General features: G+C 41.2%; 2 protein-coding genes, 1 long non-coding RNA gene and 1 other non-coding gene across 19 annotated transcripts; 3 read left to right on the forward strand and 1 right to left on the reverse strand.

Annotated features, from left to right (window-relative positions):
* Window positions 1–5,838: 5,838 nt before the first annotated feature.
* Window positions 5,839–6,019, forward strand: LOC119710695. The gene has a single exon (XR_005259610.1). It is a non-coding gene; the product is annotated as a U2 spliceosomal RNA (small nuclear RNA).
* Window positions 6,020–37,883: 31,864 nt separating this feature from the next.
* Window positions 37,884–57,255, reverse strand: THAP12 (THAP domain containing 12). 2 transcript variants are annotated; one of them, XM_038141011.1, is made up of 6 exons: window positions 56,633–56,671; window positions 55,782–55,850; window positions 45,390–45,510; window positions 43,777–43,884; window positions 42,774–42,810; window positions 37,884–42,513 (listed from the first exon to the last, which is right to left on the reverse strand). In XM_038141011.1, the coding sequence occupies exons 2-6, from the start codon at window positions 55,835–55,837 to the stop codon at window positions 40,568–40,570; spliced, it is 2,268 nt and encodes a 755-aa protein (XP_037996939.1). In that variant the 5' UTR covers window positions 55,838–55,850; window positions 56,633–56,671; the 3' UTR covers window positions 37,884–40,567. The 2 variants fall into 2 exon arrangements, with proteins under 2 accessions (XP_037996939.1, XP_037996931.1); XM_038141003.1 differs by lacking the exons at window positions 55,782–55,850; window positions 56,633–56,671 and adding an exon at window positions 57,027–57,255 and having other exon boundaries at window positions 37,887–42,513.
* LOC119702639 lies at window positions 56,730–59,939 on the forward strand. Of its 3 annotated transcripts, none has more exons than XR_005257410.1 (3): window positions 56,730–56,858; window positions 56,948–57,061; window positions 58,750–59,939. It is a non-coding gene; the product is annotated as an uncharacterized LOC119702639 (long non-coding RNA). The 3 variants fall into 3 exon arrangements; XR_005257409.1 differs by having other exon boundaries at window positions 56,758–56,858; window positions 56,944–57,061; XR_005257408.1 differs by lacking the exon at window positions 56,730–56,858 and having other exon boundaries at window positions 56,925–57,061.
* A 9,933-nt stretch (window positions 59,940–69,872) lies between these two features.
* Window positions 69,873–111,461, forward strand: EMSY (EMSY transcriptional repressor, BRCA2 interacting). Of its 13 annotated transcripts, none has more exons than XM_038134562.1 (21): window positions 69,873–70,085; window positions 71,080–71,188; window positions 74,595–74,694; window positions 75,336–75,410; window positions 77,582–77,757; window positions 78,993–79,145; window positions 83,335–83,465; window positions 88,063–88,327; window positions 90,383–90,652; window positions 92,802–92,951; window positions 94,692–94,865; window positions 97,218–97,354; window positions 98,848–99,021; window positions 99,925–100,123; window positions 101,424–101,588; window positions 101,852–102,010; window positions 103,709–103,768; window positions 104,884–105,035; window positions 106,444–107,007; window positions 107,991–108,359; window positions 109,940–111,461. In XM_038134562.1, exons 2-21 carry the CDS (start codon window positions 71,119–71,121, stop codon window positions 110,132–110,134), a joined length of 3,738 nt encoding a protein of 1,245 aa, XP_037990490.1. In that variant the 5' UTR covers window positions 69,873–70,085; window positions 71,080–71,118; the 3' UTR covers window positions 110,135–111,461. The 13 variants fall into 13 exon arrangements, with proteins under 13 accessions (XP_037990490.1, XP_037990520.1, XP_037990455.1 ...); XM_038134527.1 differs by having other exon boundaries at window positions 69,874–70,085; window positions 83,335–83,594; XM_038134535.1 differs by having other exon boundaries at window positions 69,875–70,085; window positions 83,335–83,594; window positions 101,855–102,010.
* Window positions 111,462–122,209: the final 10,748 nt, after the last annotated feature.

Raw genomic sequence — 122,209 nt, forward strand, 5'->3', positions numbered from 1 at the left:
TCTGAGTGTGACTCTGCTGTAGGACCAGGTGTGCACTACTAGCCCATCACATCCCAGTGTCAGTCATCCCACGTGCAAACCCTAAATGTTATCCCCAAGAGCAGCCACTGAAGCCAGATTCAAGACACGCTTTAAGACAACAATGAAAGAGGTTTCAGATAGCTTACCGAATTGGACATACTCCAAAGTTGCATCCTCTTATGAGGTGCTCTGGCTGACCCCCTGTCTTGGTTTGAAAAGACAGGTATCTGCTAAGAAAGGCAGGAGCCTCCCCTGAAATGGAAAATGTAAACTCCCTCCCTCTGAACTGTTATAAATTTGAAATTAAGGGAGGCTCTCAAGCCAAAAAAAAAAAATGTGAGCAGAGTTCTTTATTAGGGAAGAAAATAAAAGGATAAAATAAATAATGCAGTAAACTAAAACAACACTGACAGAGTCAGAATACAATCTGACACCCCATTGGTCAGGGTGTTGGTCACAGTCCAATTGGAATGGTGGCTGCAGTCCTCCTGGAGTGGCAGGTGTGGTTCTGCTGGAGCAGGGATCTGTAGAAGGGTGTAGTCTTCTTCTGAAGATCCAGTGGAAGAGGCAGCTGTTCCTCTGGGAAATCGAGTGGAGAAAGCTGTGCTGGTGTTCCAGAAACTCAAGATTATATCTGGGCAGGAATGCTTGGCTCCTCCCTGTGGGTGGAGCATCTCACAATGGGATGCTATAGTTCTTATCAGTCATGCAGTGACATTCATCAGATGTCGAGATGTCATCCTGGTCATCCCCCCCTCCCCCCCGGAAGGAGGAGTGGTTGTGGAAGAGATAAGGAAATCTGCCCAGTTAACAGAAGACTACTTCCATACAGATGGCAAATAGAATACAATTTGCTTGGCAATCTAGGACACCCCCTTCACCTGAACTCCCAGTTACCTTTCTTCACACACATCTTTGTTTATAATTTCCCTAATTTCTGTCTGAACCCAGTACTTTTGCCAATAGGGGTGATCCCCCTTCTTTGAAATCTCAAAGAGGACAAGTCTCGCTTTATATGGGTGATGTTGAGAGGCACCAAAAAGATCATTTGGGTATTCTGAAATATTCCAGAGCCTCACAGCCTAAATCAATCAAAGATTTACAGTGGTTGTACCAAAGAGGGCACTTGGTTGGATTTGGATGACACTGAGTTGTACTGAATGCAGCCAGGGAGGGAAGATGGACTCATTATGTGCTTACACTGATATTTGTTCCCAGCCTGAGGAGCTCCCTGAGTTCTGTGCTACACTCACCTGCCCCTACTCATGCCAGATTGAGCTGTTTTGTATCAAGATCCCCAAATCTAAGGTCTTCTCTATGTCACCAGGTTAAACTGTGTATTTCACTACCGCAGGGCATGGGGATACTTGAAGCAGGGCTTTACCTCGGTCTGGTCAGAGGAAATAAACCAGCTCCAAGGTGTTTTAATGTGTGTCAATCCATATTCACATATTCCTGTGCAAACACAGGAAGGAGCTGCAGCCCACACCTAAGCACAGTCCAATGAGCACACAAACTCTAGTATGTAAACTGGTCATATATGTAAGACATATTATTTCCCATAGATAAATTAATTTTGACCTTCTGCGAACTGCTGAATGCTTTCTTGTTTTTTGAGAAAGAGTTAGGACTTCATTTGATCCAGATGAAGAGTATTAAACAAGGGCATAGGTGGTGGATATTTTCCTCAAAAGACTTTCTAGGCAGATGTCTCAAGCCTGTCCTCTGCACAAGAATCAGCAAAATTCTTCTTTAAGAAGAATTTTAAACTCTTAAAACTTATAGTTGTACGTGTGTTTGTGTTCTGGAGCCTCTAAGCACCAACAGGAGGGAAGAGAATGATGCCAAAAGATGTGAAAGATGAAAGAAATAATCCATGGATGACAGTGTTAGAAATGTTGAACTCCTTCCTGGCAAGTGTTTATAAATTATTGTCTTGACATGAGGCTTGTGGACCTGGGAGGATGCAGATGGGCAATTCAGTGCCCAGTCCAGCCATCAGGTCCAGCCAGGTGCTTTGAAGTGGGTACAACACTTCACCCTCCACTCAAGAGCTGTGTGCACTGAGCTCTGCTCTCAGCTGGGCATATCCAGAGCCCTCCTCCACATTTTAATCCACCCTACCCCAGAGCAGGGCCCGTTTTGACCTCCTTACTATGCCATGCAAACTGAGCTAAAGTGAGAGGGGCTGCCAGGAATGGATCAGAGCCTTGAGCAATCCCATGTCCTGTCTCAGACTCTGACAAAGAACAAATGTGTTGGGTAAACTGCAAAAAACCCAGAATAAGCAAGTGTGGATCAATAACAGGAATCTCTTTATAACTTCCAACAAATATTGACTTAAACTCCCAGAGCAGACATGGACAAATATTGCCTCATCAGACCTTTTGGGGGGATTAAAATGTCTTTTCAATGGAAAAAGAAAACCTACTCTTCTTTATTTGTTTCTATTCAACTGTTCTGAGTTTTTCACTTCTGAAAGGAAAGCTCAAGTATTTTAATTTTTGGTCTCTCTGTTCAGAAATCCTTTCACCTCCCTCAGAAAAAAAAAACATGACACATTAAAAAGAAAAAAGTAAAAAAGGTAATTGGAGTTTTACATCAGATTTGTACTGGAGACTGAAGATTCACCTCCCTTCAGAATCTCTGTTTTTCTTTGTATCATAAAAGCTAATTATTTTATTTTCTGATGCTCTTGTTATTTCCATAAACATGTACTGCCATTGTGAGAGCATGTCAGGGTCATGGCATATTATTATACTGCGCTGACTTTTTTCCTGAGGCTGTTCATCTCCTGAATAGTCAGTCTTGACATTTAAACAGGGACGTATTTGTGACAAGAAACAGAGAGAATGTATCCGCAACTGAAGCTGGCTGAACAAATAGAGCAAGGCAAAAAATTCTTGAAGGATAACAAAGAAAAGGCTGAAATAGAGAGGGGAGTTAAGTGGGTTTAACCAATAACTTTTACATCTGTGTCAACCACATATATCACCACAATGTTCAGCTGCAGAAGAGTTAACAATACAAACCTGTGGCTGGCAAAGCCATCCTCCTATGGCTATTTTGTTCTCCTATCCCTCAGCTACTGCTAGGAAATGAGTTTAGCCTCTTCTTTAACTTCCCTGCACCCACCCTTGCCTGTGACTGCCAGGCAACTGTCATCTTCTGCCCCATCCCTTGCTCCACAATATACTACTTCTCTCCTTCAAATAAATTACCATCTGCAGGATGTTGTGATGTGTGTGTCAGTCCTATAGCTCAAATTAAATATTATCAACCTGTACATCTGTATCCAAAAATGGCCACAGAATCACAGTGTTGTTTGGTGGGAAATGAATCTCCAATACACTTTCTGGTAGGTCAGAAAATCAGTCACCAGCACCCTTCCCTTACCCCTGTAGAGACACTGGAATGACACTAAAACACTGGGAGAGCTGGGGCTGCTCAGCCTGAAGAAGAGAAAGCTCCAGGCAGACCTTAGAGCCCCTGTCAGTGCCTAGAGGGGCTCCATGACAGCTGAAGAGAGACTATGGACAAAGGTATGGAGTGACAGAACAAGGGGGAATGGCTTCCCACTGCCAGGGGGCAAGATTGGGTGGGATATTGGGAAGAAATTCCTGGCTGTGAGGGTGGTGAGGCACTGACACAGGTTGCTCAGAGAAGCTTTGGCTGTTCCATGCCTGGAAGTGTTCAAGGCCAGGCTGGATGGGGCTTGGAGCAACCTAGGATAGTGAAGGGTGTCCCTGCCCATGGCAGCATCGTTAGAACAAGGTGCTCTTGAAGATCTCTTTGTACCGAATGATCTCATTTGCAGATTCTATGGAAACAGCATTGCTCCCTTTCCCTGCAGCACATCCCTGGTGGTTGTCCCCAGGAGCAGTCAGGGGATTACTGATGGGCTACTGGATAGATGGAGGTACTGGTGAACGATGATCCTGGGTGAAGAAAGGCTACAACGCTATTGGTGCTCCCTGCACAGGAGAAGCCACATGTCTTCTTTTCAACCATGCACTTCTCCTGGAGAGGATGGACAGGGTGATGGAGCAGAGACCATACATATGACGCCCAGACATGAGTAGTCAGATAACCTTGCAGGCACATCTCTGTGGTGCCACAGAGGGTCTCCACATCTGCTACCCCATTTGAGGCAGAAAGCTGGACAGAACTCTTCACACCCAGCTCTGCTGTAAGGGCAGCTCCTGATAGGCTAGGTTTGTAGTGGGCATAACTTTCCTTACACACTAATCTGCTACTGATTAGCAGGTAAGATTTCCATCACACCAGGTCTTCTGCAGGTTTGGAACAGGAGCAACAAAATTATCTGGTGGTTATACCCTGGAAGGAAATGCTCAGATTTGAATGAAGTGTGTTGATTAACTCAAAGGAAAAAAGGAGTTAATTGCAAAGAGGGTGGTAAAATAGTTATCAGACCTTGGGGGGGGGGGGGAATTAAAAACATCTTTTCAACAGAAAAAGAAAATCTACTCTTTTTTATTTGCTTCTATTCATCTGTTCTTTCTCTTCTAATTTCCTATGGGGAAAAAAAAAAGAGAGTTTATCACTAGTGGGAAATGGAAAGCATGATAGCTTCATGGAGAAGGAAAGAGGTGTTGTTCCTCAGGCTCTTTTATTTCTTAGTGAAAAAAAACATTGTGAAGAAGAGAAAGCAGAAACTCATCATATGCCTTCTGACCTCCCAGACTTGAGTCATACTCTGGGTTTCCCCCATGGAATAAGCCTCCCATCCAATCCCAAACTGGCACAGAACAAAACAACCAAAACACAGAAACTCTAATGCATTTAAATTGTGTTTTAGATTACCTCTGAGTATTGCTATCTTGATTGTGTATCTTCTGACATTTTCCAGACTAGTTACTTATTTAAATTATTGTAGTTATATGGAGGGTTTTTCCAACACTATTTGAAGACCCTCTCACAAGAGTCCCAGGTAGCTGCCAAGGGTCTGGGGAAGAAATGACACCCACCTGCTGCCTCTCTGTGTCTTTATTTATGGTAAACTTTGAGGAGCTGGGCTGAAACCAAGCACCAGGCTGATACCTGACACCATCACTGTGGAGACTCTGGCTGATTTACACTGGAGAACAAAGCAAAAAATGCAACTGTATGAGGAGAAGGAGTTGGCACGGCAGAAGATGGGTGTATGCAATCAGCCAGTACATGAATGAAGGCAATCCACTTCAGAACAATAATTTAGCTCCTCCTGTACCTTTTTTATTTTCCATGTTAACAGAAAAATCTCCAGTAGCTGCTACCTGCTGTTAGAAACTTCACATTTCTCAAGGTCATTGACATGCAGAATGTGAAAGATCTGCCTCTAAGTTTGGATCTCGATTACCCTACTACAAACCTTGAGTGATGACATGTGCCTTGCAGCTGATAATGCAGTACTTTATCAGAACTTAGTACAGTTCGATGGTGTCTTCAAATGTTGTTGGCACCAGGGACTTGCTTCGGTTTGTGTTGCTGGTTGTTGGAGGTGGGGGGTTGGTTTCAGGCAGCTGATGTTGCTGTCATGGAAGCATCTTAGTCCGGGACAGGAAAGGCCAAAACATTGCTGGGGTTACATCCAGAATTCCCCATGAATTGGTCCCATTCCAGCAAGGAATGGAGCTTGATGTTTTATGAAAAGTCACAAAGTTGAGCAGAAGGAGAACTGAAGTGGCTTTACTGTAGCTTTTTCCTTTCACAAGCTCCAGGCTAAGTAATAACATGACAATGATAAGTATTGTCACCAGCTGGGTAATCTATATGCATCTATTCCTTTGAAGGAACCATGCAAAAAGAAAGGACAGATTTGCTGCTGGTGTTGGCCAAGTGTAGTATTTGCTCTTAAAAGTTTAATATCTGATATGGCCTTGATGAGGGATTTTATATTAAACAGACTTTGGGGCATGGGAGTTGCACCTGGAGCTTGCTCTCTCTGCTTCATGCATTGCCCCATTATTGCAGTGACTCTGGGAATGGTGCACTGATAGGTTTGAGTTGCACCAAAAGAGAGGTGGGTCAGAAGGTCAGAGAAGGTGGCTCTTTCTCTTTACTCTGCCCTCATGAGACCCTACCTGGAGCTCTGCATCCAGCTCTGGGGTCTCCAACATAAGAATGACATGGACATGTTAGAGCAGATCCAGAGTAGGGACTCAGAGATGCTCCAAGAGCTGGAGCACACCGTCTCTGGAGATAGGCTGGGAGAGCTGGGGGTGTTCAGCCTGGAGAAGAGAAGGCTTCAGGGAGAGCTTAGAACTTCCAGTGACCAAAGGGGGCTTATAATAGAGGGAGAGCAGATTTTTTTATATGAGCATATAATCATAGGAAAAGGGGAAATGGTTTTAAACTTAAAAAGAGTAAATTTGGATTAAATGTTAGGAAGAAATTCTTCCCTGTGAGGTTGGCGAGGCCCTGGGACAGGTTGCCCAGGGAAGCTGTGGCTGCCCCTTTCCTGTAAGTGTTGAAGGCCAGGCTGGACAGGACTTGGAGCAGCCTGGTTCTAGTGGAAGACATCCCTGCCTATGGCAGGGGGGTTGGAATCACATGGTCTCTAAAGTCCCTTCCAACCCACAGCATTCTTTGACCCCAAGTAATGCACATGCATGGCAAATAGAGAAAATACTTTTAGCTGCTCACTGACAAGCTGGTGCTGGATTCTTTGCTCTTGGGCAGCAGCTAAGGCCAACCAGGCAACAGGAAGAAAGCTGGCAGGAACTGCAGACCACATTTACAAAAGGCCTTCTGAGGTTCCACAAGGAGTTGTCTTGGTCACAACTGACTCTACCGGGTCCTGCATTATCCATCAGCACTGCAGGAGGTCTGGGTTCTTGGTGTGTTGGCATGAAAAGTCAGGCTGCATTCAGGATGAGATGGCCCAAAGCACGGCACTGCAGTATTGTCAGGATCATGAGGCGTAGTGATTGGATCTCCAGATTTATTAATGTGCTGTGAAATGCCTGGTGGCAGTGCTGAATGTTGATCCTCAGCAGAGGCAATTTGATATTCAGGAGGTGAAAACACAGATTTCAGCCTGGCTGAGATTTGCCATGCACAGTCCCAAATTTGTCCTTCATAATATAAAAGCAAATAGCAAGGAGAAAAAAACCCAGACCACTTGCCCAGCACTCCTGCAGCCCCCTCTGCAGTCACCTTCGCTCATCTCAGAGGGAGGTCATTCAAGCCTGTCTTTCATTATAAAAAGTATTAATCTCCATCCTTGTGAAGAACAAAGGGACCTTCAGTGGGCTTTGCATCGAGCAAGAAAAACCAAGAAAAAAAAAAAGAATAATATTTCATTTTATACATCGTCAGTCATAGGCTACTAGTTTTTGGTAGAAGAGCTGACAGTAGCTGTGCCAGACCCAGAAGGGACTTGCTGTAGACAGAGCTTGTTAGAAATGACCAGGGAGCTGCGAAAACTCACCTCCTTTGAAATCAGTATGAAACAGTTTGATTTTTTGCACCACTTAATATGGGCTCAGCAGGAGCTGGAGATGGGTGCCAAAATGAAGCCAAGCAAAAACCACTCAGACGAGCCTTCCCAATGCCTCTGCTGCTTGCTAGTGCATTTGGTTACAGAAGCATGAATTCCTTGTTCTTCTGCCAAACATATTGCTATGGGATGAGTAATTGTGCCAGTTATCACTGGAGTTAGGCAGATACTAACACAATGCAGTATTGCACACAGTTCTCCCAGTCCTTCCCACTCTGGTATCTCTGTAGTGATCTTCTTAATAATATTGCTCAAAGCACTTTAATTTTAGACATTGTCCAGGATTAAAAAAAAATAAAATTCCCAAAATAATATTTTCGGAGCTGGGGAGGTGATCTTTCTTAAGTTGAGCTCTTTTGCTCTGACGTAGAGAAACATATTTTTGCAGATTTAAAAACTGGTGTTTGAAGGAAATTGATTGAAGTGCTCAAGGTTTCCCATGAAGAGAAACTGGTTGAATAACAATAGGTTCATTTTCTGGAACTTGAAAAATTAGTAGAATAAGTAGGAGGGTTTTTTTTTTTTCCTGTGATATAAAGCCATGTATAATAATAAGCAGCATGACTAAAGAATAATTTTGTCAGCATGTCTCTTGATCTTTTTTAATATTTATCATTTCCATCTTACATTACATCTCAGGAAGAAAAAATATGCCAGGTCCTAATTTCTACTCTTAAATCTGTTCTGCTTAAATCCAGTTAGGTTTATTCATAACAACTCAGTACCTCACATTTCTTTTCTCAATGCAGAAACCTAAATCCCTTTCTGCTTGCCTTTCTAAAAAGAGCTCAAATTATTTTCTGAGGAAAATCAATCCAGAAATACACATTTGTAATGGAGGAGATTGTATATCTTCCTTTTCATTAGAGCAAATATGAACAAAAAATTATAAATAAAATATTGATATTGCAAATGGCTTCATGGCTTCAATGACCAAAGAACTGGGGAAAGAAGGAGGAGAAGTGAAGATTTCAGTCACAGCTTTGTGGGAACATCACCCACTGCTTTTCCCCTGTGCAAGGAAATTCATTAGACTATGTCCTTGTACTAATTGTCTGTAATAGGACTTTTCTCTCATCTATCTCATGAAAATGTTATTGAGAGGAATAGCAGATTTGTCTTTACAAACAAGCTGTGAGTCTGCTGGTAGATAAAACTAGTACTGGGAGATAAAATTACCAATGGGAAGGGTTCCACTGACTGATGAATGGAAAAAGATATTTGCTTTTTAAAATAAACTTTAGGTTTGCTGATAAATGAAATTAGACATTGAAAGATGAAAGAAACAATGGGAAAGAAAACCCCTAAATTCCATAAGAATTAAAAATTAAAAGGGAGGGTTATACATTAGAGGGAAATCTTCAGGATCAGGCGTACCAGGAAGTCTGTACCTCTCAAGTACCTCAGCCAATGGGGAAAGAGAGAGGGAAATGTGCCAGGAAATGAGGATAAAAAGGAGGCTGCATCCTCCAAAAATTTGAGAGACCCCAGGGGAATGCCCCATGGCCTCTCCCTTTATTCGAGTAAAGTAAAAGGACTCCTCTGTCTCCTTTTTGGACATAAACCTCTGATGTTTGTGGATTAATTTTCCTAACATTATTATTGCCATTTCAAAGGCCAACAGCATTTTGGCAAAAAAAACCTTGGTAACAGGGGAAGACTCAAGACCACTTGCTGTTATATAATAGTGATGTGAATTTGAATGCAACAGGATGCCACAGAGATGGAACTGTCCATATATATATATTGCCTTCCATATACGTAAAGGACATAATTTCCTCCTAAGAAATAGATTCAGGTAATATACTAGAATTTGCCACACTTAACTATGTACCTTTTTTGTAGCTAATACCACATCTGAAAGAAAGGTGACTGTGTGCCACCACTGGGAAAAGCTCTAAGAAGAACAACCAGACAAAACAGGCTGCAGCAAATGGGTCCCCATGCATCCAGAGTGACATGCAGAGAAATGTAACAGGTTTTAAGGCAAAAAAAAAAAAAAAAAAAAAAAAAAGAAAAGAAAGAAAACCAAAGAACAAACACGTTTGGGTTATATGGTTATACAAAGAATGAATTGTCCCCAGAGATTTGTGTTCATTTTTTGGCAAGATGCTCTCTTTGATCATCCCAGAGAGCAATGTCTCAATGGAATGTCCATCTGTTCCTTGATGATTCAGGACTTCAAGCTGCTCCCAGTGGTAAACCATTCCTTGCTCTGTCTGTAGTCCAAGTTAAATCTTAAACATTGTCATTTTTGGATACAGCATATTTCCGGCTAAGACTTGGTTCCACTACAATTTATAGTCTTATTTCTACACCAGATTGAAGGTTCTTTGGATTGCAATTGAAAATATGCTGTTTATCTTGCCTATTTGGAAGTCCAGTGGTCATCTGAGGATGAGGATTGCTTCAAAATCTGCCCCAGAGACTAGGAATGCTGCCCAGCAACCTGCTACAGAGGCCGTAGCAGTACTGCCCAGCAGTACCACCTTTCCCACTGAGAGAAAGGTGGACAGCACAGCCATAGAACCAACAGATATTACAACCATCCAGGTTTCAGCTACACCACAAGGGCAGCCACAGCCAGCAGCAGTCGCCCCTGGGCAGAGGAGGAAGTATAAAACCAATCAGGTACAGGGGCCCTCACAACCAGCAGAGGAGCTGGAGCCCAAGATCATCACTGAGTCCCTGTCATTTGACAATCTCTGCAGTCTGTGAAAAGATGTTACACGACGGGTGGGCAAGGCTACCCTCCCCTCACTGACTCGAGTTTGGGACCTCATGGGTGCAGGCGTACAACTTGATGGTACCGAAGCAAGGTTTTTGGGGTCCTTGCCCTGGAGGTGGGCATCAAGCAGGCATTTGTGAGAGAGCCAGGACCCTTTCTCTCCAGGAGTAGCTTCTAACAAATGTAAGAGAGAGGTTTAGACAGACACACATTTGAACTTACATGGAAAAGTCTAAATTTTAATTTGATTTATGCCTGTAACAACATTTATGTTTATACTAATAAATGAAACACATATATGGTAATCCCATAAAGGGCAGTTATCCAACTGCCTGAAACAGTTGAGCTGAAAACAGCCCAGCTAACCCCAGATAAAATCCTGTGCACAGAGACTGACAGCAGCATCTTCTGTTATTTGTCTTCATCCAAAACACTAACAAAAGTGTCCAAGGAATGGAAAAGGAGGTCTCTTGTACAAGACCTTTCAGAGTGCATTGAATAGAGCAACAAATATCCTTTGGGGCTGGATTTCCCTCCAAGTGCCCCCAAGATGTGTGTGTCCACCAGTGCTTACGCATCTGTCACCTCAGATTAGCAAAACTTCCATATTATTCTTTAAAGGCAGCATTGGCTTATTTTCTGTCTAATTCATCATTTTACCCTAGGACACAGTCTTCTACTGATGCAGTCCTGTATGCAGATGAAATACTGAAATACAGCCCTGAATGCTAACACATCCCACTGCTAGTCCAAGTGGTGTATCCCCAGCAAGGGACTCACTAGTGCTCCTGTTCCTCCAGGGCATCATCACTGAGGTAAATTCAGGTGTAAGAAAAACTGCAAGAGGGCATATACAAGAAACCTGGAGAGAGGAGGACTCTAATCACATCTCCATGGGGTTTCCCTTCTTTCCTCTAAAGAAAAATAGATTTCACAAAAAATCCTGTCATTTTCCCAAAAGGCAGTTTCAGAAACTGAAATCTATTTTTTGATGCTTTTTTCCATTTAATCAATGGCTCAGAGCTGGTAGTCACGAAATCTGGTTTTAATTCCCAATCTCAGTACAGGCTCCCAATATAGCTGGGAACACATATCTGCAAAATGGCATGGCGATACCAGGTCTGTTGATGTCTATTGAGCTGAAGTGAGCTGGATGCTGCATAAATGTCTTTCTGTGTGGTTCTTCTGGGTGAAGTGCCCAAATATTTCTCATTTCCACATGACCCTTATTTTTCAAAATTTTTCAAAATGTGGCAAATCAGGCTCCCACAGTGGGGTTGCCAAGATATTCACACCGCTTAAAATGCAAAAAGACACCTCATGGGACTATCAAAAGTACCAAGACACCTAAATCCCACTAGTTTAAGAGATTGGAGCGTACTCTATTTGGAAGATTTTATAAATCCCAGCAATGTCACTCTGAATTTCTAAGCTTGCATTGCTTTTTCCAGGACAGTGCCTGGTTTCTGCTACATTTTCTTATGGTTTGGGCTTACTTGGCATTACTGGAAGATTACCCTGGTAGTTAGACTTTCCTTTCTAGCCTAAGGAGGAGATTGTTTTACACAATGCCTTTCATCTCCTCTAATATGTGCCATATTATCCTCTTGATTTCTTCCATCTGGACAAATCTTTAGTTGACCTCACCTGAAATCTAAAACCTTTCAAAATAAGCTCTTCCACTTTTGTTCTCTGATCTAGTAATGGTGGATGTGACTGGAAGGTCAGAAGTCTGAGATTAGTCCTGACCTCACTCTTGGGCTTCACACTGGCAGTAGGTTAGAGGCTTTGAACTTGGCATCCTGAGAAGTTGTTATTGCTACCTAACAAAAATCAGCTCACCCTTGTGTCTGGGGAGGGTGTGGGGCAAAAGATACGGGAGATCGATTCCTTCAAAGAGTGAAGCTTTTCCACACAGCATGACACGGAGACAGGAAGGGTTTAAAGCAAGGTAAAATCCTGACAGATGCAAACTCCTAAAATACAGCCCAGAGATGCTCTTAATTGAATTCTGTCTGGGTTAGATGAGGTGGACAATTAATTCCATTTTAGCTTTTATTTAAATGGGGTGAGCTGCCAACCTCTCGCGAAAACTGAGTAGAGACCAGATTTCTCCACTGATTGGCTCTCGTATTTTACAAAGCCAAGAATAAACAAAGTCAGGCTAACAGGAATATTTAGTAATAACCCTAAGAGACAAGATCTTCAGGGTCGTCTGATTGCTATCAGAGGCAACTGCTTTGACAAAGGATGTCTTCAGCCTCCATCTGAAGAGAAAAATTTTCCTTTAATGTTAACTTTTATCATTCTCTGTTTTTAGTCTGGAGGAAGGAAGCTACTGCAAACTTCTGTCTGTCAGAATGTGAGAATGTGTGTGCTCAAGTCTGTCCACTCCCACTCTAACAGCATCTGACTCTGTTGGCCAAGCTCAACCATTCTTGCAAGAGATTAGAGGCCAAAAAGGTTTTTGTCTGGCATCCTCCTGAGAGCAAAGGCTTTCTAGTCAGTCAAGCAGAGAGGCAGACCCATAACCACATTTGAAGCCAGACAAACACAACCTGAAAATAGAGTCTGCTTTTTTAAAAGCACAGCTATAAAATGAGAAAGCTTTCAATCAGATTTTGTGTCTTCTTAGGCAGCAGAGTTAGTCAGCCTCAAAACACAAATCCAGAGGAAACCTGGCTCCTTTGGATCCAGAACTACCTATTTCTTCGATTTTAAAGCCATAGTGGGCCATAAGATCATCTAGTCTGAGCTCCACATAATATGGACTATGAAATTGCATACTCCAATAAGGAACACAATAACTTGTGCTTGGCTGAAACCTGTGTTCCAGCAGGCATCTGCTCACAATTTGAAAGTATCTGAGGAGGAACACTCTACTACTTTCATTGGTATTTTGTTTCAACACTTAATCATTCCCACTGTTAAAGCTCTTTTTGAAATGAAATGTGTCTGCTTTTGGGCTCCAGCTTTGGACCTCTGATAGACTACAAGGCTCTGTTGCCTCTGGCTCTTTTCTCCTGAGGACAAACTTCCACCCTTTCTGAGCCTCCTCTTGCCCTTTCCTTGGTAAGTGAAGCAGGTGAAGATCTACCACAAGATTTGATTTTTTCCAAGCTTTTGAAACTTTTTGTGACTTTTCACTTTTTTGAAGGGCCTTTCAGAATATGTTGACATAATAATAGCTTGGACAACTTACAAAGTAGACTTTTATTGATGCAGTCAATGCACATGAGGGAAAAATGTGAGGGGTGAAGAGACAAGAATGGGAACAACCCAGGAGTTTAATTCCTCTGTCTGGTGGGGACATCTGACAGTGTTAAAGAGTCCATGTGTTTCAATAAGCACATCTCCTCTCCTAAAATTATTAATTCAGAAACTAGTTTTCAAAGGGAGACAGAAGAAGAAGCTCATTCAGGGCTCACAAGAGGTTTCCAATAATGATAGAGAAGGGTTGAGGGCGCAGATATGATAATGTGATATTTTCATGGCTTGCTGAGCATGTCCCAGCAATGGTGGCTCATACAGTTTCACTTCTGGAGTTCTTCTGGCACAGCCTGGCTAGATCTCCTGCTCTAAAGGATGTCCAAATTCATCTGCAGTAGAAAAGAGTGCACAGAGGCTATGCACAATCAATCTGATGGAGTTCATAGAAGGTGGAAAGCAGAAGTGGAGTATTTGTGGAGATCAAGTTCAGTTCTTCAGGCCCTCACTTCCTGGCCCAGTGGTAACACAGACTGTAAATCACTCCTTGCATAGTTTTCATTTTTAAGTTCTGCTTTAAAACAGAAAACCTACATCTGGTGGAAGAATAAGCCAAATATAACAATGGCTCTTGGGGTGTGGTGGTAAAGCAGCAAAATGTCTCATTGTGGATGAGGAACCACATATTGGAGCCTTCCTCTAGATTCAGGACACTGACCACCCACAACAGCTTCCTCCATCACAGGTCAGCAGGAGATGGATCATGGGATACACAGATCAGTATTGGTGCCTTTTGTCCAGGGCCCAGCTCTGGCTTTCAGTATCTGACCCCATCTACAGCCCAGCCCTGATGATGGGAATATAGCAGCTAATGTCAGAGAGACTGTTCCCAGGAGCTTCTTCATCACAGTCACCACCGGAAAGCAAGCTGAGCCCTAAAAGGGAAAACTTCATTTAACAGTGGTTTTGTCTCCTTGGTTTGGGAGGTTTTTTGGAGCCTGGGAGGGGAGAAAACAAAACCTGTTGCAGGTTAGCAACAAACAAATGCATGTGTTGTGATTCTTGGGTGTCTTGTTCAGGGCCAGGAGGTGGACTCAATGATCCTTGTGGGTTCCTTCCAACTGAGGATAGTCTATAATTGTATGATTTTATCTCTATCTCCCCAAATATTCTGTTGAGTGAGCAACATATTTGCATGGGTGAAGAAACAGGGACCAATCCAGCACATTGTGACAGCCTGACGTTATTGTCTCACTAGGATATACCAGAGAAGTGTCCTTGGGCTGTCCTGCAGATCCTTTTTTTTTTTTCACTCCTCCACTTTCTGTTTGTGGGTCTGCTGAGATGAGATTGCCACACATCTCCTGATTTAAAGCATGGGAGATCCAAAATTAAAAGAAATTTGGATTTTGTGGGACTTTGGCCAACAAACTCTTCCAAGTGCTGTGGCACTGATCTATGTGAAGTGTGTAAAACAGCACTAACAAGGAGAGGAAGAGGGTTTAACCTTTGTTAATCCATAAATCACCATCAAGTGAGTGGAAATTGAGTAGCAATTCTATGGCTATAAAATCCACACACTACACTAGGCTGACAAAACAGCAACACTGGAAATAGAAGATTTTCAGAGCTCAAAAGAAACTCAATGGCTTTCTAAAGGTATTAAAGTGTCTGCAAGACGACCTTGGCAACTTTAGCGAGCTTCCTTTCACACCTCAGGGAAAGAAAGAGGCAAGTTTTCCCCATTGTGTGTCTCCATTTCTGTCAGCTCAGAGGAAGGCAGAAGCTTCTGCCCAGCTCCTCTTATGAAGTAAAAGTGACAGTCCGTGAGAACATATATTTGCTGCCATCTTGCACATGTCCAGGCCACCATTATCAGTGCAAATAAATTTCTCTCCTGATCTCTTAGTCACAGACTCACACTGTCATCTTGGGCATCCCTAGCTCTGCTGCATTTATTGTTGTTGTTGGAGGTTAGGGTTTTTCCTTTTGTTTTTCTTTTCCCTTAGGAAATTTACCCCCATTTTTTTGCTAAGGAACAATAACTACCGGGTACTCAAGGGAGAGAAAAGGAGTTGCCAAACTCATGGGAGGAGAGCATCAGGCTGCTCGTCTCATACCCTAGGGTTTCTCTCGGAGGGGCAGAGATACCACAAGAATTGGGCTGGGGAACAAAGGCTCTGGGGCAGCTGCTAGTTCTCTCTTGCCCTCGGCTTTGCAGGAGGATGGTCGAGCTGCTTGGAGGAGGGAATTCCCTGCCTCCGCCAGAGCGCAGCCCGGTCCTGCTTCCTCGGCCCTACATGGGCCTTTGCTGATGAACGCAGCTTCTGAACTGGGACCTTATTAATACCTCACTAAAAAGCAGGACTTCCACCATCTGCTGGGGCGCCTCAGGGGAAACCCCGGGATCCCAAGCGTTTTCCCCTGCCAGGGAGCCTTTCCCCTGCCCTACTCCGGAGGAGCTGGGCCGCCGCCTGCCGAGGTTCTGACACATCTCATCTACCACTCCGCGTCCTTGCTCATCCCTGCCTTCCCAGCTTGCTGCTCCGGGGTTCCTACTAGAGCTCCTTTTGCTATCTAGAGGGGGGCCCCAAGGTCTACTCCCCCGTGAGTTCGTACCGGAGGCATTTTCCGCACCCCGGTTTGGGGCCGCGGCCGCCATTTCCGCGGGGGGGGGGGCCGAAGCCCGCGCCACAGCGCCCCCTGCAGCTGCGGGGAATCTTCGCACCCGCCCCGCCCGGCCGGGAACGGCGGGAACGGGACGGGACGGGACAGGGTGGGGACGGGACAGGGTGGGGACGGGACGGGACGGGACGGGACGGGACAGGGTGGGGACGGGACAGGGTGGGGACGGGACGGGACGGGACAGGGAGGGAACGGGACAGGGTGGGAACGGGACGGGACAGGGTGGGAACGGGATGGGACGGACGGGACGGGATGGGACAGGGTGGGACGGACAGGGCGGGACGGGATGGGACGGGACGCCTTAAACATTGTTTGACTGGATGACAAGAAGGACTTCATGAATCCTCAGAGGCTTGTGAGGGCCGTGCTGGAGCGGAAAAGGCAAGGAAGGAAGGGCTGCCAGTGAGATAGGGAGGGCTAACAGTATAAAAACCTACCGCATCCCATACTGGGGAACAGGTTTCACGGCTTTCTCTGTCTATGGAAGGTCGCTGTTTAGTTGACTAGTGCTATACTTTATTAGGGTTATTCCCTGAGATTCCCTGGACATGGTAATGCAATGGTTTATAAATCTTTCACTTCTGAGTCACTGTGTATGGAGCTCACAAAAGACACAAAGGCCTTCAGCTATTCCTAGATGTATGTGCTGTAGAAACATCCAAAAGAAGCAGACAGTGTTACTGGAACACAAAAGTATTTAACCATTTATGATTTATGCCAAAATATAATGGCATAAACTGCGACCATCCCATTTTAAGCAGCTGCACTTAGCAAACCAGCTCCTTGACAGCAGATGACTTTAAACCATGGCTCTCTCCCATGCAAGCTGTTTTGTGAGCCTGCCCACTGTGACACCAAAGTCCACCTCAGTTTCAAGCTGTGGTGTGAACATTGTGTCAACCACCAGCTCCAGCCCAGCTCATGCTCATGTACTTCTAGCAAGACATGCTGGCACTTTACCACAGGTTTCATGCTATGCTTTTATTAGTCCGGGTACGTGCACACATTCTGTTTTGGTTGTTTTGTTGGGTTTTTTTTTAACTGCATGTCATACATGGTTTTGAACATGAAAGGGAGGGATTTCTTAGCTTTACAGGTTTGGATTTCATCCCCTGGTTTTAGGGTTGTAACTCTTAATAAAAACAAAGTCCAATCTGTCAAATTAAAGCAAAGACTTACCAAAGGAAAATATGCTTACAAAGTAAATATAGATTAATTTAATTAGTTCCTATTATCACTTCTATTGGAGCCTGCAGCTATAATCTGGTGCTGAAGTAATTAATTGTGTGTGAGGTAGCTACTGTGCCAAAACTTACTTGTAGGAAGTGAAACTCCCAGGCTTCTTGCCCTGGCTGTTACCCTGTTACCTGAAACATCTTGGCTTTGTTATTTTGTAGAAGGGAATTAATTGAGTTCCAAGCTCTGCAATCAAATGCTCAGAAAAATACCTCTTTTTGTGTTTTTGTGACAGGGTGGTTACAACTACAGGCGTTTTCCCACCCGCATGGGGTCAAGAAGGGAAGTCAGCAGATAGGTTTAGCACTGCTGGGATTGCAGGCACTGATTTTTGTGGTTTTTTCTGCCTTAATATAGTCTCGGCTTTAATTGCTGTGGTCTTTTCCCCTCCCTGCTCTGGCTGTGCAATAAAGGAGCTTTGTCTGGTTGTTTGTGGAGGGGATGGAGAGCAGTGGTGGGTGGAGGATGCAGTGTTGGTACAGGTCTCAGCAGCAGCAGCATTTAGAGAGCCACCACTCATGGTCTTTCACTTAATTTTGCCAGAACCGTCACTCCTGGAAGCTGGGAATTAGCTCAGGCAGCCCATCTGGATTAAAATAACCACAGAAGTGCTACATGGCAGTCACAGGGGCCAGGATGTACTTAAGGTGCAGGAGCTAAAATCAGCTCCAAGCACATGTTCTGCCCCCTCCCCTGCACCTCATGTTTATAAGGTCTCATGTGCAGCTTGTGGCCATGTGGCTTTTGGGTACTGCTTCAAGACACACACAAAAATTTTAGAGCAATGAGATGACACCAAAAAATACAAGGACTTTGGGATGATCACTGCCCATGCAAATTCCTGATCAAGATTAGAAACAGACTTTGATAGGTACAAGCCTTTACACGCCAGGACACCAGCTCTGTTTCCTGGAGTTTGCAGTAAAATCAGCCAAGATAAAAGAAGTGCTGTATTTCAGCAAGGGCCAACATCTTCTGTATGAGTCTGCAGTTTTTTGCTCCACTCCCAGCCCTGCCAAGGCCTCCTCTGTGCATCCTTGAGACTCTCCACAATTTCCTTGTACCTACATATTTGGCTAATGCAATCTCACATCACTAGTGGGACAGAGAATTAAAGTAATTATTGTTCACAAGCCACGCTAATTCTCCTGAATGCTCAGGACCAAGGCAGTCATGTGGGATCACAGAATAAACTGAGTTGCATGGGAGTGACAAGGATCATCAAGTCCAGCTCCCAGCCCTGCATAGCACCATTCCAAAGAGTCACATCATGTGCCCAAGAGTATTGTCCAAATGCAAATCCATGATCCCATGATCAGTGCCCTGTTGTATTTTAGGGAGAAAGTCCCAGGTCACACAGGAGTCAGCAGGAACCAAGCTTACTCAGGATGGTGTAGATGCACCCCAATGCAAAGGCACCCCAGAAACATGGGTTTGGTCCCCATCCAAACTGCCCAGACCTTCCAAACTGATGGTGGGTATTTTCCAAGGGCAGCACCTCCTCCCAAAGCCCTGATGGACAACAAAGGAGGAAACCACACGGACAGTTCCAGGTAGCATCACTGTGAGCCACTGAGGCTAGGAATGATTGCAACTCATGGGCCAGCCCAGGCTGGAAAACCTCATAAATCATGTGGAAGTGCAGAGTTAGGAGTTTCCTCAGACAAAGACCACCTATTGCAGTCTGCTGTCATTGCTGGTGGGAGGCCATGCAACTCCCTGACAGGCCTGGGAGGGGGAGGTCCTGGATGGGGTGATGCAGTTTCTGAGGAGTGCAGATAGATTAACACCCCTCCTTAGGTGCAGGGCTGGAGCACAGCTCAGATGAACATCATTCCCTGCCAGTGCTGCCCCAGAGTTAGCAACCTCAGCATGCAAAGTCTTAGCCCTGAAAATTGTCTGAATGTGCCAAATTTTACTCCTGTGAAGACTGGCATTTCTGAGCAAAGCAAAAAGCAACTTAAACTGGAAGGAAAGGCAGGGTGTGAGACCGGCATCAGTGGGAGCTCTGTCTGCAGAGTCATTACTTAGTGGTGCAAATGCTCCAGGGCTGGGACTGTGCAGTACAGCAATCCTTGTAATCACTCCATGCCTGAGCTGAGTGACTCAGAGTCAAAATAATTAAATATGTTAATAATTATCAGGGCCTCCTTTGATTAAAACAAACAAAGCTTAGGATGTGTAAGCAAGGAGGAATGTGTAGGTTTGCAGGGCTCATCTCACAACCAGGAGCTGATAGCAAAAGCAGATGTGGCGCCTGAGTGAGGCATCAAGGATGCTGGGGGCAGGTTGAGTGCACCCCAGCCAATGACACCCAGTGTCAAGGGTGGTCAGGTTCCTGCTGTAGCAGTTGCCCCCATCCTTGATCCCAACGCACTGTCTCAAAGCCAGAAATGAAACGGGAGTGGAGGCATGATATCTCTGCATCTCAGCACACCCAAGTGGGAGACCTGCTAGGTTTTGGCTAACTGGTCCTGGAACCAGCGTCATATGAATTGCTGAGGGAAGGTGGGAAGCAATTTTGGAAGGGGAAGAAAACATTAAATACAATTAACTGCACCTTGAAGCATGTTCTTTCAGGAACTCTGGGCACCTGATCAGTGGAGGAAGGCACCTCTGAAGGGAGATTTAGGTCTCACACAGATTTAGCTGGACTTCTGAGGTGCCCAGAGGAATGCTAGGTTCACGGCTTAGATGGTGTCTTGTGATTGTCAAGTGAAAGGACTCTCCTGGGCTAACCCTTGCCAAAAAACTGGTGCTGCTTGAGATGAGATATGGTGACCACCGTACTGAGCTTGGAAGGCAACTGCAAAGCACTTCAGCAGAGACGGACATGCCCAGACAAATGGCCCCTGTGGTCCTTGCTCCACATGGGGCACTTGGAGCCAAAGGCAGCATCTGCACCCACTAGTTGTTATGGACAGCAGTGGTCTGTGTCACATCCTGGAGATCTGCACCTTCGGCCAAGAGAGGAGATGGTGTTGGTGTGGTGCTTTCAGAGAAGAGTATGGAGCTCCTCTCCTGTGCTGGAATGTGGCCAGCACAGGCAGGATGCAGGGCACTCATAGCAGAGTCTGGAGGTGCTTTTCAAGGCTGTTTTGATCTCTCAAGTGTACAGGGTGATAAGAATCAGCATCCGACAATACTGGAAGGGCCTTTATAGACAAAGCAAAACATGCCTGTGAGGCAGGAGGGTGAGTTCAAGTCATATCACACCTGAGATCTCTGATGCTCTTGGGAAAGAGCACCACAACTTCCTGGTAGGGTGTGTTTTGCACACATAGTGCTTGCATGGCACCACAGAGCACCTGTGCATGTAACACCATGGCCATGCTGACTACCAGCAGTAGGAGAGGATCCATCTGCCTCAGCTTCACCACAGGAAGGCGAACTCTAGGTTGAGTGGAGTTGCAGCCATTGCATGAGCAAGTATGGCATCCCAGGGTAGAAATGCTCTTTGTATCCCAAAGCATTTTTAATCCCTGGATAGAGCTCATGTGAAACACAGGATTCAAGCTGTCCTCTCTACATGTGCAGTGTCCCTCCCTGTTCATGAGCAAATGCAGATTTTCCACTGGAATGCACCCCCTCTGTGGCAGTCTGTGAGAGCACTGCAAAGCATTGCAGTCACTGGGGAGAAGAAGCAAGAAAAAAACAGCTCCACTTCAAACCAAGGAGGAACCTGAGGATATTCAATGCATTACCCCTCCCTGGAAGTCAGCCAGGGCCCTGGACCTATCACACCTTTGAAAGCCCAAAAGAGACCCAAAGAGAGAGAGCAAAGAACACTACTCACAAACAGCAGTCAGCTCTCCAACCTTTTCTTCCCACTAGTGGAGATGGGGCATGCAGAGGGAGGGTAGCCACCACCACCATCTTCTGCCACATGGTCTGTATCTGTTAGTTTGCATCCTGCTGCCTCACTAATAAAACAAGCAATATCCTTGAAGTGCTTTCCTGGGGGGGGACGGCATAAAATGCTTTTGGAGTTAGTTTATTTTTTTAAGCCCTATTTAAGAAAAGAAGAGGAAAGGGATCCCTGCAAGGGGCGTACTTGCTAACATGAGAGCACAACATGCTTGACTGCATTTTCTTCTCCCACAGTACCTCACTGACCCCCTGGAAGGCAAAACATAAGAGGGGTTAGGTGATGCAGCTAAACCATGTATAAAGCAGCAGCTCCTTAACATGTGGTTGTAGTTATGCCGCTGGGGAGTGGACACATTTTTTGGGAAGATACGTAGCCAGCGTATAGCTAGCTGTGATCTGACATCCAGGGTAACTGCGCCACCTCATGGCTCCCGCAGTCAGAGTCCAAAGGTGGGTGTTCATAGTGAGACTCATGTTCACTCAGAAGCATCTTCACAGCCGCCTCTGAGGAAAGCTGTAGCAGCTTTATTCGCTGTAGTGAATAAACACTCATTTCAGTGGGTTTTTCTCCTAAATTTGCTTTGAACCAAGACACCAACCTGGCCTTGAACATTTTCAGGGATGGGACAGCCACAGCTTCTCTGGGAAACCTATGCCAGAACCTCACCACCTTTGCAGTCAGAAATTTCTTCACAATATCCCACCTAATCTTCACAAAATCCTACCTAATGGCTCCCTCTGGTAGTGGGAAGCCATTCCTTCTTGTCCTGTCCTTCCAGGTCCTTGTCCAAAGTCCCTCTCCAGCTCTCCTGGAGCTCCTTTAGGCTGTGGCAGGGGCTCTATGGTCTCCCTGGAGCCTTCTCTTCTCCAGACTGAACACCCCCAGCTCTTCCAGCCTGTCTCCAGCCCTTGGAGCATCTTCATAGCTTCCTCTGCACTTGCTCCTGCAGCTCCCCATCTGTCTGATGTTGGGGGCCCCTCTTTTTCTCCTGGTACTTACCAGGCTCAATGAGCACTGCTATTCAGTGGGAGCTGAATGCTGGGCTCTGATGTCACGTTAGAGCTGCCTGGGGGTGACGGCTGCTCTTACAGAAGCTAAATTCAGCTTTGGGAAAGAGATTTTACCTGTTTTGTTTGGAAATGCGTTCCCAGGAATCACCAGGTAAGTTCTTCAGATCAAGTCGATTTATCAAAAGAGTGGGTTACTTGCAGTTTGGAAATCTCATCTCTGGTTTGACCCAAATACAATACAGAAAATGTGAACAGAATACTTAAAAAGCATAAATGTAGCTGTCCCTGTGTACAAACCCTTCACAAGGCAAAGGAGGAACTGGTTGGTGAAACAAATGAAATACCACCAAAGGAACCTATTTCAGGATATTTGAGAAGCCATTTGTAAACTGTACTCAAAATCTTTTCTGCATCCATGCCTTTATCATCCACCATGGATACGATCTCCCACTTTGAATTCCGTGGATGCTCCTGGAATGATCAACTAGGGACAGTTGTAAAGCAGAGAGGAGTGACTGACTGCTCACCTGCTGCCAAACTCTTTGACTTCATGTTTTGAGCAAAGTCATGATATGCAAGGTGTCCTTGGAAAGTTGGGAACATCAGCCCCAAGTAAAAGTGATCCAATAAATACTGTTCCACTATTTCTTCACTCCTCCTTTGACAGCTTTAGGATTAAGTTTCTAAATACACTTAATATGCATGAAGTAAGAGAACTGAACAAACACATAAAAACTGTAACCTCTGCAGCTCATCTTAGCAGAACATCTTCTAAGGCAGGCATTTAAGCACCACAGTTGTCCAGCAGAAATAGACATTGCTAAGGTCTGCCCCCTGGTCTGATGGCCAGATGAGATGCAAGGTTCTATACCTTTATTATTAATCTCTGTTTCTTTACAGAACAGGTTGGTCATGTCCATTCTCATTGCCCGGAAGGCTGTTTGGCCTGTGCAACTACAGGACTGTTTGGGACTGTCCAAAGCTGTTTCAGAGACCTTGCATAAAATTTAACTGTACAGTCAGCTGTAACCTGTGCTGGTTATTAGTATGGATGTAGCCAGGGAGTTTTATTTACTTGAAAGAACAATGGTGCCACAGCCTCATCAGTGAACACTAGTCAGATCTTACTACAGGAATGAGGGTCAAGGGGTCAGATTGAGCTCAAGATGTTGCCTAGAAGCAAAGAGAGACAAAGAGAGAAATGAAAACCTAATTGGTATTATTATTTATGAGGAGGAGAATGTAGATGTTTTTAGAAAAATCCTCAGTTTTGTGTCTTTTTCCTTTCATGTTGTGCTTATAGCCTTCTGTGTGAATATACCAGGCATTCAAATATCCTGCACAATGCCTATCAGTATCTGTCTGGAATCAGCTACAGAATGGATGAGCTGACAGGGACTAGAAGAAGTGTGTCACATTCCCATTTTGAGTTCCAGCTCTTTGCTCTAATTTAATGAAGCAATGAACCAATTCAGTGTCTTCATGCCTATGGCTATAACATCCTGTCTCTATCTATGATCAAAGGAGTCCAGGCACCACAGGCTTTGGAGCATGTTGTAGGAACCACTAAATGAAAGTCAATGAGCTGGACAATGAATTAAATCAAATTAGATAATTAAGCTAGACTCAACCAGACTTCAAATAAAGGAAAAATCCCCATGTAACTCCTCTTCAGTGCTAAGAGCATTATCGGATTTCTAGGAAAAAACACAGATAAAGCCATTTAATTCTCTGGATAAAATCAGAGGTTTAAGGGTTTTGTATGGTGTTTGACTATTTGATTCCTGGAAATAGTCTCAATGCTGCAGCACAATTTGCACATAAAACCTTACTAGTTTTTTTACTTGATGTGCCATGGGAGCTCATGCAGCGCAGTATCATCTCTGTCCCCTGGGACTTGTCAAGCATCTCAATGTCACAAACACTTTGGATCACTATTGCTATTTTCTCCTTAAAGACGGTGAAACTGAGGAATGGAAATGTTCAGTGCATTACCTTACCTGCACAGTGGGAAAGTATTCCTTTGCAATTCAGAACAGTACTCAGTCCTATGCCAAGTTTTGCCACTGACCCAAGTCATAATAAAGAAGGCAAAGAATAAATGTGAAAGGTAGAAAAGGGATTTGCACTCAAACACGCATCAGTTTTAGGCACAGCTTTTCCCTTAGTGGGAGCACGCAAAGTGAGGAGATATCCACACATCCTCCCATTCTCAGGTTTGTTATTTGGGATGCCATATCAGGCTTGGGGACGAGCCCAAGCTCTGGATGCCACCTTCTAGTCCAGCAGCTACTGGTATTACCCTTAGGCTGAGTGTGCTGTCATATTTGTTCAGAAGATATGCCAACCATTTTTGTCAGTCCTAGAATTTATATCATAGAGTTGTTTGTCAAAGACCCACCTATCCTGTACAGCACTTCCTTTCTGATAATTGCTACTGAGATACAGAGCTATTTAATGGAAAGGGGAGAAAACTCTCACCATTGTCTTGAGGAAAGTCTGTTAAAACATGAACTCTGATATTTTCTTCCAAGGTCCTCCCCTGCAATAGGCTTCTGAGCATCCCTGGAATTTCCTTGCATTTGGACACTGTCCTGAACTGTCAGGGGAAACATACTGAGATTGGGAAGGGGCCATTTGGTGTTGAAAGATTCTCAGTTTTGTCAAGAATTAATGGAAACACAGAGTGGTGAGCTGTTCTTAGTCTTCAGCACCCGTGCATATGAGATCCAAGGAGAACAAATTCCCTGTAAATGAGCAAAGAGACCACCAGGGAGATAGACTATAGAAGATAATCAAAAATTAAAGTAGAAAAGAAGTGCTCCAAAATAGGATCAGTGATGGATGACAGCAAGAGTCTTATTCCCACTGTGACACTTGAAAAAAGGAGGCAGATGAGAAGGTTCTCACTGACTCTTTGTGTTAAGAAGTATTATTAAGCAAAAACACTCCCTAAGGAATTAAAAGTTACAAGCAGGTTTTTCACAGCTTGATTTCTGCCTTGGTCTCTGCAGGGAAAGCAGCTCATCCCCTACTCTGTGAGGTCAGCAGGACATCTAGTGGCAGAATAACATTGAAATACACAGGAGAAAATACTGAACTCTGAAGATTTGCTTAATTTTCTGGACAGCTCGATTATCACCTTCTTTCTACCACACACAAAAAGGATTGGTTGAGAGCTCAATGATGTATTTTTAATTGATCAGTTGAAAAAAATATATTGAAATTATGCTTCCCTGCCTCTTCCAAACTCCAGCCTTATGGAGGTAAAACACCACTATAACTACTGTGCTTCCTACCTGTCCTCAGCCTACCAAGACACTGTTCACCCTGACTGTCCTTCTTTTTGAGGACTTCAACATATCACTACTGTGTCTGGTTCTGGTTATGTTTTTTGCCACATGTGAAGGGTTCTATATGCCATTGCTGCTGGGCTGATTGATGTGATCCTGTTATACAGCTCATAAGAAATTTTTTTCCATCTGTTTTTTCTAAAAATTTTGTATTTTGGCTTTGATGACACTGGATTTTGTTTAAAGACTCACATTACCTATTATGTTGAACATCTTTTTGCATCTGTTCCATTTAGTCCAAGTTTGTTCTTCGCTGGACACAAACCAGTCACTATTCAGCTCTGGCAGCTGCTAAAAAAAAACCAAACCAAACCAACAACAACAATAACAAAACAAAACAAAACAAAACAAAAAAAAAACACAAAACAAACCAAAACCCCTCAATCTTTGCAATGGCAAAATTAAATTTCTTAGTGGAGCAGGAAATACTGCCATTTTACCTGTGGTGAATGACAGAATCATAGAAAGGTTTGGAAGGGACCTTAAAGATCATCTTTTTCTACCCCCCCCTGCCGTGAGTAGGGATACCTTTCACTAGACTAGTTTGCTCCAAGCCCTGTCCAACCTGGCCAGGCACACTTCTAGGGATGGGGCAGCCACAGCTTCTCTGGGCAACCTGTGCCAGGGCCTCAACATCCTCACAGCCAAGCATTTCTTCCTAATCTCAATCTACCCTCCTTCAGTTTAAAGTAATTTCCTTTTGTCCTATCAGGTTTATAATTTAACTTACTTTCATTAAAATCTGTAGTGCTTACTCTGCATTTATTCTACAGTCACAGACAATGGTTAATCCATTGAATGCTGCAAATGAAAGATGAAAGATGTGAACACTGTCTAGGACTAGGTAGTCTAACTCTAGGTAGGAATTCTGACTTTTATGACTTTGCAGGGTTCACAAAAGACCTTTGGCCAATAATGGGAGATTGTTGCTGCAAGAGCAGGACAGTAGCTCAAACAAGAGGTGGCTGTGGCCCAAATTATAATGAGTATTTAGCAATATTCAGTACTGCTATGGCTAAAGTAAGCAAATCTCTACTTATCACCTTGCCTGTGGTACCCAGCTACAGCCATGGTCCTCCCCCAGTTCATGTGCAACTGAAAACCAGTAAACTGCTGGCTCAGTTTGGAAAAATTACATTTAAGCTTTGAAGTCAATTAGGCATCACAAAGTAAAACACTGAAACACCTAATCACCTGCTGGTTGTGCCTAAGAGACAGCTAGGGATCTTCATATTATTTGGAATCAGATATTTAATGTGATGCCATGTCAGTTGTGGAACATTCAAAAGTTTAGAGGAATCAATAGAAAAATAAATATATGGGGGGATTTAAATTACCCTTTCAACTTAGGTAGTGACTTTTTAGTAGTGATTTTTTGTGGTAGTCATGTTTTCTGCAGGGGTAATTCCAACATTTTAAGCAGCAAAGAGAAAGACCACTTTTACTACTAGTGTCCACATCAAATCCATTAAGCAAACCAATGAAGACCACTTTTAAATTGTCTGCAGCCTTTCAGCTGTGCACGTAGATGCTCTGCTGAATACTTTGGTCCTCTCACTATCATTCCTCTTCCTCGCATTTTGACTTGTCACATCCAGTAGAGAAAGTCTCCTCCACCTCCAACCACAACTGCAGACAAGGAGACGCAGAAAGTCTGCCAAACATCAGCTGTGCTAGCAAAAGAGAACCACCTCTCACAGGGAAAATTTGGTATCACCCACAAGAATCTGGGGAGGATGTTCACCTTAGAAGGGGCTGCTGTTGTTCCCTCTCCTGATCTCCTGTGCAAGACAGACTGCAAAATCCTGCAGAGAGCAGTGAACAGCACCCACTCTCCCTGGGCCTGCAGGGACCTCAAGGCAGGACACTGCCGAAATGAGCCACAGTCACCTTCCATCCACTAATGCCTCTGCACCCAGCTGGAGTACCGTGCCATAGAAAAATATCTACTTTAACTCTTAAGCCTTCACATGATAAAGAATCCATCCTGCTTTCTAATGACCTGCTCTAGTGCTAATTAATTACCCTGTTGACAACAATCATCTTCCACCCTGAACACTCCTGCCTTCCCTGTCAAATCCTTGTCTCCAATCCTGTTAACTCCTGCAGTCATTCTGTTGGAGACTGAAATGTTATGATTTATAGCTTAAACATTTTTATGAAAGATTTTTGCCTATTATAGCAAAACTGTATAAGAAAAGCTGCATGGAAGACCACCACACACTGAGTGCGCCTTCTGGCTGAGGCCCTGGACTGCAAGTTGATGGAGATAAGATAAAATTACTCAGGTCTGGGCTGGGGGAGAAGAATACATTCACAGGAGGATCAAGTCTAGCATTTTGGGGTGGAGACAACAGCTGCAGCCGTGGCTATCTGCTGCCCAGCTCACACAGACCCTCGCACCAAAGTGGGAGGAAGAGAGGTTTTGGGTGTGTGGTGAAAAAGCCTCTTGTCTGAGGCAGTGAACACCCGTCCTCCACTGTGCAGACCAGCTCAGCTCTGGGGGCCCACCACTCCGGGAAAGCAGCATCTACAGGACAGCAGAGGGGGTGTCATGGCCCATCAAAGCTCCTTCCCCCACAAAGGGGTTCCCAGACCCTGCACCAGAGCACTGCATGTAATGCAAAATGATGCAACAGATCCAGACTCTTGCAAGGGACAGTTTCAAACCCTGCCCCCTCAGGAGAGGCACCTGGGCATCCCCACCTGTCCAAACATCTATTAATCCATGGGATTTTATACTCTTCAGTGTGGGGGACCCTCACCACCAAGAAGACCAGATGGAGGGAAGTGACAATGCTGGAAATGATACAAGGTTTAAAAAAATTATGTAACTTTATTCAGTTTTATTCCCCTTTGCCCTGGGGAAAGGGAATTGAAGTTTCTTTCAGGGGACTATTCTACTAGGTGAAGTCTAATGAGCTTAACATCTCAACAGACTGGGAGTAGTACAGAAGATACACAAAAGATAACAACCATTGCTGACCACTAATGAACATCAATTCCAAACATCACCCCTGGCATGGTTGGAGACACCTAGTCTGGGAAAAAAAAGATAGGAATGAGAACCTAATTGGCATCAGAGGTGAAGAAATCCATATCCAATAGGAAACCAAATACTAAGAGCTGCACAACTTGGAACCAATGAACAATGAACCAATGAATTTCTACAGGTTTTGACTGTGCAAAATATGTGAAAAATCTAGTAAAATCCACGTGTGATGAAATTATTGTCTCTGCACTACCCGAGCACTGTGTGGATGAAATTATTTCTGTTGCACATCCTGGACAGAATAAAGTAATGCCTTGATTCTCTAACACTAAAACTGTCATTGGAGAGTTTTTTGGTTTTCCCACAGTTTCACTGACAATGAGACATCACTGGGACATTTGGATTAACGCAAAGAAGGTGGCTGTTATTTAAATGCAGGTGGCTCTCTGCAGATAACTCCATAGGGCCATCCAGAAGGCTGCCAAGCAGCAATTTAGTGTTGTCTCTGCTTGCACAGAAGGACCTCAGTGACCTGGAAAGCACAGAAGAAGGAAATGTTTTCTCCCTTACATACATTCAGCATCCTTCCTCAGCAGCTGCACTTGATAAATGTCGTCAGCAGCCTGAGGGTCCTTTAGGGCTGCCAGTGTCAGGAATGAGTCTAAAGCCACCATGCAGGGACAAAACCCCTGCACCAGAATCACACTGGTCACACTGCAATGAGTCCTTACATGACTGGGCTGCAAGACTGAATTCTTCAGAATAAAATCTATTTCAGCCGCTTATTGGGAATCAGCAAGTCTAGTGATCTAGTTTTCAGTGTGCTATTTAGTCCTAGCATATGCAACATATTAAAAGCTAAAATAATCCTAATATGCCTGACTTTTCAGTAGGAAACAAAAGTAAAATTACACTGCTTGCCTGCTAGAATATACTAAATTGCCAGACAGAAGTGGTGACAACAGTTTTGCATGCTCTTACATATATTATTCTCCAACTTTATATTTTCAGCCCAGTTTCTAAAAGGAAAACAATTTTTCAAACCCTGTAAATGTCTTGGGCTATTTGTGTGAACTTACCAAGCTTCCACTAGAATCTTTGAACCAGCTGGCCAATTTCATACGAATATGGGGAGGAAAGATGGGTCCTGAAGAGCCACAAGAGACAGAGACTCTGAAGTTCTCCTTGCTAGAGCACACAGCTGAATATGGGCTTACCCTCTATCAGACAGAGAAACAACACAGGTGAGCTCCCCTTGGAAACACAAGTGAAGGTGAAATGAAGCTGCTTTGGCTCTGCTAATCCCAAAGCAACACAATTATTCTGTCACACCAGCAGTCCCCACATTGGTTCCCACTTCCTACTCCAATCCTGTGCGATCACAGTGACAAAGGGGCACTTTGCAAAAAAAAAAGAAGAGAATCACTAGTAATTTTTCATCCATAATGGGATTCAGACACAGCTTATTCCTAAAAGTAAATAAACTCAGGAAATAGCCAGAGGTGGCTTTATGATACTGAATCGTATCCCCATTTATCTGTTAAGCCCAGAAATAAGTTTTGCACCTTTAAGATTGGTTCTGAGAGCAAAGGCAGGGAGACAAGAAGTGTGGAGTTTGTTCTCAGAAACTGCACTCACTCCTCCACATTCCTGCTCTTGGACTGTGTTGTCTGCAGCACGGACCGGGAGATAGAGCTTTCCTTTGCTTTTAGTTAGTTTTAGCTAACTGAGGCAGAGAAGTTCCCCGGACTGTGTTTTTTTCTTTTTCTTGGAACTGTTTAAACCTGCTCTGGACTGAAGGCCCAGCAGAGCACCAGCAGCTCACACCTGTGGCCCACTGGGCCAGGCCTGGGCTGCAGCATTTCCAGCACTGGAGGGACTGATAAGAGACTGAGTGAGCTGAGCTACAGCCCATGGATGGGGCTTTCTGAGTTTATAATTTCTTCAGATTGGCAAAAGGTTTTATTGCTTAATATTGTTCATTTTTTTGTGTTGGTGAATGCCTTGCCTGTTAAATAAACAGGTTTTTTTCAACTTTTCTCCAAGGAAATATTTTCCTGAACCAGCTGGGGGAGGGGCCACTTAAATTTGCTTTCTAGAGGAACCCCTTTGGAGGTTTTCTCCCAAACTTGCCCTAAACCAGAACGGTTGTTCCAAGCCCTGTCCAACCTGGCCTGGCCTTGAACACTTCCACGGATAGGACAGTCACAGCTTCTCTGGGAAACCTGTGCGAGAGCCTCACCACTGTCACAGCTAAGAATTTCTTCCCTACATCCCATCTAACCTTGCCCTCTAGCAGTGGAAAGCCATTGCCCCTTGTCCTGTCCCTCCAGGTCCTTGTCCAAAATCCCTCTCCAGCTCTCTTTCAGCCCTTTTAGGCACTGACAGAGACTCTAAGATCTCCCTGGAGCCTTCTCTTCTCCAGGCTGACACCCTCAGCTTTCCCAGCCTGTCTCCAGAGCAGAGGGGCTCCAGCTCTCAGAGCACCTCTGTGGCCTCCTCTGGACTCTCTCCAGCAGCTCCATGTCCTTCTGATGTTGGACCCCAGAGCTGGATGCAGCCCTGCAGGTGGGCTGTTACCATAACAGAACAGAGGGGAAGAACCCCTTCCCTGACCTTCCTGCCCACGCTGTAGGATCAGCCCAGGACACAACTGGCCGTCTGGGCTGCCAGTGCACACGGCCAGGTCAGGTCAAGCTTGGAAGCAGGATCAGTACACACTCCTGGAGAAGAGGAGATGGCTCCAGGATTCCTGGTTGGCTAGGGACACAGTTGGACTCACTTTGTTCTATATGTAAAATACCATGTAAATACTAATCATAGATATTCATATAACCCCCACTTCTGGTATATTTTTTATGTAGTTGATTTATTTGCTTTCATAAAATCTCTGTGATATAAGGCCCAGTTTTCTGGTCATATGAAAAATTAGCAGTGAAACAGGACTCTATCAAAGTCTCCCAAACCCCTGGCTAGTGCTATAAAACAATATCTAATCCAGTAAACGTACAGATCTGACATGACGAGAGACAGCAGAAACAAGACAAATAATACTTAAATAAAAGGGGTAGCAAGGGTGCGTTATTTTGGGGTAAATGAATATTCAGTTCATGGTATTCATAAAAACTAAGGAGACAACCCCTCCTAACATGAGTATCAATTCATATTCATGTTTTGTCAGCAGTGGACAAGGAAGGATCACTGGCAGAGTGAGAATATTCGAAATTCATTCCATGTGGCTTTGGTTATTTAAGCAACTTCTTTTCCCTGACAGCACTGTCTCCTCTCACAGTGACAGCAGTGTTTGAATGGTTCTACTTCACTTCTTTTTCTTCACACCAACATACCCAAAGATGGTTCTGCAGAAAAGAAGGTGGAAACAGGTTGGTGACAGGAGTGCAAGTGTAAGGAAGGTGCGTAGGGGAGTAACATCCATTCAAATTACTAAATATTCAGAGCTGACTCAGCAATCTACCTCCCATGTTAATCTAATTGCAAAAAAAATTTCATTTATTTATTTATTTATTTTCAGCAAATCAGTATTTCATAAAATATTGTGATACCTGAGCTGAGCAGAGCTCCAGTACGATATTCATTTACAGACAATTTCATATTATCATATTACATGTAAGAGTTGTGCTAGATCAGGTTAAAATGTCTTGCATTCATTGCTTGTCCTAGAGCTGCTGCACAGTAGATGTTTCAATGTGCTAAAGACATAAAAAGCTATGAGTATGCAGTTCTGGAAATTTTTTAGGGCTATTTGGATATATCATTGGCTTTACTACTTCTTCTGGGCTGAGAAAAAATTTGGAAAGACAACTATAAAATGGTATTTTTTATTCAAGAATAATCCTGAATAATTAAAAAAAATATTATTAAAACAAAAAGTCATAATCTGTTATGAAAAGGAATTTATACATTTTTAACCCTCTCAGCATTAAATTAAAGACAGATTAAGGCAAACTTTTGTGGTTACATATTATCAAACTAAAATATTTAATCTTTAAAGCAGAGTTACATTCCACCTGAATGAACCATTCAGGAAAACAATGCAATTTACACATAATTTTCCTAATTTAGAGAAAAATTCCGCTGAGAAACTTGGATGAATGCTTTCTACTTGTCTGTACCACTCTGGTTCAACTCATTTTTATAAGGACAAATTAAATCTTTCATTTTGTTTGGCTTTTGATCTTATTTCATTGCTCATCTGATTTAGAGAGAAGACAGAGTGGAGCAGTGAGTAAATCTTTTGTTTAGGGTTGGGTTTCTTTTGGCTTACTTTTATAGATAAGTAACAAGTGTTAAAGAGGCAGGGTGAGGGGGAAAAAACCATTATTGGTATGTGAACAACTTGGGAAATTTTTTAATTTTCCTGTGGGAAATTTAAATGTACGTTTCACTACAGAGCAGTCACCTTAGACCTGACATTCCTACATTTCCTTCCGGTATGAAAAAAATTATAAAGAACAAAAACCCCTATAGTAGGAAAAATATGGCAGTGACAATTTCTCACTCAGTATGCAGCGTAGGCATATAAACTTTGGTTTCCACACAGGTGAGATTTGAGGTAAATGCAAAAATTATTTTGTATGTGCAAAATTCCTGGAGTTATTGAGATAGGTGTGCTTCAGAACAGACTTCACAGATGCTGCAATTAAATCTTCAAAAGTTGTTCCAGGAAGTTATACCGCATTTGGAGCCCCTCTGCTCTGGAGACAGGCTGGGAGAGCTGGGGCTGTTCAGCCTGGCGAAGAGAAGGCTCCAGGGAGATCTCAGAGCCCTTGCCAGAGCCTGAATGGGCTCCAGGAGAGCTGGAGAGGGACTCTGGATGAGGGCCTGAAGTGACACAACAAGGGGGAGCAGCTTCACAGTGCCAGAGGGAGGGGTGACATGACAAGGGGGAGTGGCTTCACACTGCCAGAGGGAGGTATTAGATGGTCTATAGGGAAGAAATTCTTGGCTGTGAGGGTGTTGAGGCCCTGGCACAGGTTTCCCAGAGAAGCTGTAGCTATCCTATCCCTGAAAGTGTTGAAGGCCAGTTTGGATGAGGCTTGGAGCAACCAGGTGTAGTGGAAGGTGTCCCTCCACGGCAGGGCATGGAATGGGATTATCTTTAAGGTCCCTTTCAACCCAAACTAGTCTGGGATTCAGTAATTCAACTGCAGGTTACTGGTTTCCAGTCTCCTTGGACCATGAGCTGAGCACAGGTTGAAGTGCCTACGAAGACCAGAGACCTGTATGACACCAAAGCAGGCCATGCTCAGCAAGATTTACCATTCATACGGATTAGTAGGTAGTGGCACATAATGATACAAATCAACATTTTAAAAGCTAAGAGCCAGAGCAGAGAAGATAAAGAGGCATGCCAGTGTAAAGCCCAATACATCTTTTCACCAGTTTGAGATGTATAAGGTCACCTTATCCCCAAAGCATAGCTCCCTGCACATGCAAGGCTGCAGGAGGAAAGCACAAATCTTTACTCAATATTTGAAGAATACTGGCATTTGAAGAAAAGTGAAGAGAAACTTGCCACTTATCTACATTTGGGTTCCAAAAAAGCATTATTTTAGGACGAGGGGGAAAACAGAACGCTAGGTGAGAAAAATTATGGGTTTATTTCAACAGTAAACCTAACCCAACATACCTTGCAAATGTATACTGGTCAGAATAAAAAAAGTCTCATAAAGATCAGAAGCAATGACTGATCAACATGTGAACTGAAATTGAGAAGCAAAGGTTACTTTGTACACAAACAAAATGGAGGACTGTTGGCCTGAATTTGGGAAGGGGAAATGAAAAGGTATAAAGTAGGAAAAAATACAAAATATGTAATATCTAATAGCTGAAATGTAGTACAGTCTGATTTTTCTATTCTCTAATCCACCATTTAATGAGTGGATTATCAAAAAGGCAAACTTTGAAATTGTTTGGAAAGATTTAAGTTTCCCAGTATCTACAGAAAGCTACCTGGGGTATGAAATTAAATACCAAGGTAGCTAAACAAGGATAGCCCCAGTGCTCTATTCAGATGCTGAATTTTGTTCCTGAATGGATATTTGCAAAGTCTGGGCTTTTTCCTGCCTTTGACTGTACATTGCAGTCAAGCTCCTTTTTTCCAGCTTGCACTTTTCAAGCTCCTTTCAAGCTCCAGAGAGGGGTAGTGATAAACAATTTCTAAAACCCACAGCCTTTCAATATGTCTCCAAAATGGGAAATGTAAAACACAGGCAGCTAAGAACACTGACATTCAAACCACATGACCTCAGAGGGCAGCAAGCTGGGCACAAAACTATGGGGCACGCAGGCACAGAAAAATAGCACCTAGATCTGGAAAAAGACCTGTCCTTCTTGCAGCTCTCTGCATATCAGTCAGTTGTGGAAGAAAAGAAGACCAGTGAGACTTGAAGGACCACACCAGCAAGGTGTTCAGGAGCTTATGCATACCTCGAAGAAGCAAATAGGAGAGAAAATGACTGTGTCTGCATTTTCAGCACTTTTTTTCCTTGAAGTTTCCCAAGAGGAATGTTGTACTCTCAGATGGGAAACTGCATCCACGTTCTACTGTATTGTCCTGCCTGAAGGGCACAAAGAATCAGGACTGATACCACTGCAGTTGGAGATGGAGAAGACCAGGACTCCATTTTTGTTCTGTACATAATTTACACCAGCTTCCAGCATCACACTACCAATGAACTGGTGCCCTTGACCTCCCTCACATATCTCCCCATCCTTCTCCCACCTCCCTAATGACCCAAATCCATTTTGACTAGTTGCCAAGTATCTTTCCTTCACCAAGATAGCAAGTGCTTACTGTACAGAAGTGTCTGTGTACAGTAGGAACTTCCAGGAAATACTTAACTAGGAAAACAGCTATGAAGACTGAAGTGGTGTTCCAGGAGTAAGACAGACCAAAAAAAAAAACCAAGGTACCAGTGAGCTCTTTTCCTCAATCTCTGTGTCCTGGTGACAACAGATTCTGAAGACTCCTGGCTGCCAGAATCTACTTGCTAAGAAATCACCCTGAGGTTTGGTGGTGATGCAAAAGGTATTCTCTTGCTGATCTGTAGGTTCTTCCAGGAGCAACGAAAGACACTCCTTTGCCAAGATCCTCAGACATTTGCTGGCTGGAGGTGACAAGCTGAATTTTCACTCTAACAGTGGTGTGTGGTCCCAGCAGTCTACAGCTCCAACTGTAGACTGCCACAGATGATGAGAGACTCCGCGGTCCCCTCTCAGTGAAAAAGATGCCATGAGACACCTGAAACTATTGGCAGACATGCTGAGCTGCCTCCAGCACTGGCTTTCACAGGGATTTTAATTTTAAAATGTAAATCGGTGTTTCTTAGCACCTTTTAATAAAGCTGAAGCTGCCACAGGTCCCTCTCTTGGGCGCTCTAAGGGAAGCCTGGGCTCCAGCTGGGACTCCATGTGCCAGGCTCAGAGCATGGTATCCTAGCAAGAAGGCACCCAAGTAGGCACCTATACAAAATAACTATTTTTGGAAAACATCTTTTTTATTATAGTGTTGCTCTTTGGAGCCTGTGGCCAGGCCATGAGGGTTTGAGAAAGGTCTGCAGAGTGCTTGGGTGGCCTTGGGGCCATCATCTACTCAGCACCTCAAGTCCTACAACTCGAAAACAAATTTCTTCCTAGGATATTTATGTCAGCTAACATGCATGGGGAGGCAAGGGGCATTGGGAGCAACACGAGTATCCTTTACTCTTAAGATCATATGAGCAGTCACAAGGCAAGTTTACTCACTGATATATTTAACTTTGGGACACTACAAAACAGAGGAATAGGGGATTACAGGGACATCTGCTCTGTCACTGCTGCTTCTCAATTTCCCTGAACAAACTGCGCTACACTCACATTGACTGCAAGGACACTTCCAGGGATAACTTGCCAGCTTAAACAGAAGACCCACAGGCATGGTTTTTAGAAAAAAGCAAGTTTGCTGCAGGAAAATAAATAATTAGAAACACTGCACAATATGGCAAAAATCAAATGAACAATTACTGTGTCACAGAACATGCACGTTGAATTCTATTTGATTAACAGTTATTTTTCAAAGTAAAGAAAGCTTATAAAGAGCATGCACGTTTTGAAACTGCTGCAGATGCGTTTAAAACTTCGAACTCCTTTTTTTTTTCTTTTTTGTTTTTTTGCTGATGTCTCACTAATTACTTTTAAGCAAAATGTTGGGGAGATTCCTATTCCTTGTTGGAACTGTTTTCCTTAGGGAAAGTAGAGAGCACTATAGGTCTGGAAATGATGGAATGTTATGCTTCTTTGGGATAACACCTATTTTTATTCTAGGTCAGTGGCTGTTTCTTGAAACATAAAAAAAGAGATTTATTTTCCTCCGCTTAAGAGTAATTTGGATGTTTCTGGCCACTCTGAGATTTTGCACTGTTGCACAGAAAGTGATTGTGGAAGACAGAATAGTTGTACCTAGAATCCTTAAGTGGTTCTGTTCCCCACTTCTTTACACCACAACCTTGGCACCTGAACAAGCAGATATAGGATTTCTGAAGACAATGACAGAAATAACACTACAGGAGACAAAATGATACATGCTCTTTTTCCAGGTATCAATACTGGTTTCTAGCAGAAATTCTATGCATGGGAAAAGGAAATACATTTTGTGTATTAAAACACGCATTGCTTTCGCAGAGCACGATAGGCTGAGCAGCTATGGAAATCTACTTTCACTAAAAATTGTATCTGAGCAGCAATACTTACACTAATTTTAACAGACCAATTACTTCATTACATACAATGTGCCAAAATGCCAGGTCAAACTAAGGTAAATACCTCACACACACCTTGGAAATATACACTGCCCTAAATTGACAGACTGTTTAAAAACTGTAATTCCCTGTCTCCAAAATCTGTTCAACAAAACAGAATCCAAGTTTATCTTCAGTGATTGTTTCATTTTCGGACACATTTTTATCAGTCTCAGACCTGCTGTAGCAAAATTGTGTAACTGGATTACACTACAGATTCATTCTTTCCATGCACCCCTAGAAATCAGATGGGAAACACTGTAGTTTCAGTAAATTGTTTTCCTCCACAGAAACCTCTCCTGTTGAAGAGGCATCTATCATTGCAACCTGCTATGCCTTTGCTCCTCCATATCATAGACCAATCATAGAATTCCAGAATGACTTGGGTAGGAAGGGACCTTACAGACCATCTCAATCCACCTTCTGCCATGGGCAGGGACACATTCCATTAGACCAGATTGCTCTAAGCCGTGTCCAACCTAGCCTTGGACACTTCCAGGGATGGGGTAGCCACAGCTTTTCTGGGCAACCTGTGTCAGTGTTTTACCACCCGCAGAGAAAAGAATTTTCCCCAACAGCTCATCTTAATCTCCCTTCTTTTAGTTTTCAGCATAGGTATTAAAAAATCAAGATTCCTCACCAACAGGACAAGTCAAATTGTAATAAATCAGGAGCTCCCGATTTATTACAGACAAGCTAAATATCTCTGTGAAAGGCACTTCAAAACCAAAAGACTGAGCCAGCTAACTGGCAAAGCTTACCACAAGCATGTGTCTTCAGCTGAGCTCCAGTAGACACTAACTTAAACAGAGTTTTAGTGCATTTCCCTTTTCCAATTTGTCTCAGTACACTAGTTAGAAAGGCCTCATTTACACAGTCAGAAAGCAGTCTTCAGCTCTTTTGGCCAATTCTATGTTACTGGACATCTATTTTCCCTCTCTGATTGCACCTGTAAGCCTGGGCTCATCCAACCTGACTTTACTGACACAGGGCTCATGACCTCTGATGTCATGACCACCATGTTGCTGTGTTTAGCAGGGGAACACACAGAACTCCAAGATGGGAAATATTTTTTATTTATTTTATTAAAATTATAATTGAGATCATCTTTAAAAAGAGCCAACTTTCCATATGATTTTTAATTTTAAAATGGTTTTTTTATAGCATTAACCAGGATTTGGGAGCTATTTTCATATATTGAGAGGAACAGAGAAAGATATGAACTAAAACTAATTTTAAACTTATAACTATTGAGACAAGAATTGCAATAGCATAAAAGTATATCAGAAAGCATATACAAATACTACTGAAAAGATAATGTTTTGAAAAGGTGGGGCTTTTTCCAAATTTGATCTTATTGTTTTGACTACATTGGAGCCCTACGAACTCATATTCTTTAGAATCATTCAATTTGCTGTTGCTGGGGACCTTTCTCACTGCATCTGCGAAGTACATAATAGTATTGTAATTTCCCACCTACCCCCAACATAAGAAGGACATAAACTTGGAAATGGGACTGGAGCACCTCCCATATGGAGAGAGGACAAGAAAGCAGTGGCTGTTCAGCCTGGAGAAGAGAAAGTTGTGTGGAGACCTCACAGCGCCTTCCACTATCTGAATAGGCTACAGGGAAGCTAGAGAGGGACTCAGCATCAGGAACTTAGTGACAGGACGAGGGGGAATGGTTTTAGCTAAAAGAGAGGAAATTTATGTTAGATAGCAGAGGAAATCCTTGGCTCTGAGGGCAGCGAGACCCTGGCACAGGTCGCCCAGAGAAGCTGTGGCTGCCCAATTCCTGGAAGCGTTCAAGGCCAGGCTGGATGGGGCTTAGAGCAAACTGGTCTAGTGGAAGGTGTCCCTGCCCATGGCAGTGGGTGGAAATGGATGAGCTTTAAGATTCCTTTCAACCCAAGCCATTTGATTTTTAATGTTTGATTTGATAAATAAGTTATAAACCTGTCATGCATCAGGATAGCTGCAAAACTTTACTTTTGAACCATTTCAAATTTAATCTCTTTCTGCCTGATTGTCAGAACTTCTATCAGTAAAAGCACTGTAGTTAGTGCTATCTCAAAATACTTTAAAAAACCTTGCAGAACATGCACATCAGTTGTACTATTGCACAGTTTCCTCTGTCTTCAGAAAATGCCACTCACTAGAATTGCAAAAACAATGAAGAAAAAAATTGCTAAAATAAAAAGGCACCTTTACAGAACACATTTCCAGAGGCACAGCTTTACTAGGAAATCCAATGCTACGTAAAAAGCAATTCACATTTTATTTTAAATTTCCATAAACTGTACAAAAATGTTTCATTCTCACCAAAAATAACAGCAATTTTTCCAATCTTACTTCTAGACAAACAACAAACTCTTATTTTAATCTTTCCAGAGTGAGTTTACAAATAAACATACTATAAGATGGATGGTGTTTGCATCAGAGTTGGGGCAGAGCAGATTTAAATGTTTGTGGAATAAATTTTAAGTTTTTAGTGTCTTTTAAGAACTTAAATACTCCTGCCATACCTGTTAAGCCTAAAGAAAAAAGTTTTGTGTCTGACACAAAGGAATGTAAACAGTCATCAAGAGATTAGAGGTTGACTCTTCCAACAAAACCGTGAACGTACCCCTATATCACTGACATTCACTTTACACTGAGACCTGTCCATAGCATGGGGATCGTGCAATAGCTGAATCCACTCTCCAAAATGCCACTTAAATATACATCAAAGACTTTCTTAAAAGTTTGGGTTTTAAAAAAAACATTAAGTAATGAACTGAAATAGATTATACTCTTTTCAGTAGTTTGAATTTCTTTCTTATCCTAATTAATCAGTGAATATGTAACAGCCCCATCAGATCTACAATCGTAATGTACTTTTTCCACGATGCAATAAAGTAAACGAGCACCTAGTTAAGCCAATCAGATGTAGAAAGCACCTCTGCCAAGAGCATGGGCTTGTGTCAGGCTTGATTTTGTTTGCCAAACACATTTAGCATGGACTAACAACACATAATTTAGGTCTTTGACCACAGCTTGTTCAGCCCAAGGCTAAAAATGAAAACACAATTGCAGTGATTTTTTAAGATTTCACCAGTTTTTCTCCCCAGCTTTGAAACTTAATTAAGAACAAGCTGTTTCAACAGATTGGTTAGAGCTTAAAAGTTAGGCATTATCTGTTACTTCAGAATTGTTTGCAGGAATACAGTCTTGAAATTCCACTTTATCTGGATAGAGTTTAATGTAAGTGTCCACCATCAAATCTAAGTCATGTTTTATGTCAAGGTTTATGTTCAGCAAAGCAAGGTTGCTTGACCTTTGCCCTGTCAAGGTGTTTTTCAGGTATGCCTTTAAGCGCTTTCGTCCTAGTCCGTATTTTTCATTCTCCACCTTCATCACTGGAAGTAAGCACAAGACTTTAAGCAATGCATAAACATTAGGGAAAAACTTTATGTCTGGCAAGTGAAGTGCTTCATAAATAGTAGCTGGAAGTTCAATATCTTTTCCTCTGTGCTTCCACTTGATTCTCCAACAGTGAAGCTCAGCAGAAAGTGTATCTGGATTGGGCAAGTCATTTTTGAACATGTCAGCATGATGCTCCTCAGACGTATTGAATTTGAGCTGTCCCATGACTGAGGGCACTAATGATAAACATTTAAGAGCTTTTAAATGTTGTTCTGAGAAAATATCTTTTAATTCTTGAATAATATGCTCTACTGTTGGGACACTTAGGATTTCTTTGTAGTAATTTTCTGATGTCATATCAGGGTCGAAGTTCCCCTGTTGTGCCCTGAGAAATTTTCCTGGGAGTTTAATTTGTACATCCAGTTTTGTAGCCAAATTTGTGGCTTCCTCAAACCAAAATTCATGGTAAACTTCAATATTCTCCATCACTTCATTCAGAGAGTGCAATACTGCTGTTAAGCTGCCAGCTGCGAAGAACACATCTGATGTTTGTCCCTGGAGATTTCTTCCAAATGCTCTTGTAAAAGACAGAACATTTTTCATAATTACAATAGTGACAATGAAATCAAAATCTGTTAGTGCACTTGAAAGTACAAATGCTCGACCAACAATGAAGTTGTTCCACCTGACAGAAAAGTCACTGCTCACAGCATCCAAGCACAGTACCAGTGCTTGCAGGAGGTCCACTAATACCTCAAAAGTATCATGCCTGCCTGTCCACTGAGAACGGCAGATCTTCTTCAACTCATTACCCTTTTCGTCGTTGTCCTGAAAAAGAGCAGAAATTGTATTGTCCAGTTCTACTAGTAATTGTGGAGACTGATTAAAAAGACAGCAAACTTCTTCAATTGTTCCTAATGCAATGGAAACACCCACAACAGGAACAGATTTTGCCAGCCAAACATTTAAGGCACATGAGGAACACAGCGTATACACAGCTTGTGGATACTTTTCCAAGAGTCTTGTAGCCACAACTTTCATTTTAGAAGCAAATCCACTGGAGACAATGTAGGCTTGACCCCGGCAGTACTCCATGTTTAGACCCCACTTTTCAGTAATAGTTGCGTGGAATTTAACAGCTAAAATTTCAGGATCAGCCTCATATGGTAAAAACCCTATGAATTCTTCTCTTAGATTGTGAGAATCATCAACAAATCTCACTAACACTGGCAAATGTTCCTCACCTGCTATGTCTACTACTTCATCGGTGACAATAGAAAAGAAGTGCGAGTCTCTTACTTCCCTCAGTGTCTCCTCTCTAACACAGTTTTCACAGATCTCAAGCATTTGCTTCTGCTGAGTTTTCGAACAATACTCAAGGTTGACTGCAGTCATCTCAAATCGTTTCCTCAGAACTTCATCGCCACCATTTATTCTGTATTCCAGTAGAGCCTGAAAGTTATCTGAAGTAAAAATACCTTCTGGAAGTTCGTCAACATTATGGCCATCCAATGGAATATTTTGTTTACCCATTAAGATCAAAATTTCAAATAATGATTTAAGGTAATCTTTGTTTTCTCTTTCTTCCAGTGTTAAGGGGACAGCCTTTTCCTCTTGTTCTTCCCCTCCTTCCTCTGAGGCAGTATTTTGCTCATTGTTTTCATTTGATTCTTGAGTTGCCTGTTTCCGTTCAAAAGCATCATCAACTACAAAATGAAAATACTGTAAGTGTCAAAAATAAAATATAACATTTACTTGCCCATTACCTTTAAGATACCAGAGTCCAGAGAAGAATGTTTCCAGTTTAAAAGTGAATGAGTATTTTGGAAACAATTTAGACTGGCTGGCTGAATCAAGAAGGAACTCAATTATCCTCCTGCTATAATAAATGAATAGTTATGAGTCCTGCATTACCTCATCAGCCTTAGCAAATAAAGTTATTACCTCAATTATTTTGATCACTTACTCTTTTGCTGCTTCAATGTTCTTATTTCATCTTCACTCTTAAAAGAACAAACAAAAAGAACTTATATTGATGACAATGTCTAACATGTCACCTTAAAATATTACCATATCAAGATCAGATAAAAATACTGTAGATGAGACCAGTTAACATTTGCCAAAAAGTGCTAGAAATTCTAACACCAGGAGGTTTCTTGAGGTGGTTTATTACAGCCATGACATATATATGACATGTATCTACTAACTGTATGAGAACATTTGTATTAGGAGGTTCTTCAATATGTATCATTATTAGTAAATAGATTCCATTAAATATTCTATTGCAATTTGGTAATATGCTGCCAATAGTCAGAACTATCTTTAACTCCATTTTCAGTCAATAGATGCAACCAAACTCACAAAGAAGTATTTAGAAATTGTCTGCAATTTTTCAAGTATAAACAGAGATAAGGAGTGGAATTCCTCTTAATTGTCAGTTGTCAGTATACTTATAACTATGGAGACATTTTCTCCCCTAAATGACACACAAGACACAATCCCACAAAAAATTTCTCAATCTTGGTTTTATCCATGGATCATTTTTTCACAACAATAAGCTAAAACAAGCATGTCTGAATTGATTCAGATTTCAGAAGTTAAATGGGTGAACCAAAGATCACAATCAACATGCAGCAAGAATTTTGGGATATCAAGCTTCAGTTGTGTTCAGCTGGCAGTGTAGTAACAAGGAAAAGAAAACTATACATTTGATTTAGATGAAAGAATCAGCTCTGGACCAACACATTTAATTTTCCGGATTATTTCTTCAGAACTTCCTTAGATAAAATTTTTATCATGCATTTGACTAATAATCAACAAAAAAGATACAGGAATAGGTAGCACAGAAAATACAAACACTCAAGAGGCTAAATATTTTTTTTTCACATTTCTGTGTAAAAGTTTCACATTAGCTTACTTGTCATCTTTTCTTTTAATAATAAACCAATAATTTTACATTAAAAACTTACCAGCTCTTTTATCCTTTTCCTATGTCTGCTGTGGGGATTGTTCAGGTGACTTGTAAGATCAAATATAGTTGGCACAGCGTTATCCCGTAAAACCGTTCTGTAGGGGCTCTGCCAGAAAACAAACATCTCAACTAGGGAATTCTTTGAGAAATTTCAGATACTGTTCCTTTTTTTTTCTCTCCTTCTTTTCTTGTTTATGTTATTATTCTAAAGTACTTTGACTTTTTGATGTTACCACAGAGAAAGCTAAACTATGCAACTTACATTTCAGGAATATCAAGAGAACACTGAAAACAGGAAGACAGATACTACAGAAAACTCCAATCCAAACTACAAATACTTTTTTTTTTGTCCCCATTATCTTTATATCAAAGACCCTGGATGCAATAATTTTAATTTACTTCAGTATTATGATTTTTTTTAAAAATAAACATTCTGGTTAAAAAAGACATTTATGCATCAGAAAGGAAACATTTTGTTACTATTGTGTTTTGGGTTTAATCACTTATTTCACAATTCTAGAAACATTTCATTGTGAAAATGTTCATTTGCTTCTTTTTGTAGAACTATGAAGTCCACCAAGCACTACTGTGAAAGATGATATTGAGGGAAAATTTATCTGTGAATAAAAAGAAAATAAGAAAAGACTTCTAGATGATCATGTAAGTGCTCCCAGTTAAAAAATATTTAAAGTAAAATGTTATATTTGGATATTCTGTAAACCTGTGTTGCCTATACTGGCTAATTTATACTAAGTACAAAATTGTAACGGATGTCATCTTGTCATTAGATTGAAATACATTTCAAACAAACCCAGTTCATAGTGTTTCCTTTCAGAGTCATAATTACTTCCAATTTTCATCTGTTTCAGGGATGATGGCTAATTAGACACCTCATCACGTGTAATACCACTAGGATTTCAGAGTTTGACCTGCATATTTTAATTATCCTTCATAACTAAAAGATCCATTTTGCTTATGTACCAGAGTGAAATTCAGCCTAGAAATTAAAACTTGATACAAAGTCCCAAGTCCACCCTTTCCTACTCTTATGCAAACTGTTAAAATCATATTGTTGACAAAAAGAACTGAAAGTTATTACTTCATTAACAGAAAACAGTGCCTTGACTTTAGTTGGATGAAAATGCAACAGGAAATTATAGCTTGACAGAATGTAAAGAGTGTTTAAATCTTGTGGCCACAACAGAGTGCAATTTAACCAAATCACACTATGTACACACTTCAGGAACAGGACATTAATAAGTTTAAAAATTAGAGACATGCAAAATTACACCCAATAAACTTATATAATATTGTAATCTCTAGTGAAACAAGGAAAGCAGTGCAGTGAGGGACAGTGTTCAACAAACACATTAAACTTCCAGGAGCATCACTTTTTCTCTCTCCTCTGACTGTTCATCTTCATTAGCATTTTCAATGGCTGAGAGCCTGTGTGGAGCCCCAGACAATGGCAGTGATCCCAATTAAGACTAAGAAATTAATTTTCCTAGGGACGAGTTACCCAGGAGCTGAAAGATTAAAAGGCAGCATTCTGGTGAAAAATGTCAGTCACATTTTGCAAGATGCAGTAAACAAATGCTTGTTTTTACTTACACTTCTGCATATCATAGAAGTCTCAAAATGTTTAGCGCACAATCTGTAGTGCTTGTTGAGTTGATCTGGAGTTTTATCTTCTAAATCTGCCCTTCGACAGTTCTCTACCCATCTCTGACATCTGCATGTAAGGAGAAGAATTAGATAATCTTAGGATAAAACAAAATCCCTTACAATTTCAAACCATATTCAAAACTGGAGCACAAGTGAGTGCAACTGACCTTGATACAAGGCTCAGGAAAGTTCTTTACAACTTCCTTTGGAACATCCCATCAAATTTTTGTAAAAAGTACTTTTTCTGCTTTTGCTCACCACTCAACATCACCCCATCGAATTCAGGAGTCTTTTCCCTTAATTTATATATTCTTGCCTTTGTCATGCACAGACACGCACACAGAGCAGACTGTAGCACAGTTGCTCATGAAACATAACTATTTAATTCTAAAGAATTTGCTCTTAGAAAGAAAAATTAAAAACCAAAGATGTGTGCTTGTAGCCTAAAGTCATAACACTTTCTAGGCAGTTTTTAAGATAGCTGTCTTTTCCATCTCCCTTCAAAATATAGTATGCTTCCTATTTATTGTGGTCACTGGGGGAGTCTAGAGTAGATTTATGAAAGTGAAATAATAACAATAGAAAAGCAACCATTCCACATACAATGCTTCCATGCCTGAAGAAAGTTCTCCTTAGATATGTATTTTTACATGTATTTACTTTTGCTTTGGATTAGATCTCCAAGATATACCACAAAGATGAAGAAATATTTCCTTTACTGACAGGACTCCATTTAGGTATGCAAGAGACTTTCTCTTCTGGTGAGTAAACCACTTGCAGTAATTGATGCAAATGCAGTAGCCAGCTTCAACTTCCCCTAATGGGGTATACTCTGTCACTCTGATACTTGTTTTGTTGCTAGAAGTTAGAAGAAAGCAATTTTACTATTACTTTTGACCGCAAACATGAAATTATTGTTTATAGCTGTAAGGAGGGAGAAAAGCAACTAGTGATTACTCAACAAATAAGAACAAAGGCTGCCTTGTCAGATGTTTTGGTGGGCAGCCCAGATGAGGAAATCACAGGTCTGAGTGGATTCACCTCTGCTTTAGCTCAGTACAGGGCAATTGTGCAGATGAAAGAGGGGAATCTTTGATTCTGATCTCTGCTGGCTGAAACATTTGCAAATCTCAATTTTTTTGCTCATGCAAAATATGAAAATAATAGTGACACCAAATGCCATAAATCAAAATAATTTCTACTATTGCTCTTGGAGACCTATACAGAGTATGCTTAGTAATGACTTAAGGAAAGAAAACAATGTTTTAAAAAATCTGATTTTTTGGCACAACAGATCTTGCACTCTTGTCTTGGCAGTGCAATCACCCCAAAAAGAGAACAGGGGAGCTTTCTTCACTTAATCAAATGATATAAACACTCTTTTAAAGTGGGAGACCTGTAGCATGTAAATTGACTCTGGCTCTCAGACTTTCTCAGTGGGTGTCGACTACTAAACAACTCATTAAACATGATCACAAAGGCTGAGAAGCCTCCTCTGTAGTTAGTGGGGAGGGTTTCAGTCCAGAGAAGGAGCCTGACCCCATGGTCTTACCTGCTTCTCTCATTGATTCAGGGAAGCTGACAAACACTGAGAGAGAGCAAAGCCAAAGCTCCTTACATTATGTTAACTCCCCTGAATCACCTCCTGGCAACCACAGGGAGACTAACTGGTGGCAGGAATGGTCCATTCAGAACTGGCACACAGTTGTCAAGGGCAGGCAAACATCAGCCCTGAATTCTTTGCCCTCCCATGTTAATGCCAACCAAAGAACCTAAGTAGGTACTTAGTAAGTAGTACTTAGTAATAGTCAAGGATCAGTTCAATGAGTGACAGCAAGAGATACCACCAGCTCTTCAGAGGGGGCTTACTCAAAAATGAGTCCCACACAGATTTCATTAACCACTCAATACTCCTTTCCTGATGCCTTAAGTTTTAGCTTTCATAATATCTGATTTTGTACTGCATTAGTACATAACTCTGAACTTCATAAAAAGTGTTAGCAAGTTCTCCTCACAGTTTAGTTAGACAAAACAATCCTTTTCCAGCTGGAGAACCAAGGACACCATTGCAGCTTCAGGCCTGAAAAGTATAAACAGCAAACTGAGGAGAGCAATCTGGGTGGATGGGACTTCATAACCTGCAGCTGTAATTGGACAATTAACCCTAATATGCAAAAGGACCAAAACTTACAAAAGTGTGAAAACATGTGAACTGTTGTTCAACATGGGTGTAGCCTCAGCCAGGCTCTTGTGCTGCCAAAGGTGTATTCTTTTTAATAAAAACCTACTTTACTCTTTTAACACTGTCTAGCCTCTGTTCTAGGTAGCCTCTCAAGGCATCATTCCCTTACAAAGTTCTTCAACAGTTGCACGAAAACTCGCTGTGGCTGCTGCCTTTTTTGCTGAAGTAAACACTGCCTGTGATGCCAAATGATTTATGCCTGTTTTCTTTAATATATTCTCTGTAGTCTTACACATATATTTATAACTTTGTAGCCTATAGTTCTATTTGTGGCTAGTTTTCCCAGTAGTTTACCATACCTTTTCCCTAGGCAGAAAAAAACCCACGTTCCAAGGCCCCCATCCTATCTTGGCTCCGTCTGGGAACCAAGACCAAAAACCAGCTCTTCAAGACACATTTTCACAAACATTTAGTTCCCATCTAAGGAAGAGGGAAGGGGGGGGGAGGTGCGGGCAGGATTCAAAGGAGGTTGGACTGAGGGAAATGGCATCACCTCTTATGTCCCTAATTGGTGATTTTTTTCAATTATGCTGATTTGCTAAACTTTTAAAACTCTTCACCCATGAGGGGTGGGCATTTCATGGACATTTTTCCATATCTGCCCCTGGAGGCCTCCAATGAAGACCAGCCTTTGTGTTACCTCCTATACTAATATTATCTAAGGGGTATGTTATTTTATTTCTAGGTTCTTTAAGACATCACCTGGGCACATGATCCAAAAGAAGCCCTTGGTGTTCAGAGCCCTGGTTGGAGGATCCTAACTACACAATCCTAGAGGTTTGGGTTGGAAAGGACCTTACAGCCCATCTTGTTCCAGGCCCTGCCATGGGCAGGGACACCTTCCACTAGACCTGGCTGCTCCAAGCCCCATCAAGCCTGGCCTTGAACATTCCCAGGGATAGGACAGCCACAGCTTCTCTGGGCAACCTGTGCCAGGGCTTCATCACCCTCACAGGGAGGAATTTCTTCCCAATACCTAATCTAAATTTCCCCTCTTTCGTATCATGGATCAGACATGAGCACCAAGCTTCTCAAACCACTGGAGCAGCATATCAGCAACCAGAGTTCTAGAAATTTAGGAAGCTCTAATGGCAAAGGCTGAAATGTTGACATTCTCCCAGGACTAAAAGGACTAACAGGACTAAAAGGAGATGACAGGTTATATGACTGAACTCAAACCTGAAAACTCCATCTGAGTCTGAATTCAGCCCTTCACTCTCACTGTGAATTTGGTTCCAAATAGAACACTCTCTGAGGAATGGAATAACAAAGAAAAAGGAAGTCAGACCCATGAGATCACCCACTACAGCTCTGCATGGTATTATCCAAGAAGCAACTAGAAACAACTTAGAATAAAATTATGTATTAACTTTTATCAAATCTTTCAGTATTCATCTAACACATACCATATACTGTTACACAAGTCCTTCCCTTGCAATATATTTGGCACAAATTAAAAGCTATCTCAATGCAATATATTACACCACTGCTGTTGAGGAGTACACCCAATGCAAGCAGCTTTAGTCTTTGCAGGCCGTGAAGTGGTACTGACCTTGTGCCTAACAAAGTCCTGTGCAAATGGCTGGCTGGGGGTGGCTGGTCCTGCCTTGGATCACCACAGCCCCCCACAGAGGTACAGGCTTAGGGCAGAGTGGCCGGAAAGCTGACTGTTAGAAAGGCCCGGGGGGTGCTGGTCAACAGTGGCTGAATATGAGCCCAGGTGCGCCCAGGTGAGCAAGAAGTCAAAGGGTACCTGGCCTGTACCAGCCATGGTGCGGCCACAGGCCCAGCACAGTGACTGTCCCTCTCTGTGGGGCACTGGTGAGGCGCTTCCAATCCTGGGGTCAGTTTTGGGATCCCTGCAACCTTGATGTAGGTGCTGGAGTGTGTCCAGAGAAGGGAGTGGAGCTGGGGAAGGGTCTGGAGTACCAGGAGCAGCTGATGGAGCTGCAGTGGCTCAGCCTGGAGAAAAGGAGGCTCAGGGGGGACCTTTTCACTCTCCACAACTCTGATAGGAGGGTGCAGCCCGGTGAGCAACAGGCTCTGCTGCCAGAGAATAAGGGGAAGAGGACAAGAAAGGGACAAGAAGGGACAAGAGGAAACAGCCTCAAGTTGTGTCAGAGAAGGTGACACAGGTGATTTAGGTTGGCTGAATTTCCTCACTGAAAGGTGGTGAGGTACTGGAACAGGCTGCTCACAAAAGTGGTGGAATCACCATACCTGGTAGTCGTTGAAAGGCATGTGGATGTGGCACCAGAGGACATGGTTCAGAGGTGAACATGGTGGTGCTGGCTTAATAGTAGGACTTGATGATTGTAGAGGGTTTTTCTAACCTCAAAGACTCTGTGATTCTATTCTATTTTTGTGACTTTATTTTGTGAATATCGGGGGATAATTCAAAGGTTTAGCTAAAACTGGTTCAGAAAGCAAGACTGATAGCAAAGTTTATTTTAAAAAAATCCCCAAAACCAAAATACAACAACCTAAACTCTTACAGTAATGATTCATGCCACTACCTGAACATTTTGGAGATTATGTAGGAAATTATTAAAAATTATTATCCACAGCATATTAATATATGGTGATTCTCTCAAAAAAATTAACCAAAGAGTTCATTTACTATATTTTTTTAGTTGTAAAAGTATTTTCTTCTCTTGCAAGTAAATAGGCAACTGGTTCGCAGACAAAACATATTTCTGGAGAGCATAGAAAACATCAGCTGAAGCAATTGCTCACTCTGATGTGATTATGTGCATATGGATTCCCTTCAAAAAGGGGGAAGTGGAAAGATCTGCTAGTAGAGGAATACTCATCTTCAAAATGTGTGCTATTTGTGTCCTGTTTTGCAGAAAAGTTATCCTTTTTGTGAATTCAGACTTAGTTGTAGCTATTTGGATGGATTGTCAGGGTGTCAAGTTGATGTACCCTGCCAAAAGCAGGTTCTCCAGCAGGTGCACATCAGGTGAAACACTCTTTTTTGTACAAATATGGTATTTTCTGTGGACTACTACTTGCTTATAATAGTGGTAATTTTATGTATGGTTTTAAAGTATATTTATTAATGCATATTTTGCTCATGTATATTTATATAGGTAAGAAGATGGTAAATTACTTTCTCTGGAATAAAGAAAACTGCTGTTGTCTTAAGAAGATATGCTGTTATTCATAAATGGCAAGCATCACCAGTTCAGCAGCACAGTCACAGAAGCAGGCAATCTTTCTAATTTTTGAAACAATGTTATTTATATTAATTTAGAGGACACAGTTTCATTTTCATCCAAGACAAAGATATGAAAAGCGTCCAGTCTGAGCAGGAAACTGCAGTTTTGTTGCCTAAGACTTTATATTGCCACTTCAGCAAAAAGAAAAGGCAAAAACTTCAGTTTATTAAAAAAAATAGATATAAGAAAATGCTTCAAAGTTTTGTTATGGTCTTCAGGAGTAGAGAGTTAGGTCCATTAAATATGCAGAGAATTTTGACACCTACTGCAGTGCAATAATAAGGTATAAAACCACCATGTGAATTGATAGCTGTAGAATATGTAGATGATTTGTTAGTTGCCAGCAAGGCTTATGAAGATTGAAAGACGCTACTTGTCTATGCACTGCATTAGCAAGAAAAGGCCACTGCATCATTTTTTAAGCTTCAGTTGTGTTGTCAGGATGTAAAATATTTAGGATTTATATTAACAAAAGGACAAAGATTAGCAGACCCAGGAAAGGTCCAGGCTATGGTAAACAGGCAGTGGGTACTCAACCAATAACATACAAAAACCCCATTGCAAGGATTTCTTCAAGATAGAAAGTTACGGCAGACTGGATCTACCAGGGCTAAAGTAGTTCAGTAAACCACTGGCAGAGGGTACTGTTAAGGAAACGTCCCTGTTGGGCCACCCAGGAGCCTCTCTGGCAGTCATACTTGCACCACCTGAGCTGGGACTGAGGGCCCTTGGCAGCTCTGACAGTCAGACCAGATTTCCTTAGCAGCTTGACCCCAGGTTTCCCATGGCACAATCTCAGTCATATGAATCCATAAAATAATTGCAATCATGGTGCAGTAACAAAATCACAGCTCGAGATGGTGCGTCCAAGGAGGGAACCCAACTGGCTGTGCCACAGGTCCCTGTGCCCTTCTGCTGTGCAAAGGGTCGGCAGTTGCTTCTTGCCTCCAGCTCTTGCCACCAGAGCTCCATCTGCAGCTGGCACTGCAGCTGTCCCTGAGCTGCCAGCACTGAATGGATTCCTTAACACTACCAAGACAGAGCATGGGGAGCCTGTGCAGTGGGGTCCGGAAACAGAAAAAGCTTTTTCCGAGCTATAAAAGGAGCTTTAGCTTTGGCTCTGGCATTGGGATTGCCAGATTACTCCAAGGCCTTTTGAACTATTTCTGCATGAGAAGACTTCCTGCATGAGAAGCTTATGGAGCTTGTGAAGTCCTTATGCAAAACCTACAGCCACAAGACTGCCCTGAGTCTTGCTACTCAACTCAACTGGATGCTGTAGCAGCAGGGAATAATTCCTATGTTAAAAGCAATAGCAGCAACAGCAATTACCATGAAAAGGAGCAAGCTTAGGTTCAAGTCACCCAACATCCATGTATACACGAAATGGACATGATTCTTAAGCATGCTTCACAAGCATCATTCCCACAGAGAGCATGTAGTTGTGAATAAATTATTTTAAATACACATATTAGTTTGAGATTTATTTTTTTAATCCAGAACTTTATTTCCCATTCCCTTCAAGAGTGAGCTGTATCGTGATGTGCTCAGGTAGTGTTCCACTTCAGCCACCTACAGGGAGATATGCATGATCAGTCTCTAGAGAACTTGGATCTAATCCCATTCTCCAATGGATCCTCATACATGAATGGCAAATGACACCCAGGCTACACAGGATTGAGAAACTAAGAGCTGCTTAAAGCAGAACCTCTACAACCCTTGGTGAATGCCCAAGAGGCTGAAATAACTTGCATTAGGAAGAGCAGCCTGGTGGAGATGTAATTAATGAGTGATTATACTAATTCTAAATAAGCTTTTGGAGAGCATCATACATCTATGCTACTGAAGGAACCATAGTTCTTTACTTCAGCAGAAAAGAATGCATCTAATGGAACTGAAATACAAGTGTTGCTGGAAGCTACCAAGCTTACAAGAGAAATCACTTTAGTAAACTGTCCAGCTCATATCAAAGGCTCCTGTGACACAAAGAAATAATAAAACTGCTCAAACTTGTAGTCAGGTAGATTTAAAAATGGCTGGAATTTAGGAGTAGTACTATGGGAGATAGCAAAATATTGGAAATAACTCTCACCAACCTCTAGAGTGGTCATCAACAGGAACAGTGTTTAGCAGAGAATTATATCCAGGGCCAGCCTCTTAGAAAATAAATGGTTGGAGACAACTTCACACAAAATATTAAATAAAACAAAATACAGCTGCATGACATACAATCTGGAAATGAGGGATTAACTAAGGTATTTTCAGTAAAATCCAAATTGGGAGTTAAATAGGAAGGACCATATACTGCCATATACTATTTGCTGTAAGTTTTAGCTAAGTAAACTGGATACACCATTCTCACATCAAACGAGTAGTGGATGATCATACAGTTGATTGTGATTTTTTTATTGGTAATCATTAAGTATTTGTGCACAGGAATCTATAATGTTGTACTCTACCCCATGGTAATCCTGTTAGCTTTGTTATATTTGTACTTGGAATAATGCTGTACATAAGGGCAGCACTTACAGAATGGGTGCAGAGACTGTAAGGATATAAAAGCCCAGGGATTTCTTGGTTCAGGGTCAATCCCCAGAGGCATCAGCTCAAGCTGTTATCACGTTATAATTAAAGTGCTGAAAGGAACCAGACATCTGGGACTCTGCTACAGAAAACACAGAACCCAGGGTCGAGGCTGAAAGGGAAACTTGTCTGCCACCATGAGTGTGGCATGTCCAGGAAGTCAAATGGCACTCTGTTTCACTGGAGCCGCTGCCCTGGAGGGGCCTTGCTCATAGCAATTCAAGTCTCCAAAGGGGACTCCCAGTGTGGCTCCTGAATGGTCAGGCAGGAAAGTTTCCTTCATACCTCTCAGGCATTGCTCATTAGCTTTTAAGAAGGTTTTCTTCAGAAACAAACTATATTTTCAGAGATCTGCTGACATCTCAGGAAAGTTGAAATGGCATTTTACTGAGCTGCAACTAGAGTATACATTACCTCACTACTGGTCAACTGCAGCAGAACAGCATCTCTTTGCTTAAGAAGTGTTTTGTTCTTAACACTCATGACTCAGCTGTAACTTGAGCCACCATGATGAACAGAGCCACAATCACAGATGAGAGTTAAACAAACATATCTTACTGTGAGGATCACTGCCTAGACTGCATAAAACTGTAAACCTTTTGGAGGTAACAGGCTATGTACACTAGTTTGATATGAAAAGACAATATACCACCCATCAAATACTGGTGGTTCTTCTCCAAAGGCTAATCTCTGAACCCTTTATGTACTCAAGAAGCCAAAATGAAAGAAGGAAGTCTTAACAGGTTAGCTGTCACTGACTTCCTAACACCTGAAAGATCAGACTTGGAATGCCTAACTGGAACTGCTTAGCACAGAACTGGGAAAACATTAAAGGCAATCACCCAGCTATTATGGAAACACTGAAAACAGTAAGGTAGTAGAAACAATATACCCAGACTATGCATTTACCATCAATGATTTTTTTAAATTAAAATTTATTTGAAGATGTATTCTAACAACTTTATTTTCAGCTTTCCCACTGTAAGCCGCCAAGTGCAAGTAACATTTTGGGACAATGCACTTTGCTCACCATCCCAGTCTGACCTACAAAAGTGAGAGCAAGCAGTACAAGGAACATATTTTCATTTCCATCTGCAGACTGCTTTAGACCAACTCAGAGAATAAAGCATCCTCGAGTCTGTAAAACCAAAAGGATGCATGGATTTATCAGTCTCTAAACGCTCTTGATAAAACACAATATATGATCAACTTTTGACAGAAAGTTGTAAAATATTAAGGGGGGAACTTCTAGAGAACTTAGAACATCATCTTTGTCACTGACTGTTTTTAAGAGTACAAAGATGCTATAAACAGTTCATGTATAGTTTCTCCTTCCTCCTGCCCATCTTGTGAGACCCCAGCTGAAATACTGTGTACAGTATGCTCCAATATAAAAATGGACATTGGAACTGTTGGATCAAGTCCACAAAGTTGGCAAGAGGACTGGAGCACCTCCCATATGGAGACAGGATGAGAAAGTCGGGGCTGTTCAGCCTGGAGAAGAGAAAGTTGCGCAGAGACCTCACAGCGCCTTCCAGTGTCTGAAGGAGCCTTACGGAGAAGTAGGAGAGTAACTCTGCATCAGGAACTGTAGTGACAGGACATGGAGAAATGGCTTCAAACTGTAAGAGGGGAAATTTAGGATACATATATGAAGGAAGTTTTTTACAGTGAGGGTTCAGAGGCCCTGGCATAGGTTGCCAAGAGAAACTGAGGCTGCCCCATTCCTGGGACTGTTCCAGGGATGAGCTGGGAGAAAGGTGGTCTAATGGAAGGTGTACCTGCCCATGGCTTGGAATGAGATGAGCTTTAAGGCTCCTTCCAACCCAAACCATCCTAGAGTTTACAAAATAGAGTTTTAAAAAAATTAGTATTTAAAATGTAATCATTTTGTCACACACCTTTAAGTACCTCTCCACACTGCTACCATGGAAAACATTCATTCAAAATGTCCTTCCATTAAAAACTATAAACTGAAGAGGGTATTTTCTTCATAGAGTAAACTGCCATCTACTAAGGAATTCTGCACAGCTTGATGTGACTCATATTTTACAGCATGGAACTCTTACAAATTAAGACTGAAGTTCAGACAGTGTCAATTTTCTTCAATTCCACACAAACTGCAGACATTCCTTTGTGTGAGATCTTAAGGGTCTCATAGGACAGACGGTAGAAAGAGACAACAATAAGAGAGAATCATGAAAATGAAAGAATAAGAGTAGGTAAGCAAGTACTTTGATTTCAGTTCTTATTAAAGCAAAAGCATGTGGAATATGGATTGTATTACAATACCTTGCATGTACTAGACATCCAGAGGTCTGGATAACCTTTACAGCAAGGCCTTGCATTCATCCAGGAGACCTTCATAACATATCCAAAATCACAACTTTAGAGAGCAGCTACTACCTACATAAGCTTTTTGTATCTTCATTTGAAACTGCTTGGAGGGTCTGTTTTCTTAGAAAATACTACATATGCATAATTCCCATGGAGTTTTGATTTTTCCAAAAATCAGGTCAAGCAGCTTCAAGGAAGGAAGGAAGTAAATATCATGTATAAATCATGAAAAGCCCAGCCTTAACTATCGACTGTTAGAAAAGAGGTAACTGGTATTGCTCTATGCCTATGCCCCCTCCAATATTGTGAGCATCATGACAAATGAAGTGATTTTAAGTGTGCCATCTCGATTTAAGGGTGAACCTTTACATGGGCGTTTCTATGTCTAAGTACATGATGTATTTTTCATAGTATTTTCCACTGTCTCTCACTCACAGGCTTTTTGCTCCACCAGTACACTACCCCTGCCTTTCACCCATTGGGAATTTCTCCCATCACCTCTGCTGCTGGTCATGACCATCCCAGCAATCCTGTGACAGTTCCTCCCCGGCGCAGGATTGTCCCATTTGCCATGCACACACCTCATCGTCCAGCATCCCATCGTCTAATACACAGAGCAGGACTGATGGACTGCTTCACCGCTTGAGCCAGTGCTGAGCCTGCGCGGGCCCCCCACAGTGCAGGACTCCCTACCTGAGCCCACGGCTCCGACACCCCTCCAGCTGCGCCACATCTCTCACAGCCATACATCCCATCGCACCACCTCACACACAGCCCCACCCTGCCCACAGACAGACAGCCCCCACCTCCGTCTCGGCCAGGTACCCTCTTCCCGCCGCCCCCCGGAGCGGCGCCGCTCCAGTCCCCACCGCTCCCCCGAGGGGCGGCAGCCGCAGCCGTCCCGGCGCAGGCGCAGCCGCCCGCCCGCCTCCCGCCGCCACAGCCCGGAGGGTCCCGCGGCCCCGCCCCGCCGGAGCGAGCGCGGCCTCCGCAGGCACCATCGGGAGGTCCAGGCGCCCGCCGGCCCCGCGGGTAAGGAGGCGCGGTTAGGGAGGCGCGGGGGAAGCAGAGCGGCCCGGGGGAAGGGAGCCAGCTCTCCGGCACGATGTCTCCTCAGGCAGGCAGCGCTGTGGGCCGGCGGGGCCCGAGAGGGGAGCCGGGCGCCCCTCCCCCAGCCCGCCCCTCCCGAGGTCGTCTCACCTGGCCGGATCGCGGGGGAAACGGAAGAAGGCCAGGTCGGACTGGGTGCTCTTGCGGGTGCAGTTGGGCGCCGCGCAGAAGTTCGGCATGGTTCCCCCGGCCGGCGCCGCTGCCCCTTTAAATCCGCGGGCCGGCGGGAGGGAGGCGGGGGGGGAGGGTGCGTGTGTGGGGTGGAGGAGGAGGAGGTGGCGGCGGCCGGAGGGGAGGCAGGGCGGGAAGCGGCTCCACAGTGCTGTGAGCGGCCGGGAGGATTCAGCGCCGCGCTCCGCCGGGCCGGGGCCACCTCCTTCCCACACTGCACCGCGCGCGCCCGCGGCGGGCACAGCTCTGCGCGTGCGCGCGAGGAGCGGGCACGGCGGTGGCGCGCATGCGCGGGGTCTCGTGGGTGCGTGTGTGAATTGTACCGCGCGCGTGTTCACCGTGCGCGTGTCCGTCACACCGCGCGTGTGTTAACCGCGTGCGTTATCCGCGCGTGTCCGTCACACCGCGCGTGTGTTAACCGCGTGCGTTATCCGCGCGTGTCCGTCACACCGCGCGTGTGTTAACCGCGTGCGTTATCCGCGCGTGTCCGTCACACCGCGCGTGTGTTAACCGCGTGCGTTATCCGCGCGTGTCCGTCACACCGCGCGTGTGTTAACCGCGTGCGTTATCCGCGCGTGTCCGTCACACCGCGCGTGTGTTAACCGCGTGTGTTAACCGCGCGTGTCCGTCACACCGTGCGCGTGTCCATCACACCGTGCATATGTTAACTGCGCGTGTGATAACCGTGCGTGTCTGTCACATTGCGTATGTGTGTGTTAACCACGCGTGTTCATCACACTGTGCGTGTGTTAACCGCGTGTGTCCGTCACACCGCGTGTGTATTACAGCGTGTGCGTATTTGTTACACTGTGCATGCTACCCCGTGTGTGTGGCTGTGTTACGCCGTCTACACATCACACCGTGTGCGTGTTTCACCGCGTGTGTTATGCCATGTGTGTGTTAGTTACACCGTGTGCATACTTGTTACACCGTGCGTGTGTTACCCCTTGTGTGTCTGTGTGTTACGGCGTGTGCATATTTGTTACACCATGCATGTAACACCACGCGTGTGTGACAGCACGTGTGCATGCTGTGCTGTACATGTGATGCCGTGTGCTCATGTGTGGCGCCAGGTGTGCATGCACATGTTACAGCGTGTGTGTGTTACACCGTGGCCACTCCAAAACCCAGAGTAGGAGGGGGATCGTAACATTTTTTGTACAGACAAGCACTTTTCTCTCCTCCACAGCTCTTTCTTCTCCAGTCCAACCTATTCATGTAAGCCTGATCTCCCTGCTTTCTCCTGCCACATTATCCCTTTTTCTTCATTCATGTATTTGCAGCCCTACACAGTTTTCTCATCTAACCCCCACTCTCCAAGCACAGTACCTCCCATTACTCCACAACTAGTTTCCCCCCCTCTCTTTGCTCACAGCTCCTGGTCACCAGCCACAGGTCTCCAGCCAACCAGCCAGCCAGCCAACCTTATTGTTACAGTTTTGATCATTTGTGGCTAAGTTTCTCTTAGTTTCCCTCCCTGAGGAAGCTCACAGAGGGGTGAATGGAGCAGGGCAGGGCTGGTGTGCCTTCGCCTGGGGCTACTTCCCAGCTGTATATATGCTACACTGTGTCTGCTTTAAAACCAGGCATAGGGTGGACATGGGGGTAGTAATCTTGCCTTTTTTCCTTTTGTTTGGTTTAGGAGGATGTTGTTACACTGCAGCCCGATGGATGATCCCACGCAGAATCACTGAATCAATTAGATTGGAAAAGAGTTCTGCAATCATTGAGTCCAGCCTATGACGGATCATAACCTTGTCAGCTAGACCAGAGCACATCCAGGATTTCCTTAAACATCTCCAGAGATGGTGACTCTGTCACCTCCCTTGGCAGACCCTTCCAATATCTAATCACCCTTTCTGTGAAAAAAATTCCTCCTGATGTACAACTTAAACCTTTCCCTGGCACAGATTAAGACCCTGTCTGCTCATCCTGTCGCTGGTTGCCTGGGGCTAATCCCCACCTGGCTAAACCTCCTTTCTGGTAGTTGAAGAAGTAATGGTAAAAGCCACAAGCTTTTCAAGTAATGAAATAATTAGATAGAGGTTGTACTGGTCAGAAGACATTATTAGGTAAAAATAAAATAAAGCTTAGAAAAAAAAACAGGATACAGAAAACTGGATGGTAGGAAGTAGGTAAGGGCTCCCTCACCAAATATGTCCTGTTTAAAAGTAGGTAGAGCACCTGTGAAATTACAAATGTTGATGGCAAGTGATGATTGATTCAGGTGTAATACTGCTGTAGTTTTAAGAATTCAGCTGTGATACATCCTTAATGTATCTTCACATAAAAAGTCCTACTTTCCTGGAGATGTGCTGGGCTCTAGGAACAATAATCCAAAGACACAAAATGATCAAAAGTATAAGTTTTCAAAAGAGTGCATAAAGGAAAAATAACAAAAAACACCCTACTTATTTATTCCTTTTGAGCTTCAAATATTTTAAGCTTTCTTTGTTTAGTATGAGCAGGATTAAAGCTGTCTTTTACATGAGGAAGTCTTGTCATCAAGTGCTCCTGACCAATCATAATAACATCTGTTTATTTGGCATTAATTGTTTCCCTGAATTCAACTTTGGGTATGTAGCTGAAGTAGTTTTGAGTAGTCATTTAAGCTAAGGCTAAAGATAACTGCTGCACCCCATTGGTTTGACTTTACTTGGCAGTCACCAACATTCATGGACAGTGAACTGTATAAATGAGTTAATGAGATAAGTAATCTTTTTAAAATAAACCCAGGTTAGATTTAGTCCAGATAACTGCCATCTGATCTGTGCTGCAGGTCGCATAAATGTTCATGCTGATACAAGGAAACAAAAAAAAAAAAAAAAAAAAGAGCAGGATCTTTTCCAATTGTAGTAATAGCACAATTGCATAATGTTAGAGTGAATTTTAAAACACTGAAAATCTGTTTCAGTAGGAAAAAATTACTTCTTCTCACATTAATAAGAAAATTGTGTGTTCTACACAATATTGAAGGACCTTTTCTCTTCAAATTGCTTCACAAAACAGAAGTACTGGCATGCTAAGCTCCTTTTTGGGGCTCTGAGCAAGCCAGACCAGAATGTCAGTATTCAAATTAAATTAGCCATTGCACATACTTCTGAACTTCTGATCAAAGTCTCTGTTGATATTGGTTGTATCATTTGAAGCACTATACAAGTATGTTATGGCTGTTACCTTCTAGATATATGTATATTTGCATAGGAGCTATCCTAATGAAATTAAATGAAGGCAAGGACTTGTTTATAAAGTGGACTTACTGAGGTCTGCTGGATGGTGGTTTTTATGTGGAGACTTATTCTTAAATACTTGCTATGTAATGGAAAGAAAATAGACTTAATAGTTTTCAAAACCCAGTAGTAATACTAGAAGCACTTTCTTTAAAAATAAAAATTAGTTTACATTACTACTTACTTGGAAATTTCAAAAATTACCTTCTGTTGTAGAGTGCAGAAATCCCTGAAACTGTTCTTCCTGCACAGTAGCCTCTGAAGTGTACATATATATTTTAAAGAATCCTCTTGATTATTCAAGTTTTATTCACAATATGTTTCCAAGTGTGTCTATAGAACATTTAACAGGGATTATATGCTGTATTAGTGTTGAACATATAATTGTATTCTGATAAAATATTCTTAAAGGAATTTTGTGTGTTAGTGTTGCTTTTCTCTGTGTCTTCAAAGGTTAGTTGTATCTTTAATACAGGATTTTCTTTCACATTATAGTGAGTATAAAATAACTTTTTCTGTTTGCTTCTGGAAATGGACTGTATGTCTCTTTACCAAGGTGAAAGTTGATATTGCCTTAATTTTCTGAGAGTACTGTTAGTGTGACAGCGTACTCCTGCAGGTTTCCTGCTATGAAAAGTTTATTTGCAAGAGGATATTTAAAGTCTGAAATGCTTCCATGATTCTTTTTACTGCTGCATTTCTCTTCCAAGCCTTACAGCCCTGTTGTTGGGATAACCCGAGTGTAAGACCTAAATGGACATCAGGTTAATCCCACAGAGGTAGTTTTGTAGATTTGTATCTAGAAGTATCTATTCACAATAATTCTATGAACCCCAAGATACTTCTGTCCACAGGGTTCCCAGAATCACAGAGCCACGAGGTTGGAAGAGACCTTCAAGATCAAGTCCAACCCAGCCCTAACACCTCAACTAAACCATGGCATCAAGTGCCACATCCAGACTTTTTTAAACACATACAAGGATGGTGACTCCACCACCTCCCTGGGCAGACCATTCCAGTACTTTGATATATCACTCTTTCTGTAAAAAACTTTTTCCTAATACCCGACCTGTATTTCCCTTGGTGCAGCTTAAGACTGTGTCCTCTTGTTCTGTCCACTGCTGCTTGGAGAAAGAGACCAGCCCCCACCTGGCTACAGCCACCTTTCATGTAGTTGTAGAGAGTGGTAAGGTCACCCCTGAGTCTCCTTTTCTCCAGGCTAAACAACCCCAGCTCCCTTAGTCGTTCCTCACAGGGCTTGTGTCCCAAGCCCCTCACCAGCCTTGTTGCCTCCTCTGGTTGCACTCAAGCGTCTCAATGTCCTTTCCAAACTGAGGGGCCCAGAACTGGACACAGCACTCAAGGTGTGGCCTCACCAGTGCTGAGTACAGGGGCAGAATGACCTCCCTGTTCCTGCTGGCCACACTATCCCTGATACAGGCCAGGAGCCAGGTGGCCTTCTTGGCCACCAGGGCACACTGCTGGCTCATGTTCAGTCAGCTGTCAATCAGTACCCCCAGGTCCCTTTCTGCCTGGGCACTGTCCAGCCACACCATCCCCAGCCTATAATGTTGCAGGGGGTTATTGTGGCCAAAATGCAGGACTCTGCACTTGGACTTGGTAAATTTCATCTCATTGGACTCTGCCCGGATCCCACCGATCCGGGTCCCTTTGCAGAGCCCTCCTACCTTCCAGCAGATCAGCACATGCTCCCTTAATGTCATCTCCAAATTTACTAATGAAAGGCTCAACACCCTCATCCATGTCATCAATAAAGATATTGAACAGAACAGGCCCAGCACAGACCCCTGACGGACACCACTGGTGACCAGCCCCCAGCTGGATGCAGCACCGCTCACCACCACTCTCTGGGCCCGGCCATCCAGCCAGTTCCTAACCCAGCACAGAGTGCTCCTGTCCAACCTGTGGTCTGCCAGCTTTTCCAGGAGTGTGCTGTGGGAGACAGTGTCAAAGGCCTTGCTGAAGTCCAAATAGACAACACCCACAGCCTTTCCTGCATCCACCAGGTGGGTCACCTGGTCATAAAGAGAGATCAGGTTGGTCAAACACGACCTACCCCTCCTAAACCCATGCTGGCTGGGTCTGATACCCGGGCTGTCCTGTACGTGCTGCATGATGACACTCAGTACAAACTGTTCCATAACCTTACCAGGCACTGAGGTCAGGCTAACTGGCCTAGAATTACCAGGATCCTCCTTCCCACCATTTTTGTGAATGGACAACATCACATTGGCCAGCTTTCAGTCATCCGGAACCTCACCAGTGAGCCAGGACTGTGGGTAAATGAGGGAGAGCGGCTTTGCAAGCTCATCTGCCAGTTCCCTCATCACTCTGGGATGGATCCCATCTAGAGTTATGAACATCCAAGGAGCTCCTTTATCCAATGCCTCCTCCTGGATAACGGGGATCATTCTGCTCCCTGACACCATCTACCAGCCCAGGAGGACAGATGTCCTGAGGACAAGCCGTCTTCCCACTAAAAACTGAGGCAAAGAAGGTGTTAAGCACTTCTGCCTTCTCTTCATCTGCGGTTACCAAGTTCCCTCCTGCATGCAGTAGAGAACAGAGGTTGGTCTTACCCTTCCTTTTGCCATTAATATATTTGTAAAAACATTTTTTATTATTCTTTACAAAAGTTGCCAAATTAAGTTTGAACTGAGCTTTGGCCTCTCTGATTTTTTCCTACATGCCCTAGCAACCCCCTTAAATACTTCCTGAGAGACCTGACCCTCCTTCCAAACATGATACATGATACATTCTATTTATTCCTAAGTACCTGCTGTTCTGAAGAACTTTGGGAGGCAAAAGTAGGGAATAACCAAGTCCTGCAAGTGATGTGTGTCAGACCTTTGGGGACAGGTGAATTCAGGAAGCATGTTGGTCACAATACTAGTGACCAACATGCAACTTAACTCCCACCCTAACTTACAGTAATGCAGCATCCCAGCTCATCCCTTGAGGTTAGCTTTTTGCAAATTAAAGTTAACAATCTCTGTGATGATATTAAAAGGTTGTCAGACCAAATTTCCATTGCATTTTTCCTATTTCACTGGGATGTTTTTTCTTTTTATGGTTCTGATTCAAAGAATAGTGATTTTCATAGGTGTTCTATCAGATCTTCAATATGAGGAAACCCCGAGAGCCAGTCTTTGCAGCACTGGACTTTGATGTGAAGATCTGCCCAAAAAACATGGTTTAGTGCACAGGCTGTCTGTATTTTTATCTGTTCTACTTCTAACTCTTTTTACTCAGCTATGTATTCTGGCCTACAGCTACTTCCCTGCTGCAGAGGGAAGCAGCCATCTAGATTCCAAGCAGCTGCTCTTAGTCCGGGCTTCCTCCTGAGATGCTGCAGCTTCTGAAGTTCCAGCCAGCACCCCATGCTGTGCTACAGGTATATGGTTACACCACCATGAAGGAGTTCGGAGTGAGAGTCTGACTCCTCTTTTCCCTATTTGCTTGCCCCTGCACAGGGTTGTCTTTTTTTGTCTGTGCAAGCCTTTCTAAACCCCAGTGGTAATATCAACCTCTTAAAATACATGGACTTTGCCCAAAGTTTCACTGAAAACTGCACAGTGATAATAATGCTAGTTTCTGGTTTGCAAATGCAGCACCAGCTTGCTTTTCTGTTGCTGTTGTCACCCTACAACAATACTGTAAGTTTAAACTTTCATTTGTAAGGTGTTCCAGGATCAATGTAATTTCTGATACTTATATTAGGATTATATAATCTTTAATATTCACTTCCTTCCTCAGTATTTATAGCATACTCAGCCTTGTACAAGTAATTGGTCAAAATCATGAGCAAGTAATTTGTTGGTGAGTTGATTTGAACTTTAAAGCAATAGATGGTCTGTTGATGGGTTAAAAAAGCAACTTGAAAGAGAAAATGCAAGTTTCCCTAAAATACAGTGCAAATTGGCTCCCAGTGTGATTGAATTCTGCTAATTTCTGATCTGGAATATATGTTCTTTGAATGGCAGAAGCTTGTTAGAGATACCCAGCGTTTGTATAACACATATGTGGCCGTAGACAAGGACTCAAGTGGTTCAGTGGAGCAATAACTTCAATATTTTTGTTTAAAACGGGACCAGACTCCCGGTACTAAAGTGATTCCAGCATTTATTATAAGAAAAAGAAAGGCCTAAAGCAAGGGAGCCCAGGAGCCGAGCAGGAGCGCTCCCGTCGAGGATGCTGCAGCGCCGACGCTGGGTCCTCTTGAGCAGCGATGTCCCTGATGTTCCAGGTGGAGGGGCACAAATTCAGCGGCTCAGAAACCCCTTTTTATCCTGTTTTTTGTCCCTCTGGATTGGTTTCTTTTTGGATCCTTCATTTGCATGAAGGTTTAAGGCTCTTGATTGGCCCATTACAGTTCTGTCCAGGCTGGCTCGTGTTGCTTGGGGGTGATGCGCTTTACTGAGGTGTAATACGGTACATTTGGTACCGTATTTCTTATAAGGACCCTTTTAACTGCTTTTACCATAACCAAACTAACAGTACATGCTTAACAATTATCAACTATTTTACTGCAGTTTCTAACCTATTTTTAACAATTTGCTTCATTCCTTAGTTTCCTGTTCTGAGCAAGCAAGTTTATATGTTCTTTGCCAATACAGCAAGCCACAAAGAGGATGGAGGATTTCATCTGCCTCCCAAGATTGCTGAGGGTACCAGGTTTAAGTCCTTCTTTGATATGTCACAAAATGTCACAAGTGATTTTTTTTCATTAGTGGAGGTTACGTTGTTGAGTTTTTGCCTCAGGTAGCAAACTGTTTAAATAGATGTTTAACTCCATACACAGTGGCATTTTGATATATTTTTTTAATACTTGCTGAATTAAGATGCTCTCAGTTCAGAAGCTGTTAGGATTTGTAAAACAAAAACATTTGATGAATAGAGTATATATTACTTACAATAGAGGGGGAAATATCTATTGATTGGCAAAACAAAGCTATCTTTAGTAAAAGTAGTTGAAATATCTTTATGAATTTAAATACAAATAGTCCTGGCTGACAATCTGTCTGACGAGGCTGTGTATAAAAAGCTCCTCTGTAAGCTGCCAGCACCTAGACATTGTTGAGCCTGCTGCTTTTCTTTTAGCAGGGAGGGAAAATGTGATGGAAAAGTGTTTGAGGAGGAAGAGAGATTAGCAGTGGTCCGAGGAAAGAAAAATGACAATGTCAGGAAAATGTATCAAGTCACTGAATAACCTATCAGAAGAGTGGAAACTTCATTGATTAAGCCACTGGGAAACAAAAAAAGGCCAAGAAATAATTTAACTTATATTAGAATGTAGTCTGTTTATCTCTTAAGCAAGACATGGAAGATACTTTAAACGATCCTTACATTCTCTAAAATTTGAAATTATCTACTGTGTTACATTCATCTTAGTATCAAAAGCGTAGTGGATTTTTTCTACTTCTTTCTCAATTGCTGGCAGACTGAAACAAATACATTTTTCCCTTGATTTTCCAATTATAGTTTTAAAATTACTAGCATAATTCTCTTGGAAGCTGGAAAGTCACTGTTTACCTCATAAAAGCAGCAGCTGTAGTAGCTGTGCCTGGTTCCCATATAGTACCAAGCTGAAGCACCTCTCTTCTACCCATGAAAAGCTGTTCTGAAGGAAAGAGATTATTGCAGAGCCTGTATCAATCAGGTTGTAGTGATGCAGGGGAGATGCAGTTAATAACCCAGTGAGCACCACAGTGAGGTTACTCCACTCATTTCCTATGAGCTCCTAAAGAGCTGAGAAACACAGCTTTGTCCTGGTGACCTGACCTGCATACAAATCACCTCTCTGGGAAAATCACAGCTCTTCCTTGGGCCATCTCACAGCTGAGGCTTCCAAGCTTACTTCCTTCTCTCTTCCATTGTCTTTGAGGACAAAAATAAGTGTGGCGAGACAGAATATTGTGTTAGCACCCAAAAAGTGTGATTAATTAGACCAGTTATTTATGAGATTCATATTACTTAAGCCAGTGGGGAATCTGAAATTGTTGGGTTGTAGAGAATATAACAAAAACTAGTAGAGATTGATGGTAATTTCTTTCTCTTTTTGAAAGGAGGAGCAGATTTTGTTTAAATGTATATTATTGAGCAAATTCTTTAAAAGAATACTTAGCAGCATGCTTTTATAAAATTGATAATGGAATCCCAGAGTGGTTTTGGTTGGAAGGGGCCTAAAAGATGTCCTGGTTACAGCCCCCTACCATGGGCAGGGACACCTTCCAGTGGACCAGGTTGCTACAAGCCCTGTCCAATTTGGCCTTGAACACTGCTAGGGATGGGGCAACCACAGCTTCTCTGGGCAGCCTCTGCCAGCGCCTCACCATCCTACATGCAATGCCGAGCTGTTATATATCATTGTCTGTTGTTAGTTTTTTAAGTGAATTATAGAAATGGGAAATGAAGGCACAAGAGAGATCACAACAACTTGAAGAGTGTTGCTCATCAGGTCACCATCAGATTTGATCATTTGACTTCTTAGCTCCCTTTGACCAACAAATTAATTTCACCTTGTGCCTTTTTTACACTGTTGAGCTTTGCTTCCTTAGGAAAGATTACAAAATGCTGCTGTCAACAATTCTGTATCTTGTTTTATTTTCTGGACACTCAGAAAGTGCCCTGTAATTTTGGGCCTCCCTAAATGATGACTCAGAGAGCAAGGATGTAGGTAATGAGAAATGAAAAAAAATTATTAGTATCTGTGAGGCATCAAAGGCTAGAAAAATTGCTGGCATTTTCACACTGCATTTTCTTCCTTTACCTACAATGACCTCATTTATTTTATAGGAGTTTACTCACCAAATATGGGATATTTAGCCATGTTTCTGTATTAATGAAGTAAGCCTAAACCATATTGTCTTTTTTTCTTCTCATTTTTTTAGTCTATAACTGGAACAATTGATATTTTGTTCATCAGACATAAAGAAATGCTGTCAAGTCTCAGTCTCTTGGATTAGACTAGGAGATGTGAGCTGCCTGCATGCAGTCATTCTGAATTCAGACAACCCTAGCTCAGTTTTAAAGAAAGATCTGTGCTGTTCTTGGTCTGGTTATGTGATGTGGGATTTGAATACAGAAGACACTGCTGACCAGACTTTGCTGGGTTTGGGGGTAATTCTGGTGCATCTGCTTGGACAATCTTGGTTATTGATCCAAGCTGATTAACTGCTGCAGAGCTCTGGTCTTTTTATGCTTTTCAGGACTCATTATTTATGTGCTTTGGGCATTTTTTTACTTTGTCCATGCTATCTCAAGCCCTCCCATTTTTCTGGGTAATGGAGAATTGATTGTAGGCTAGTCTGAAGTAAATGGTAACATCATGGTTTTAACTACAAGGAAAATTTGGATTTCAGACTTTCTGAACCTCTCATACATCTACTCTGGGTCTTCATCCCTAATAAAAATAAATATTCTTGGAAGTCATTTTAGGACATCTGTAGAAATGCAGCAATCACAACTTCAGACATTTCATGTATGACTCATTTTTTACATTGCTTTTCTGCTATGTGTACCAAAGGAAATGAAGCAAATACCATTTTCTTGAATACATACATACGAACATATGCAAGTGCCAGTGTGTGTCTGTCCACCTTACCCACAGCAACTTTTGATTCTCTTGGCTACTTTCATCCATGTTGGAAAAAAAATTAAAGATCGAAAACAAATACAAAATAAATCTAATTTCGTTTAAGCGAGTCTGAAAAAGGTATTTCTGCTCCTTATGAGCTGCATCATTAGCAGTGATTCCGCTCTGAGAACAGAGCACTTTCATAAACACACAAACTCAAACACACAAACTCAAACATAGCATCCAGCTAAAATCTAGATCTTAGTAGATAAGTTTTCTTTAAGAAGGCAGGTTTGGACATTTCTGCTCATGGAATAATTTATTCTACAAATATCAGGGCTGGCTGTTAAACATCTTGGGTGTAATAAAACTCACACTCTGATAGAGCATCATAATTACAAATTCTGAATAAATCTCAAAAAGGTTATATTCTGGTACGTGGTGAGGCTGTCCTTGCCTTTTCCTGTTGACCAGAGTAGTCTGACTAAAAGACTCATCTTGAGCCACCTGGTCTAGCAGAAAGTAGGAGTTTGGAACTGGATAAGCTTTAAGATCCTCTCCAGCCCAAACTATACTGGGATTCTGTGTTTTCTGCATTTCTGGAAATCACAGAATTTGTGATTTCCTTTCCAGTGAAGTCTCTGACATGGAAAGGAAAACTCCAGCTTCTGGCACAAACCTGCATCTTCCTACCTACAAATCTTAGGACATTTACTAGGCAATATCATGCAAAGATTATGCTACTTGCCTTCAGCGCATTCTTGTTTAGGAAGGCATTAAAAGGAGAAAAAAAAAATCTAGCTGTCTTGTACTGTTCAGCATAATTGTTTTCAAGTACTTGAGATTTATACCACTGTGAAGAATAATAGGAAACGGCAAGTGAGAAAACATTCACCAGTGAGAAAAGGGAAGAAACATATCTATCTATAGGGAGATGGAAAAAAATAGCCCTTGCGGATCTGCTGGAAATAGGTGTTACGATTGAGTGCACACCATCCATCCTCCTCGGCAAAGGTGCTGCTGTTTCTGGCATTCTGAAAGCAGAATGTAGCACACGATCTTCAGGGAGAGAGCACAACGAGGAGCCTCTTCACCAAACTGCCTGGCCCCAAGAGCCCGCGTCCAGAACACGTCCAAGACGGGAAACGTGCTGAACAAGTGCCTGCAGCAAAAGCGGAGCCCTGTGCGACAGTGAGCCAGGAGCAAGCCTCATCCTGAAGGGGGCTGGGTGTGATTTTTCCGCTATTTCCTTGCAGGCAGTCTTATGGATCGGGTTCTTTTATACTTTTATCGCTGCAACATGCAGCCGCAACTGGATGCGTTACTTTTCAGCTGCTCCCGAGACATTTTATTTTCTCTTTCTAATTTTATTCGAGGATTTTCAAACAGATAAAATGTACTGCTTTTCATGGAAATCTTCAGGAAAACAAATTATAATCGCTGTAATATCCAAAACAGTGGCCAGGCCCGGGGCTGGCACTCGCGGTGTTGGGGTGCAGGTGGCTGCTGTGCTCGGGGGACCAGGAGCGGCTGTGAGGGGCTGTACGTGCGGAATTTATTCCCTTATTGTTCTCAACGGGCGGTTCGCTGCAGCCCCGCGCGCCACCTGCGTCCGTTTCAAGTTAGAAAACTGCAAATAGCCAAATGGGGTGATGTTCTCCCCTATCATGTTTCGTTCCAGGAGTGGTGGCCAGCTGTTATTTCCTAGAATTCCGGGGTACGCGGCTGCCTTCGAACCGCGCTAGCGCTCCCCAGCCCGGGCAGAGAACGCGCAACGTATGTTGTCCTCTCCGGCTGCCCGTACCCGCCCACCGAGCCGCGGGGGACGGTGGGGCCGCTTCCTGCGCGTGAACACCGAGAGAACTATCGCTCCCAGCATGCTCCTCGTCACTGCCCATGCGCAGTGTTCATTCGAGCGTCCATCTTGGCACCCGTTTCTTCCGGCTCCTCACGGCAGAGGGGCGGCAGAGACTACAATTCCTAGCGTACCTCGCGGCGCCCGCGCGTGCGTAGCGCGCTCGTCCGCCATCTTGGCCCGAGTAAACGCCGTCGCCTCCGCCACCAAACAAACCCGAGCCCGGCACTGGCGAACGGTGGGGGGAGGGGTGCGGCTGCCGCGGAGCCTTCGATGTACTGGGCACGGCCGGGCAGGTGGGTCCTGCTCCCCGCCCTACCCGGGGCGGTCCGCTTCAGGGAGAGGGGCAGCTCCGTTTCCGGGACGGCGGAGACCCGCCGCCCCCTTACGGGCCCTGGGCAGCGCCCCGGCCCCCGCCCGCCGGCGCTGCGGCTCCGGCCGATGCGGGGAAGGCAGCGCCAGCCGCCGCCCGCTCCCTCTCTCTCTTCCCCGATCCCGGCGGGGACCCAGCGCCGCTGGCGCCGGCCAGTCCCCCGCGCCCAGGGCCCGGGAAGGGCGGGCGGGGATGCCCGGGTGGCGGCTGCCTTCGGGCGTCCTTGTAGGAGACCCTTCCCCCTTCCAACCCCGCTGGAAGCTGCGACGGCGTCAGGGCTTTTGTTCCCGGTGCCCACCCCTCCCCACCCCCACTGTCGTGCCGTTCCTTGCTCGGCCCAAGCCCCGCTTGCCCAACTCGCCTCCGGCTGCTCTTTTTCCTTTATTATCCTCGTCGTATCGTGCAGATGCGCTCTCTCTCCCCGCCACCCTCGGAATCTCTCTGCGTTGGGATCGAGGTGTTCCCGTGTCTGGTTAATTTTTTGGGGGAGGGGGCTGGTGTTGGTATGTGGAGAGCAAATTTTCACACACGATGTTTTTGCCATTCTGTCATATAATACAGGCTGGTGCAAAACGCATTCACCGGGGGGAAGGGGAGCGTGCGGTTCGCTAGAAGAATTCTTTTAATAGGTACTCTGCCTAAAGAGAACATCATTTCAGAGAGCGTTTCAGCCTGAAAAAAATAGGCTTCAGAAGGAGCTAGGACACTGTAAAAAGGCTTGGGTGATGCATTTGAGCTAGAGAGTATAGGAAGTCCATGCTCTTGTGAAACTGCCGAATTCCTTCATGCCACTACAAAGATGGGGCAGAGATGGGAGCGGATGTGTCGGTGGAGTTGAGAGCAGGCTGAGGAGTTTACATAAATCGGCTGGGGAAATCAATAAATTATGGACTTGAGCGCTTACATTACTTTTCCAGCGAGGCTGAGCTCTGTGGGAGCACAGACACAAGGGAAGGATGCCTGTGGTGTGGCCTACTCTTCTGGACCTCAGTAGGGATGAGTGCAAGAGGATCCTTCGCAAACTGGGTACAGTAAGATACAATTTGTGGGTCTGTATTTTGCCCTTTTAAGATTTGCCTTCATGCTGCTTGCATGAGATATTTTAATATGTCTACAGGCAACTTGCAAGTAATTCCCTGCATTTTCCATGTGTCATTGGTTTGACAGCCCTGGCTTAAAGTTATGTTTGGCCAACACTCTCAGCCCTAGCAAAATGAGTAGAGAAGAATTGTTTTGATTTGGTCGAATCTCTCTTGGATGTCCTAGTTGCTATGTTGCAGGGCTGGGTTTTTCTGTCACTATTAACATGCAGCAAAATTTTCTCTGAAAAGAGAACCTTTAGGGTTGTTTTTTTTGGTTTTTTTTTCTGTTTTGTTGTGGTTTTTGACTGTTTTTTTCCCCCCAGTTCTGTATTCTAGACAGCTTTTTGTACCCCAAAAAACCATAGTGGAATCCTATTTTAACTGTCCCTGTAGGGATGAATCAAGTATTGAAGTTATTATTATAAAGACATAAAACAGGATTTTAAAAAATGGTGTTTGTGATTTGCAGTTACACAGGTTGTCAGGGAAGTGGGAAAATGATGTCCTCACTCAACTGCCATAACCACAGGAATATTTTTCATTGTTTCAAATGTAGCTCAGTATTTGAGGCCCCTGCCCAGGAGATAGACACTGGAAGATATTTTTGTGCTCTGTCCTTGTAGATCTAAGTGTATGAGGAGAGATGCTTCTGTGTTTTGAGAAGTAATAAAAACGTTTGCTCTTTCCTCACTTACCTGCTTTTGGCTACTGCAAGGGAGAGAATCCTTTGTTAGACCTTTGATCTGATCTGGCATAGTTGGTTTTGAGTTCTTATGGCTGAATTTGTGTAATTAAAGGTTTGGGGGGTTTGCCAGTTAAATGATGCTAGATAGGAAAAGAAAAAAGCCTTATGTTTTTCAGAGTTTCTTCTGAGGACCATAATTTAGGAGATGATGTCAAGAAGGAAGTTGAGGCTCCCTCTAACTTGCTGTGACTGACAAGTGACAGCTTTTCTTGTTCTTATTTTGTTTGACTGCTAAGAGATGGTGTGCTGTATTTCTTAACTGTGCCAAGGTTCTCATACATGGTGGAGCCATCCACTTTATTTTTTGAGAGTTGAGAATTTATTTTCCCTCCCTTTGCCCTTTGTATTTCATTTGTTGCGAATATGGGATTTGCATGCTGTTGGAACAGTGATGCAGATGTTGCACGCAACGTTGCAACAAGCTGTACTGTCTGTTAAGGTGACAACCCTAAGTCTTAAGTAGGGCTCAAAAAGTACGGAAACTAGGAGAAAGTGCAGAGTGCCAAAAGCTTTTGACCAGATATGTGCTACTAAGTTTCATTAACATAGCTGTGCTGGCTGGAAGCCTGGAAAAAAAACTTTCACCTGAGCTAACAGCAGCTAACAGCGGTATGCTGGCAGAACCTTGCTGGTGCAGCTGAGCCAAACAGAACTGCAGCTACACCTCCTTCAATGACATAACCTATGCTGACAGGAAGGAAAAAAAATTCAAAAATAATAATTTTTGTTTTGCTGGCATGAGCTGTGTCCCCACAAGGGGGCCCTGCCAGCAGGGTTGAGGCTGAGGCACTGCCTCTGTGAGCTGAGAGGAGGAACACCACGAAACTGGGGGTGAAGGAGCACAGGTAGTGGCAGCAATAGCTGTGTGACAGTCACATGCAGCAACAGCCATCTACTTTAGAGGGTCCTGCTTTTCCAGCTCACAGCCCAACATCTAATTTGGCTAATGGTACAGCAGTAGTGAGAGTACTCTGCAAGGAGTGAAGCAGGGATGTAGGTGAAGCTGAAATGCATCTTGAGTTATGCAGGACCTGGTGTTGATTGTGGTTTATTACTGAACAACGTGATGATTGTAGAACCTAACACTAGCAATAATGATATTTACTTGCCAAACCCATTTTAGCTATTTCATGTGTTTTGTGTTGCTGTATAAACACAAAGGGGAAAAAGTTACAGCTGTTCTGTAATCCTTACTAGCTTCCAAAAGACCAGAATGTGCATTTTTTACAGCTATAGTTTAGAGGCTCTTTATTTATAATGCAAAAGGAAAAAAGTGTGCCCTTGGTAAATAATTATATGGTTGCATCTGAGAATTACTTTAAGTTGTTAATAGCAGAAAATAATTAGTATCATGAATACTGTAGCATAATTGTCTAAATAGATGTTGATATTAGTAATAACCATTGCATTACTTAGTGAACGTTTTATAACTGAAGCTGTGAATGGTTCTGTAGGTCACTCAGCATCCCTGTGCAGGCTGCATAGTTAATCAAAATTACTCTGCTTTTTGTTTTATCTGCTTAATTGGGACAGGAGAGCAGAACTTCTTTTCAGCACAATTCCTTGATTTCATTTGTAAATTAGCTCTTTGGAATCCATTAAATGGAGACTTTTCAGAAAAGCATCAGTCTTTTCTTTTGCAGCAAACGTCAGCAATGTTAGGTTTTGGCCTGCACTTTTTATTCTTGGTTTTGGGTAACTGGAATCTGTTGTGGAGTTGTTTGGGTTGGCTGCTGAAATGGAAGTGCCAAATGAAAGGCACCTATGTAAGGATCAAGAGAATTTTTGTGTCGGGTTTCCCTAAACAGTGTGAAGCTGAGGATAGCAAGTCATTCTTTGCCAAAATAGCAGGCTTCATTATTTGCATTAGATGTATCTTCTCCCTGTGTAGTAGAACAAAATTCAAAAATATCACTAGCCTTTTACGTTTCGATTTTTTCCAAGTGCTGATGGCAGTCACCTGGAATTACACACTTCTGCTAAATCAGAGTTGTATTTTTGTGGTAGTTCTATGTTTAAGAATAGCTGGACTGTTTATTTTGTGTTGAGCAGGTTTAATTCATTGTGTTGGATTTCTTTCAGATACAAACAGTTGTACCATATCAAGTAAATAGGTATAAAAGATTATGATGATCATATTAAGCAAACTAGAGCTGATGTTCTCCATGCTGATTAGGGAAAGGCATTCCAAGAAAACCAGTTGCTCTTTTGATAGTGTATTTCTTTTCCAAGCCAAGCTTTTCCATAGAACTCGTAATAATGATACGTGTGAAGACAATTCTGAGCTACTCTCCAAAGAGTTTCTTCAAGCTTTTTGCCTGAATTGTCAGGTCAGAGAGAGCTTGACACATTCATTTGGGTTTGGAAACTAGATAATCCACTGTGATAAGACAATTGTTTCATAGAAATGTTTTATGCTGAGGAGTAATTGACTGAGAGAGTTCCAAATCATCAGTCTCTTTTGAAATAGCACTAAATAATTGAAAAATGTGTTACTCTTAACGATTTTGAAAATTATTAGAATGCTGTCAGTAATTTGGAAAACAGCATTTTTTCCCTTTGCTGTGAGCATTAAATAGAAATATTCTTTGCTCTAATTCTTCAGAACTGGAGGCCTATGCAGGTGTCATCAGTGCCTTACGTGCACAGGGAGACCTTACAAAAGAGAAGAAGGATCTTCTTGGAGAACTCTCTAAAGTGCTTAGGTAACCCTGATCTTTTCAAACTAAGAATTATGACCTGTTTTCTTTTAAGGTGTTACATGTTTTATCTTTCACTGGGATCACAACGTAAATCTATTTGGAGAAGTAATTCTCTGTGTTGCCGAGGCTTCATTCCTATTCTCCTTGGAGTTTTTAATAAGGAGAAAAACCATCCTTCAGTGGTAGAAGCCTTACTGGCTTGTTGGTACTTTTTGGGATACTGAGTGTTAAAAGGGTTACAGCCAGGTTGTGAATATGCACTGGCTTGGGGTTTTGTCAAGGTAGAACTCCAAGGTCTTTGAACCCAAGATACCTCAAGAAAGAATGCTGCGTATCCTGTGTGAACTTTTCTACCATATCCTTTAAATGTATTGATCTCATTAGGAGGTTGGATTCTAGCTGTTTTTCAAGGATACCCTATGAACAGTAATGTTCTTTTCATTCTTCAGTAATATTTTTGAGCAATAATACGATTCATTCACTCTGTGACGTCAAGGGTTAAGTGACAGTCTCTTAAATGTAAAGTCCTGTTCCCTTTCTTCTCTTAGATAAATAATTCATAAGTTTAATTTTAGCTGGAATTTTTAGATGAATGTTCATGTCTTCCTCTGATTAAAAGATATTGCTTTATTGTTTTTTAATAGTATTTCAACAGAGCGACATCGTGCTGAAGTTCGGAGAGCAGTAAATGATGAACGACTAACAACAATTGCACACAAGTAAGTTCCAAGTAATTTTGTCACTGATTTGCAAAAATACCTTTTGGGAAATCCAGTAGGCCTTAACTGAATGGTAGAATTTTGAGGATTGATGGGGGTTTCAAGAACCAGTAGTTAAAACACTGTATGGATGAAGGCATTACTGTATTAGATATAAAGGGACCTAGAAACAGTTATTTAGTACCATTACATTTTGGATTCAAGGCTCTCCCATTCACTGTACAAGTGCAATGTAAGAAACAGGTTTTTTTTGTCACAGAGACCATTCTGTAAGATAGACCAGAATAAACAAAAAATGATGAAAATAGAGATGCTCCTAAGTAGGATGAACATGTTTACTTTTGTTTGTTTCTTTGTTTCGCTTTTAATTTTATTTTAATCAGTTTGGAAAGGCTGTATTAAGAGGAAAGAGAAAACTACATAGGAAAGATGAAGAGAGGGAAAGAGATGGCAGATTAGTGGAAAACAGTGTATCAGCATAGAAAGGAAAAAATGGTCAGAGTAGAAAAAGCTGCAGTAAGCTGATGACATCAGTGTCCACCACTCTCGGCGATGCAGCTGCTGTGCTGGCATCAGCTCAGCTGGTTCCTTCTTGCATGTGCTTTCACAAGCTCCACATGATTTTGAGAGGTGGAGAGCAGTAGACCAAGTGGTTATGTGTTTTTGGTAGTTACTTAATAGTCTTGTTGTTAAGGACTGTCTTTAAACAGAGCTGCATTGTAAGTGTCTGTATTTTTTTCTTATTCTGTGTTACAGCTGTTGACTTTTTTATGTTTGACTGTTGTAGCTTTGGTGTTGGGAAGAGGAAAGAAAGGAAATAATATGAATAGCAGGACACTTGGAGTTAGCAATTGTTTGATCCAAGTCTAGTCAAAATCAGCATACTGGTTTAGTGCTGTAGAAAGACTAAGTTTTAATTTTCAAGTTTAAAGATTTAGAAGTATGCTGTTCACCAAACAAAACCCACCAACGTCCTTACACCCCTTTAAATAAGGGGGCGGGGGGGGGGGGGGGGGACGGATAATGAAAAGCATGTAGTTGTCAAATCAGGATTCTTTTCCTGAACCATGTTTTCCTTTTAAGTAGTACTTCTAGTCTTAGCATTTTGCAGAACATGAATAGTTTGTCCTGAGGTGTTGCACTTCAATGAAATATTATAATCCAGTCAAGGTGCAGTTTTGAAGTGCTGATTTTCTTTATTTTTCCTATGGTGATTCCTTATGAGTGATGGTTGGTAATATAGTATTTGACTTACATAATTCTCTTAACTCCTTAGGAAAGCCTACTTTGCTAGCTTTTGTACCCTTTATTTTTTGTTTTTAAAATGTATCTTTACCTTCACTTATGTAGCTCTCTTTATACAATATGCATATGTATGAGGAATGCTGAAGCATATCAAGATTTAATAACAGAGCAGATACTCTGCGTTTTACAAACTCCTTTGTAGTAGTAGTTTGCAACTTGCTTGAAATATTCCATGTGAGAAGTTATTTTTTAGAATATATTAATACATTAAATGGGTTGATTTGCTTAAAAACATTACAGCATTGAAAAATAATTTGCCGTTTTGGTTTTGCTGATTTGACAAATGACTCATGTAAAACAGTCAAAAATATTTCTCCATCTAGATAAGAACAGTGTTTTTATAAAACATTCTAGTGTGGGTGTAAGTACTAAGGTTAAGAGCAAACTAGAGCAGAAGACTGCTTTCTGTTTATTTAAAAGCATCTTTCTAATCTCTTTTCTTCTTAGAAGCTGAGAGTTTTTCCCTGTAACATAATCTATTTCAATAGTCTTTTATGATATCTATTCGGTTTCTTGGTATTTTCATAATCCAGAAGTGGAGAGTACAGCAACTATACCTGAATAGTAGCTAACCTAATGTGGGAGGTTTGAGTATGGCATTCGCACACCTCTGGCCCTTGAGCAGCTCTGTAAAACAAAACAACAAAAGAAGAGTCAACTCTTCAATTTTAAAATGGGAGGGTTTTTATATCAGGTGACCAAAATGCAGGGGCTTTCATGAAATAAAGTAAATTGAGTATTAGTGCTCTAGTATGTCTTAAACTGCCTTTTAGACTTGCACTATTGGAAAAAAAAATGTACTCAAATAGGATACTGAGTATTTGGAAACTCATCAAAATACTTACAGAACATGCATTTCTGTTTAGTATGTCTGGACCAAACAGCTCTTCTGAGTGGTCCATAGAAGGTCGTCGACTGGTGCCACTGATGCCACGACTTGTTCCACAAACAGCTTTCACTGTGACCGCCAATGCTGTTGCCAATGCAGCCATTCAGCACAATGCGTCTCTTCCAGTTCCTGCAGAAACTGGAAACAAAGAAGGTGAGAGAAAGATGGAAATCTGCTGCAATCTATGGGAATGTAAAAACAATGCCACAATAGAAACTGGCGTCTTAGATTTTAAGTGTTAAGTATTAAAGATATTTTTTGAGGCCAAGTTGGATGGGACTTGGAACAACCCAGTCTAGTGGAAGGTGTCCCTGCTGATGGCAGGGGGTTGGAACTGGGTGAGCTTTAAAGTTCCTTCCAATGCAAACCATTCTATGAACCTATAAAAAAAATCCAATCTTTCTTACCAAACATTATTCACAGAAATGTAAAATACCCCTTCTTTAAAGATACCTTTGTGGTATCTGCAGCATTAATCTGACTGTTTGTGTTATTGACACTCTAGCAACTGAAATATAAAAAGAACCCAGTTTGTCAGGAAATGACATTCACTGATTAACTTCTTCAGCTCTGTAAACTTTAAAAGCTTGGACTAATGGCTAGATTTTGTAAAGTTCTATAAGTGATGAAAGCTGAATAATGTTTTGTTTTAAGAATGCAAGTAGGTTGTGGTGAAAATCAAGAAAATACTGCTTTGGGTTTTTTCCTTCAGATTAAATGTACTATGGGAACAAGTAAAAAGGTTGCTTTCTGCTTTCCCTATGCTTTTTAAATAAAGGTAGTACACGTTCCAACTAGCTTGGCTCAGCAGGCATGAATTAGGCTTCATACAACTGGAGAATGTGTAACACTTCTTGAAACAAGCTGTTTTATCCTGGCTTTGTGAGAAGTACTGTATCATTGTGTCATTACTTAAAAGCAGTGGTTTAAAAAAGCTGATTAGCACAATCAGTTCTTCACTACTGAACGAATATTTTGGTTTTTTCAACAGAATGTACTGTTGAGGCAATAACACTTTTCTATCAGTTACTAGTGTAGATCACTTACCATAAAGCAAAAAGATCAACATATTGAATTAATGCTAAAATTAAAAATAACAAATTATAAAGTAAAACAAAGATCAATAAAAAAATTTCACATTGGCAGCACAGATTTTTGGGGATGGGAGGACAGGAGTTTAGATTTTTATGTTGTCTTTGAAGATCATTAATCTCATGGGCATGCTTAGCTCATACTGGGGAGTATTTCACAGTAATAGGAATGCAGAGGCAAAACCACAGATAGTAAACCCAGCAAGTCTTTGGCTTCCATTTCAGTTGTAAAAATAGTGATAGAATAATGGGATTCTGCACTTCAGTTATATGGAAGGTGTCTTTTCTCCTCTTCAGTGGTGGTTTGCTATTCCTACACAAGTACCACTTCAACCCCAACATCTACCCCTGTTCCAAGTGGCAGTGTAGCAACAGTGAAGTCCCCCAGACCTGCCAGTCCAGCCTCCAATGTAGTCGTCTTGCCAAGTGGAAGTACTGTTTACGTCAAAAGTAAGTGATACTAGCAACTGATTAACAAAAGGGAAAGAAAGGGAGAACATGGCAGAAGCATAGACCAAATTAAACACTCCCACATTGGGGATGTCATTTAAGGCCTTTGTGCCTTTGTTTAGTCTAGAGAATGAATTTATTGCTTCCCTTTTTCAGATAAATAGTGTTCAGGATAAATTCACTCACTGCAAAATGCTGAAAGGAGCACTAAAGCTACAAGGGCAACAAGTGAAAAATATTTTGAAAATTAAATATAGACATTTCTGTATATTATTAAATTTCTGATCCATCTTGTTGAGAACTCATGCATAGTAGTCACTTAGTTGAATTAGAAAAGGTCCCTCTTTTCCACTTTTAACAGTTAACATAGAATTTTTTTATTTTTGAATACAGTTTGACAGAGGTTTATGCTTGCATACTATGTCTAGTCATTTTGTGATTTACCTGGAATCAGGCTTAGTGAAGCTTGGTAGCTGCAAAAGCTTCATAGGAATTCCTACCAGAGACTTATCTTCATGTAATTAAATCTGGAAATTCAGGACATAGAATCTAGAAACAGTCTTTTTTCTTCAGAGGTTGTATGTGTCCCCATCGTTGTTTGGCTAGTAAGTCAGCTAGTTCTAAAAGCAGATTATGTTCTCATGTGTATGCCTTCATCATGGCTAGTTTCATTTTACTATTATAATGTTTTCTTCAGTTCTTATTTGATTCTATCAAAACAACAAGTAAAGATTAATAGTAGATAAATGCTATTTAGAAGTAGATAAATGCTATTTTTATGCTTGCTCTGTATACCTTTAATATTTTAAAAAATATTTAATTATTAAAAATTATTAGCTTTATGCTATATGTATACATCTGTGTGACCTTCTAGCTAATCAGAAATGCCACTTAGTACATAAATATAATGTTACTTGGAAAAAAACCATTGTTAATGGCTCTGTCAACCCATGAAACCCATTACATGGAGGTTTTTCATTTTTCTGATCTATGCACTAGTCACTTGGGTTTAGTTTGAAGATTCAGGGGAAAACATCTTAACATCTTAAAATTTTTATGTAGACTTGAATTGAATTTCTACATGATAATGAGTATCAAATAAGTCTAGACACATGATACAGGGATGATAATTTTCATTGTCTGTCCCTAGATTTCCTTTTTTTCCCTACTTCATGTGCTTCATTTTGTTGTTATTGTTTTTATTGATTTATTTTTTAAGAAATTATGTGTCTTTCAGAGTATGTTACATCAGTCACATTGATTTTAACAAACCTGCTTAGGAGCAGATTTGGGAGATCTGAGTTACAGTCAGGACTTTGCCACTGGTCTCTGGTGTAACCTCTTCCAAGTCACAGTCTGATTGAGCCATTAACCTTTCCATGACTCTGCTTCCTTACTTATCAAGTGTGAGTTACAGTCAAAGCTATATTGCCTTTTAACTAAATGTCTGTGGAAAACTTTATACAGCAATTTCTAACATGAAATGATAAGAATAATATTCTTACAAAACCCCAGCAGTGACAACAGGAAGTCAAATGAGCTGTACTTAACATAAAATAACGCTTTGCTAGTTTAATGTTACTTTCTTATGTCTTGATGGATTGGTTGATGGGGTTTTTTGTGTAAAAAACGAAGTTTTTTACACAAACGAAGTTTTCTCTGTTTCTCAGTGTCCTATCAAAATAACAACTGTGTCCTAACATGCTAGTTCTATGTGGATTTTGAATTTTGCATTTAAACGAATTCTGAGATTTTTAAATGACTGCACACATTCAATATAACTAGTGCACTCATAGTTACAAGTTTCTATAGTGCACTAACAGTAATACTTAGATGCCTGTCTATAGTAAACCTTAAAGTTTTGTAATCAAACCTGCGCTTTATAGAGCCAGGTCACCACTAGGCCTGTTCAGGGGCATAGAGTAAATTATTGCTTAGAATATTTTGATTGATTGAGAATAGGATAGAATATATTGATTTGAAATCTGGTTTTATAGATCCACACTTCACTTGTACTGCTACAGCTAGCTAAAGCTACGTTTCTGAAGTTTGCTTCTCTTCCTTAGTTCAGTTTCCTGTCTCTGTAGATACAGTTGTCAGCCTTTGGACACATACTTTTAAATGAGCTGTGACTCCTGCTGAGAGAGAATACCATTTTCCCCCAGTTGCCTGTTGTTGTGCTGGGCATTTTCTTGTCCATGTTAGTTCTTGCATCTTCACTTTTTGAATGCCAGAATATTAATTTTAATTAGAAATTGGCCATAATTAGATCTTGGCCCTAATTAGAGATTGACTACTAACCAAGTTAGCTTTGATTACCAGCAAGACTGCTTTTTGCTGTGATGGTGTTCTTTGTCTTTAAGCTCCAGGCACATGGAACAAGATTTTCAATCATCTTTGCATAGGCAGGATTGTATCTCTTCAGCTTCTCTCTGATTGTTTTTCTTTTTAAATGGTTTGACAAAGGTTAGCATGGTAAACATAAATAACAGGATTGCAGATTTGTCAAGGTTATAAGAGATCTTCAAGATCATCTAGTCCAACCATCAATCCAGCACCATCATAATCACTCACCCCTAAACTACATCCCCAAGTTTCTCATTCAGATACCTCCTCAACACTTCAAGATTGCCATCTCCCCAGGCAACTTATTCCAATGCCTGACTACTCTTCCAGTGAGGTTTTTTTTTTTTTCTAATACCTAATCTGGACCTCTCCAGGCACAATTTGATGCTATTTCCTCTTGTCCTCTCACTTGTTGCCTGGGAGAGGAGCCCAACCCCCATCTGGTTACACCCTCCTGCTCTTGTTGAGAGCAAGAATGTCCCCCCATACCCTCCTTTTCTCCAGTCTGAATCCCCCCAGCTTCCTCAGCTGCTGCTGCTGCTCCAGACCCTTCCCCAGCTCTGTTGCCTTCTCTGGATGTGCTCCAGCACTTCAGTGTCTCTCTTCTCAGGAGGTGCCCAGAAGTGAACCCAGGACTGGAGATACTTCAGCAGTTCCCAGGACAGGGAATGGTCACTGCCCTGGTCCTCCTGCCACACCAGTGCTGATATAGGCCAGGTGCCATTGTCCTTGTCCACCTGGGCACACCTGGCCCATATCTAGACAGCTGTTGGCCGCATCCCTTCCTGCCTGGCCACCCTTAAGCCACTCTGCCCCCAGCCTGTAGCTCTGCTTGAGATGGTGGTGATCCAAGGACAGGACCCGGCACTTAGCCTTGTTAAACCTCAGCCCACGGATCCAGCTTGTTCAGATCCTTCTGTAGAGCCTTCCTGCCTTCAATGCTACTGAGTAGCTGTGAGAGGATTGCAAAGTTATTAACCCGTGCCTTTCTGTAATTTATGAATCCGTTGCTTACTTTGGCAAGTTTCATTTGGATTTAAGATCCTTTAATCATGCTGTTATCCTTTCCTGAGCTGAATATTGCAGCATTTTTTTTTTTCCTATGTGTTCAGTATGATTGTGAGGAAGAAAGAACCCTTTTGAGCCTGGACTTCCTTTGTTTTTCATTATTGTGTGTTAGGTGCCATTTTATATCTGTTGCACAAAATGCACCAAAGAAAGCTAAAGCTGATGAAGTGAGAATTGACCTTCACAGTTAAACTATATAATAAAAAAAAGAATTATATCTCAAGATGCTGTATTAAGGTGAAAGGCAGAAGGGTACTGTAAGGGTAGACATGACACGAAAGTAGGTGCTAAGGCTGAAGTCTAAGGAAACTATAGGGGGATAAACTTCAATAGTCCAGTTGCGGTAAACAAAACCACCCCCAAAAAAACCCCCAAAGCAGTGTAAAAGTTTAAACTAAAATGTGTGTGGCATGATCCCAACCCCTTGTGTGTGTAGCTTCACTAGTCAAACTTCTGTAGACAGAATGAAAACCCTGTACTGGCTCTTATGTTCTTTTAATCTCTCAAACTGAATGAAGTAACCCAGTAACTGAGTAGCTTGGGGTTCTGGGTGATTTGTCCCCGATTCATGGCACTGAGTGTGGCCCATATCAAGGACTAAGAGCATCTGAGGTGTGATACAGCTTGGTTGTGACCATAAGATGTAATTTATCCTTTATTTCTTTTTATCTTACTTGAAAGAGGGTGTAAGACTCAAAAAGGATGTAGTGCTTCAGAAAGCACTGAGATCTGCAGACAGGGGAAACATAATTTAGAGAAAGTATTTCTTTTCCAGGTGTCAGCTGCTCAGATGATGATGAAAAGCCCCGCAAAAGACGGCGAACAAATTCTTCTAGTTCTTCCCCTGTTCTCCTGAAAGAAGTCCCGAAGGCAGTGACTCCTGTCACTAAAACTATCACAGTGCCTGTAAGTGGGAGCCCCAAAATGAGTAATATAATGCAGAGCATTGCCAACTCCTTACCACCACACATGTCGCCTGTGAAAATAACCTTCACTAAGCCCTCAACACAGACAACAAACACCACAACACAGAAGGTATGTGGGGGAAGCTGCCAAATGTTACTTTATTCTGGTTTTATCAATGAATAAGATGTGATGTTTGACTCTTCCTTTCTATGATCTGACTAGCTGTTTTTTAAGGATTGCGCTTGGGATAAGGTAATCCCTCTCTAAAACGAGCAAAGGGAAAACCAAACTCTTGTATGAATTTAGTTCACCTGTGTGTGAAAGGACCTGGATTGACAGCCGTGGAGACTGAAGCCCTCTTTTTATCCACAGAACAGGTACAGCACAGGCAGCGGGAGTGCAAGCTTCCCCCAGACTGCCCCACCAATGTGCCTCAACCCTGACCTGAAGGGACCACTTCTAGGGATGAGAGGGGATTCAGTCTCCATGCTCATTCAATTCTTGGCCTGTCTGGTGAGACTGCCAACAAGGTTACCAGTTAGTACCATTTGTGGTGTTGGGTTTTGTGATATGGACACTAGTCCACTGAGAACTGGATCACATAGGCCACTGAACAGCCTTCAGATGGTAACAACTGTTGGTCAAAGGTAATCTTTCTTATTTCTATTTTCCTTATTTATAATAACTCTTTGCAGTAGTAGAATTCCAGAAGAGGTGGCATGGGCTTTCCGTTGCCAAGCCTTTTATCTAGAGACTAGCTTTTTGGGATCTATAATGCTTATTCTTTGAGCTGGTCAAAGTCCAGGGGCATTATTTTCCTTTCAGTACTAGTGTGCCATTTCTCATTCTACATTAACAGTGCTACACTGGTCAAAATCAGTTGCATTAATTCAGCTGAGTGTGCGTAGCTTTCACCACAATGCAAAATGCAGAAAAGGTTTTCCTTCTTCAGATTTTGTACTGGACTTAGATTTTTAAGTGCCTAATCTATGGCATGACTATATTACTATTCTTTAGGAGGCATTTTGGTTGTGCCTATTTTTCTGTTTTTAAGATTTAAAAAAAATGAATGGTTCAGACCAAGTTCATTCTTGGTACAGTTATTAAGTACAGCAGACTTCAGGGAGACATAAGTTCTCTGTGGAATTAATTTCGCCTCGATACCAACAGACTTACACTAGGCTGGCCACTAACAAGCATTTTTTTCCAACGGTGAGAGATTGACTGTTGAGCTCAAACCTTTGCATGGTATTTGTCCTGCTAGTCTTCTTAATTGCTTTATGACTCTTTTCGGATCAGCAGAGTTCCCGCGTCTTGATTTTTGGAAACTTGAAAACCACGTAAGATTAACTGAAGTAATGTGCAATAAAGATATTGGCTTTCTGACCTCTTCCCACTCCAGGGAAGATGCTTTCATTTGATTCACTGTTCTTTAACAGTGTCCTTAATAAAATTTCATCTCTGAATACATGAGTGTATTAGAGAAATCCATGTGTGAGCATAAACCATCAAATTAAATTCAGTGCAGCAAGTCCACAGCTACTACAGGGCTTAACCTCCATCCTGTTGCACATTAGGGTTATAATTAGTGCAGGAATAATTTTTTGTCATAAACATCTGTAGGGTTGTATTAAGTATGGGTGTGATATATGATGGAAGTTAAAGATGGAGTGTACTAAGTTTCCAGAAGAGTGGACTGTTGATAGGACCTTTCCTGCAGTTAAGTTTCTCCACTTGTTCTGACATGGAAATTTTAGAGTTCACTTTGCATTCTATTATTTGACTGTCTTGCTAATCTGCAGTGACAGGAAAATCAGTGCTTGTTTTGTTAGGCAGCCAGAGCAGCATTTGTATCTGAACTTGTCACAGTGCCCTCTTTTGTTGGATTTAGATATGCCAGAATATATAACTGGATGATTTTGGTGGGAGAAATCCCCTTTAGTAGTTTTAAATAAAAAGTCAGTTTTGTTCATTCATGTCCAACAGGACATTCCCAATTTGAGTGTAAGTTGTTAGATATAAATGAAATTCTTTGTTTCTGCATGCCACCTCTTTGAATTGTTTTGACATTTTAGTAGGTTGGAGGAAGATCTGTCATAACAGCTAATAATGTCACAGCTCCAGTTTCTGGATTCTCTTGTAATAAAGTCACCTGTGTAGAACATGGAAGGAATCTAGCTAGTGGAGTTTCTGCAGTTATAATAATCTTATTTTTTCAGGGACTAAGTTTTGACATCTGTCAAAACAGAGCTGACAGGACTAAATTCAGTACATGTTGGGAATTAGATTTTACTGTAACAACTAGAACCACCACCAGCAAAATTACCACATTGATTTGTGTGCATGTGTGTGTATGTTTAAAGTCAGGCAGTTTCTCTGCTGTAAAACATGGGATGCAGTTCCTATGATGAGATTATTTGGATCATTTCAACATATATGATGGAATAGTATTTCAGAAATACAGTGGTTGTGATTTGAACTTTAGTACTTAAATTTATACCTGAATTTTACGTTTTCTGGATATACTTCATGCATGTGAAAATAACCTTCACTGAGCCTTCAACACAGACAACAAACACCACAGCACAGAAGGTACTGAACTTTGCTCTGCTCTGTTAATTTTGAAAGATGAGATAGAATACACAGACACAAACCTGCTTAGTCACAGTATAGCAGTCACTGTTGAACTGTAATGCTTTACAGGCTTTATTCCTTCCTTGATCGAATAAAGTATTTTTAAATGATAATCATAGACTTAAGGAAATATAGTTTTCTACAGGAGTTGTGATTATGCCCAGTTCCATTCTACGTATCTGTATTAATTTTGATGCTGAACTTGCCCTGTTGTAGTATAGTTCATATTCACTGTAACCTATAATCTGCCTTTTTAATCTGCAAGTTGTCCTTTGACTGTGTTCCTAAACTAGTTACTCTGGGTGGAATGTAGCTGACCCTAAACTTCAGACAGTTGGAAGTATTCCTAGTGTAAACTGACAATTTAAGAAATAGGATAAAACTCCAGAGGCATATCATAGAATCCTTTCACTTCCAGTTCCCGCACTAGAGCAAGCTGTGTCATGTTCTGCTCATCTGCGTGTTTGTAGCCTAAGAGCAATTTGAGAAAGGTGTTTTGATTAAATCAAAATTAGGCAGAATGCAAAAATAAGACTGATGCAGAGAAAATGTTCTCACTGGAAAATGCAACCAAGTAGAAAAGCAGCAGAATGTGGAAACCTTGTCCTTCAGACACAGGTTAGTTGTGGTGAGCCTGCTATAGCTTGCGGGGTAGTAAGGTTTGGATTTTCCTCAGATCAAGATATTAAAGATTTATCTGAGCAGCAGAGATCATCAGACTAAGAGCTGGAGCAAAAGAAGAGGCTGAACCAGCCATATTGGTGAAATTTGCTGCTTTTCTTCCATCCATGTGGCTATTTCCCTTTTATTTATTTTTTCTTTTCTTATTTTTCTTTAAGCAAATTATAAACTTGTAATCTCTTGAAGCTTGATTTGTTGCTTAAGTCTAATTTTGGTGCCATTATCATATTATTTCTTTATCAGGCAAGGTTTCAGTAGTGCTTGGCTAGCAACATAAGACTTTGTGTGAGCTGACGCAGGTTTTCTTTGCCCCTTTTGTGCCTTCTTTTTCTATCGGGTTTTGTTACATTGAATCATTAATAAGTTTAAATTTTCAAGGTTTTAATAAGCAAAATTTTTGTTGGGACAACAGCATTATTAAAGTAATTTCTTAATATTCTTGCATGATAAACTGAAAATGTTGTATTTTTGTGCTTCTTTTTCTATTTTAACTATGTAAGTACAAGGAGGGACATATAAGTTGAATAAAAGGAATTTTTTTACGTAAACAGTCCCCATATTTGATACTTAATAAATGTTTGGTTTCCTAGGTGAGTTGCACAAGGACAGACTTCTTCCAATACTGTCATGAACTCTGTTTTTCTATGTCAGATCAGATTCATGGAGTTGTAGTTGTAACTTGCACTGAGGTGGTGTTTATTCTCTTCAGACAAATCAGAAAGAATTTCTTGCTATTGAGAGCACTAAATAAAGCAGAAATTGCTTCAAACCTACAGCATTTCTCTTTCACTGATGAAATATTATTTACAGCCTTGTAGATCAAAAGCATTTCCCATTACTGACTCAGCAAGTGCTTGTTAACTGTTAAAGAAAAAAAAATCATCTTTTTTCTCTTATTGCTGTTTCTTGATATTTTTGCAAGGTTTGGAAGAGTGATGCTTAAAACTTGCTGGAAATCCATTCAGTTTCTCTTAAAATGGGTTTCAAGCCTCCTGGCCCAGTTTAGTGAAGTCAAGTTCATTCCTGTCTATTTGCCTTCAGACATGAGATAATTTTACTTTGTTCAATAGTAATTGTTTTCCTTAAAAATCCTAATTTTAAGGAAATGTTTATCACCACTTCTTCAAAATGGTTGAAACTTTTTCTTGTGAGCAAATGTGATTGACAGTCTTAAAAGCTCCTAATAGCCATGTGTCCCTAAAACTAAATAGACCGATATGTTACTGAAATATGGATGCAAGGAACAAATGAATTTCTTCTTTTTTTTTTTTTCTTTTTTTAGGTCATAATAGTAACCACCTCTCCCAGCTCAACTTTTGTACCCAACATCCTTTCCAAGTCCCACAACTATGCAGCAGTTACAAAACTTGTCCCAACATCAGTCATTGCCTCAACTACTCAAAAGCAGCCCGTGGTTATCACTGCTTCCCAGTCCTCTGTGGGCAGCAGCAGCAGCTGCTCCACTCCCTCCTGCACTGCAAATACTATTGCTGTGACTGCTGTAGTGTCATCCACACCGTCAGTGGTTATGTCAACAGTAGCACAAGGTATGGCAATTCTCTTATAAAGGCTCTTTCATTGAGGAATTGGATTTTGCGTTGAGAATAGCATCAGGGAGATGCCCTTTTTGTTTACATATGAGTAAAGCACAGGACATGTGAAAGAAATCTGCTGATGAAACTAATCCAAGAGGCTCCACGAAAGTTTTTGTTGACTGTTTTCCTCTGTACTTTAACAGTTAATGTGCAGATCCTCTTTTTAAAGAGGATGTGGTGCAGTGGTGTGACCTAGCTCTAAAACAGTATAAGCTCAAAATGACTGGCTTCAAGTCCGGTCATTTTGAAATGGACTGGCTTTGTCCGGTGCATAGAAAAATGTATATTTTCAATATTTGAAGGTGATTGCATCTTTAAAACCCCAATTTACAAAAACCTGCAAAGTTAACATCAAGTAAATACAACTTATTAACATGCCCAGATAACAATTCTGAAAGGTAGAGAAGTGTTCACACCTTTTTATTAGTGTCTTTTATCAGCATGCCAGTTTTAGAGTTCTTTATAATTAAGACCTGAGTGGGCCTGATTAAAATTCTTAGGTTTCTTATTTCAAATTCTAGCTGTGTATGCTAGCTTGACTGTTTCAGCTTCACAGCCACCAGCTGGCATTTAGAAGGGAAACTATGAATGAATGAATGAATGAATGGGCCTTAGTGGGCAGCACTTGAAAGAAAAACTGCCTGACAATTACAAGTGTCACATCACAATTTTTCCTGGTCTGTATTTTCCATTCTTGTTCCATTCCACAAAGCATTGGGTTGCCATATCAAGGCTGAGAAGGTATTTTCCTTCCCTATTGCTTGTATTAATATAATCAGATATTAATCTGTGGAGCAGAAGGGCTCGCAGCAGGCTTTCATATTGTTTGAACTGTTGATTCTTAGTTGGGTTTGATCAAGGAGGAGGCCTTAATTCTAAAGTACATTAGGTGGTGTATCTCTCCAACGAGTTTTTTTTCCAAGACTGTCAGTGGCATTGCAGAAGATGCTGGTGAAAAGTTTTGTGGCTTGAATTGGTAATATCTTCATATGTAAAGTTAAACTCATGAATGCAAAGAGCTGCCCAAGGAAGTGGTGTAGTCATCTTAAATGATGCAGTGAGAAAAGGGTTGCTTATTTAGACTGCCAGAATTGTACCTTTACTATGATTTCTGTTTTTATCACTGCCATCTGTCTGTGTTTTCCGCTGCAACTGGGATTTAGTTAAAAAATTACTTAATAAGATACAGACTTTGTATGTTTTGGTGTTTATGGATGTGTAGTTTAGAATTATATACGAAGTCAGAATTTGCTGCAAATGTTGTGACAGCTATGTAGGGGAATGACGGAAGTAATAAGATTTATTTGGGAACTTTGTATTTGCATCTTACTGCAAACTTCTTTTAATCACTTTTGCTTATAAGATCACCTAACCTAACAGCACAAAACAGGTGGCCCACAGTTTTATAACTTACATACAATCACTTGATTTTTTTTAAATTCCAAACAACTCTTTTGCTAGCAGATACTCCCTTCCGATGTTGATGGGTTTGATATTTGACATCATCCTAACTCCAACTGCTTGCAATTGTGATTTTAGAATCATTGAATCACAGAATGTTTTGGGTTGGAAGGGACCTTAAAGATCTAGTTCCAGCCCCCCTGCCAGGGGCCAAAACACCTTCCACTAAACTAGATTGTTATAAATATTTATAATTACAACTATATCAATATTTAAAATACTTTCACTATAGGTATTTTGCTGTCTTGAAGCTTAAAGATGAGACTTTGAAAATATTATTGAATTATGTGTATTACAAAAGGTACAGAACTAAACTGGATTTGTGGTCTTCCCATTAGCTGCTGTTCTACTGCCACATTGAAAATCTGTGTGAAGCTCCATTGCCTCCTAACAGAGCACTTCTGCTACATGGGAGCTTTATTTCCTCACATATGTCAATGTATTTTTCAGTAGTAAAGATAATTGAAATGTAAGATTATTTTAGAAATTATAGTATTTTTCTTTCTCATTGCACTGGTGAATCTTAAACCCTTTACTCTTTCACAGGTGTATCTACATCAGCTGTTAAAGTTGCCTCTACCAGACTACCTTCCCCAAAAGGTTTGGTTGGGAATCCAACTCAGATCTTAGCACAGTTTCCCAAACAGCATCAGCAGTCTCCCAAACAGCAGCTGCACCAAGTCCAGCAGGCCCAACAGCAGCAGCAGCAACCGCAGCAGCAGCAGCTGGTGCCGTGTTCTGTAGCCCAGCAGCAGCCACAGCAATCTCAGCTGCCAGCTGGCATCAAGCCCACCATTCAGATCAAACAGGAATCAGGTAGTTGGAGTTGATCTTGGGTCACATTGATGAGGTCTGGCTGCAACTCAGGAAAGGAGGGCAGAATTCTGCCCCAAAATGTTTATGGGGGAGTGGTCATGAAGGCATGATTTCTTGAGTCCAGGATTTGGCTTCAAACATGAATATAAATAGATAGTGAAGGATGTTTTAATGTTTTCAAGTAACAGTAATTAAAGAATTTGGTTCTTTCACTCTTCTTTGGTTCAGGTATTACAGACCATGCTTTAGGTATATATGTTTTTATCTTAGAAGTTGAGAGGTATGTAAATAACTTCAAAAATAATGTGATTGGCAACCTGAAACACACCAGTTTTCTGATGATCCAAGAGTTGTTCAACTATATCACCTGGAAAATGAAATTACTCCATGTTTTAATTATTTTCTTTGGTCCAGAAATCAAAACGTACTTTTGAAGTACCTGTCAAAACAAATACAGTTAGAGCTGGAAGTTAGACTGGATTCCTTTTGTGATATTGATTCATTCAGCTGACTTTGGGCAAGTCATGTTATCTTTCTTTCTTGGCTTCTCTCTGCTGTAACACACAGTTTTTATCTCAGCAAGAATTAGTAAGAAATAAAGTTTGCAAAGTTAACCAGTTCTCAAATAAGTGCTATAAAAGTGCAAAGTATTTTTATGTATATTAATATAAAATCAGTATTTTATTTTAATCCTGCCAGTAATTTTTTTTTTATTTTATATCATACTATTTAGACCAAACAATTAAAATAGACCATGGAATGAAAAAATAAACAGCCCTACTCCTGTCCTCTGATAAAACTACCTTTTGGATTGTAGGACCATTGGTTAAGAAAGTTAATAGCTACTAATTAAGACATAAAAAAGTCTTCCAGCCACTGAACAGTATCAATGTGAGCTTCATTTCCTCATCTTCTACAATGAATTTAGGCTCATTGTGCTTTTTAGTTAAAAGTTTCTTTGGAAATATCATCTGATACCAATTCTTTCTGGAAGATGTGAATCAGTTTTCATGGAGACTTTACTTTTTACCCAGTTTTGTGCTGGACTTTGATGCAGAGACTTCAGTCTCTCTTTCAGTTTGGAGCTTACTTGCTCTGTACTGCTTTTATAGTCAGTGTAGAGAGAAGAAAACATCTCTGGAGGATGTTCCACATCTCAAGTGGACACGACTTTTTACCTAGGAACACTTGTGTACAAACATAAGTGCTTGATCTAGATGGGATTCATCCAGACTGTATATTCCATGGCATTTGGCCACCACAATGCAATGCATTTACCTCATCATGGAACAGGTCATAAGCATTTACCTCATCATGGAACAGATCATAAGATGCACATCTCCTGGATGTACTTTTGAACAGATGTTGTGAATCTGCTGGTTTGCAACTGAGAAGTGAATCTCACAGAGGTACCATTCCTCAACATAAAATGAAGAGAGAGGGAGCAGAATCCTGGAGGTACTAAGGTGCCCTCATGTTTCATTCTTACTGATCTACTCATAGCTTAAGCCAAATTTCTTTGTGGCTTTAATATAACCAGTAAATCAAGGGGAAAGAGAGCAGTTTACTTAAAGTAATCTTCCCTAGTCAGTGTTACAGTTGCTTCCTTATAGTCACCAATACTTCTTGTGCAGAAATGTTTTTTAATTTGTTCAGGATGGTAAAGTTTGTCTAGGTTTATGACACATTAGGATTTATAGACTGAATTGATGAAGAATTACTTTGCTTCTAGATGGTTCATAGGATATGAACCTATTCAGTCTTGGTTGTAACCTGTTGGCTCCTGGGAAAGTTCTGGCTTTTTGTATTATGGATCAGGAAAAGTAAAAAATAACGTCAACAAATCAATGATGGAATGGACAGTGGAAATAGCTAGGAACTGAAACAGGCACATGAAAGGAAAAGATGATGACTTTCTTGGTATTGCAAAACAAACAAAACCCAACCAAAACTAAGCAAAAAAAGAAAAACAAAAAAACCCAACAAAACCAAACTAAAAAACTAAATAATTTTTTCATTATCAAGAATATGTGGGCTCAGAATTGAAGCCTTGTGGAGCTACTTGCCCACTAGGCCTTGGTCTGAGAAAGCATTTTAGAAAGTAACTTATCGTGCCTGTATTTTAACAGTGACCTTTCTCCTTTCCTAGGTGTTAAAATAATCACTCAACAGGTGCAGCCCAGTAAAATCCTTCCCAAACCAGTTACAGCGACCTTGCCCAGCAGTAGCAATTCACCCATTATGGTGGTTAGCAGTAATGGGACTATCATGACAACTAAACTGGTCACTACTCCCACTGGTAAGTTATGGCTCTGAGAAGGGAAGGGAGGGTAAATCCAGACATAGAAGTGATCAGGCATGGTTTCCTAGGGTTAAAAAAAGGCACTTACCTCTTCTGAACAGTGGGCTCAATGGCACATTCACGATCCTGTTGTTATTTATTCTAGATCAGGATTTTTCCACTGAGTGCTCTTTTATTCCACTGTTTGAATTGGTACGCAAAAATACCATTGTTCCTTCCCCACTGGGTTTATTTTAAAGGAAGTTTTTATGCAATCTATACAGATACTTTGCACTTCTGTAGTATCTTATATTACATGATTTATACTGATTTAACTCAAGCAGACAGGTCAGCACCGTTCTTGTTTTGCATAGATGGACTTCAAAAGACATGTGACTTGCTCATAGTCCTGCAGTGAATTTATAAAAAGACCAGTAAATTAAAATTTAAGCTCCCAGTGTTTTTCTGAGCATCTGGTTGTATTTGTGTTTCTAATAGATAATAATGCAGACTGTTCTGATTGTAAACTTACATGAGGAAAACTTAAAAAGTAGCTTTATCCTTGTTTTCAGAAAATTCTTCATTTCCTAATTTTTATATTACAACCATGAAATTGTTATGGTTGGAGAAACCCTCTAAGATCATCAAGTCTGACCATTAACCCAGCACCACCATGTTCACCACTAAAAACCTTGTCCCAAGTACCACATCCACATGGTTTTTGAATGCTTCCAGGGATGCTGATTGCACCACTTTCCTGGGCAGCTTGTTCCAATGTCTGACCACCCTTCCCATGAGCAATTTTTTCATAATATCCTACCTGAACCTCTTCTGGTGCAACTTGAGGCCATCTCCTCATGTCCTTAGCATAAACTAATGGTTAATACTCTGTTTATAACTTCTAAAGTACTCAACAGATACATTTTTGAGTGCATTAGAAAAAACAAATGTTTTGCAGTTCATTTAGTTGGTAAAATCTGTACTGTGCTCTCTTGGATGTGAACACACCTTTCTTGATGAAACAAACTGCTTTCCTTTTTGATCTTTAGCAATTAAGGACACTATCTGCAGCATTACAAGCAAAATAGAATTTTACAAATTTTCATTTTGTGTAGCTGTTGCTATTTTTGAGCAAGTTTCTTTTGTGGACTCAGTTCTCTTTGCATTCAGAAAAGGACTAATTCTAAAACCCAGCATTTATACTATGTTGAGAGGTTTCTTTAGTGCTGCTGTATGCTAAGTCCATAAAATAGCATCATCATTGTAAATCCTATTTTTTTCTAAGGGTGTTACTTAAACTAATCATTGGCGGTTCTCTTTATAAGCAATCTATCATATAGGAAAAGTGTGATTCCTGAGAGGAAGGGATGAGTTCTGGTCGTGTCATCAGATGCATGACTCCTGGGCATCTAAGGGAGCAAGAGGCAAACCTACACCTGTGGAAAATTACAGTCTTACGCATAAGGACATGAATTAAAATAAGGCAGTCATGGAACATTTGTTAAAATACTTAGAAGACTGTTATATTCAATTTAAATTTAGTATATACTTGAATATTGCTCTGTGGATTTATACTTGAATATTGCTCTGTGGATTTAAAAATTACTAGAAGAATTTTAAAGGATGGTAATATATTGGAGGCTGGGATATCTTTGAATAAATGTGACACTTTTCTCCTAAACTAACATATTTTTCCACAAATATTAGTAGAGAATTGTGTTGTAACAGTGAACTTTTTTTCCTCTCTCTTTAAAACAGGAACTCAAGCAACTTATACACGGCCAACGGTGAGCCCCTCTCTGGGAGCTCGGATGGCTGGAACTCCAGGAGCTGCTACTTATGTGAAAACTACAAGTGGTAGCATCATTACCGTAGTACCAAAATCACTGGCTACGCTAGGAGGAAAGATCATCAGCAGTAATATTGTTTCTGGTAGGCATATGAATACTCTTGTTACTGGTAGGACTTTTATTTCAAAAGTAACTTTGGGCTTGCTTTAATTCTTCAGGGCTTTTCTGTGGGTTACATGCTTGAACAGTTATTAGAACCTTTATCGGGGAATTCAGAAGGAAAATAGCTGAGCATGAAGAAGAAGGTAATAGATAGAAGTTTGAAGGTGGATTGTTCTTAAGGATTGTGGTAGTTCTTGTGTTTTAGAAGGAAACAGCAAATGTGAAAGAAAACTGGGAGGAAAGAGAAATGTAGGGTGGGGACTAGTCTGTTGTACAGAGGACAGAAAGATCGGAAAACACTGTTGGCCCAAATTGAAAACATTTTATAATCTCAGCGCTGCCCTTCTCTGTTCCACTGCATATCCAAACAATCAGAATTAAAATGGACTGTATATGTTAAATTCAACTATACAGTCTCTCTCCTTATTTTGATATTTTACCAGTGGCAGTCTGTCTTTCCTTTAGGCCATGTTCTGCCTTAAGCTTTCCTTCCCAGCTTTATGCAGACTTTGCTGGTTATCTCTGTTAGTCTGCTGATTAGCCATTGCTCTCCCTGCTGGTTATGTGCTGGTACATGTTGCCCATAGAAGCTGTGGCTGCCCCAACCCTGGAAATGTTCAAGGCCAGGTTGGATGGGGTCTGGAGCAGTGGTGTAGTGGAAGATGTCCCTGCCCTTGACAGGGGTGGAACTGGATGAGCTTCTAGGTTCCTTCCAACATAAAACATTCGGTGGTTCTGTCATCTCTGAAGACAGGGTTTCTTTGGGACCAAGCACACTAACAGCAGTGGCAATTTCTTGTATTTGTTTAGGACTTCAGCTTTGTTTAGCAAAGACCTGACATGGCACCAGCCAGCTCCAGTCACCACAAGGTGCTGCACAAGCCATCCAGTAAACGCACTCTTGGGCTGCAATCTGGTAGAGCAGTTTTACAGGTTTTGATTTCCACAGAATTATATTAGTGATGATACAGCATTGGCTTTGGCAACAAGTAACATTTCTAGCCTGTTGTGGGTGTAGTGAATTGTTAAGACAATTTTTAAGTCTTGTAATGAAATATACACAAGTGGAAATATTCTCCTGAGCAACAGCTAATGTGGGGAAACCTGTGAGTGATCCTGATGAGGATAATAATGGTCATCCTGAAAGAACACAAGTTTTGAAGTCATGCCTGTTTTTTTCTTTTTGTTTGCGTAATTGTTTTTGCTAAGGGAGCAGTCTTTAGATGCCTCTGAAGTCAGTAGGATTAAATAAATTATAATCTTGTCTCACCATGTCTTCCCTTTCCCAGAATTGGTAGAATTGTTAATCTGAAATAGATTGTGAAGAATCTACAGGCATGACTAATAGGTCGAAGGTAGTAAAAGGAATTCTTGGGTTTGAAGCTCTGTTGTGACTGAATGGTGCTTTCCTCTGGAGAAAGGAGAAATTGTTGATAAAAAGGTATCTGAGTAGCTACTGCAGTGGCAGTCTGATAGCACTAATGACTGATTCCAGTGTATGTACTTTTGTAGACTGTGGAAGGCTGACCAGAATTACCTGTCATTGCAGATAACTAAAAACCTGATAAAGGGAATGGAACTAATTAAATACTAACATAGAAACAGAAATAGCTGGGTCAGCTCTTCAAAAAACAAACAAAACTACACAAAAAACCAAAACAAGACCAAAAAAACCCAAAACAACTAACCAAAAAAGAAAAAAAGCCCACCAATAAATCACAAAAGAAAAAGGAAACACAAACCAACAAAAAACACAAAACCAACACACTTCTAAACTTAGCTTTTATGGACTGGTTGTGAAACAGTAGCATATTTTTCTTTTTTTCTTCTTTTAATCCACTATTCGTCACTTACAACAGAAAGTGGTGGTGTTTCTCTTGACTGGAGATCCATCCTTGGTATGTAGATTATTCTACAGAGGTCACCTATAGAAGAGTATTTGTCTGTGCAAATAGGACCTTGAGTTGAGTATTAATGATGTCCTTATCCCACCCTAACTCCAGCTTTTGAAAAGTTCTATGTGTTTGCCTGAGAAAGCTGTATTAGTCTGCTCTGTATCTTGTGAGAAGGGGATGCCTGTGCTAATGTAGAATAAATTATGTTCCCCTGGGCATACCTATTTTACTGTAGGTGAAAGATTTGTTGAGTTGGCATGTAATCTTTCCATGCTGAGTTGGGTGACATGAATTCCCATTCCAGATGCTGCTAGTTTCTTCATGTGCTGTCAGATTTAAATACAATGATTCCTCTATAGCTCACCAACTTCTATGGTGAAGTAAAGTATACAAAATGTGATAAACAGCATATAATTTTTTTCCCCACAAAAATTTAGGAACTACGACCAAAATCACTACAATTCCAATGACATCAAAACCCAATGTGATTGTTGTGCAAAAAACTACTGGAAAAGGAACTACAATTCAAGGGCTTCCAGGCAAAAATGTTGTCACAACACTGTTGAATGCTGGGGTAAGTAGTTGTTTCAAGTCTCAAATTGAGAGCCTAGTGACAAGCTGTGTGGTGGCTGCTGCTTGTCCTCCATTCTGCTAAAGGCTCAATTAAAAGCAGACTGCATGAGCTCCTTAACAGATCCAGCATGCGTTGATGTCAGGGATCTTTAAAAACTGACTGTTTTAAGCAGAATATGCTTAAAGCAAACTGGGGATGTTTTCAATGATAAAACTTTTTTTCCATGGATAATGATTTTGTACTCCTGAAGCAATTAAGTAGATGAAAACTACTAGAATTTAGCCTGTTTGCTCCAGTGAGAACCGGGGTCCTGTGTTAATAACTTGCATTTCCAGCCATTTTTCCTTTGGGTATAAAGGCCAGAAATCAACTGTGTCCTCACAGTAGGGAAGCTGCTTTCAATTAATGTGGTGTGTAACATTGTGGCATCCTGTGCCCTGGGTACTGCATAGTGGTGAATTATTTTTTGGATAACCTGAGGTATACCTAAGATTAAAATCAAGTTTCTGGCATCAACTGAGCTTATCTGTAAGCACTAGTAAATATAAAAAGGATCAGTGTTCCTAGATAAAACTGTGAATTTTAATGCTTTATTCCTTTAAAATTTAAAAGGCTGCTTGAGTAGCAGAACTACTGAAAGGTTTTTTTAAAATCTTTTATGGTTTTGGTTTTTTTTAAGTTTAGAACTTCCCTAGTTTTAGAATTAAAGCTGTATTTGCAGACAAGTGGAAATATTGTGATGTTACACAATAGTAGCTACCAAAATGCGATAGTAGTTTGAAACAAGTATGGTTTGGGGGATTTCCAGGTATTTCATGGATATTGGTAGGAACTGGCTACTGCTGTGCTACCCACTTGGTTTGTTACTGTGCAGAGCTTAAAAAAAGTGTGCTCAATGTCTTTGCTCCTCTTAAACTATCAGGAGTCTAGTCATATGTAAACACTATTCTGTAGTCAAATGATTCCTGTGAAAGTGCTGTGAATCTGGATTTTTTGATGAACTTTTAATTGAAAAAAAGTCCATACATAATTAATGTCTTGGTCCTGAAGACAATGCAAAAATCTATATTTAATGATTTTTTAGAATCTCAGTTTAAATAATTTTTTTAGAAGTCTTAGTTCAAGTTGTGTACATGTCTTGCCAAAGTTAGTGTTAACAGAAATTGGTGGTCTTAAAAAAACATTTGTGAAAGATTTGAAGAAAGTTCCAATTTTAAAAACTTCATGTCTTTTAGTTACTTCTTTTTATTCACCCCTTCAGAGCTGCTTGAAAGATAAGGTAATGGAAAAGTGGATTTTGGTAGCTTTTTCCATTCAAAACCATAGGTTTTTTTGTTCTTGGTCATCTAATGTGTTTTCTATCAAATAAATGTAGTTGTAGCAGCAGATTTATTTCATGGTACACACACTCACATATAACTGTATTTTTTGGAAAATTTGGTCTCACTGAGCAAGTCCATTTAGTTAATCTGTAAACTTTGACTTCTCTACAGGGGGAGAAAACTATTCAGGCAGTGCCAGCAGGAGCAAAACCTGCTATCATCACTGCCACAAGACCCATCACAAAAATGATTGTTACACAGCCAAAAGGAATAGGGTCCACGGTCCAGCCAGCCACCAAAATCATCCCAACTAAAATTGTTTATGGTCAACAAGGGAAAACACAGGTACAGTGAGGACCCCTTTATGTCTTGGAATGCACCCTTAAATTTTAATGGGAAGTAAATAATTTTTCAATGTGTTTCCTCATTTGTTCCAGGTTTAGTATATATCTGTGGGGAATGAGACTTAGTGGCGTAATGAGGTGGCCTCGATCCTGATTTCTCAAGCACAGTATCTGCATTTGTTAGCTTTTTCTGAAGGCCTAGAGCAAGCCAAAAGGATTTACTAAGCCTTTTCTGGAGCTGAAACTGTCTGGCCATGGCTCCAGATACTTGTTTACATCTTACAGCTGATGGTTAGACCATTAGAAATAAAGATGCAGAGTCTGGACATAGGTCATTCATCAAATTTGAGGTTTCATTGAAGTTTATTTTCTGCTTAATACCTGTTCTGGCTGTCCCTGCAACCTTGTGTAGTTGGTGGGGCTGTATACAGAGAATCTGGCTTATTTCTGGATGCTTTCAGTTTCAGCTTTTTCTCTGGCTGCACTTAGTATTTCAAAGAACTAAGCTTTTATGAGATGTAACATTTTGTGTGTTTTGGTTGTTCAAGACTGTATTTATTGTGGAAGTGCTTGTCCTTATCAGTGCAGTGCATGTTCCAGCTCACTTGCATAGCTTTCTATTACCACACTAGTTTTATCTAGTCCTGAAAAATAACTGTTTAGTGGTTTATTGTGTTAAACACTTCAAATTACTGAGTGAGAAGTACATTCTTGTGCATTCCCATTTACTTGGACTTTGTGGTTTAATAATCAAAGTTGCTGAATTTAGAGGTAGACTTTCTAAGTAAAATATTAATATTATGTAGGTGGTGTACATAGATCTGAGTGGCACCCTGTACTCTGACTGCTCAGATCTGTTTTCTTGAGTGCTCTTACTATAAACAAAATTTACCTTTCTAATTAGGTCCTCATAAAACCAAAGCCAGTGACATTTCAAGCAACAGTTGTGAGTGAACAAACCAGACAGCTGGTGACTGAAACGTTACAGCAGGCTTCAAGGGTAGCAGAGACAGGAAACTCATCTCTCCCAGAAGTGAAAGAAGAACCACAAACCTACACTGACAGTAGTTCTTCTTCTACAGAGTCTTCCCAGAGCTCTCAAGGTCTGTGTTGGTGTCACATAATGTATGAGTGGGCTGTCTTCCAAGCATGCCAGCTAGCTCCAGAGAGACCTCTATGTGTCTCTTTTTAGCACAGGTTTCACCCCATCTGTTTGCAGTGAAGCACCATTGTTCCTGTACTTTTATATTTTTCTTTCTTTTGAGCTACTTACTATATGCTTTCATTAATTCTGAAAAGTGGTGATAAAGGTGTCTTGCTGGGCTCCAACTTGCTGTTACAATGCAACCTGTTGCCTCTTCCTGCAGAGTCTGCCACAGGTAGGCAGGGTAGCAAGTTATGGAGGTTATTTTGGCAGTCCATGCTCTGCCACTGTCTTTCTAGACTGTATCAAAGCATCTCTCTGCTGCATATCTGAAAGCTGCCATGGGACCAATACAAATCTTGGTCCTTTTATAGACATGTACATGCATCAGGACATATATCAGACATACAATCCTGATGGGAATTCTGCCCTGGCTTCAAGCCATGATACAGATACGACTTTTTGTGTGTAAGAAGAGCAATAAATAATAGGGCATAAACAAAATCCAACCTGTGTTCAGAAGTGACCATGATACGTATCAGTACAGCACATTAAAGCAAGTTCCTCAGTGAAACCTTTGTACCTTCTCTGTATAATTTTGTAACTGTTGGTCTATATGGCCATCTAAGTAAGCTTTTAAAAAGTTTTGAAGATTCAACCAACTTACCAAAATTTTGGTGCTGTTAGTTCAGAATGCTGAATACATGCTGATCACCTGAACTGCTAAAACCTTCTGGAAAAAAAGTTCAATCCAAGGCAATTTCAACATACAAAGAAACCTGCTTGATTTTTCAAACAAAATCTTATACAAAAAAGCTAAGGTACAGAAGTTTTGGTTTTTTTGCTGGAAACTGTTCATAACATCAACAGTATTTTACTTCAAGAATCAAGTGAAATAGAAACTAGTGTTGCAGAATGAGAGTATGCATCCTTGGCAATTTTCAAAACTAATAAGTAATGAGTAATTCGGTATAATTTTGAATTATCACCCTGCTTTAAAGCAAGAAGTTGGATGAGAGCCCTCCAACTCAAAATGGTTGTATGATGACTTGAACTGGCACAGTTGCCAGTGAGAAGCTGTGGCTGCCTCATCCCTGGATGTGTCCAAGGCCAGGTCAGACACAGCTTGGAGCAACCTGGTCTAGTGAAAGGTGTCCCTGCCCTTGGCAGGGGGTTGTAATGAGATGAGCTTTTAGGTTTCTTCCAATCCAAACCATTCCATGATTCTATGATGTGCCTTTGGTTTTTTTTGCAAACAGATTCTCAGCCTGTAGTCCATGTGATTGCTTCAAGAAGTCAAGATTGGTCAGAACATGAAATTCCTGTGGACACAAACCCTACAATAATTTACCAGGATGTATCTAGCGAATCTCAGTCAGCTACTTCCACAATAAAAGCTTTACTGGAACTTCAGCAGACAACAGGTCTGAAAACCCATGAGATTGTTTAGAATAACTTCAGAGGTTATTTTTTGCTTAAGCAGGCTTTTGTAATAAGTTTTGTAATTGAAAAGCACTTCTCTTGGAAGGAATCAACTGGATTCCTTCTTTTTTGTCCTGTATCAGTTTGTTTGTATCTATAGTGTTCACTATATTTAATTAAACTGGTACATTTATATTATAGGCTTATTTTATTATGAAGGTTTATATATTAGAGGTTGATTTTATGCTTTGCCTTTCTTCTAAAGCAGTGAAGGAAAAGTTGGAATCAAAGCCAAGGCAGCCTACCATTGACTTGAGCCAAATGGCTGTACCAATCCAGATGACTCAAGAAAAGAGGCATTCTCCAGAAAGTCCTTCAATTGCTGTGGTAGAGTCAGAGTTAGTGGCTGAATATATCACAACTGGTAAGTATCTAAGGTTAGTGTGAGGGTGGCTTTGCAGTTGAAGTCTGAGGACTTAATTTTGGAGTTTTATTACAATAGGTTTTAATTTTGTGTTTTTGCTGTAATTTTCTGTAGAGGAAATTAGTATTTTCTTCCACTCCTGAGACCCTATGTAGGGGACAGAGATTGCATCTGCCTTGCTGGGCCATAATGGAAAAATGTTTCTAACTGAAACAGAGTAGTTGCATCAGGGTAGCCCACTTGTAGATTTTCCATTCCCTGGATGTAGAAGACAGACTGTCCCACCACCCTTAAAGGAAAATGTCCAGTAAGAAAGTAGAAAATGAAGCTAGAGGAACTGTAGCCTAGTTTTTGTACATATGAAAGGAGTCAGACATTGAGTTTGTTAAAATCCATTTAGTCCCAAGTTAAAGCCAGGTGTGCATTTAGCATGGTAATGTGGCTGCAGTTTCTTCATTTTCTAGAAAGCATTGAACTAATAAATATGCCCTTCTAAAATATATAAGTTACTCAAATTCCTTTCTTTAAATTCTTGACTCCTATTTGGACATCCATTTTGTGTAAGTCCTTTCTCTTGTCTCTCTGATGTTCCCTCCTACTTCAGAACACTAGGTATGAACCACTTCCCATACATACACGAAAGAATCAGATTATCTCTTTTCCGTTTTAATTTCTTAAACCCGTATTGTTGGTCTCTATATTATTTGGAAAATGAAAGCAGAAACATGTTGAAAGTCTACATTGGAAAAGAGAAATAAAACTTAATTGTATTAAACTGGTTTACTACATATCTGTAGCTCCACAATTTAGTGCTAAATGTCTAATCTGATGTTTTCATTTTGTTCTGTACCTCCTCCCATCCCTTGCTCCCATCCCTTGAATGGCCTGAATTTAAGTTGTGTGAAATTTGGGCTGAGGGATGTTACTATTTTTCATTTAAATAGCACTTACTGTATCTGGCTTCAATTTAAAATATTTGAATCATGCTCCCTTGGATCTCCTTTAGAACAAACTCCAAAGTATAATAAATGGTGTTAAAGTGCTTTCCAATTAGCAGTCAAATATCTTCACTGACACAGATATTGTACATTGAGCTTCTCTTCAAGGTTCCAGTTTTTGATGGGTCTTGCTGTGAAAGTTGATGTACAAGACGGCCTTTTGGAGGGAGGATGAAAAATTAGTCAGTGTCTTTGTAGACTTCAGTACTTTTCTGCAGCTTGGAAACCATACAAAGTACAATGGCTAAAAATTTCCTGGCGATATGGAGATACTGTTTTAAATATTAATTTAAATATGAAATTAAAACATTGATTTGAAATGTGGGAATCTTCCAGAGAAGTGCAGACTCCTATGGGTTGGCAGCAGCAGGTTCTGCTGCAGCACTAAACTGGTTATTTTGCACTTAGATTTTTGTCCCTTCCCCCAGTTTCTCTGAACGTTGCCAAGGAATGCAAGTAACTGAGGTTTTTTTATTTGAATTGTGAGTCTCTGAATTTATCAGTAACCCACATAGCTATATTTTCTGCAAAAAATTCAGTAGTAAAATAGTAAAGAATCTATAGTCTATTGTGAAATGACCTGCATGCGCCCAGATCAAAGGATTGGATATTTGGGAGCTGGGATTCAGAGTGTGCTTCCTCATGAGATGAAGGGAGCAATTCACACATCTTAGTGTCACCGTTTTTTGTCTGTCTGCAGACTCAGGAAGACAACACTGTATTGGTTCACATTCGGAAGAATATCTACACAACCATATAGGTTAGAAACTTTATTTTTAAACTAAGTTTTCAATTGTGTAGGAATTGTTGGGAAATATCCAGGATAAATCTGGCACAGCATGCAGGCCAGTATTGATGTAAACCAACTTTCTTGGAGTGATAAAGGTCTTCTTTCTTTTTTAAAGAAAGTAAAATTACCATATTAATTCAAAATTTGACCTTTCAGGAAGGTCACTAGGAACTTTTTGAGTTATGTTACAGCTGAGTTTAAAGTTTGCTTGTTCTCCTTCAGTGATTAAATACTTTGTAACTAAGAAATTAGGTTACACAAATATTTGCATGTTAGTATGGACAGACATAAAGAGATTTGGATTCACATCTTATCAGTGACTGGAATATAGAATTTTTTTGGCTTTGTGGGGGTTTTTTTGGTTTTTTTTTTTCCTCAGCAGTACATGATTTTTCAGTCAATCCACTGCTTAATTACAGGCCTGTCACTATAGCTCTGTAACTCTAGCTAGATCGGTTCGTAAAAGTGACATAGACCCATAACAAGGTCTACATCTTTTAATCTATCATTTCTGATCAGCCTCATTTGCTTTAATAATACCCAAACATTTTCTCATCTCTTTTATTTTGCTAATCTGATCCTGCTAATCTTCCAAATTTAGTTTATGCTCTGGGGAGTATTGTGTGCAGTTTATCAGTAGTAGAAACCTGGTGAGCAAGGCTTGCTGTTCTTAATTGCAGTCAATTGTGGACGTGTTTTTAACAATGTAAAAAAACACATAATAACTTGTGTTCTACAGCAATTTTCTAGTGCTGTATGTAGAACCCAGCTGAACATCAAGTATAAACTCTGCTTGCAAAATTGATGTATTGGGAAGGGGTGGCCAGAGGAGGTTTGGACCAAGTGTGGTTACTTAGAAAACAGACAAAAGCAAAACCTCTGAGTTGGTACTTTAAGAGGTTTCTCAGAATAGATCATTAAGGTTGACACTAGCACACAGTGAAAGACATTTTCCATGCTTAGATCTTTTTCACTCATGTATGCTTTCAGTTGAAGCAAAGCAAACTGAAGCTTAACTGCAAAGCAAACAGTTGAAGTTCCTGAAGTTAGTTCTGGAGAAGTGCCACTGACCTCTTTACTTTCAGTCAGTCATCGGTCCCAGCCCCACCAGTCATCTCAGCCCCAGAGGACTCTGGTGCAGCACGTGGCTCAGTCACAGACAGCAACGCAGACTTCTGTTGTGGTGAAATCTATTCCTGCATCCTCCACTGGCGCCATTACCCATATCATGCAGCAGGTTGGATCCTTTCTTTTCCCAGGAGTCTATAAACAGCAGTAGGTCATATAAATTACATAGGACCAGGGCTTATTCTGAATGTATGTATCATGGTGCTGCCACTGAAAATGTTCAGCATACAGGCAAATAAATTATTTTAATAGCACTTCAGTAGCCAAAGGAGAGGAGGTTTAGATTAAATATTAGAAATAAATTCTTTTCTGTAAGGGTAGTGAGGCACTGGCATGGGCTGCTTAGGGAAGTTGTGGATGCCGCATCCCTGGAAGTGCTCAGGGCCAGGTTGGACAGGACTTGGAGGAACCTGGTCTAGTGGAAGGTGTCTCTGCCCATGGTAGGGGTGTTGGACTAGGTGTTCATTAAGGTCTTTTCCAAGCCAAACCATTCTGTGATTGTGTTTTGATGGTTGTAGTATTGTGGTGGCCTGACCTCATTAGGTTATATTGGTGGTAGTGTGGGGGGAAGAGGGCTGAAATGGAATCTGGTCAGTACACAGAGCACACAGTATCTTTTCCATTTGATGTCTTTAGATTGTTAATAGGAAAACCTCTCTGAATCAAAAACTCAGATCATATTTAGATCAGGACTGTGGGGATTGCAAACTATTCAAACAAGAAGTGCAGCTTGTGGTGAAGTCTTGCTGAAGCCACTTGAATGACTTTGATCAGGACCTGCTCAACTCTGCAGTGCTTTAACTTGTGGGAACTTCAGCTGCAGTCCAGAACAGTACTGTGTTAGAGTTATAAACTCATGTCAGGCAGTATATTTTTACAGGTGTATTAGGCTGTTTGATCTTGCTAACACCATCTTTCAGTGCATTGATACATCTTGGTTTACAAAGCATAGGTTGCTTATTCCCTCAAAAAGTCAAATGTTTGTGTAATGCCCAAGAAAAACTGCAATGCAGTTTTGAGAAAGGAAGAAGAAGAGAGAATCTCTGCTAAAATAGGACAGCCTGTAGTTAAATGGGGCCCTGCAGAAGAAACCCTAGAGAAGATGATTAGGCTTTCAAGAGGCAGAATAAAAAATTATTGTGCAGAGAGACTCTGGCTTGAATGAGGAGCTACTGGCTCAGCCACCTGCTACTCCCTGCTGCTTCATATATCTGACTGCCAGGCAACCTTAGGGAGCTTTGAGCCTTAGTCTGACACAAGTGAGATCTACATAATCCCTGGGAGGGTTAGTTGTGAAGCTCACATAGAGATGTACCAGAGTTTAACATGATAATAATAGATCTTGATTGCTTATATATTGTGAAATACCCATGTAAGAGTATCTTTTTATATATGCATTGGGAGTCTGTAATGGTAAAAAAAGTTAAAGTAGTCCATTTGAAACACCAAAAAATATTTCTAGATTGTGTATTCTTTTATTTCTCTTCACTAACTTGCTCTAAATTCTTCTTCTTAAGGCCTTAAGCAGTCACACTGCATTTACCAAACACAGTGAACAACTTGGAACTGAGGAAGGAGAAGTGGAAGAGATGGACACCTTAGATCCTCAGACTGGCCTGTTTTACAGATCTGCCCTGACACAATCACAGGCACAAAAGCAGCAAAAACTGAGTCAGCCGCAGCTGGAACAGACTCAACTGCAAGTGAAAACTCTGCAGTGTTTCCAGACTAAGCAGAAGCAGACAATCCACCTGCAGGCTGATCAAATCCAGCACAAACTCCCACAAATGCCCCAACTTTCCATAAGGCATCAAAAGCTAACCCCCCTGCAGCAAGAGCAAGCACAGAACAAACCAGATGCACAGCACCCCCCACATCATATGATGGCCAAAGAAAGGCAACTCCCTACCTTAGTGGCACAGCCACAGCAAACTGTAGTACAGGTGCTTGCAGTAAAAACCACGCAGCAGCTGCCCAAACTGCAACAGGCACCAACGGCACAAAAAATCTACGTGCAACCCCAGCCCCCCCAGAGTCAAATGCAGCTACCTGCCTCTTCAGAGAAACAGCCAGCAAGCCAGGTAACGGAATATTGATAGCATGCAAAATACACATCACTGTTCAAGAAAAAAAAAAAATAAAACACCAACCCTGTCGCTGTAGCAGTGTTTTGTCCTGGCAAGAGAGAATCCCTCATTCCGCTGGTAGTAATTACCTCAGCAGAAGGTTGACACTAGGAGAGAGAAGCACATTTTATAGGGGAAAAATCCATAGAGCTCACAAACGTATTTTGTTGGACCGTTTTTATTAATTTCAGCCACCACTGGTGCATGGAATTTGTCCCTAGTTATTTTCTTTTAATTTTTAGATAATGACATAATCGTAATTTCCATTCCCATAGCACTTTTTATTTCTGTAGAAATAAAGGTGAATACACTGCAGTCTCCTAAGGCTCTCCATTGTTCCTCTTCTTTTGTAGTTCACATCTACCTGAAGTTACATGGCTTTCACATACAGGAGTATTTTGATTTTCCTTGGGAGGGAAAAAGGCAGAGACTGAGGAACATGGGAAAAAATGTATTTTAACTAACTCCAGAAAAGTACAATTTTTTTGGCCCTTTCAGGAATAGATGTGGAAACTAGCAAACATTTCAGGGGGCTGTAAATCCCAAAGGAAAGTTGCGCTGCTGTGGTATTATACTGCTACAATCCTTATCTAGCAGCCTAAAAAGCTGCTTTTCCCCAGACTTCAATTAACTGTTGCCCTATCATTGCTAATTCATTTGTCAAAATGCTGAGTTTCAGTTGTCTTCCTAATAGCAAGTATGTTGTTTTGCCATTCTGTCCTTGGAAATATTGATGAGGATTTCAATAAAAAATATATTAACTGTAATATGCACAACAAAAATTTGATTTTCGGGTGCAACATCTAACTGTAATGCAAGGATCCACTGTTACAGAGATAACTTTTGAGGGGCATGATCCTCCTTTTGTTTCAAAGGTAGCAGGTGGCAGTTCTGTGCCCAAACTGGCATTGCTGGTTACCAGCCTATTTCCCATGCAGGCATCCACGGAGACATCAGTAGCAGATATATTGAGAGTGTCTATGGTGGAAGCTCAGATTGATGCAAACATAGAACATACGATAGTGGATCCCCCAAACAAGGCCACGTCCACTAGTAAACCTGCTAGTGAAGCAGAGTCGTCACCTTGTACCCAGGGCCCGAGGGTGGCTGCAGTAGGGATGACGGCACCTTCCATCCCCCAGCAACAGACACATACAGAATCCGGCTCAAGTCCTCCTGCTGTTGGTCCTACTTTAACAGAGAGGAAACTCGATGCACGAGGAATACCTACAACAAACCAGTTTATACACATTCAGAATATATCACAAAAGAAAGCTGAAGAGAGCTCATCAGAATTTGTTGTCCAGGTAAGAGAAGACTGAGCAAATAAGGCAAAGACTGAGCACAGCAAACACATGTCTGATGCAATGATAGTCATCGAATGATGTTTGAGTACTTATGGGTTTATTCCCCAGGTTTTGGTTCTGTTTCTACTCTTAGCTTGTAATCAGTTGCTACAGTGAGGTGTAATTCTTAATTGGGCTCAGGTTTGTCTAGTACTGTGTATCATTCACTCTGTCCTCAGTATCTTCCTTCTTCTGTTAAGAAAATAACCAAACTCATCTCATTTTACAAAGTACTTTAATTTGCAATGCTTAAAACTGCTTCAACTCTTAGTATGGAGTTATGTTCTAGAATCTTTTATATTATCTATTAAAGTTGCTTCTGAGTGTAAAATTAATGACATTGTAGGGTTTGCTTACTGGAAAGGTTCAGCAAATAAGGTCTGAAATCAGAAGAAAGTTTTTTAACTTCACTTAGGGTAAGACCACTTCTGAGATAAAATTACTATTGATCTTTAGCCTAAATGCTTTGAATCGTTTTCTAACTGCTATGCTTGATATTTTCATTGATTCTCCTGCCTTAAATATGATGGTTTATGTTGTAATAAGTTGTCAGAATGTCAACTGAGAAGGTATATAAGTATTTCAAGTGGTATAATGTGAATCTTTGTAGACACGTTGGCATGTTATATGTTCACACAAATGGTAGTGTGGATTGAAATTGTTTTAATATGTATCATGCTTGTGTTACAGTGAAAATACTAATGATGTGGGAAACAATTTGTGTACAGAAATTTTTCATTATACTTTGTGAAGTCTTTACTGGAGCTAACTTCTTTTTTGTAGAAATTACCAGTTCTATATTCATTTCTAGTCCTTCTTATATAGACAAAGATAGATTTCTGTTTTACTTCAAACCTGTATCTTTTGAGAATTGGTGCTATTTATCATTGTGGCATGCTATGAGCTGTTTCAAAAGTCAAATAATGCCCAGAATTTCAGTTGTATAAAGTCAGAGATTTAGCTTTTTAATCTATGAAAGTACAAGTAAAAGTAAATAACATAATAACCATAATAATAATAATCTTAGAAATAAATAGCAATTGTGTTTCCTCAGCCTCTGAGCTGCAGCTCTCAGGAGGACCAGAGCTTGAGCTCTGTTGTACACAAAAAACATAATCCTCCTAGAGTGCTTGGACAATGCACTGCCTGGTGGGATTCTTGGTGTTGTCCTGTGCAGGGCCAGGAGTTGGACTCGATGGCCCTTGTGAGTCATTTTTACTCAGGTTATTTTTTGTCACCACTTCTTGTCTAAAAAAGATCAGGCTGAAGAAGATATTATCTCTGCTTTGGGTTTGCAGAACGGTGGATGATGGGAGTTGGTTTTGCTGTCACAGGCCTTTAGGGAGGATCAAAGGCCTGGAGAGCAAGATTATTCAAATTTTACCTTTCAAAACCCAATCCAATAAAAGGCTGCTTTGAAGCCTCAGTTAGGGAAAATTGCCCTTGGAAACCAAATAGTCCCTTTTCCACAAATCTGTGCTTGCACAGATGTCTTTACCTTCAATATTGTTCATTAAACTTAAATATTTTCTTTCTTTCAGACTATCCCTCACTATCCCATCCCTTGTCACTCCAGCTCCAATGTGGTGGTGGAACCCAGCGGGCTCCTGGAGCTCAACAACTTCACCAGTCAGCGCCTCGATGATGAGGAGACAGCAATGGAGCAAGATGTGGACAGTAGCACTGAGGATGGCACTGAGCCCAGCCCCTCTCAGAGTTCTGTTGAACACTCCTAAGGAATAGAGACACTGGAGTGTACTTTAAAATATCTTGGAATTTTGAGCATCCAAGATGTCCTTCTATTGTGATGTCTTAGAGCACTTTGCCTATTAGAATTGTTCATTGGACTCTTGAAGCATCAGTAGGTTTTAACAAGACAGTATTGCAAAAGCTGAATCTTAAAAACTGTTTTGGAAAAAAAAAAAAAAGAGACCTGTGTAGGTACCAAGATTTAGTAAACCTGTGACAGTGGAATGTACTCCTGTTCAAAAACAAATCTGTAATGAATTCTCTGGCTTGTGCTATTGAAGCCCTTGCCCAGATACTGAAACAGCTTTAAGTGAAAAGGGATCATTATTTTGCTGTGTCTTTTTAGCTGTTGAGCAAAACACCATTAAAAAAGGAAAACATTTAATAAATATTTTTATTTTCAAATAGCATGTGAGAGAAAAAATGTCTCTGACAGTGCTGGAAAAGCCTCAGGAATTTTGGAATTGGTTGGCTTTCTAGCACTCATGCTCACTTAAAATTTTTTTTCAGAAGCTTAAAATATTTTTTTTAAATTCTTGTTGGTGAATGTTTGGAAATAAGCAAAACCGCCAATTGGTAGCAAAGTGGATTTGCTAGTGGAGTTTTGTTTTCATGCTTTACAAGAAGTAGAGTAATAGTAGATGAGGCATTTCTTTCTGCCATAAGCATGCAAAATGCTCATCTACTCTAGTTAACCTTTGATTATTTATTTAAATACAAAATTTAAAGTGAGACAAGTTGTTGAAAAACGTTCCTGTGTATTAATTAGGCAGTTGTATTAATTCTAGTACAAACCAGGGAGAAGGAGGTGCATTTTGCTGTTAATCAGTTTTTCAAAATTGGGGATAAATAGTTCAACATCTTTCCAAGTTGGACTTGAGAATTTAGAAGTGAGCTAAGACTTCTAAAGATCTATATTTTACTCTTACATGCTGTTTTTAAAATTGACCATTTGGGAAGTTTAAAAGCTTAAATGGGTACACAGTGGTGGGTTTCCAAAATTAGCCTTATGCCTTGGCTTGTTGAAGCAATACATTGGGGTTTTGTGGTAGTTACAAGTCACAGAGAGCGGTTTGGGTTCAGATGGGACAAGAGAACCAGTTTTAATACATTCTGGTAATTGCGACAATACTTTTTTTTTTGGTCAAAATGTATATAAAACCATGTTTTTAACTGTTTTGTATAGATTTCATTATAAATAACTAAGCATTTTATGACTTTGACATCATTTAATTGTATATAAATGGGTAAGCCTAACCGCCCACGTTTTGGTGCTGAAGTACTGTAAGTAGATTTCATCCAAAGTCTAATACAGCTTTTTGCATCAGTCTTTTCTTTTTAAACCGTCATTTTTCTGTTGATATTGTAGTTAAGGTTAAATTCCAATTGGAATTCCAATTCCAATTAACTCAAACTTGAAATATACAGACCCTAAAAGCCATTATCTAACCTATTCTGAATCCACCTATGTTAGAGCTTGCAGTAACCCCTAGAGGGGGCTCTTGGTTTTCGCTAACGTCAGTTGTCCTATTAACTTAAGTCACTGGGATCTTAATCTACTTCTTTTTTCCTTCTGTCTTCTTTTTCCATCAACTTTAGTTCTAAAATAGTGTAGAATGTAATTGTGGAGAAATGTCCTGATAAATTTGACATGCGAATACTGAAATAGTGGGTTATGAAACTAATGAATTTTGTGTTACCTTTGTATTGAAATAAGTATTGGTTTCGATTCTGATGTCCATACTGCTCAGGATTGAAGAGAATAATATGTTATAAATGAAACATTCCACATTTCTTTCTTTAGTTAAATAATAACCCTGCCAGTATGTCATTTTAGGTAGTTAAGGTTTTGATAACTACTTGGGAGATTTTACTCCTGTTTTAATGAAACCACAGCAAACAACAAAAGGGAAGAAGTTATGCTCTAAGTTGTAAAAGTTCCACATTGCTACAGGATGACAAAAAGAGGCTTGATACTGATGTTATTGGCAGTGGACAGTCTGTTGTGCTTTGTATAAGTCAGCATCAGAAATGGTCTGTATTTCCATACCCAGTTGTGAAGGGTCCAAAGCAGGTGACACACACAGTTCTTCTGGCTTGTATCAAATTTTCATTGTCATCTGGGCTCTTGCAGTGATTTGAGTGTCCCTGTTATATGTAGGACTGGAAGGCCATGAGAATATAAGAGAGAGCAAGACTTTTCTTAAGCACTTATGACTAAGAACATTGCCCTAAGTTACAGTTTTAGTTTTAGGTGAAGGTATATGTTCCCCCAAGCCAAAAATAGATACCAAGAAATAGTGTAAGGTGAATTCAACACCTAATGGATTCACTATATTGTCGAGTTCTGGTCCAGTTTATTCTGATGCTTTTTGTAAGACTTTTGTTTGCCTCTTTAGTGATGACTGGAGCAAAGGTATGGACAACTACAGTGGACTATTTGACAGTTAGTTGAAGACAGCAAATTGTTTAACATCAGAAAGCTTTTCATGTTTCTGTGAGAAGGGATTGATTTAAGGATGGCAAGTTGAAGCACATGGTGGGGATGTCTGGGGGTGATGTGAGAAATTTAGAAGGAGGAACTTTGGTAATCAGTGTGTTCATTCTTGACATTCTTCTCTTGCTGCTTTCCCAAATTTCAATTTGTTTTTCTTCAGATTCTTTTCTTGAATTTGTGTGTTTCAGCACTTCATCAAATGAATACCTTTACAAATAAGAAATAGACAAGATGAGCTAAAATGTAGAGTAGATACAGTTGGCTTTTTTTTTAACATGATTTTTTATAATGACAGTAAAATAAGGTGCTTGGAGCATTTGGACTTCTCTTCTTTTACATGAACTCCAGGCATCACTACCTGTTCTTTTGTGCTGTCTGGCAGATGTGCAGCTTTTTTCCTACCTAGCCTTGCGATACTTCATCCCCCTGCAGCCATGTACTCACTTCTCACAGCCCTATAAATATCATCAAACTGCTAAAAATAAAGCATCAGTATGTAAAACAATATTTACATATCCCATGTCCCTCATAAGGTGCATCTTCATTCCTGAAATTAATTAGATGTCCTTTCTTGGAATGGAAGAAGGAGAGGGTATGGTGGTGATAATTTTTGGTACTGGGAATTAGCAGGCAATAGGCTTGTATCCTATCAGAAAACTGGATAAATTGCAGAGCAAGTGAAATGGCATTAATGAGTTGCTTTGAATTCAGCAGTTAAATGAACATGCTCTGGTGCTGCAGCAACACACATGAATTTTCAAAAAAGGATGCTAAGAAAGTGAACTGAAGTTAGAGGAAGTACTGAAACTAGGGGAATTTATGTGTCCTTTAAAAATGCAGGGAATCACAGAACACTGCATGTTTTCTGGAAAGGTTAAACTATTGTGGTGACTGACTGTATTTTCAGTCTCAATGTTTCTCTGACTTACAAAACAAAGCTCTGAGCTTTTTGAAATTCAGGGCAAAATAGAAAAAGGGCCCTTAGGGCCCTTTGAAGAGAATAAATGACTAAATCAATAGGATTAAAAAAAAAAAAACCAAACCAAACCAACAATCAAAACCACCTATCTAAAACCCTCTAAAAATTTAAAAAATTTGAATTAAGACTATATGCTTTTGTTTCTAATGCAGAAATAGTTCCTGAAGTCTAATGATTTCACAGGTGAAGGTGGTTGTGCATCCCCACAAAGGCAGATGATTTCAGCTTGGCAACATTGAATCTAGAGAAAACTGATCATAATTTAGGATAATGAAGTAGAAAAATACTGCTTTGGGGTTTGCCTGTATTGGAAAAAAAGTATGTTTAGCACCTGTGTGTCTATGGTTGGCTCCTTTCCCTAAGTTTTGACGTAAACCATGAAGAATGTTTACTAACAGCCTGTGCATTGTATCCATCCAAACTGTGGGACTGAGTTTTTTCCCCCACTCAAAGTTTGTCCTGAGAATCTTTGAATCTGTTTTCTTTCAGCAAAAACACCTTATGATAAATTTAGAGCTTAACACAGCTAATCAAAGAGAAAGGTAGGGAAGAGGTACCTTGAGGTGTATTTGTGGGTTCTTTTGCAAGAAGAAATTGTTGTTGGGGCATTTCAGTCTGGTATAGAGGCAGAGTGTGATCATCAAATTATTTGGATTGGAATGGACCTTAAAACTCATCCAGTTCAAACCTCCAGACATGGGCAGGGACACCTTCCACTAGGTTGCTCCAAGTCCTGTCCAGCCTGGCCTTGAATGCTTCCAGGGATGGGGCAGCCACAGCTTCTCTGGGCAACCTGTGCCAGGGCCTTGACATTCTGACAGGGGAAAAAAAAAAAAAAAAAAACTGGAAAAAAAATCAGTCACAAGATTGAGGATAGTTAACTGGGATTGACAAGGGGTATAGTATTTTCTATCATTTGCAGAGTTTTCTCTGCAGTCAGCACAGATGCTGCAGTTTGAAATCTAGTGGCCTTATGTCTCAGATACTGGCAATTGAGTGTTGCATTAGTATGCTAAGGATTTAAACTGTGAAAAAAAAAGGAGAACTTGGTGGTACCTTGAGGCATGTAGAGCTATGACTGGCATGCAGAGATAGTTGATCATCTTGGATGGGTTTGGAGGGGTGGTGGTTTCACTGTACTTTGGGGAAAAATTGCTGAAATGTTAAAATAGGAGAATCAGTACCTGGGAACTTGCTCATTAATGCTAGAGAAAAGGGCCTTTGAATTATTTGGTACAGAAAAGATATTAAGAAATTTTCAAGCACTGTGGACTGAAGAGTAATCAAATCGTCTTATATAATTTTTGAAGCTCAGGACTGCCCCCACAGCAATGGATTGAAACAGGATGATTTATAAGGTCCTTTCCAGCTCAAATCATTTTGTGATTCTGTGATAACTGTTAGAAATGTCCAATACTCCAGACCTGGTCCTACTTAAAACTTCCTATGATTTTAGTTTTGCTCAATCTTTGGCCTCTTCAAAAAAACCTGGGAGTTTTTTGTGTTTTGTTTTGGGTTTGGTTTTCTTTTGTTAGTTTGTGGTTTTGTTGTTTCTTGTTTGTTTGTTGGGTTTTTTTTTTTGGTTGGTTATTTTTTGGTTGGGGTGGGTTTTTTTTGGGTTTTTTTGGTTTTTTTTTTTGTTTCTTGGTGTTTTCATTAGCTTTCCAGCTCAGTAAGGTTTTTACCAAATTTGAAATTTGCTGTGATCCTGGTGATGCTGTTTTCTGTAGCTGTTATTAAATAGATTTAGAAAAGCTACTCTTGTCACCCAACTGGGAGTGGGTGATTATGACCATGGGCTTTTTGGGCTATTAATGAACCCTTCAGAGAGTGGTAGGCATATCAACCAGTCTCTTATGGATTACATAGGGGTTTTAGACTCCATAGAATGGTTTGGCTTGGAAGGAAGGAACCAAGATTATTTAATTCTGTCACTTGAATGCCCAAACTACCTAGAATCCTTTTGATGACACTTTTACCAAACTTCAATCCTTACTTGTAAGAACCTGATGTATTACTCATTAGAGCAAACATTGTTCAGAAATTGTCTTTTATGGTAAAAAAATAAATCAGCTTGTTACAGCTCTTAGCCAGAACTGTCCCAGAGGATTATAGATCTCCAGTACTTTGTGACTTCCTTCATGTCAGGCTCTACCAGAAGCCAGCCAAAGGCTCTAGAAGTCTCTCTGCACAGGTTTTTACTGTTAAGGATCCTGCCCAACACCTGCATACAGCAAAGAGCTGGGACAGTTCTTTGTGCCCACACGTCACTGAGGTTGGCAGGAAGCTCTGGAGATTATCTGGTCCAACCCTCTTGCTCAAAGCAGGGTCAGACTGCTCAGGACCATGTCCTGTGGGGTTTTTGGAAACCTAGCATGATGGCAACTCAACAGCCTTCTCCAGTGACCACCTGTGCATTATTTTTTTCTTCTTTCCGACTATGTGCTGTGTTTTCTGGTTTTTCTCTTGGTTTGTTTTGGATGTGAAATAAAAATATTATATTGAGAAGAGGTTCACAATGACGTGAGAACAAACCACAGGGAAGAAGCACAAATTTAGTGAGGACAAAGTGATGTAGCTGCAGTGTTCCCAGAAATAGGGATATTTGTTTTCCCCTCCAGACTTCAACTTATTCAATTCTCCCTGCAGCCACTTCAGGACTGCAGAGACACAGGTTACTAACGAAACACTGTCATCAGATGTCACTTTCTAGCATTTCTTAATACTAGAAAGGTGTCCAGAGAAAGATTTGAATGCTTGGGAATGTTTTCCAACTGCATTAATCTACAGGTGGATGCAATAGCTGTTACTGAGCATTGTGCAGCCTTGGTTTTTGCATGAAAATATATAGCATAGATCTATAGGTGACCACAGCACAGTTTTAGCTCTTGATTTACGTCTTTTGTTCAAATATACCATGTAAATGTGACACATCCAAGCCCAGAATTACTAATTTGAGAACTGGAGGGCTGCCTTCCCTGTGAAGCAGGATTTTGGTCAGGGTGGAGCCTTGCTAGAGCCATTCCTTGAAGATGCACATACTCATTTGGTTGCAGATTGTGTTCCCCTCTGAGTTTGTCCTGAGGCATGCATGAGTTCTCCTGTAATAAATAGAATTGATGAGACCAAAATCATAATAAAAATCTCCCAAAGCATCTTAATGCAGGAAGATGCTGCAAAGCACAGCTTGCTAAGTACAGAGAACACAGGATAAGGCTTTACTACAAATAATTCTTATCAAATGGCTGTATTATAAATAATTTCTATGGAGTTTAACTGATAGTAGGGCGTGGACTGGACTCAGTGAACAACTGCCTCATTTAATCAGCCACTGTGAAAATACTGCAGGGCTTGGGGTTACTTTTGCTTAGGGTTAGCACAGGTGCTTTATGGAAATGTATTCTAGGGAAATAAAATAGGAACCTCAAGCTGAAATAAACAGGTTGAGGAACAGGGGTTGCAGACTTTAAACTTGAGGGTAAATGTAACCTGGATCCTTTGAATTCTTTCAATCAAGGTGCAGATGGCACAAGAACAACTCTGGTTTCAGAGCTTCAGTCCCATTGCATAAGTTGGGTAGAAGAGTTGATCTGGTAAATTGTTTTATTTGGATGTACGTGGTATGTACAATGGAATGTGGGAAATGGTGGTGTACAGATGCCAGCAGGACAACGGGAGGGGAACTACCAAAATCCCCTACAGAGAGCTGCAGCTCCTCTTAGGGTGAGACACAGCCATGGTTTGCGCCTAGATGGTTGATTTGATAGTGGTACCCTTGTTTGCAAAACTTACAAGAGCTCAAAAGTTACCACGTTCCTGACTGAGGTGGGCTATGCACCCCATTACCTCTTTTCTCCTAACCTTCCATGCCTAGATAAAAAAGTTTAAATTACCCATCTTCATTCTTAAAGCTACTGGAAATCACTTTTCCTGTCCAACAACTTTTTTAGGAGAGTGAGGTTCGTTTTCATTACAAATCACATTCTTGATCTTGGTTCAGGCATAAAGGGTGTCCTTTGTGTGATCTCCAAAGGACTTCATGATTTCCCTTTCCCTTTTTCTCTGTCCTCTCCTTTCTGGACTTTGTGGTCATATTGCAGTAATCTACAGCCTAGATTAGCAGGACAGCAGTAATGTAAGGAATGGAGGTTCTCAGGTCAAATCTAAATTAAGTTCCCCTTGGAAATTGCCACGAAATTCTTTAGTTAGTTAGGATGACTGTAGAAAAGCATGAGACAGCTTCCTCAACACAGGCCTAGAAGATCTGGATTTCCATGCCATGGATACTGCCTCACAGAACTGACGTTTGCTGTGGGATGGGACACTGGAACAGGCTGCCTACAGAAATGATGGGATCACCATCCCTGGCAGTGTCTGAAAGATGTGAATGTGCCTCGATGGTGAATACGACAGTGCTGGGGTAACAGTGCAACTCAATAATGTTTTCCAACCTAAACAATTGTGTGGTTTATGATTTGGAGGAGGGCGTGTGGCACTCTGAATGCATGGCACAGACCAAGGTGCTGATGTTGTGTTACACATGCACTAATTCTTTGGAGAGACACAGGAGCTACTGCACAGGTCAGTGGAGTTCACAAGGCCATTGAAAAGCAGGAAGGAAGAAAGAGAATGAGCACAGCTGGTGAAATGACACAAACTTGCAAACTTCAGGTTGTCAGTCACACCCCTGAGAGATGTGGTGACATCAACCATGCAATCATTACGACTTCTGCATTTAATTTCTTGATATCAAAATACATTTTCCAACTCAGGAGAGCTTAGTGTAGATATCCTCTGGTTTGGCTTGGCAAGAGCCCAGGCTACAGAGGTCCATAACATGTTCCATGCTGTGCACAGTGTCTTGGCTACAGCCTTGTTCCTCTTAGTTTGTGGCTGTAATGTCCCCATTTTGCTATTTTGGGATGTTCAAATTTGTCCTGTTCTTTCACAAACATTTTGAATATTTTCTTCTTAATGCTAGTGCCTCATGTTGGTCCATCTCACCAGAGAGGAGTCACCTGGGGGAACTGCTCAACCTCACTCCTGCTTCCTTTTCCTTACAGTCTCATATTAGCACACAGATTTAGTTTTCTGTTACTAGTATTTACTGTTTTATTGCTATTCAGATAACGCCAGTCCCTTCTGAACTATGTAGGATACTGCTTGTTTGTGTAATAGAAAAGCAAGGCATCTCTGCAATTTCTAATGTACTAAGGACAAAGAGTAGCTCAGGGCCATGAGTAGTGTGGATAAGTTAAACAACAAAACTAAAGGCCAATTATAGTCTGGATTTTATAGATAGAGCCATAGAAAGGCTTGGGTTGGAATGGACCTTTGAAATAATCTCATTCAATCTCCCTGCCATGGGAACACATTCCACTAGACCAGGTTGCTCCAAGCCCCATCCAGCCTGGCCTTGAACACTTCTAGGGATGGGACAGCCACAGCTTCTCTGGACAACTTGTGCCAGGGCCTCACCACTATCTGAGAAATTAGTTTCTAATCTAAAATTCTCCTCTTTTAGTTTAAAACCATTGTCCCTGATCCCCCCTGGGTTTCCATGGGTTTCTCTGCCACAGCTTCAATTTCTGCTTGCTTTCAGGTACAGCTACTAAGAATTCATTGTTTCATATGAAAAAAGTAAATAGTTTTGCCAAAATAATATAACTTGATTATAGTGGAAGTGAAGAAAGACTGCTGTTCGGAAAAAAAATGATTATTTTAATTGGATGCTTCATTTCTGAAACATGAGCTCATGATGTCGTATGTTTCTGTTTTCCTTTTATGAATGATGAAGGATTTTGCTGGCAGAAAAACATACATGAGTTTTAAATTCAACATATGATTTCACTCTGTCCCATTCAAAAACATACAATTATTGACGTAAAAGACAAATCAAAGGGTCAGGTGCCTATATTGGATGCCACCTGCATGAAGCTCTCTAGGAATGTAGCCAGGCTTCTCCAGCCATTCTGTAAGCTCTCTCTTGTTTTCCAGGAGTGTAAACAATCCCATGCAGATGTGTCACAGCAAACCTAAGCCAGAACAGCCCAAACTGCATCGTGCTATAAATGGTTTCCTGTGAAGAACAATACCTAATCAGTTTTTATGTTGCAGTTTGAGTGTGGTGGCAGGCTGGTCTTCCTGATCTTTTGACAAAAGAAATAGCTCAAAAAAATCAAGTTAATACCAGAAAATCCCCAAACTACTTAATTTGGTTATGCCATGTACCATGACACTAAAAATAGGAATTTTTCACTATGAGAATGAATTCTTCACTGTGGGGTTGGAAGTAGATGATCTTTAAGGTCCATTCCAACCCAAATCATTCTATGATTCTATGTGTCAAATGGAATAAAAATAACTATGCTTCTGCAATTAATTTCTTATTCTGCTGTTCATGCATCTCCCATATTCTGTTTTTACAGGTGGATTTTTGTAATAGAACTTCTAAGCACAAAAGGCTTGTGCTGAAGCAAGGAAGACTATGCTGTATCTGCATGATGGGAACATCACCGAGTACTGACCAGTTTTATATCAGTACTGAACTGCCAGTCTAAAAGCCACAAGGGAGCATTGTTATTTTGGGGAAAATGCGTTAACTTCACCAAACTGTTCAGATGGTGGGAAATACAGGTGGATCATCTGTGGCTTCCAAGTTGAGAAATACACATGAGTTCTTTTCATGTAGCCTATGGAAAAAACCCCACATGAATGGGTGTAGTGGACCAATATCTTCCCTCTCATCAGGACCCATCCCACTACTGTCTCTCATGAGCAGACCCAACAGTACGATGCAATGTGAGCTCTGCCTCAGCTTGGCACATTCATAATCATGGATTTCTTTTTCCAGTGGAAAAAATGTTATACTAACCACGTGGTTGTGGTTTTATGTGTGTGACACTTCTCCATTATATGGCAGCTGAGGACATGGTTTAGTGGTGAACACAGTGGTGCTGGTTTAATGAGTACTCGATAAACTTAGAGGTTTTTTCCCAACCTTAATGACTCTATGATTAATGTTTTCCTTATCCTCAGGCCTTTTTTCAAATAAACACCAGTAGGTTGCTGATCAGTTCCCTCCTTTGGGGAAAGCATGCTTTTGTGGTGAAGAGGCTTAACAAGGGCTCACTCACCAGAATTTCTGTGACCCCAGGCTAATACATCACTTGCTTTGCTCTTTGCTTTGGCTCCACAAGCCTTTGGCCATCTACCTTCTCCACATGGCAGTGTAAAGATAAAATCCATTTGTGATTGATTGCTTGGATACTGCTGGCACTTGGGGAAAAATTAATAGTACAGAAATAGAAAAATTAATCTTCTAGAGTATTTTCTCCAGTCTCCAACCCTCCCGATGTAATTAACCAACCACTGTGTCTTTCCTTGGGCCAGTTCAACATCCCAAGCTGCTGCTCATCTGGTGTCCTCACTCAGCAGTTCTCTACAGGGCCCTGCAACTTCTCTCCCCAGCTAGCAGCTTTAATTGGTAAATCACTCTCTTCTAGCACAACTCCTCCCCTCCCTACAATGTTCTTGGTGACGCCTGAAGAATAAGACCCAACAAACATCCTCTTCCAGGGCCTTCCCCAGACTATCTGCTTCTCAGAGGAAGTTGTGCTCAATTTAGCTTTCTTTTGCCATTAGATTATATGTTATTTAAATATAGAGAGATTCTCTTATTATCTGCCTATAACCTCTATTACTTAATTCAAATCTAAGTTTATGAGTTAGACTAAAAATCCACAGAAGTCATAGTTATGACTGTACAAATACAACCATGCAGTCATGCCCAAGGTGTTTGTCATTCTGATACAAGATAAAGTGTTTTACAGGGTTAGGTTAAAATTATTTAGCTGGGTTCAAAGGGACAGTACATCAACCAGTCCATGTTCATGGTAGTAGATTTACACTAGTTGAAATTGCTTATGAGTTTCAATTCGATTAATTTTTTAATATTTTAAACTGCCTTTTGCTCTATTCCCAAATTATCTTCCTACTAAATAGAAGGTCAGGATGTACCAGTTTAGTGACTATAAAGGAACTGGAGGTCAGTCTGTCTTCTTCTGAATTGTGAAAAGCCACTTTAATCTTTTTTTGTTCCTTTTTTCCTGACTTTTGGCAATACACATGGTCTCAGTAGCTTAACTTCATGGGCTGCAACTCTCCCAGTAAGCCCAACAGGGTCAGAGCATGGTCATGTGGTTGTCAAGACCTTAACACAACAATTGCTCTTCATGCAAAGCAACTTGAAATGCCTATTCACAGATCTGAGCACATGCTTCGGTGTAAATTCGTTCTGAGTGGAAGCCCTGAAGCAAAACTCAGCATTTGCTCAAGTGCAAAAAAAATAATTTCTTTATCCAACAAAGCGAAATCTCACTTGAAAGTTATAGAGTCACAAAATGGTTTGGATTTGAAGTGACCTTAGAGCTCATCCAATTCTACCCCACACCTTCCAGTAGACGAGGTTGCTCCAAGCCCCATCCAGCCCAGCCTTGAGCACTTTCAGGGATGGGGCAGCCACAGCTTCTCTGGGCAACCTGTGCCAGGACCTCACCACCCTCAAAGGGAAGACTTTCTTCCTAA

The sequence above is a fragment of the Motacilla alba genome, chromosome 1 (genome assembly GCF_015832195.1).
Source record: "Motacilla alba alba isolate MOTALB_02 chromosome 1, Motacilla_alba_V1.0_pri, whole genome shotgun sequence".
In the NCBI taxonomy this organism is placed as follows: Eukaryota; Metazoa; Chordata; class Aves; order Passeriformes; family Motacillidae; genus Motacilla; species Motacilla alba.

What these genes read in the sequence shown, in the direction of transcription:
- EMSY (XM_038134527.1), top strand. Translation starts at nt 71,119, where the DNA reads ATGCCTGTGGTGTGGCCTACTCTTCTGGACCTCAGTAGGGATGAGTGC. An exon ending in TATGTCAACAGTAGCACAAG is followed by an intron (nt 88,328 to 90,382) that starts GTATGGCAATTC and finishes ACTCTTTCACAG; the next exon opens with GTGTATCTACATCAGCTGTT. An exon ending in GGCTGAATATATCACAACTG is followed by an intron (nt 102,011 to 103,708) that starts GTAAGTATCTAA and finishes GTCTGTCTGCAG; the next exon opens with ACTCAGGAAGACAACACTGT.
- THAP12 (XM_038141003.1), bottom strand. Translation starts at nt 57,115, where the DNA reads ATGCCGAACTTCTGCGCGGCGCCCAACTGCACCCGCAAGAGCACCCAG. An exon ending in TTCCCCCGCGATCCGGCCAG is followed by an intron (nt 45,511 to 57,026) that starts GTGAGACGACCT and finishes CCTTACATGCAG; the next exon opens with ATGTCAGAGATGGGTAGAGA. An exon ending in AACATTGAAGCAGCAAAAGA is followed by an intron (nt 42,514 to 42,773) that starts GTAAGTGATCAA and finishes TTCATTTTGTAG; the next exon opens with TTGATGATGCTTTTGAACGG.